Below are 137,985 nucleotides of genomic sequence, written 5' to 3'. Positions count from 1 at the left end.
CATCAGCTCCACCATCTCCTAGCTGTATGACCTTCACCTTGCAAAGCCTCACTGTTCTCATCTGTAAAATGGCTTTCGTGATCCACTTACCCCTTATCATTTTTGCCAAGTTCAATGAGCAAATGTTTTCACAAGGCTTAGCCCAGTGTCTGGCCCACTCTAGGTGTGGTGGCTATTGTTATCATTACTGTTTCTCCATCGAGACTGCAGACCCTTGAGGGTGGAAACCAGATCTCATTCAGTGGTTGCACTTGGCACAGGGTGGATACTCAGGAAATGTTTGTTGAGTGACTGAATCAAGGTGATGGCTACAGAATCATAGAAAACAGCAGCCAGAAGGGGCTTGGGAGATTAACAAGGACAATTTCCCATCTGACCAGTGGGAAATGGTTGCCTCTCTCCCTCTCTCTCTCTCTCTGTCTCACACACACACACACGCATGCACACGCACACACGCACAAACACTCCAGCAAAAGCGAAGGATTCATACCTGGGGGAATGTTCTGGGCTCTTTCTGTCCCTTCTTCTACAGTCAATCCAAGATCGAATCACTTTGTCTGCCCCTGGAAGTTTAGGAGGAGGAAGGATCTTCCAAATGGAAATCAACACAGGCGTTTCTTCTTTTCTTTCCACAGCTGGAAGGTGAGCAGAGGCAAAGTCCCTGTCCATGGAGCTGGCTGGTGGCCCCAGCCCGTCCCCATCCGACCTTAGGGACAGCGAGAAGCAAAGGGGAGTGGAGGTGGCCGGCACCAGCTGGAGCAGCCCCAGGAAAAGGGCACCCAGGTGGAGGCGGAGCTATGTGGGTGGGGGAGGAATGGACTCTCAAGGCCAGGCAGCCCCTCCTCCCCCCACAGCCCCCCCACCCCAGGGTTCAGGTTTCAGAAAGGCCTGGATAGGTCTCCACCCCTTTGGAGGGCAGCCAAGCATCCTGATCTTTGGAGGTAGCCCTGATCCAGCCCAGGAGTCCCGCCTGATGATGTCCTGACCCACATCTCAGCTGAGGGTTTGGAAATGGTCCCAGGAGCCACAGTGTATGGAGTGGGTTTCCCACATAGACAGGACCTCACAACCTCACTCGGGGGCTTCTGATTTTGCCTTCTTTTTTTTTCTTTTTTCTTTTTTTTCAGACAGAGTTTCTCTCTGTCACCCAGGCTGCTGGAGTGCAATGGCACGATTTCGGCTCCCTGCATCCTCCGCCTCCCAGGCTCAATCAATTCTCGTGCCTCAGCGCCCGAGTACCTGGGATTACAGGCATGCACCACCATGCCAGGCTAATTTTGTATTTTTAGTAGAGACTGGGTTTCTCCGTGTTGGCCAGGATGGCCTTGAAATCCTGACCTCAAGGGATCCGCCTGCCTCGGCCTCCCAAAGTGCTGGGTTTACAGGTGTGAGCCACCACACCCAGCCTAATTTTGCCTTCTTGTGTAGTTCCTTTTTTTTTTTTGAGATGGAGTTTCGCTCTTGTTGCCCAGGCTGGAGTACAATGGTGTGATCTCGGCTCACAGCAACATCCGTCTCCCCGGGTTCAAGGGATTCTCCTGCCTCAGCCTTCCAAAGTGTTGGGATTACAGGCATGAGCCACTGCACCTGGCCAAAAAAAAAAATGTTGAGAAGCTCCTGAGGATCAAACAAATTGGGGACCAGTCCCAGCTTTTTATGGTGAGGCTGGGAAGACTGAGGCCAAGGAAGGAAAACAGGTGGCATGAGTGTGGGCCCGGCAGGACTTAATTTCCTGACTCCTGGTCATGATGCTGTTTCCTATTTCTTGGAAAAAGAAAGTACTAGATGTACCAGGCGAGGTGGCTCATACCTGTAATCCCAGCACTTTGGGAGGCTGAGGTGGGCAGATCACTTGAGGTCAGGAGTTCGAGACCAGCCTGGCTGACATGGTGAAACCCCGTCTCTACTAAAAATACAAAAATTAGTCAGGTGTGGTGGCGGGTGCCTGTAATCCTAGCTACTCGAGAGGCTGAGGTGGGAGAATCGCCTGAACCCGGGAGGTGGAGGTTGCAGTGAGCTGAGATCGCGCCACTGCACTCCAGCCTGGGCAACAGAGCAAGACTCCATCCAAAAAAAAAAAAAAAAGAAAAAAGAAAAGAAAAGAAAATACTTGATGGAAGGCTGCCATCACCATGCTGCAAAATCTCCACGCCCCTGCTGCCCGCACCTGTCCTTCCTCCCTCCCTCCTCCCCTGGCCTGGGGAAGCCCCTTCCCTGAAGTCCAGATTCCATTCCTTCCGTCATCTCAGGGACCTCTTTCCCTCCATCTGCACATCTATCTGTCTTCCACGTTCAGCTGCTCCTTCCCAATCAGATTTTTCGGTTTCTAAGCAAGCTCTCGTCTTTCCCATTAAAGCAAACAGTGGCCAGGAGTAGTGGCTCATGCCTGTAATCCCAACACTTCCGGAAGCAAAGGCAGGAGGATCGCTTGAGACCAAGAGCTCAAGACCAGCCTGGGCAACATAGGGAGACCCCATCTCTATAAAAAATTAGAAACATAGCCGGGCATGATGGTGCGCACTGGGCTGTACTCAGTTACTTGCAAGGCTGAGGTGGGAGGATGACTTGAGCCTGGGAGGTTGAGCCTGCAGTGAGCTATGATTGTGCCACTGCACTCCAGCCTGGGCGACAGAGAGAGACCCTGTTTTTAGGGGAAAAAAAAAGAACGATGATAAGTTATTGCCACCCACCTATGAGAATGGCTGAAAAAAAAATAGTTGGTGATATCAAATGCTAGTGAGGATATGGAGAAACTGGGTTCCTCACACATTGCTGATGGGAATGTAAAATGGTCCAGATACTCTGAAATATAGTCTGACAGTGTCTTAAAAATCTAAATGTACATTCACCATATGAACTAGCAATTGTACTCCTGGGCATTTATCCCAGAGAAATGAAAACTTACATCTTCACAAAAAAAACCAGTATGAGAATGCTCATAGCAGTTTTATTTGTAATAGCCAAAAACTGGAAGCATTCAAAATTTCCTTTAGCTGGGTGAGGTGGCGTGTGCCTGTAGTCTCAGCTACCCAGGAGGCTGTGGCAGGAGGATCACTTGAGCCCAGGAATTTGAGACCATCCTGGGAAACACAGTGAGACTCCAACTCTACAAAAATAAAATAATTAGCCAGGCATGGTGATTCTTGTGGACCCAGCTACACGAGAGGCTGAGGTGGGAGGATCACTTGAGCCCAAGAAGTTGAGGCTGCAGTGAGCTGTGCTTGCATCACTGCACTCCAGCCTGGGGGACAGAGTGAGACTCTGTCTCAAAAAAAAAAAAAAGAAAAGAAAAAGATAAAAAAGGAATAACTGTTGATGTATGCAACAATTTGGATGGATCCCAAGGGCATTATAATGAGTAAAAAAAGCTAGTCTTAAAGCTCACACATTGTATGATTCCGTTTATAAAACATCTTCAAAATGATGAAATTGCACAGGTGAGCTCTCCCTCTCCCTCTCCCCCTCCCCCTCCCCACGGTCTCCCTCTCCCTCTCTTTCCACGGTCTCCCTCTCCCTCTCTTTCCACGGTCTCCCTCTCCCTCTCTTTCCACGGTCTCCCACTGATGCCGAGCTGAATCTGGACTGTACTGCTGCCATCTCGGCTCACTGCAGCCTCCCTGCCTGATTCTCCTGCCTCAGCCTGCCGAGTACCTGTGATTGCAGGCGCGCGCCGCCACGCCTGACTGGTTTTTGTATTTTTTTGGTGGAGACGGGGTTTTGGTGTGTTGGCCGGGCTGGTCTCCAGCTCCTAACTGCCAGTGATCCACCAGCCTCGGCCTCCCGAGGTACTGGGATTGCAGACGGAGTCTGGTTCACTCAGTGCTCAATGGTACCCAGGCTGGAGTGCAGTGGCGTGATCTCGGCTTGCTACAACCTCCACCTCCCAGCTGCCTGCCTTGGCCTCCCAAAGTGCCGAGATTGCAGCCTCTGCCCGGTCGCCACCCCGTCTGGGAAGTGAGAAGCGTCTCTGCCTGGCCGCCCATCGTCTGGGACGTGAGGAGCCCCTCTGCCTGGCTACCCAGTCTGGAAAGTGAGGAGCGTCTCTGCCCGGCCGCCATCCCATCTAGGAAGTGAGGAGCGCCTCTTCCCGGCCGCCATCCCATCTAGGAAGTGAGGAGCGTCTCTGCTCGGCCGCCCATCGTCTGAGATGTGGGGAGCGCCTCTGCCCCGCCGCCCCGTCTGGGATGTGAGGAGCGCCTCTACCCGGCCGCGACCCCGTCTGGGAGGTGAGGAGCGTCTCTGCCCAGCCGCCCCGTCTGAGAAGTGAGGAGCCCCTCCGCCTGGCAACCACCCCATATGAGAAGTGAGGAGCCCCTCCGCCTGGCAGCCACCCCGTCTGGGAAGTGAGGAGCGTCTCTGCCCGGCAGCCACCCCATCCGGGAGGGAGGTGGGGGTCAGCCCCTGCCAGGCCAGCCGCCCCGTCCGGGAGGGAGGTGGGGGAGGTCAGCCCCCCGCCCGGCCGGCCGCCCCGTCCAGCAGGGAGGTGGGGGGGGTCAGCCCCCCACCCGGCCAGCTGCCCCGTCTGGGAGGTGAGGGGCGCCTCTGCCCAGCCGCCCCTACTGGGAAGTGAGGAGCCCCTCTGTCCGGCCAGCCGCCCCGTCAGGGAGGGAGGTTGGGGGGTCAGCCCCCCGCCCGGCCAGCCGCCCCGTCCGGGAGGTGAGGGGCGCCTCTGCCCGGCCGCCCCTACTCGGAAGTGAGGAGCCCCTCTGCCCAGCCACCACCCCGTCTGGGAGGTGTGCCCAACAGCTCATTGAGAGCAGTCCATGATGACAATGGCGGTTTTGTGGAATAGAGAGGGGGGAAAGGCGGGGAAAGGATTGAGAAATTGGATGGTTGCCGTGTCTGTGTAGAAAGAGGTAGACACGGGAGACTTTTCATTTTGTTCTGTACTAAGAAAAATTCTTCTGCCTTGTGATCCTGTTGATCGGTGACCTTACCCCCAACCCTGTGCTCTCTGAAACATGTGCTGTGTCCACTCAGGGTTAAATGGATTAAGGGTGGTGCAAGATGTGCTTTGTTAAACAGATGCTTGAAGGCAGCATGCTCGTTAAGAGTCATCACCACTCCCTAATCTCAAGTACCCAGGGACACACACAAACACTGAGGAAGGCCGCAGGGTCCTCTGCATAGGAAAACCAGAGACCTTTGTTCACTTGTTTATCTGCTGACCCTCCCTCCACTATTGTCCTATGACCCTGCCAAATCCCCCTCTGTGAGAAACACCCAAGAATGATCAATAAAAAAAAAATAAATAAAATAAAATAAAATAAAGAAATTGCACAGGTGAAAAACAGATTAGTAATGTTTAGGTTTAAGGATTGTGGAGGGCAAGAGTGGGTGTGATTACAAAGAGGTAGTACAAAGGGGTATTTATGATGATGAAATAGTTTTGTATCTTAATTGTATATGATAAAATAACAGAACTATACACACACCTTGTATCATGTCATGTTCTTGGTTTTGGTATTATAATTTTATGTAAGATGTAAACATTGCTGGGCGCAGTGGCTCAGCCTATAATCCCAGCACTTTGGGAGGTCGAGGCAGGCAGATCACCTGAGGTCGGGAGTTTGAGACCAGCCTGACCAACATGGAGAAACCCCATCTCTACTAAAAATACAAAATTAGCCAGGGGCGGTGGCGCATGCCTATAATCCCAACTACTCTGGAGGCTGACGCAGGAGAATCGCTTGAACCCGGGAGGCGGAAGTTGCAGTGAGCTGAGATCGCGCCATTGCACTCCAGCCTGGGCAACAAGAGCAAAACTCCGTCTCAGAAAGAAAAAAAAAAGATGTAAACATAGAGGAAGCTAGGGTGAAGGGTAACCACACATCCCTATACATTCCTTTCTTTTCTTTTCTTTCTTCTTTGTCTTCTTCTTCTTCTTTTTTTTTTTTTTTTGAGACGGAGTCTTTCTCTGTTGCCCAGGCTGGAGTGCAATGATGTGATCTCGGCTCACTGCAACCTCTGCCTCCTGGGTTCAAACGATTCTCCTCCTTCAGCCTCCCAAGTAGCTGGAACTACAGGGGCGTGCCACTGCACCCAGCTAATTGTTCTATTTTTAGTAGAGACGGGGTTTCATCATGTTGGCCAGGCTGGTCTTGAACTCCTGACCTCATGGTCTACCCAACTCGGCCTCCCAAAGTGCTGGGATTACAGGTGTGAGCCGCTGTGCCTGGCCTCTTCTTTTTTTGAGACAGGGTCTTGCTTTGTTGCCCAGTATGGAATGAAATGCTGTGATCACAACTTACTGCAGCCTCAACCTCTTGGGCTCAAGCGATCCTTCCGCCTCCGCTTCTCAGCTTCCTGCGTAGCTGGGACTACAGGCACATGCCACCACAACTTGCTAATTTCTGTATTTTTTTTTAGTAGAGTCAGGGTTTTGCCATGTTGACCAGGCTAGTCTCAAACTCTTCAGCTCAAGCAATCCTCCCACCTCGGCTTCCCAAAGTGCTGGGATTACAGGCTTGAGCCACCATGCCCAGCCACCACTTCCTGTGAATCTATAATGATTTCAAAATAAAACTTTTTTTTAAAAAAAGCCTCAATTGATTTACAACAACAAAACAGACTAATATTTTAATTTTATTTATTCATTTATTTTTTGAGACAAGTTCTCCCTGTTGCCCAGGGTGGAGTGTAGTGGCGTGATCATAGCTCATTGCAGTTGCGAACTCTGAGGTTGAAGTAATCCTCCCACCTCAGTTCCCCGAGTAGCTGGGACGACAGGCGTGCGCCACCATGCCCAGCTAATTATTGTATTTTTTATAGAGACAAAGTCTCAGTATGTTGCCCAGGCTGGCTTCAAACTCTTGTGCTGAAGCAATCCTCCTGCCTCAGCCTCCCAAAGTGCTGGGATTATAGGCATGAGCCACCTCATCTGGCCCATGCTGATTTTTCTTTCTTTCATTCTTCTTCTTTTTTGATTTTTTTTTTTTTGAGACAGAGTCTTCCTCTGTCACCCAGGCTGGAGTGCAGTGGCGTGATCTCAGCTCGCTGCAACTTCCACCTCCTGGGTTCAAGTGATTCTCATGCCTTAGCCTCCCAAGTAGCTGGGATTACAGGTGTGCGCCACCACACCTGGCTAATTTTTGTACTTTTAGTAGAGATGTGGTTTCGCCATGTTGCCCAGGCTGGTCTTGAACTCCTGGCCTCAAGCGGTCCGCCTGCCTTAGCGTCCCAAAGTGCTGGGATTACAGGTGTGAGCCACTGCACCCAGCCCCATATTAATATTTGTATTTGAAAGCAAAAAATTTTAGTACCTCTCTAAGTCACCACCTCAAGGTGTGATAAATGGATTCTGACAAGTGGTTTTTCCTGACATGAGAAGCTGCAGGTGCCTAGGGGGTTGGTTCACTGATTTTCCTCCTCAAAGACCCTTTGGGAGCAGCCTGGCATGACTGGAGAGTGGGAAAATCTGCCTATGGTCTGTAAGTGGATTCTCTCTGAGTTTGCCTATTACGGAATGTGTGCTTCTTCAACGCTTCCACTCCTGGGAGGTCAGTAACACTCAAGTGCTGATGATTCCATTTAGGACAGTTAGGAAAAGACCTTCTCATGCAGGAACAGACTCTCCTTCTCCCCCTTCCCTTTCCCCTTCCCCTTCCCCTCCTCCTCCTCCTTTTTTTTTTTTGAGACGGAGTCTTGCTCTGTCACCCAGGCTGGAGTGCAATGCTGTGATCTCGGCTCACCGCCACCTGCGCCTCCTGAGTTCAAGTGATTCTTCTGCCTCAGCCTCCTGAGTAACTGGGATTACAGGCGCCCACCACCACGCCTGGCTAATTTTTGTATTTTTAGTAGAGATGGGGTTTCACCATGTTGGTCAGGCTGGTCTTGAACTCCTGACCTCGTGATCCACCCGCCTCAGCCTCCCAAAGTGCTGGGATTACAGGCATGAGCCACCATGCCGGGCCAAAAAAGAATTGTATATAAATGTCACCATATAGTGGCTGGGAGCAGTGGCTCACGCCTGTAATCCCAGCACTTTGGGAGGCTGAGGCGAGCTGATCACGAGGTCAGGAGATCAAGACCATCCTGGCTAACACGGTGAAACCCCGTCTCTACTAAAAAATACAAACATTAGCTGGGCGTGGTGGCGGGCGCCTGTAGTGCCATCTACTTGGGAGGCTGAGGCAGGAGAATGGCGTGAACCTGGGGGGCGGAGGTTGCAGTGAGCCGAGATCGCACCACTGCACTCCAGCCTGGGTGACAGAGCGAGACCCTATCTCAAAACAACAACAACAGTGGAAGTCACCATATAGTATGAACACTTTTGAGTTTCCTTTATTTCACTCAGCATAATTATTTTATTTTTTTAGAGGCAGGGTCTCACTCTGTTGCCCAGGCTGGAGTGCAGAGGTGCGATCTCGGCTCACTGCAGCCTCAGACTCCTGGGCTCAAGCAATCCTCCTGCCTCAGCCTCCCAAGTAGCTGGCACTACAGATGCAAGATGAGTGCCACAGTAACCAGCACAACTCCAAATCTTATGCAGCCATGGTACATTTGTCAAAACTGAGAAATTAACATTGGCACATTAATATTAACCAAACTACAGATTTTATTTCAACGAGTATTACCAGTTTTCTCACTAATGTCCTTTTTCTGTTCCAGGAGCCAATCCAGGATACCACATTGCATTTAGTAAGCACATTTTACAATTACGATATAGGCATTAAAAGGTCTGGAATGAGGCCCAGCGCGGTGGCTCATGCCTGTAATCCCAGCACTTTGGAAGGCCGAGGTGGGCGGATCACGTGAGGTCAGGAGTTCAAGACCAGCCTGGCCAACATGGTGAAACCCTGTCTCTGCTAAATTAGCCAGGTGTGGTGGTGCATGCCTGTAGTCCCAGCTACTTGGGAAGCTGAGGCAGGAGAATCCTTGGAACCCGGGGAGCGGAGGTTTCAGTGAGCCGAGATCGCGCCACTGCACTTCAGCCTGGCGATAGAGTGAGACTCCGTCTCAAAAAAAAAAAAAAAAGGTCTGGAATGATTCAGCACAAACTATTAACTATGACAACGGTTACCAATGGCTGGGGGTGGCGGGAGTGGATTTGATTCTTATTTTAGATTTTATTTTATTTTTTATTTATTTATTTATTTTTGAGACAGAGTCTCACTCCGTCACCCAGGCTGGAGTGCAGTGGCACAGTCTCGGCTCACTGCAACCTCCGCCTCCCAGGTTCACGCCATTCTCCTGCCTCAGCCTCCCAAGTAGCTGGGACTACAGGCATCCGCCACCACACCCGGCTAATTATTTTTGTATTTTTAGTAGAGATGGGGTTTCACCATGTTAGCCAGGATGGTCTTGATCTCCTGACCTCGTGATCCACCTGCCTCGGCCTCCCAAAGTGCTGCAATTACAGGCGTGAGCCACCACACCGGCCTAGATTTTATTTTGTAGGTGATTTTAAACACTCTATAATAAAAAGCAGGCTAGGGCTAGCCGCAGTGACTCATGCCTGTAATCCCAGCACTTTGGGAGGCTGAGGCAGGCGGATCACTTGAGGTCAGGATTTCGAGACCAGCCTGGCCAACATGGTGAAACCCCGTCTCTACTAAAAATACAAAAATTAGCTGGGTGTGGTGTTGCACACCTATAATCCCAGCTACTCAGGAGGCTGAGGCATGAGAATCGCTTGAACGTGGGAGGCAGATGTTGCAGTGAGCCGAGATTGCACCATTGCACTCCAGCCTGGGCAACAACAGCAAAACTCCGTCTCAAAAAAAAAGAAAGCAGACTGGGTGCAGTGGCTCAGCCTGTAATCCCAGCACTTTGGGAGGTTGAGGCAGGAGGATAGCTTGAGCCCAGGAGTTGAAGACCAGCCTGGGCAACATGGTGAAACTCTGGCTCTACAAAAAAATACAAAAATTAACCAAGTATGGTGGCGCACACCTATAGTCCTAGCCACTCAGGAGGCTGAGGTGGGGGCATTGCTTGAGCCCTGGAAGTCGAGGCTGCAGTGAGCCATGATTGCCCCACTGCATACCAACCTGGGGGACAGTGAGACCCTGTCTCAACAAAATAAAAAGCCAAAATATTGTACAAAATATTTATTTTCCTTAGCTGCAGTCAGGGTCACATGCGAGGTGAAACAGGCTATAAATTTTATATATTAGTCGGGCAGGTGGCTCACATCTGTAATCCTAGCACTTTGGAAGGCTGAGGCAAGAGGATTGCTTGAGCTCAGGAGTTTGAGACCAGCCTGGGCAAGATAGTAAAACTCTGTCTCTACAAAAAAATAGCTGGGTGTGCTGGCATGCACCTGTAGTCCCAACTACTCAAGAGGCTGAGATGGGAGAGTCGCTTAAGCCTGCGAGACACAGGCTTCAGTGAGCCAAGATCATGCCATTGCACTCCAGCCTGGGAAACAGAGCAGGATGCTGTCTCTCTCTCTCTCTCTCTCTCTCTCTCTATATATACGTATACATACATATACACACATACATATATATACATATATACACACACATATATATACATACACATATATACATACATATATATACACATACATATGTATACATACATATATATACACATACATATGTATACATACATATATATATATATAAAATTTGGCATTTAATGATGAGGTAGTGAAAAGTGTCCCCACATACTCCAGAGACCCTTTCCTTTCATATCCCTTTCAGTTTTTGTTTGTTTGTTTGTTTGTTTTTGAGACGGAGTTTTGCGCTTTTTGCCCAGGCTGGAGTGTAATGGTGCGATCTCGGCTTACCCCAACCTCCGCCTCCCAGGTTCACGCGATTCTCCTGCCGCAGCCTCCCAAGTAGCTGGGATTACAGGCATGCACCACCATGCCCGGCTAATTTTTTGTATTTTCAGTAAAGACAGGGTTTCTCCGTGTTGGTCAGGCTGGTCTTGAACTCCCGATCTCAGGCGATCGGCCCACCTCGGCCTCCCAAAGTACTGGGATTACAGGTGTGAGCCACCGTGCCTGGCCTCATATCCCTAACTTTCATTGCATCCCTTACTGTGCAAAAAATGGGCTAAATCTCAGCCCACTGAGGTCCTTCCAGCTAAAGTCTGGAAACAGAATTAATGAATTCTGGCTGTAGAATTAATGATCATCACTATGTATGTATATGTGTCTGGCACATTCTCAAATTTGTGGTTCCTCTTATTTTCCATCACACACCAGGTATTTTGTCTTCCCAGGTTGACAAGTAGAAAGAAAAGTACTATTTATTCTTTTATTCTTTTTTTTTTTTTCGAGACAAGATCTCACTCTTGTCTCCCTGGCTAGAGTGCAGTGGTGTGATCACAGTTCATTGCAGCCTTGAACTCCTGGACTCAAGTGATCCTCCCACCTCAGCCTCCCTAGTAGCTGGGACTACAGGCACACACCACCACGCCTGGCTAATTTTACTTTATTTCTTGCAGAGATGGGGTCTTGCTATGTTGCCCAGGCTGGGCTGGAACTCCTGGACTCAATTGATCCTCCCAGCTCCACCTCCCAAAGCACTGGGATGACAGGCATGAGCCACCATGTCTGGCCTTTAATAGTGCTTTCTTTCTTCTTCTTTTTTTTTTTTTTTGAGACACAATCTCACTCTGTTGCCCAGGCTGGAGTACAATGACACAATCTCGGCTCACTGCAACCTCCGCCTCCCGGGTTCAAGCGGGTCTCCTGCCTCAGCCTCCCAAGTATTTGGGACTACAGGCACGTAGTCACCACACCTGGCTAATTTTTTGTGTTTTTAGCAGAGACAGGATTTCGCCATGTTGCCCAGGCTGGTCTTCAGCTGCTGACCTCAGGTGATCCACCCACCTTGGCCTCCCAAAGTGCTTGGATTATAGATGTGAGCCACTTTGCCTGGCGAATAGTGCTATTTTTTTAAAACACCTACTGAATATGTGAGTGAGTCCATAAAGTCCTTAAGATGGCCAAAATATCGCTTTGGGCGGCTGAGGCAGGCAGATCACTTGAGGTCAGGAGATCGAGACCAGCCTGGCCAACGTGGTGAAACACCTTCTCTACTAAAAATGCAAAAATTAGCCAGGCATGGTGGCACGCACCTGTAATCCCAGCTACTCAGGAGGCTGAGGCAGAAGAATCACTTGAACCTGAAAGGCGGAGGTTGCAGTGAGCCAGGATAGCACCACTGTACTCCAGCCTGGGCCACGGAGCGAGATTTCATCTCAAAAAAAAAAAAAAAAAAAAAAAAAATGCTGGGCGCGGTGGCTCACACCTATAATCCCAGCACTTTGGGAGGCCAAGGCGGGCAGATCACGAGGTCAGGAGGTCGAGACCATCCCGGCTAACACGGTAAAACTCCGTCTCTACTAAAAATACAAAAAATTAGCCGGGCGTGGTGGCAGGCACCTATAGTCCCAGCTACTTGGGAAGCTGAGGCAGGAGAATGGCGTGAACCCGGGAGGCGGAGCTTGCAATGAGCGGAGATCATGCCACTGCACTCCAGCCTGGGCCACAGAGCGAGACTCTGTCTCAGAAAACAAAAGGCCAAAATAATAACACATCTTTGCATTGGAGTTATTTTTTGGATATAGCTCCCCCAATGTACACATTGGGTGTTGTTAACTCAAACAGAAAGTATCAGAGAGACTCTTGAATCTTGGTTTGGTTCCTCATTGGCTGTGCAAACTTGAGCAAGTTCCTTAACTTCTCTGAGTGCTTATTCCCTCAGCTGTAAAATGGAGCAAATAGTGCCTTCCTAGATGAGTGTCAGGATTAAGGGACTCAGTCTAGTCCCTGCCGTATTGAGAATAAGCAATAAATGGTCATTATTGTTATAATTTTGGTCATTATTTATGAAAGTGGTCTAAAAAGTCACTTTTTCTTTATGATTTGTGCATTATTTTTGGAGGGTAGGGTCTTATTTAGCAAATATTTTCCAGCTCACTCTGCCCTGAAGATCATATTTTCTTCTCAAAGTTTTAGTTTTGTTCTTTCCCATTCAGATCTTTAATCTATCTAGAATTCATTTTTATGTGGGAAGTGAAATCCAGTTTTTCCCCAGATGGATAATAATTGACACAGCTCCTTTTCTTGAAGAGTCCATCTGTTTCCTCTGTCCGGTATCATGTTTCCACATATGCACGTGGCTGTTTCTAGGCTCTCTCATCTATTCCACTGTTTCTTTTCTGTCCTAACAGCAATGTGTCTTAATTACCATAGCTCTATAATATGTTTTTATATCTGTTAGGGTGTGTGTCTCATGATGTTCTTTTTCTTTCTCCCTTCCTTCTTTCTTTCTTTTTCTTTCTTTCTTTTCTATCTCTCTCTCTTTCTTTTCTTTTCTTTCTTTCTTTCTTTCTTTCGTTCTCTTTCTCTCTCTCTCCCTTCTTTCCTTCCTCCCTCCCTCCCCCTCTATCTCTTTCTTTCTTTCTCTTTCTTTTTCTTTCTTTTTTCCCCCTCCCCTCCTCCTCCTCCTCCTCCTCCCCCTCCTCCCTTTCTTCTTTTTTTGAGACAGACTCTCACTCTGTCGCCAGGCTGGAGTGCAGTGGCACGATCTTGGCTCACTCACTGCAACTTCCGCCTCCCAGGTTCAAGCAATTCTCCTGCCTCAGCCTCCCCAGTAGCTGGGATTACAGGCGCGTGACACCATGCCCAGCTAATTTTGGTATTTTTAGTAGAGATGGGGTTTCTCCATGTTGGCCAGGCTGGTCTCAAACTCCTGACTTCAAGTGATCCTCCTGCCTCGGCCTCCCAAAGTGCTGGGATTACAGGCATGAGCCACCACGCCCAGCCTCTTCTTTCTCTTCCTCCTCCCCCTCCTCCCCTTCCTCTTCCCCTTCCTATTCCTCTTCCTCTTCTTCCCTCCTCCTCCACCTCCTCCTTCTTCTTCATAGAGATAAAGTCTCACTATGTTGCCCAGCTGGTCCCAAACTCCTGGCCTCAAGCAATCCTCCTGCTTCGGCCTCCCAAAATCGTGTGCTGGGATTATAGGTGTGAGCCACCACACTCATACCAGATGTTCTTTTTCTGCAAAAACCTTGGCTTTTTGATCCTTAGCTCTTCCATATAAATTTTAGAATCAGTTTACTAAGCTCTGCCCACATACAGCTAAAACATGTTGGGATCTTGATAGAAATTACAGATTAATTTTGGGAGAATTGAAATAGTGATGATATTGCATTTCCCATCCATGAACATGGAATACCTCTGTAAATTTAGGCATTCTTTACTCTGACTGCCAATACAGTTTTGTTAATTTTTCCTCAAAGATCTTACATATCTTTTTTTGTCTGTTTTATACCTAGGAACTTCATATTTTGTTTTAGCAATTGCTTTTGGAACTTGGTTAACAGCATCATCTTCTGTCTCACTTGAATCTGACACAGAGAGTTTTTTATGTTTTTGGTTATTTTTTGTTTTACTTTTTATTTTGAAATTAAACTGATGAAAGTTGCACAGATAACACTAAGAAACCTGTTTACCTTTTACCCAGGTTCAGCCAATATGAAGATTGATACATATCCTCCCTCTCTCCCTGTATCTCTTTATATTTATGTCTATATATAACATATATATAGACATACATATATATTTCCACGTGTGTGTGTGTGTGTGTGTCTCCACTTTTTTTTTTTTTTTAGTGAGACTAAGTCTCAGTCTGTCACCCAAGCTGGAGAGCAGTGGCACAATCTCAGCTCACTGCAAACTCCACCTCCCAGGTTCAAGTGATTCTCTTGCCTCAGCCTCCTGAGTAGCTGGGATTATAGGCGTGTGCCACCACGTCAGCTAATTTTTTGTATTTTTAGTAGAGATGGGGTTTCACCATATTGGCCAGGCTGGTCTTAAACTCCTGACCTCGTGATCTGCTCGTCTCAGCCTCCCAAAGTGCTGGGATGACAGGCGTGAGCCACTGCGCCCCGCCATCTCCACATTTTTTTGAGATGAGGTCTCACTCTATTGCCCAGGCTGGAATGCAGTAGCATGATCATGACTCACTGAAGCTTAGAACTCCCAGGCTCAAGCAACCCAAGTAGCTAGGTTCCCAAGTAGCTAGGACTACAGCTTCCCAAGTAGCTAGGACTACAGGTGTGTGCCAACATGCCTGACTAATTTCTTTGATTTTGTAGAGATGGGGCCTCACTGTATTGTCCAGGCTGGTCTCGAACTCCTGGGCTCAAGCAATCCTCCCACCTTAGCCTCCCAAAGTGCTGAGATTACAGATGTGAGCCATTATGCCTGGCAGATTTTTAATTTTTTAAAATTATATATATATACACACACATATATATGTATAATTTTTTTTTTTTTTGAGATGGAGTCTCGCCCAGACTGGAGTGCAGTGGCGCAATCTCGGCTCACTGCAACATCTGCTTCCCAGGTTCAAGCAATTCTCCCACCTCAGCCTCCTGAGTAGCTGGGACTACAGGCATGAGCCACCATGCCCAGCTAATGCCATTAGTTTTTGTATTCTTCCTCCTCTCTTGCAGGAATTTCACCCAGGGACAGCATAGAGTAGGCCATTGGTAAATGCTGTACCTGTCAGTCCTTCATCATCTCCTGATAGGACCCTTGCAGTAGACTTTTGTTGTTGTTGTTTTGTTTTGTTTTGAGACAGAGTGCTGCTCTGTTGCCCAGGCTGGAGTACAGCGGCGTGATCTTGGCTCACTACAACCTCCACCTCCCGGGTTCAAGCGATTCTCCCACCTCAGCCTCCCAAGTAGCTGGGATTACAGGCATGTGCCACCACACCAGGCTAATTTTGTATTTTTAGTAGAGACGGTGTTTCTCCATATTGGCTTAGGCTGGTCTTGATCTCCTGACCTCAGGTGATCCGCCCACCTCGGCCTCCCAAAATGCTGGGATTACAGACATGAGCCACCACGCCCGGCCAATACTATTCCTTTCATGGCCTCTTTTTCCCACAGGGCTAAGTCCAGCATCTCAGCCTGGCACCCACAGGGTTCTGCCCCGCCCACCTCCCTGGCCTCCTAAATTGCTACTCTCACTCCCAGGGACCTGAGGCTTCACCAGGTTACCTACCCCAACCATGGGTCCTCAGGCCCTCAGTGCAATAGAAATTGACATGAGGTGGCCAGGCGCGGTGGCTCACGCCTATAATCCCAGCACTTTGGGAGGCCGAGGCAGGCGGATCACCTGAGGTCAGGAGTTCCAGACCAGCCTGACCAACGTGGTGGAACCCTGTCTTTACTAAAAATACAAAAAGTAGCTGGGCTTGGTGGCAGGCGCCTGTAATCCCAGCTACTCAGGAGGCTGAGGGAGGAGAATTGCTTGAATCCAGGAGGAGGAGGTTGCAGTGAGCTGAGATCGCGCCACTGCACTCCAGCCTGGGCGACAGAGCAAGATTCCGTCTCAAAAAAAAAAAAAAAAGAAAGAAAGAAAAGAAAAGAAAAGAAATTGACATGAGGTCCAGGCACAGTGGCTCACACCTGTAATCCCAGCACTTTGGGAGGCCGAGGAGGGAGGATCACTTGAGGTCCAGAGTTCGAGACCAGCCTGGCCAACATGGTGAAACCCCGTCTTTACTAAAAATACAAAAGTTAGCCGGGCGTGGTGATGGGTGCCTGTAATCCCAGCTACTCGGGAGGCTGAGGTGGAGAATCACTTGAACCCAGGAGGCGGAGGTTGCAGTGAGTCGAGATAGCACCACTGCACTCCAGCCTGGGCGACAGAATGAGATCCTGTCTCAAAAGAAAGAAAGAGAGAGAGAGAGAGAAAGAAAAAGAAAGAAAGAAAGAAAGAAAGAAAGAAAGAAAGAAAGAAAGAAAGAAAGAAAAAGAAAGAGAAAGAAAAGAAATTGACAGGAGTCTAAACGAGTTTTCCTAGACAAAGCTTCATTGGAGCTTATGCCCAGACATAAAGGAGGCAGCATGAGAGAGAGAGGGAGAGAGAGGGAAAGAGAGAGGGAGAGAGAGGGAAAGAGAGAGAGAGAGGGAAAGAGAGCGAGAGAGGGAAAGAGAGAGAGAGAGGGAAAGAGATAGAGATTTTTCTATCTGATTCTCCAAAAAGAGCCAGGAGGGCTTTTTTATTAGTCAAAGCATGGGAATTTACATCAGGGATAGGGCATGCCGGCTGGGCTGGGCAAAGCACGTGAAGGTATGCAGGTTGGCATTATCTGGTTGCCATGGTTATCTTGAGTTATGGGCCACCTGGTAGTCTGGCTGGTGGCAACAAGGCTGTCAATCAGTTCAGCATTCCTTCCTGAGGTGGGACACTCCACAACCTTGGTTTGATATTTGAATCTCCTAAGGTCAGTTCCTGGGATTCTCTTAAGTAATAGGCATGTTTCCACATGATGACGTCAGTGAAATCGTGGTATGGGTCTGGTGATCACTGGGAATGCAGGAAAGAATGCAGTGGTTGGGCCAGGTGTGGTGGCTCATGCCTGTAATCCCAGCACTTTGGGAGACTGAGGTGGGTGGATCCCTTGTGGTGAGGAGCTGGGCGTGGTGGAACAAGCCTGTAATCCCAGCTACTCGGGAGAGTAAGGCAGAAGAATTGCTTGAACCTGGGAGGCGGAGGCTGCAGTGAGCTGAGATTGTACCACTACACTCCAGCCTGGGCAACAGAGTGAGATTGTCTCAAAAAAAAAAGAATGCCCTGGTGGGGGTGAGCTGAAGCCAAGCCCCGCTTCTGCTGTGTCTCAGTATGAACTCTGGGGGATTCACCCAGGAATGAAGAACGCAGGGCCCCTTCTCCACCTCTCTTCACACAGCTGCCTCTGCCTGAACTGACCTACCCCCCGGCCTCCCATAAAATAAGGCAGAGACCCATGAAATTCCTCCTGTCTCCTGATTGATACCGCCTCCTTTTTCTCACACTTGGAATGAGCTCCTTATGTCTCAGATCTAATCCCCCTGACCCTTCAATCAAGGGCTTTCTCCTGTGTCCCCCACAGACCTGGGACAGCTCCCTTGCCGGGCTGCGAGCTTCCTAAGGGCAGGGCCAGCAGGGGATCGGAGGGAAGCTGTGATACATTGTGGTGCACCAGGTAGGCAGCACACTCTTTGCAAACTTTTACATGAATACACATGGGGATTTACAAGCTAAAAACTTTCAAGTGGGCTGGGGTGGGCGCGGTGGCTCACACCTGTCATCCCAGCACTTTGGGAGGCCGAGGCAGGAGGATCACTGGAGGTCAGGACTTCAAGACCAGCCTGCCCAACATAGTGAAACCCTGTCTCTACCAAAAATACAAAAATTAGCCAGGCGCGGTGGCGCATGCCTTCCTGTAATCCCAGCTATTTGGGAGTCTGAGGCAGGAGAATCACTTGAACCTGGCTGAGAAGTGGAGGATGCAGTGAAACGAGATCACACCACTGCACTCCAGCCTGGACAACAGGGCGAGACTCTGTCTCAAAACAAAACAAAACACAACAAAAACAAACAAACCACAAACACACACACACACAGCAAAAAAAAACTTTAATGTGGATACACGTGGGGGATTTCCAAGCTAAAAACCAAATTCTGCTGTGGTCATGCTGGGGTGAAGGCTGAGAGTTTGCAGTTCTAACAAGCTCCCAGGTGCTACTGATGCTTCTGGATGGAGACCACTTTATGCAACAAGGGCCCAGCTGGCTAGGGAAGGGAGGCAGCTGAGAGCCCAGGTGGCAGCAGCCAGCATCCCAGGGGTATAAGATGGCCAGAGGCGGCTGCCTGCTGCTCTGCAGGTACCATGGAGCTGAGCTATAGGCTCTTCATCTGCCTCCTGCTCTGGGGTAGTACTGAGCTGTGCTACCCCCAACCCCTCTGGCTCTTGCAGGGTGGAGCCAGCCGTCCTGAGACGTCCGTACAGCCCGTACTGGTGGAGTGTCAGGAGGCCACTCTGATGGTCATGGTCAGCAAAGACCTTTTTGGCACCGGGAAGCTCATCAGGGCTGCTGACCTCACCTTGGGCCCAGAGGCCTGTGAGCCTCTGGTCTCCATGGACACAGAAGATGTGGTCAGGTTTGAGGTTGGACTCCACGAGTGTGGCAACAGCATGCAGGTGAGAGAGGCTGGGGGCCCTGGCTTTGGTGGGAGGATGTTCGAGGCAGCCGGGTATGGGGACTGTGGCTACCGTCGGTGGGAGGTGGGGTTGGGTGGATCCCTCTCATTTGTAGGTGGGGAGGTGGCACAGTTGAGGCCTGAAGCTGGCACTGAGGGCACTGGACCCAGGGCAGCTCCTGCCTCTGATGGCCGACATTGGGTCGGTGGGGTGGAGCCAGAGGTGGCCGTGCACTTCAGGCTGGCCCAAGCCACGCCACTCTCTCTCAGGTGGGTTTGTGACACACACAGGCCTACGTGATAGGATAGTCCTGTGGGTAGCCTAAGGGGCTGTTTCTAATGCTGGGGGCATTAGGAACTCATTCTGAAGAGACCCAAAGTATACATTATCTTAAAAACAACAAGTGGGCCGGGTGCAGTGGCTCATGCCTGTAGTCCCAGCACTATGGGAGGCCAAGGCTGGAGGATCACTTGAGGCCAGGAGTTTGAGGCCAGCCTGGGCAACATAGTGAGACCCCATCTCTTAAGCCTTTAAAAAAACTAACTGGGGCCTGGTGTGGTGGCTCACGCCTGTAATTCCAGCACTTTGGGAGGCTGAGGAGTTTGAGACCAGCCTGGCCAACATGGTGAAACCCCATCTCTACTAATAATACAAAAATTAGCCAGGCATGGCAGTGCGTGTCTGTAATCCCAGCTACTCAGGAGGCTGAGGCAGGAGAATCGCTTGAACCCAGGAGGCAAAGGTTGCAGTGAGCTGAGATTGTGCCACTGCACTCCAGCCTAGGCAACAGAGCGAGACTCTGGCTCAAAAAAAAAAAAACAAAAAAACCCACATAGATAAGTGGTATGGGGGCGGGGGCATCATAACCTTGGTGTTAAAAACCTTAAAACCATCAGTGGGTCCCTGGGGGCAGCTCCAAGGGGGAGAGGCTTAACCTGTGGTACATGCAGGAAAAGACCAAGAAATCCAGGCCAGACCTCCCTTTCCCTAGCCAGTGGGGAAAGAGGCTGCAAGGAGAGGACTTAACGGCAGGGCAGGGCTGGGCACACAGCTCCCCAGCTAAACCCTGATCCCTGGACCAAGTTCCTGTGGTCCCATGGAGGGCCTGTCCTCTCCCGCCTCAGGGGAACCTGGCTCCTCCTCTCCTGGGCCTAGACCCAGTAGCTTGCCTGGGATGGGGGCAAGTCCAGCCCCTGGAGCCCTCCGGCCAGAGCTCTGGTCTTAAGTGTGGTCTCCTGGGCTCTCTTTGAGGACTCGAGGCCCTTGTTTTCCTGGGGAGGGAGGCCAGAGAGCTGCAGGAGTTACTTGAGGAATTATTCCAGTTTAGAGGCTCACAAACATGTCTTAGATTTACTTGGGGAGCCAGGTGCCTGGCTCCCCCACCTTCTGTGAAATGGGCTTTAATAGGTTAGAAGCTGATAAGTGGTATTTTTTTGTTGTTTTTGTTTTTTGAGACAGTTTTGCTCTTATTGCCCAGGCTGGAGTGCAATGGCGCCTATAATCCCAGCACTTTGGGAGGCTGAGATGGGAGGATCACTTGGGCCCGGGAGTTTAAGGCCACCCTGGGCAACATAATGAGACCCCCTTCTCTACCAAACACACACACACACACACACACACACACACAAAATAGGGTGTGGTGGCGCCTGCCTTTAGTCTCAGCTACTTGTGAGGCTGAAGTGGGAGGATTGCTTAAACCCATGATTTGGAGGCTGCAGTGAGCTATGATTGCACCACTGCATTCCAGCCTGGAAGGCAGAGCAAGACCCTCTTTTATTAACGCCACCTGTGGAGCTTCTAAAAATCCTGATGTCCAGGCTGCTAAAATAGAAAGGATGTGGGACCAGCTGTGGGTAATAAGGATCTCAGGTGACTCCAATGAGGAGCAAAGCCTGCAAACTCCTTCCTCTGGTGTGGTGTTTCCCAGTTCTGCCCGGTGAGAATCACCTGCGGCTGGCCATGCGCGGTGGCTCACGCCTGTAATCCCAGCACTTTGGGAGGCCGAGGCGGGTGAATCACGAGGTCAGGAGTTCAAGACCAGCCTGGCCACGATGGTGAAACCTCATCTCTACTAAAAATACAAAGAAGTTAGCCGGGTGTGGTGTCGGGCACCTGTAATCCCAGTTACTCAGGAGTCTGAGGCAGAGAATTGCTTGAACCCGGGAGGCGTAGGTTGCAGTGAGTTGAGATCGTGCCACTGCACTCCAGCCTGGGCAACAGAGTAAGACTCCGTCTCAAAAAAAAAAAAAAAAATACAGCCATGGCCAGTTTCCCAGGTATACAACCTGTGCAGTTCTGTGGGGCACAGTGCTTAATGGAATGCCCTCTTGCCCTGAAATGGTAATAACTTTTGAATAAGGGGCCCCACGAGCTATGCTGGTTCTGTCTGTGCTGGGGCACTTGCTAATAAGGTCTAGGACTATTCCCTGAAGATCGAGTTTGGTCAGGGCCAGGCAGCCACCTGAGCTCTTGGGAAACCTGGACCTCCTAGGCTCAAGCCATCCTCCTGCCTCAGCCTCCTGAATAGCTGGGATGGACTACAGGCACATGCCACCGTGCCCAGCCAAGTTATGTTTTTGTAGAGATGGGGTCTAGCTCTATTGCCCAGGCTGGTCTTGACTTCCTGGCCTCAAGCAATCCTCCTCCCTCCCAAAGTGCTGGGATTACAGGCATGAGCCACTGCACCCAGCCCTCAAGTAGTTTTTAAATAAGCTCCCTGAGATGAGAGGTGGGGATAGTGAGCTTAGAATAGGTGGTTGGGGGTTGAGTCATGGTGGCTCACACCTGTAATCCAGCACTTTGGGAGGCTGAGGCAGGTGGATCACCTGAGGCCAGGAGTTCGAGACCAGCCTGGCTAACATGGCGAAACCCTATCTCTATTTAAAAAAAAAAAAAAAAAAAAGGCACGGTGGCACGTGCCTGTAATTCCAGCTACTCAGAGGCTGAAGCAGGAGAATTGCTTGAACCTGGGAGGCGGAGGTTGCAGTGAGCCGAGTTCGTGCCACTGCACTCCAGCCTGGGCGACAGAGCAAGACTTCATCTCAAAAAAACAAAAGGTGGTTAGGAAGTGACTAAAGTAGGGGTTTCCAGTGCTGGCTCTATGCTAATCACCTGGAAAGGTTGTAAAAATACTGATTCTCAAGAGAATCTCATACCTTCACTCTACTGGGGTAGGGCCTAGCGTCACATTTTTCTAATATTCTAGCAAAATCTTCGAACTTAGGTGTTTGCTATAAAACTCTCTCCCAGGCAGGCCCTGCCTTCTGCAGCCCTATTGGACGATGCAAATTTCCCCAGTAGTACTCACCTGTGCTCTTCCTGCCTCAGGCAACCTCTGAATCAGTCTCCCCCACCTTATGTGAAATGGGCTTGAATAGGTTAGAAGCAGATGTGGGTTGTTGTGTTTTTTGTTTGTTTGTTTTTGTTTTTGAGAGTTTTGCTCTTGTTGCCCAGGCTAGAATGCAATGGCACGATCTCCGCTCACTGCAACCTCTGCCTCCCGGGTTCAAGCGATTCTTCTGCCTCAGTCTCCCGAGTAGCTGGGATTACAGGCACGTGCCACCACACTCGGCTAATTTTTTTTTTTAAGTAGAGATGGGGTTTCACCATGTTGGTCAGGCTGGTCTCAAACTCCTGACCTCACATGATCTGCCCTCCTCAGCCTCCCAAAGTGCTGGGATTACGGGCGTGAGCCACAGCGCCCAGCCAGAAGCTGATAAGTGTTAACAGCTGGGCACTTCCTGGCTGCTTCCTGGCGGCTATCTTGGCCCTGGGCCTCTCCTGAAAGAGGAAACTGTATGTACTGGGGGGCGTGGAGGGGGAGTGTCAGAAGGGAAGTGTCATGTGCCCTGATGCCTCTATTGCTTGGGTGCTACATGGTATCTGCCATGTGGTTGATCCAGTCTGCCTGTGGTGGTGTCAATATGTGGTGTCAGGTAAAGATTCCGAGGTACAAAGACAGTACCTGTACTGCCTCTTTACTGACCAGTGGCAGAGCCTGTGTTCTCTTTTGTAGAGATGGGGTCTTGCTATGTTTCCCAGGCCAGTCTCAAACTCCTGGCCTCAAGCAATCCTTGGCCTCCCAAAGTGTTGGGATTACGGGCGTGAGCCACAGCGCCCAGCCAGAAGCTGATAAGTGTTAACAGCTGGGCACTTCCTGGCTGCTTCCTGGCGGCTATCTTGGCCCTGGGCCTCTCCTGAAAGAGGAAACTGTATGTACTGGGGGGCGTGGAGGGGGGAGTGTCAGAAGGGAAGTGTCATGTGCCCTGATGCCTCTATTGCTTGGGTGCTACATGGTATCTGCCATGTGGTTGATCCAGTCTGCCTGTGGTGGTGTCAATATGTGGTGTCAGGTAAAGATTCCGAGGTACAAAGACAGTACCTGTACTGCCTCTTTACTGACCAGTGGCAGAGCCTGTGTTCTCTTTTGTAGAGATGGGGTCTTGCTATGTTTCCCAGGCCAGTCTCAAACTCCTGGCCTCAAGCAATCCTTGGCCTCCCAAAGTGCTGGGGTTACAGGCATGAGTCACTGCACCTGGCCTTGACCCTGTGGTCTTTCTGTCCCCTTGTGGGCTGCCCTCCCTGAGCACTCATGTATGGCTTGGGAGTACCCGGGCAGGTGATGGCCAGCAGCATTAACTTCTCACCTTTCCTCCAGGTAACTGACGATGCCCTGGTGTACAGCACCTTCCTGCTCCATGACCCCCGCCCCGTGGGAAACCTGTCCATCGTGAGGACTAACCGTGCAGAGATTCCTATCGAGTGCCGCTACCCCAGGTCGGTGTGGGACTGACTCATGGCCCCTGGTGCAAAGGCCCCTTGGGTGTGGCTGCAGGCAAGTGGGCTGGCTATGGGCTGCAGCTTGTAGCATGGCTATTAGAACTACCTACCGAAGCGTTTGCAGCTGTGGTTACTGTACTGGGTGGGATTGCGGGGCCTGCTGAGTCTAGTTCGAGCCCCAGAAGAGTATCAGGAGCCCAACTGCAGCTTAGCGGAAGCTTCAGAGCTGCTCAGCCCTGGTGGTGGTACTATGCCAGCCTTGGCCCTCCTTAGGGTTCAGAAATGGCCTTCCAATAGTGCTAGGCTGGGGCCAGGTGCAGTGGCTCATCCCGTAATCCTAGCACTTTGGGAGGCTGACAGGTGGATCGCTTGAGGTCAGGAGTTCAAGACCAGTCTGGCCTACATGGTGAAACCCCATCTCTACTAAAAACACATAAATTAGCCGGGTGTCTATAATCCCAGCTACTTGGGAGGCTGAGGCAGGAGAATTGCTTGAACCCAGGAGGCAGAGGCTGCAGTGAGCCGAGATTGCACTGCTGTACTCCATTCTGGGCAACAAAGCGATACTCCATCGCAAAAAATAATAATAATAAAATAGTGCTAGGCTGCGTTCTAGAATCTGACCTGGGCGGTGGTGGCCTACTCTTCTGTGGTCCTCAAGCCCCTGGCATCAAGCACGTGCCTGTGAACTCAGGCCCTGAAGTGGGAGGAGAAACTATGGCTCCCAAGGACAACACTGGGTCCTGCGCTGGCCTCAGCATGGGGTGCCAGGGGACTTTGTCCCTGCCCTTGAACCAGTCTGGGAGTGGGTATAAGATGATGCGGCCAGGTATGGTGGCTCACGCCTGTAGTACCAGCCCTTTGGGAGGCCAAGGTGGGCAGCTCACGAGGTAAGGAGTTCAGGACCAGCCTGGCCAACATGGTGAAACCCATCTCTACTAAAAACACAAAAAAATTAGCCGAGTGTGGTAGTGCGTGCCTGTAATCTCAGCTACTCAGGAGGCTGAGGCAGGAGAATCATTTGAACCCAGGATGCAGAGGTTGCAGTGAGCTGAGATGGCACCATTGCACTCCAGCCTGGGCAACATAGCAAGACTCCATCTCAAAAAGAAAATGCTAGTGTGAAGTGGGTAGGGAGCTGATACCAGTCAGAACATCATGAGGGATGAGCCATGCCCCTGGGAGGGGTCATGGTAGGGGTTATCCTAGAACAGGATCCTGGAGTGGGACCTTGAGGCTGAGATGGCCTGGGCAGAGCCACGTGGCCACACACCCAACGGGAGGGCAGTGTGCCCTTAGTAGGTGACATGCAGCCTGGGGGCTGGAGCCCAGGGACTGGGGTAATGAGGGAGCCAGACAGATGGGCTCACCAACCTCACCACAGGTGCCCCTCCTGGAATGGGTGAGGACTGAATCTCCACCCAGGGTCACCTGGTGGCTGGTGCTGAAGACAAGTGGGAACTAGTGAGAACCAGCTGGGAGGCTGGAAGACTGGGATTCAATGAGGCCTGACCTATGGTTGCAGGGACCGTAGAGGCTGACTCGCAGGAGCTAAAAGCAATTGGAGGAGCTTGGTGCCTATGTGGGTAGGGGAGATGGAGGAGGATAGAGGAGTCAAGGGCAGGCTGCCCAGTTGGCATGAGGGACTGAAGCTGTCCTGTGACCGTGGAAGTCTGACTTCAGTCTCTGGGCCTGACCCCTGAGGATGGTGGCTCACCTGGTCCATTGGCTGTAGGTAGTATTAGAGAGGCTGGTTGTAGGCTGGGATGCTTTAACCTGGCTCCAGATACCTGAGTCTGGTTATCAATAGATGCATCCATCACTTGGAGTAGCTTCTTCCAGCAGATCCTGTGGGGTTAGCAGGGTAGGTATCTGCAGATACCCAGACCTGCTTCCATGGACTTCCCAGTCACTGGTGTGGGTCCAGGCTCTCGGTAGCATCTCAAGACCTAAGGGCCTGTCTTTGATCTCTAAAGGATGGCCTTGGCTGGGCACGGTGGCTCACGCCTATAATCCCAGCACTTTGGGAGGCCGAGGCGGGCGGATCATGAGGTCAGGAGATGGAGACCATCCTGGCTAACGTGGTGAAACCTCGTCTCTACTAAAAATACAAAAAATTAGCCAGGCCTAGTGGCGGGCGCCTGTAGTCCCAGCTATTTGGGAGGCTGAGGCAGGAGAATGGCGTGAACCTGGGTGGCGGAGCTTGCAGTGAGCCGAGATCACGCCACTGTACTCCAGCCTGGGCGACAAAGTGAGACTCCGTCTCAAAAAAAAAAAAAAAAAAAAAAAGGATGGCCTTAGCTGATTCCCCTCTCAAGCATCCTGTAGAGTACTGTGCAGGGCCTGCTATCAGACCCCAAACCTGAACCTCTAGGGCTAAAGTATGTGTGGTGGCTTTTGGTTTTTTGTTTAAAAAAAAAGTCTTACTCTGCCGCCCAGGCTGGAGTGCAGTGGGGTGCCATCATAGTTCACTGCAGCCTTGACCTCCTGGGCTCAAGCAATCCTCCCATCTCAGCCTCCTGAGTAGCTGGTATGTACTACTATGCCCAGCCATCTTTTCTTTTCTTTTTTTTTTTGAGATGGAGTCTTGCTCTGTTGCCCAGGCTGGAGTGCAGTGGTGTGATCTCAGCTCACTGCAAACTCCACCTCCGAGGTTCATGCCATTCTCCTGCCTCAGCCTCCTAAGTAGCTGGGACTACAGGCGCCCGCCACCATGCCTGGATAATTTTATTTTTAGTGGAGACGGGGTTTCACCATGTTAGCCAGGACGGTCTCCATCTCCTGACCTCACGATTCGCCCGCCTCGGCCTCTCAAAGTGCTGGGATTATAGGCTTGAGCCACCGTGCCTGGCCTCTTTTCTTTTTTATAGAGATAGAGTCTTGCTATGTTGTCCAGGCTGCTCTCAAACTCCTAGCCTCAGGAAATCCTCCAGTCTCCACCTCCCAAAGTGCTGGGATTACAGGCATGAGCCACCGCACTCAGGTCCAGGGCTCAAGAGGGAGCAGATCTCAGTCTAGAAACCAAACTCCTAGGTTCAGTTGTATCTGTCTTCAGCAGCCCAGATAGCATCATAGCATCAGTTAGGATGGCTAGGCCACTCACAGGTGCAGAAGTTCAGGAGGGTGCAGGGACAGCCTCAGGCTCAAGGTGTCTATTCAGCCATCTCGCACCAGCTACCTGGCTGGGCCATAGCTGAGGACCCTGTAGTGGGGTAGCAGTGAGATACTCCCCATCAGTGGGGGCCCAGGTGGGTGTGACCTGAGGCAGGTGTGCACAGCTGCTGTTCTTCTCTCAGGCAGGGCAATGTGAGCAGCCAGGCCATCCTGCCCACCTGGTTGCCCTTCAGGACCACGGTGTTCTCAGAGGAGAAGCTGACTTTCTCTCTGCGTCTGATGGAGGGTAAGAGAAGAAGGCTGGGTGGGACAGCTGTGGAAAGACCTGGGCCATCTCAAACCCCTGCCCTTGGCTGTGTCTTTTTTTTGTTGTTTTTGGTTTTGGTTTTGGTTGGTTTTTGGTTGGTGTGGTTGGTTTTTGAGACAGAGTCTTGATCTGACCTCCAGGCTGGAGTGCAATGGCACGATCTCAGCTCACTGCAGTCTCCACCTCCTGGGGTTCAAACGATTCTCCTGCCTCAGCCTCCCGAGTAGCTGGGACTACAGGCTTGTGACACCACACCCAGCTAACTTTTGTATTTTTAGTAGAGATGGGGTTTTGCCACGTTGGCCAGGCTGGTCTCGAACTCCTGACCTCAGGTGATCCACCTGCCTCAGCCTCCCAAGGTGCTGGGATTACAGGCGTGAGCCACCATGCCCAGCTGGCTGTGTCTTTCAGAGAACTGGAACGCTGAGAAGACGTCCCCCACCTTCCACCTGGGAGATGCAGCCCACCTCCAGGCAGAAATCCACACTGGCAGCCACGTGCCACTGCGGTTGTTTGTGGACCACTGCGTGGCCACACCGACACCAGACCAGAATGCCTCCCCTTATCACACCATCGTGGACTTCCATGGGTGAGCACTGGGCTCCCTGCCTAGAGAACCTTCCTAGCAAAATGACCCTAAAGCCACCTGTTTGGCTTTTTGAGACAGTCTCACTCTGTAACCCAGGCTGGAATACAGAGGCTTGATCTCTGCCCTCTGCAACCTCTGCCTCCCAAGTTTAAGTGATTCTCCTGCCTCAGTCCCCCAAGTAGCTGAGATTACAGGTGCCCACCACCATGCCTGGCTAATTTTTGTATTTTTAGTAGAGACAAGGTTTCACCATGTTTGCCAGGCTAGTCTCGAACTCCTGACCTAAAGTGATCCACCCACCTTGGCCTCCCAAAGTGCTGGGATTATGGGCGTGAGCCACGGTGCCCGGCCCACCTGTCTGGCTTTAACACCGTTCTGTTTTCTTCCAAGCTGTCTTGTCGACGGTCTCACTGATGCCTCTTCTGCATTCAAAGTTCCTCGACCCGGGCCAGATACACTCCAGTTCACAGTGGATGTCTTCCACTTTGCTAATGACTCCAGAAACATGGTAAGAGCTTTAACAGCCTGAAAGAAGGCTGAACTTGCAACCTTCATATCCTACTGAATGGGGTCACTCACTAGCTCCACCCTTAAGCAAATGACTTAGAGCTGTGTCCCAGTAACTCAAACTTACAAGTAAAGCCATGAGCTTTAGCGAGGCCTTCAAGCAGAAGGATGAACAATATGAAGCCTTAAGAGGTAGAGGCCGGGCACGGTGGCTCATGCTTGTAATCCCAATACTTTGGGAGGCCGAGGGGGGTGGATCACTTGAGGTCAGGAGTTCAAGACCAGCCTGGCCAACATAGTAAAACCCCGACTCTACTAAATATACAAAAAAAATTAGCTGAGTGTGGTGGTTGGGTACCTGTAATCCCAGCTACCTGGGAGGCTGAAGTAGGAGAATAGCTTGAACCTGGGAGGCAGAGGTTGCAGTGAGCAGAGATTGTGCCACTGCACCTCCAGCCTGAGTGACAGTGAGACTCCATCTCCAAAAAAAAAAAAAAAAAAAGGCAGGTGTTAGCCTTCCTGGAGGCTTTCTGCAGGGGCAAAGAAAACCAGTGTGAACTTCCTAGCCAGGGTGGCTTCTTGAACTTGGTCATAGGTTAGGCTAGTGATTCTGAAGGCATCATCCTCAGCTGGAGGGCTTGTTGAAATTGATGACTGGGCCCCAACCCAGGGTTTGATTCAGGTGGTCTAGTGAAGCCTAGAATCTGCATTCTTAAGTGTTGGTTCTGCCAGTCTGGGGCCTCCCCTTGAGAACCTAAACTAGAAAACTCAAATTGACACTAAGAGGGAAGGAGAAGGAAGGAATGAAGATGGGAACTGCCTAATGGCTGAGGTGGGGGAGGGATGCAGTAGGAAGTGCAGGTGCAAGGACCAACATCTAGCCAGGAAGTACTGGTAAGTGGTTAGAAGTAAATTGCCTGGTGCGGTGGCTCGTGCCCATAATCCCAGCACTTTGGGAGGCTGAGGCGGGCAGATCATGAGGTCAGGAGATTGAGACCATCCTGGTTAACACGGTGAAACCCCCTCTACTAAAAATACAAAAAATTAGCTGGGCATGATGGTGGGCACCTGTAGTCCCAGCTACTGCAGGTTTCCAGGTTCAAGTGATTCTCCTGCCTCAGTCTCCCAAGTAGCTGGGAGTACAGGTACCTGCCACCATGCCTGGCTAATTTTTTTGTATTTCTAGTAGAGACAAGGTTTTACCATGTTGTCCAGGCTGGTCCCAAACTCCTGACCTCAGGTGATCCGCCTGCCTCGGTCTCCCAAAGTGCTGGAATTACAGGCGTGAGCCACCATGCCCAGCCTCAAGTAGCTTTTATTTTTTGAGTTGGAGTCTCGCTCTGCAGTCCAGGCTGGAATGCAATGGCACAGTCTCGGCTCACTGCAACCTCTACCTCCTGGGTTCAAGCATTTCTCCTGCCTCAGCCTCCTGAGTAGCTGGGAATTACAGGTGCCTGCCACCACACCCGGCTAACTTTTGTATTCTTACTAGAGATTGGGTTTCACCATGTTGGCCAGGCTGGTCTGGAACTCCTGACCTTGTGATCCACCTGCATCGGCCTCCGAAAGTGCTGAGATTACAGGCGTGAGCCACCATGCCCGGCCTCAAGTAGCTTTAAACAAGCTCACTGAGATGAGAGGTGAGGCCGTGAGCTTAGAATAGGTGGTTAGGAAGTGATTAAAGTAGGGGTTTCCAGTGCTGGCTCTATACTAATCATCTGGAGAGGTTGTAAAAATACTGATTGTAGAGTCTCATACCTTCACTCTATTGGGGTAGGGCCTGGTGTCACATTTTGTAACATTAACTAAATCTTCATAGGTGTTTGCTGTAAAACTCTATGAACTTCAGTGTGCACACCACCTAGGTTCTACCACCAGCATTTTTTTTTTTTTTTTGAGACAGTCTCACTCTGTCACCCAAGCTGGAATGCAATGGTGCGGTCTTGGCTCACTGCAACCTCTGCCTCCGGGTGCAAGCAATTCTCCTGCCTCAGCCTCCTGAGTAGCTGGGATTGTAGGCGCCTGCCACCATGCCCGGCTAATCCTTGTATTTCTTAGTAGAGACAGGGTTTCATCATTTTGGCCAGGCTGGTCTTGAACTCTTGACCTCATTATCCAACCGCCTCAGCCTCCCAAAGTGCTGGGATTATAGGCATGAACCACCACGCGCCCCCCCCCTTTTTTTTTTTTTTTTTGAGAGGGTCTCTGTCACCCAGGCTGGAGTACAGTGGCCCAATCTTAGGTCACTGCAACTTCCACCTCCCAGGCTCAAGCGATTCTCCTGCCTTAGCCTTCCAAGTAGCTGAGATTGTAGGCATACGCCACCACTGAGTGCCTGTTATATTTTTAGTAGAGATGGTTTCACCATATTGGCCAGGCTGGTCTTGAATACCCGACCTCAAACGATCCACCTGCCTTGGCCTCCCAAAGTGCTGGGATTACAGGCGTGAGCCACTGTACCCGGCCTACTAGCATTTTACTGTTATCCTCCATCTACTGACCTACCTTATTCTACTTGGAAATGCATCAAAAGCCACTTAAGCTCCTAGGTGACTCTAATATGCAGCCAGGCTTGCAAACCTCTGAAGCAGAGGCTCATACGTCAGGGTGGCATTAAGGGACAAAGTAGAAACTTTTCAAAGATCACATTGATGCCACTTCACCTCCTCCAGCAGCTGCCTTGTGGGAAGAGAGATCAACACACAGATCAGTAGGGTAGCAAAAGGGAAAAGCATCTAATGTTGATGAGATGGCCTGAAGCTCTCAGTGGTGGGCCCTGCTTCAATGGGGCTGGGGATAAAGGAGGGCAGATTTGGGAAAAGAGTCCTGGCCCTCAGATCAGTGACCGATAGCTCCTTAGGGGAGAGGATCCTGGTTGTGGGAGGAAGTCAAGATTGACCTCAGGTGTGGCCATTTGGGAAGAAGATGGGGAGAAGTTTTCACAGAGGTGGTAGCGGTCAGCATGGGTATGGACTGAGGTGGTTTCTCAATCTCTGGGGGTTGAGGGGTAACTAAGACCAGAGAACAGTGCTGTTTAATGGAAGATAGTCTGAGCCCTTGGAGGGCTCCCCTTCAAAGGTAGGATTGATGATGCCTCAGTAGACTATGTCCCATGGCACAAAGAAGGAACAACCCTATTTCAGAGCAATAGGGTGGCTGGGCACGGTGGTTCACATCTGTAATCCCAGCACCTTGGGAGGCCGAGGTGGGAGGATCAGAGTTCAGGTGTTTAAGGCTGCAGTGAGCTATGATGGTGCTATTGCTTTCAACAGAGCAAGACCCTGTGTACTTTTTTTTTTTTTTTTGGACAGAGTCTCGCTCTGTCACCCAGGCTGGAATGCAATGGCATGATCTCGGTTCACTGCAACCTCCACCTCCTGATTCAAGCCATTCTCCTGCCTCAGCCTCCCTAATAGTTGGAATTATAGGCACTCAATCACCACGCCTGGCTAATTTTTGAATATTTAGTAGAGATGGGGTTTCACTATGTTGGTCAGGCTGGTCTTAAACTCCTGACCTCAGGTGATCCACCTGCCTCAGCAAGTGCTGGGATTACAGGCGTGAGCTATCACACTCCCCTCTTTTTTTTTTTTTTTTTCTGGGAAATGGAGTGTCACTCTTGTTGCCCAGGCTAGAGTGCAATGGCGTAATCTCAGCTCACTGCAACTTCCCATCTCCCAGGTTCAAGCAATTCTTCCGTTCCAGCCTCCCAAGTAGCTGGGATTATAGGCACCTGCCACCATGCCCAGCTAATTTCTGTATTTTTTTTTTTTTTTTTTTTTTTTTAGTAGAGATGGGGTTTCACCACGTTGGCCAGGCTGGTCTCAAACTCCTGACCTCAGGTGATCCACTGACCTCAGCCTCCCAAAGTGCTGGGATTACAGGCATGAGCCACCACGCCCAGCCTAGACCCTGCTTCTAAAAGGCCGCTATAGGGGAACTGCCCTGAGATCTTAGACTCCAGTTAGCACCAGAAAAACATACTAGGAAGAAGCTAAGGATGAAAGTACATTTCCTTTGTGGAATAGACAACAGGGCCTTGGAAGCTTCTTACTTGCAGGGCAGGTGGCTAAGATGGGCAGCTGGACAACTGCTAAACTGGCTTCTTTCTAAAAGTCTGAATTTACATGGTTTCAAGTTTCTCTGCTGGTGTACTTGGCCACTAGGTGGTGACTGAGGCTTGTGGCTCTGAGGCTTCTGCTGGAAGGTGGCAGAATTGCCATGCTCTGCCCGAGGTTGAGCAGGGAGGAATTTTAGCCCTGCCTGAAATATGAAGGGAAACTGACCTGGGGACGGGCCAAGGCTAGACTGAGCCCTGGCTCTGTCAGAATGGCCCCTAGCCCCAGCAGCAGGATGGAATGTCAATCTAAAATGAGAAGGCTTGGCCAGGTACGGTGGCTCATGCCAATAATGCCAGCACTTTGTGAGGCCAAGGCAGGTGGATCACTTGAGGCCAGGAGTTCAAGACAAGCCTGGCCAACATGGGGAAACCCCATCTCTACTACAAATACAAAAACTAGCCTGGTGTGGTGGTGGGTACCCGTAATCCCATCTACTTGGGAGGCTGAGGCAAGAGAATCGCTTAAACCTCGGAGGTAGTGGCTACAGTGTACTCCAGCCTGGACTAGAGACAGACTCCGTCTCAAAAAAAAAAAAAAAAAAAAAAGGGTAGGGGGGCAGTGCTTACAGGGTAGTTGACTATTCCCTGGGTTGGGGGGGGGTCCTTCAGCTCCCAGCAGGAGCTCATATTGGGTTCATTCCCTCGTACTTGTCTAACGAGGGTGGGTAAACGTTTCCCAGAGGCCAGGACTGTCAGGGTATCAGCCTGGTGAGTCTTCTGGTCATCATATCCCTTACAGGTGAAGGGAGACTGACGTAGGCTTGACTAATAGCAGAGGTATGTGCAAGGAAGAAAAGCCCAGGGAAGCTTGCCCAAAGGGTGAGCCATCAAACTCAAGTCTGGCCGGGTGCAGTGGCTCACACCTGTAATCCCAGCACTTTGGGAGGCCAAGGCAGGTGGATCACAAGGTCAGGAGTTCAAGACCAGCCTGGCCAAGATGGTGAAACCCTGTCTCTACTAAAAATACAAAAAAATTAGCGAGGCATTATGGCAAGTGCCTGTAATCCCAGCTACTTGGGAGGCTGAGGCAGGAGAATTGCTTGAACCTAGGAGGCAGAGGTTGCAGTGAGCTGAGATCGTGCCATTGCACTCCAGCCTGGGCAACAGCAAGACTCCACCTCAAAAAAACAAAACAAAACAAAAAAAACCTCTTAAGTCTGAAATGGAAACTCCACAGAAGCAAGTCCAAAAGGCTTCTTTATGTGCCCAAGGACCTCAGGTCACAGAAACAACTTGGTCTTGCCTTAGCTGGCAATACAGTGACTACATCCCTGAAGAAAAGTAGCTTGTCAACTAGTCAAGTGGCAGGTGGCAGCGTCAGAAGCCCAGCTAAGCTGCTAGCTATTAAGGTGTCTACCACTCACCTCGGTCACCTGGGGATGGGCGCGGGTTTAGCAATGCTGAGTTAAGCCCAGGACTGGCCAGGCACGGATAGCTGGCACCTGTAATCCCAGTACTTTGGGAGGCTGAGGCGGACAGAGCACTTGAGCCCAGGAGTTTGAGGCCAGCTTGGGCAACATGGCAAAACCTCATCTCTGCAAAAAATCCAAAATTAGCCAGGTATAGTGGCTTGTACCCGTAATTCCAGCTGCTCATGAGGCTGAGATGGGAGGATCCCTTGAGCCCAGGAGGTCAAGGCTATAGTGAGTCATCATCATACCACTGTACTCCAGCCTGGGTGACAGGCCCTGTCTCAGAAGCCCAGGGTCAAGCATGCTCAATGATTAGGTAAGTTTGGAAAAGATCAGGGGAATAAGTGGTGGATTCCAGTCTAAAACTAGTTGCTACTTGCTCTAACATTGGGTAAGTGAACCTTTACACCATCTTAGAGATGAGGCTCTTCCTTCCCCCTGTTTATTTTATGAGACAGTCTCACTCTGGCAGCCAGGCTGGAGTGCAGTGGCATGATCTCGGCTCACTGCAACTTCTGCCTCCCAGGTTCCAGTGATTCTCCTGCCTCAGCCTTCCAGGTAGCTAGGACTACAGGTACCCACCACCACGCCCAGCTAACTTTGTATTTTTAGTAGCGATGGGGTTTCACCATGTTGGCCAGGTTGGTCTCGAACTCCTGACCTCAGGTGATCTACCCGCCTTGGCCTCCCAAAATGCTGGGATTATAGGTGTGTGCCATTGCACCTGGCCCCTTCTCACTCTTTAAAGGGTTAAGGGTTATAAGAGAACTGGTGTGTTAAACTCCCAGGCACAGCCTGGAACTCGGCCTGGAAATAGCTGTTATTCCTTGCAGATATACATCACCTGCCACCTGAAGGTCACCCTAGCTGAGCAGGACCCAGATGAACTCAACAAAGCCTGTTCCTTCAGCAAGCCTTCCAACAGGTGAGGAGGACAGGTGCTCCGTGACTGGAGTAGAAACTGAATCGGCGACCCCTTGTCTATTTCCCCCAATATATTATCAGCAAACTGCTTCCTGCAGGCAACAAAAATCTAAGCTGCTTCTCTTTCATCTCAGCTGGTTCCCAGTGGAAGGCCCGGCTGACATCTGTCAATGCTGTAACAAAGGTGACTGTGGCACTCCAAGCCATTCCAGGAGGCAGCCTCATGTCGTGAGCCAGTGGTCCAGGTCTGCTTCCCGTAACCGCAGGCATGGTATGTCACAGAATGGCCAAGAGGCTGTTCATTGTCCCTTACTCAGTTGAGGGTACCTGCTGTCATTTCAGGGTGATGGTATTTTCCCTTGTCCTCCATTAAAACTGTTTGTACCTAGGCCTGCAGCTACCTTTCCCTAACACAAATCTTGGGGTTAAGCAGGAGGGGCTCTCAGCCTTCCACCTCGGTGGCAGCCAGGGTAGATCTGCTGTCATCCTAGGCTTCTACTGAGACATAATTAGGCATGTAGGGGAAATATAGCAGTTGTTAAGATAATCTGGCTTGGCATAGTGGCTCAGGCCTGTAATCCCAACACTTCGGGAGGCCAAAGCGGGCAGGTCACCTGAGGTCAGGAGTTCGAGACCAGCCTGACCAACATGGAGAAACCCCATCTCTACTAAAAATAAAAAATTAGCTGGGCGTGGTGGTACATGCCTGTAATCCCAGCTACTTGGGAGGCTGAGGCAGGAGAATCACTTGAATCTGGGAGGCAGAGGTTGCAGTGAGCCGAGATTGCACCATTGTACTCCAGCCTGGGCAACAAGAGTAAAACTGTCTCTCAAAAAAAAAAAAATAATAATCTGGCCAGAGCAGTGGGTTGTGCCTATAATCCTAGCACTTGGGGAGGCTGAGGCCAGGGAAATCGCTTGAGCCCATGAGTTCTCAACCAGCCTGGGCAACATAGCAAGACCCTGTCTCTACAAAAAAGACGATGTACTAGGGAATCCCTCTTGGGTGACCTGCTTTCTCCGTATGAGAAAGCTGTCTTTTTCTTTTTTCTTCCCCCTCCCCTGCACCAAGATGGTGTCTAGCTCTGTCCTCCAGGCTGGAGAGCAATGGCACGATCTCTGCTCACTGAAACCTCTGCCTCCCAGGTTCAAGCTATTCTCCTGCCTCAGCCTCCCAAGTAGCTGAGACTACAGGCATGTGCCACCATGCCCAGTTAACTTTTTTATTTTCAGTAGAGACGGGTCTTGCCGTGTTGGCCAGGCTGGTCTCAAACACCTGACCTCAGGTGATCTGCCTGCCTCAGCCTCCCAAAGTGCTGGGATTACAGGCATTAGCCATCACACCTGGCCGAGAAAGCTGTGTTTTTTTGTCTAGAAACTGTTTATTAGCCCACACAAAAAAGACAACATATTAGTTTAGCCCACTGAGGCAGAATAAAACCTCCAACCCAGTTCCCGGTTAGGGACTAAGATGACCCTTGGTTGTATGTTCTCCTTTCACAGTGACAGAAGAAGCAGATGTCACCGTGGGGCCACTGATCTTCCTGGACAGGAGTGGTGACCATGAAGTAGAGCACTGGGCTTTGCCTTCTGACACCTCAGTGGTGCTGCTGGGCGTAGGCCTGGCTGTGGTGGTGTCCCTGACTCTGACTGCTGTTATCCTGGTTCTCACCAGGAGGTGTCGCACTGCCTCCCACCCTGTGTCTGCTTCCGAATAAAAGAAGAAAGCAATATCTGGTCGTGGTGTGGTGGTCAGATGGAAGGTCAGAATTAGTACTGACTGTGTCAGGTGGGGACGACTGTATACCACCCGCCCCGTGCACTCACATAGCATAGTCCAGCAAGCACTACTGTGTCTCTACTGTAAACAGGGCAGGGTTCATGTCCTTAGACAACTATAATCTATCACCTCCATGGGAACCAACATGGAAACTCTTAGATGAAGGTCAGTCTGGCTGGACCCACCTTACTTCTAGGCTAGCAAAGAATCTTATATCTCTGGCCCCCATGGATTTGACTCTAGACATGGGAGTGGGGAGGAGAGAGCTTCCAGGCCCACTTCTCCAAGGCAAGCAGGCAGTCAGCTCTGTCCAGATGCTAGAGGCCAGAAGGCCAGTCATGATTGGGCCCTCCCAGCAGGGCAGTGATCAGAGCACTGCTTCTGCCTGGTCTTAGCTGTCACCTTGGGCTTGAAGCTATTCTTGGGACATGTTGGTATGAACTTGTCAAAGCTGCAGCAAGGGGTGACTGGCACTCCAAGCCATTCCAGGAGGCAGCCTAGTGTCATAAGCCGGTGGTCCTGAGGTGGCTCTGAGGTGGGTACTTTTGCTTTGGGGGTAGGAAGCCTCAGGAGAGCTGAGAACCTGCTTTGGTTTTGGGTTTGTTTTGATTTGTCCCTTTTGAGAGAAAGGTCTGGCTGTGTTGCCCAGGCTGGAGTGCAGTAGTATAGTCACAGCTCACTGCAACCTGGAACTCCTGGTCTCCAGCCATCCTCCTGCCTGAGCTTCCTGAGTTGCTGGGACTACAGGCATGAGCCCCACTGTGCCCAATTTATTCTATTTTTGGTAGGAACTGGGTCTTGCTATGTTCCCCAAGCTGGCCTCGAACCCCTGGCCTCACGTGATCTCTCTCCTTGGCCTCCAAAAGCACTGGGATTATAGACATGAGGCCTCACTGTCACTGGGGGGAGCTGCTTCTCAACCTCCCCCTACCTTTATCGCACTCCCTAAATAGGCTGCTTCCCTCCCCCAGGTTTCAGCCATAGTTCCTAGGAGTGAGTAAGGGAATGGTGCCCCAAGGAGGGTACCCAGGGAACTTGTGCCCCCTTTGCTGGGGAAGGTGTTTATGGTACCTCTGTGGGAGGCTTCACATCCCTCAGTAGCTGGCTCCGGCCTTGCCCCAAACTCAAGCCATTCTCACTCGGGGAAGTTCACTTTTGCTGCAGCATCCCAGCCTGGCTGCCTACTTGCTGTGAGCCTGCCAGTCCTCGTGGGCAACATGGGGGTGGCACCTACTGAGCAGGATTAGGCATAAACTGATGAAAGCTGAAAGATGCTCAGGTGCAACTGGCATGGTGCTTATCTCTGGCCTGTCTGGCTGAGGGCAGGGGCTCCAGCGTGTTGACTCGGGTATAGACATGTCTATAGTGCATTCAGAGCAAGGTTTGGGTGGCTTTGGACCTACTGAGAGCAGGAAGGCCTTTGATACTCTAAGTGTGGTCTGCGAACGTTGGCATCACCTGAGAATTTGTTAGAAATGTATCATTTAAAGCCCTATCCCAGACCTAGAAATTTGCATCTTAAATCCCAGGGTGGGGTGGGCATGGTGGCTCACGCCTGTAATCCCAGCACTTTGGGAGGCCAAGGCAGGTGGATCACCTGAGGTCAGGAGTTCAAGACCAGCTTGGCTAATATGGTGAAACCCCGTCTCTACTAAAAATACAAAAAATTAGCTGGGCATCGTGGTGGGTGCCTATAATCCCAGCTAGCTGGGAGGTTGAAGCAGGAGAATTGCCTGAACCCGGGAGAGGCAGAGGTTTCAGGGGGCTGAGATCGCGCCACTGTACTCCAGCCTGGGCAACAGCAAGACTCCATCTCAAAAAAAAAAAAAAAAAAAAAAACCCAGGTGATTTGAGTGGTTAAGGGCACTGAGCCAGGGACTTGTGGCACGAAGGGATTGTTCCGGGTGAGCCGCTTGCGGTCTAAGCAGGTTGTAGTGTGATCTGTAGGGGAGTAACAGGCTGGGGTTCAAAAAACGCCAGATACAGTGGTTCAGGCCTGTAATGCCAGCACTTTGGGAGACCGAAGTGGGAAGATGGCTTGAGCCTAGGAGCTCAAGACCAGCCTGAGCAACGTGGTGAGACCCCATCTCTACAAAATATAAAAATTAGCCGGGCACAGTGGTACGTGCCTGTAGTCCCAACTGCTTGGGAAGCTGAGGCTGGAGGATCACTTGAGCCCAGGAATTCAAGGCTGCAGTGAGCTGCCCAGGTCCCAGCCTTGCTGCCTCCTGCTGCGCTCTAGCCAGAGTGACAGAGCAAGACCCTCTCAAAAAACAAAATTGCCTAGGGGTTGCAGAGGTAGGCTTCCTGGAGGTGGTGATCCAGAAGCAAATCCTCAACCATGGGGAGGTGGATGTGGTGGCTCACACCTGTAATCTTAGCATTTTGGGAGGCCGAGGCGAGTGGATCACTTGAGACCAGGAGTTCAAGACCAGCCTGGCCAACATAGCAAAACCCCATCTCTACTAAAAATATAAAAATTAGCCAGGTGTGTGGTGGGTGCCTGTAGTCCCAGCCACTGGGGAGGCTGAGGCAGGAGAATCACTTGAACCCAGGAGATGGAGGTTGCAGTGAGCCAAGATCGTGCCACTGCATTCCAGCCTGGGTGTTGGAGTGAGAATATCTCAAAAAAAAAAGAGGGGAGAGAAATGGGAGAATCTGTGCCCTGGGGGCATGGAAGGCCTCAGTGCCTAGTAAAGAGTGGGGCTTGGCCTGGAGAGGGAGGCCTCATGGGCCAGATAAGGGAGATACTGGCCCATCTAAGCATGCGTGTGCCGGTAGACTTTCCCTGTCAAGATGATCAACTGGAATGGCAGAGAATGCGGCCTGCAGGCTGGGAGACATCCTTGAAGCCATATCCCCAGGCCCTAGTCCCATCTGCCACTCTTTTTTTTTTTTTTTGAAACGAGGTCTTGCTGTGTTGCCCAGGCTGGACTCCAACTCCTGGGCTCAAGCATTCCTCCTGCCTCAGCCTCCCAAGCAGCCACAAACCACACCTGGCTTCTTCCTGCCACTTCTAGCTTAGCAGGTAACTTCATCTGTAAAAAGGGGATGACGTGATTTCTTGGGGGAATGAGTAGAGCGCTTGGTAGAATCATGGCTCATGCAAGAGGTCTCTGAGCCGGGCGTGGTGGCTCATGTCTGTAATCCCAGCACTTTGGGAGGCTGAGGTGGGCAGATCACGAGGTCAGGAGTTCGAGACCAGCCTGGCCAACATAGTGAAACCCCATCTGTACTAAAAATACAAAAATTAGCCGGGCGTGGTGGCATGTGCCTGTAGTCCCAGCTACTTGGGAGGCTGAGGCAGGAGAATCGCTTGAACCCGGGAGGCGGAGGTTGCAGCGAACCAAGATTGCACCACCCCGGGCAACACTGCGAGACTCCGTTTCAAAAAAAAAAAAAAAAAAGGTCTCTGGCAAAATGCTCCAGGCTTGGGGTCCGACGGGTACTTCTACCCCTGACAATCTGTTTACTTATCACCATCCTCTTTTCAGATGGGGAAGTTCTTTCCATCAGGATTATAGCAAGGATTGGTCTTCATGGCACACTTGGCATCCAAGCACGTGTTGTTGGAGCTGTTCTGTGAGCCAGGAGACACCGGGGAACGGTTCTTGCAATAAACATCCGTCTCTTCCTTGTACTCAAGTTCTTAGGGGTTGCAACTTTCTGAGAGCTTGTCCTTCATTCAACTTCTTTTCTCAGCAGAAAGAGGAAGTGGCTGTGTCAGGGGAGGGGAGGAGTTATGACTAAGATGTGGCCGTGAATGTCAGCTCCCTGCCAGCTCCAGATGGGCCTCAGCAGGATAGTTTCCCTGGGCCTTTGCCAGGAGAGACAGCCTCCAGCAGCAATGTCAGAGGGCTCGGCCTGCCTGCCTCCTAGGGGAACTAGACTGGAAATGAAAGGCAGTGGCAAGCCACTGAGGGTTCTCTAGACTCCATTGCTTAATCCTCCTCTTTCCCTAAAGTTTCCAGAAGCTTCCTATTGCATTGGAAAGCCTCTGTAAACCAACACTTTGGGTGTGGGTTTATTTTTTGAGATGGGGTCTCACTCTGTTGCCCAGGCTGGATTGCAGTGGCACCACCATAACTCACTGCAACCTCGACTTCTCTGGTTCAAACCATCCTCCCACCTCAGCCTCCCAAGTAGCTGGGATTACAGGGGCATGCCACCATGCCCGGCTAATTTTATTTTATTTTTTTAGTACAGATGGGGTTTCACCATGTTGGCCAGGCTGGTCTTGAACTCCTGACCTCAAGTGCTCCTCCTGCCTCGGCCTACCAAAATGTTGGGATTACAGGCATGAGCCACCGTGCCCAGCCAGTTCTCATTCTTCACTGGAGACTGTAGCCAGACATTAGAGAAAACTGGAAGAATCTAGAATCTAATCCAGTCTACAGGTAGATAAATAACTCAAACAATGAACATTACTATAATAACAGGTAAACTATCGTTTTTCTATTGAAATATAATTTTTCTCCCTATAGTCACCTTGAACTCTTGACCTCGTGATTCGCCCCCCTCGGCCTCCCAAAGTGCTGCGATTACAGGTGTGAGCCACCGTGCCTGGCCCTCCTTTTTTTTGGAGACAGAATCTCACTGTCACCCAGGCTGGAGTGCAGTGGTGCAATCTCGGCCCACAGCAACTTCCACCTCCCGGGTTCAAGCGATTCTCCTGCCTCAGCCTCCCAAGTAGCTGGGATTCCAGGCACATGCCACCACGCCTGGCTAATTTTTGTATTTTTAGTAGAGACGGCGTTTTGCCATGTTGGCCAGGCTGGTCTCAAACTCCTGATCTCAAGTGATCCGCCTGCCTCGGCCTCCCGAAGTTCTGGGATTACAGGTGTGAGCCACTGTGCCTGGCCAGAGAACAGATTCTTTTTGAATCTATGCAAATAACCATGTTGCTGTAAACATAAGAATAATCGTTATGCAGCCAACAGACACATGAAAAAATGCTCACATCATCACTGGCCATCAGAGAAATGCCAATCAAAACCACAATGAGATACCATCTCACACCAGTTAGAATGGCGATCATTAAAAAGTCAGGAAACAACAGGTGCTGGAGAGGATGTGGAGAACTAGGAACACTTTTACACTGTTGGCGGGACTGTAAACTAGTTCAACCATTGTGGAAGTCAGTGTGGCAATTCCTCAGGGATCTAGAACTAGAATTACCATTTGACCCAGCCATCCCATTACTGGGCATAGACCCAAAGGATTATAAATCATTGCTGCTGTAAAGACACATGCACACGTATGTTTATTGTGGCACTATTCACAATAGCAAAGACTTGGAACCAACCCACATGTCCAACAATGATAGACTGGATTAAGAAAATGTGGCACATATACATCATGGAATACTATGCAGCCATAAAAAATGATGAGTTCATGTCCTTTGTAGGGACGTGGATGAAACTGGAAACCATCGTTCTCGGCAAACTATCGCAAGGACAAAAAACCAAACACCACATGTTCTCACTTACAGGTGGGAATTGAACAATGAGAACACTTGGACACAGGAAGGGGAACATCACACACCAGGGCCTGTTGTGGGGTGGGGGGAGGGGGGAGGGAAAGCATTAGGAGATATACCTAATGTAAATGATGAGTTAATGGGTGCAGCACACCAACATGGCACATGTATACATATGTAACAAACCTGCACGTTGTGCACATGTACCCTAGAACTTAAAGTATAATAAAAAAAAAATCATAAATTGCTTCTAAATTCTGGAGGGTTCAGGTAGAGAGGAAAAGCAAATGTTTTCATTTTTGTTTTCAAAAGTACTTTACCAAATTACTATAAATTATACAAAGCTTAAAAGAAAAAAGTTTCCTTAAATCTGGAAAACAATATTAAAAGAACTCACAATGTTTGACATAAAGCAGCCTTAAAAATCCGTAATTCAGCTGGGTCTAGTGGCTTGCACCTGTAATCACAGCATTTTGGGAGGCTGAGGTGGGAGGATCGATTGAGCTCAGGAATTCAAGGCTGCTGTGAGCCATGATCACACCACTGCACTTCAGCCTGGGTGACGGAGCCAAGACCCTGCCATAAAAAAAAAAAAAAAAAAGATTCAGACCCGGTTTGGTGGCTCACACCTGTAATCCCAGCACTTTGGGAGGCCTAGGCAGGCGGATCACCTGAGGTCAGAGTTCGAGACCAGCCTGGCCAACATGGTGAAACCCCCATCTCTACTAAAAATACAAAAATGAGGCCGGGCGCAGTGGCTCACACCTGTAATCCCAGCATCCCAGCACTTTGGGAGGCCGAGGCAGGCAGATCACCTGAGATCGGGAGTTCGAGACCAGCCTGACCAACATGTAGAAACCCTGTCTCTACTGAAAATATAAAATTAGCCATGCGTGGTGGCACATGCCTGTAATCCCAGCTACTAGGGAGGCTGAGGCAGGAGAATTGCTTGAACCTGGGAGGCAGAGGTTGCAGTGAGCCAAGATCTCGCCATTGCACTCCAACCTGGGCAACAAGAATGAAACTCTGTCTCCAAAAAAAAAAAAAAAAAAAAAAAAAAAAGAACCGGGCATGGTGGCGGGCGCCTGTAATCCCAGCTACTTGGGAGGTTGAGGCAAAGGAATCTCTTGAACCTGGCAGGCAGAGGTTGTAGTGAGCCGAGATCACGCCATTGCACTCCAGCCTGGGCGACAGAGTGAGGTTCTATCTCAAAAAAAAAAAAAAAAAAAAAGATTATAATAATTATTTTTCATCAGTTCATTCAGTCTTGTAATTAATTCTTGCTGTGATCTGTATTAGCAATTTCACAAACCCATCAGTTTCTTCATTCGAGTTTTGGAATTTTTTTTTTTTTTTGACAGAGTTTCACTCTTGTTGCCCAGGCTGGAGTGCAACGACAGAATCTCAGCTCACTGCAACCTCCGCCTCCCGGGTTTAAGCGATTCTCCTGCCTCAGACTCCTGAGTAGCTGGGATTACAGGCATATGCTACCACGCCCAGCTAATTTTTGTGTGTTTTTTTTTTTTTTTTTTCAGTAGAGACGGGTTTTCTCCATGTTGGTCAGGCTGGTCTCGAACTCCCGACCTCAGGTGATCCGCCCACCTCGGCCTCCCAGAGTGCTGGGATTACAGGCTTGAGCCACTGTGCCTGGCCGAGTTTTGGAAATTTAGTTCAATAGTGTGAACTCAAAGTTATTAGAAACCCGTACTTGTCAGACTTCATTCTTTCCATGAAGCTCCTTGAAGACATAACTCTCTGGGATTATAATTGCCTGCAAGAAGCTTTCAGAAAGACATTAGACTAAAGCAATTAAGTGTGGACATGAAGACTTCAAGTGACCATGGCCAAAACCTGGTCTGAGTCCATGGTAATGACGACATAATTGACAAGAATGTTATTTCTGAACCAAAATTGACTGATACCATTTATACCAAGACACATCAGATTTTTAAATATGTTATACAATTTTTCAGTATATTAATAAGATATCCATATAAATATACCTCAAGGTGAAATATTTCTTATTTTGCCAATCCTTCTCTTATAATTTATGTATTTCTTTTTTTTTTTTTTTTGAGACGGAGTCTCGCTCTGTCACCCAGGCTGTAGTACAGTGGCGCAATCTCGGCTCACTGCAAGCTCCGCCTCCCAGGTTCATGCCATTCTCCTGCCTCAGCCTCCAGAGTAGCTGGGACTACAGGTGCCTGCCACCACGCCCAGCTAATTTTTTGTATTTTTAGTAGAGATGGGGTTTCACCGTGTTAGCCAGGATGGTCTCAAACTCCTGACCTCGTGATCCGCCTGCCTCGGCCTCCCAAAGAGCTGGGATTACAGGCATGAGACACCGTGCCTGGCCTTATTTTTTATTTTATTTTTAAAATTTTTAAATTTTTTGGCCGGGTGCAGTGGCTCATTCCTGTAATCCCAGCACTTTGGGAGGCTGAGGTGGGTGGATCACCTGAGGTCAGGACTTCAAGACCAGCCTGGCCAACATGGTGAAACCCGGTCTCTACTAAAAGTACAAAAATTAGCCAGGCAGGGTGGCCGGCGCCTGTAATCCCATCTACTCAGGAGGCTGAAGCAGGAGAAACACTTGAACCTGGGAGGCGGAGCTTGCAGTGAGCCGAGATGGCGCCACTGCACTCCAGCCTGGCCCACAAGAGCCAGACTCCGTCTCAAAAAAAAAAAAAAAAAAAAAAATTAAAAATTTTTTTGTAGATACAGGAGTCTCGATATTTTGCCCAGACTGGTCTCAAACTCCTGGGCTCAAGCAATCCTCCTGCCTTGGCGTCCCTTGGGATTACAGGCATTAGCCACTGTGCCCAGCCTCATATAATTTAATATATCAGATAAGCCCAATTGGTTTAATGTTTCTTTTTTTGCAGATCCTTTGAGAGGTTCAGGGGTCCTCTGGAGCATCCTAAAGTTAGTTTGAGGTCAAAAATACTTAATTTTGATTTTTTTTTTTTTTTTTTTTTGAGATAGGGTCTTACTCTGTCACCCTGGCTGGAGTGCATGGACACAATCATATCTCACTGCACTCTCAAACTCTTGAAGCAAGTGATTGTCCCATCTTAGCCTCCAGAGTAGCTGGGTCTACAGGCATGGGCCACCACGTCCAGCTAATTTTGTTTATTTTTTGTAGAGATGAGATCTTGTTATGTTGCCCAGGTGGGTCTCAAACTCCTGGGCTCAAGCAATCCTCCTGCCTCAGCCTCCCAAAGTGTTGGGAATTCAGGTGTGCGCCACTGTGTCTGCCTTAATTTTGATTTTTGAAAAGTTTGTCAAATATCAAAGTTTTAAAACGCTTGATCAAAGTAGGATCACAAGTCACTGTGAAATAAAACCAAAGTGAGAAAATATTTGAAAGACACAAAACACAATAAATACTCTTTTTTTTTTGAGAGGGAGTCTTGCTCTGCTGCCCATGCTGGAGTGCAGTGGTGTGATCTCAGCTCACTGCAACCTCTGCCTCCTGGGTTCAAGCAATTCTCCTGCCTCAGCCTCCCAAGTAGCTGGGATTACAGGTGCTCGCCACCACACCAGCTAATTTTTGTATTTTAAGGAGAGACAGAGTTTCACCATGTTGGCCAGGCTGGTCTTGAACTCTTGATGTCAGGTGATCTGACTGTCTTGGCCTCCCAAAGTGCTGGGATTACAGGCGTGAGCCACCGTGCCTGGTCAATTTTTTTTTTTTTTTTTTTGAGACGGAGTCTCGCTCTGTCACCCAGGCTGGAGTGCAGTGGCGTGATCTCGGCTCACTGCAAGCTCCACCCCCCGGGTTCACGCCATTCTCCTGCCTCAGCCTCCCGAGTAGCTGGGACTACAGGCGCCTGCCACCACGCCCAGCTAATTTTTTTGTATTTTTAATAGAGACAGGGTTTCACCGTGTTTGCCAGGATGGTCTCGATCTCCTGACCTCATGATCCGCCTGCCTCAGCCTCCCAAAGTGCTGGGATTACAGGCGTGAGCCACCGCGCCCAGCCCTGGCCAATATTCTTGATGAAACAGATTCTCTGTTTCCTAGGCCAGTTACCTAAAAGGTAAAGAAAAATCTTTTACAATTTTCTTGTAAAGGGTAGATCAATGGTCCACAAAAACTCTGTTGTTGCAACACAGGGGCCCAAATTGCGGCCTTGTATCCATCAGTGTGCTTTTGATATTAATGCTCAGTTTTTAGCCTAGGCAACATGGGAAGACCTCACCGCTACTAAAAGTAAAAATTAGCCAGGTGTGGTGGTGCACACCTGTAGTCCTGTCTACTTGGGGGCTGAAGTGGGAGAATCACTTGAGCCCAGGAGATTAAAGCTACAGTGAGTTATGATCATGCCACTGCACTCCAGCCTGGATGACAGAGTGAGACCCTGCCTCAAAAAAAGCTTCAATTTTAGGCCGGGCGCAGTGGCTCAGGCCTGTAATCCCAGTACTTTGGGAGGCTGAGGTGGGCAGATCACGAGGTCAGGAGTTCGAGACCAGCCTGACCAACATGGTGAGACCCCCCCCGTCTCTACTAAAAATACAAAAATTAGCCGGGTGTGGTGGCACACACCTGTGATCCCAGCTACTCAGGAGGCCGAGGCAGGAGAATCGCTTGAACCAGGAGGTGGAAGTTGCAGTGAGTCGAGATCGAGCCACTTCACTCCAGCCTGGGTGACAGAGTGAAACTATCTCAGAAAAAGTAAATAAATAAAATAAATAAAGGAAAAGAAAGTTCAATTTTTAGAAAATCTTATAAATATTTATGGCTTTTTTTTTTTTTTTGAGATAGAGTTTCCCTCTTGTCACCCAGGCTGGTGTGCAGTGGCATGATCTCGGCTCACTGCAACCTCCACCTCCTCCTGGATTCAAGCGATTCTCCTGCCTCAGCCTTGTGAGTAGCTGGGATTACAGGCGCCTATCACCATGCCCAGCTAACTTTTTGTATTTTTAGTAGAGATGTGGTTTCGCCATGTTGAGCAGGCTGGTCTCGAACTCCTGACCTCAGGTGATCAGCTCGCCTCAGCCTCCCAAAGTGCTGGGATTACAGGCATGAGCCACCACGCCTGGCCGAAAATCTTATAAATAATCCCCTTCTAATTTCGGCCAGCTTAATCACACACCAAATTCCTTTCATGAGATTAATCTTCCACAACTTCTACACTTCCTTAAATCTTTGATTTTGTCCTATACTTCTTTTTTTATATTAGCAATCTACTTTAGGACAGAAATTTACTTTCCTTTCCTCTTGATTTTGACCAAAGTCCTCTCTTATGCAAAATGAAAAATTACTCTTTTTTCAATTTTCTTTACCAAAAATACATCCTCATACTTATAACTTTTTTTCACATCTCTCCTACTTACTGGCCTTCTTCCCACCTTGTTTCTATTTCCTTCCTAAATCCATATTTTGAAACAATCTTTAAATAACCCCCAACTTAAACAAAATTGCTCTTATTTAACAAAAAACTTATCTCAAAAAACCTAGCACGGTCACCAAGCGTGCTTTACTTTTCTTTCTCTCTCTCTCTTTTTTTTTTTTTTTTGGAGGCAGATTCTCGCTCTGTCAGCCATGCCGGAGTGTAAATGGCGCGATCTTGGCTCACTGCAACCTCCGCCTCCCAGGTTTTGAGAGATTCTCCTGCCTCAGCCTGCTGAGTAGCTGGGATTACAGTTGCGTACCATCACAGCCAGCTAATTTTTGTATTTTTAGTAGAGATGGGGGTTTTGTCCTGTTGGCCAGGCTGGTCTGAAACTCCTGACCTCAGGTGATCCACCCACCTCAGCCTCCCAAAGTGTTGGGATTACAGGCATAAGCCACCGCACCAGGCTTGATCCCTTTTCTTGAACAACTTATATATCCCAAAGCAACACACCAGAATATTCATTTACAATGAGAATGAAACTATCCCCACAGGAGCAACAAGAACTGCATGCTGGGTTCTGGACAGAAATAGAGTTATAATTAAGCATTAATCAGGCTGCATTTTGGCCCACTTCCTTGTTGCTAAAAGTCAGGTGGCACTAGTTCCTGACCATTGCATACCATTGTTCCTATAGATAGGATTTCTGACATTAGAGTCATAAGACTGTTTTAAGAATTTATTTGGGGATCTCCTGGGGCTGTATCACAGGGGGAAAAGTGAAATAAAAAAAAACCACAATCAATTTGGGCTGGGCGTGGTGGCTCACACCTGTAATTCCAGCACTTTGGGAGGCTGAGGTGGAGGGATCTCTTGAGCCCAAGAGTTAGAGACCAGCCTGGCCAACATAGTGCAACTCCATCTCTACCAAACAAAATATAAAAATTAGCCAGGCATGGTGGTGAGTGCCTGTATTCCCAGCTCCAGAGGCTGAGGTGGGAGGATCACTTGAGCCCAGGAGTTGGAGGCTGCAGTGAGATATGATCCAGCTACTGCACTCTAGCCAGGGCAACAGAGCAAGACCCCAACTCAAAAAGAAAAACAAAAAAGGAATTTAGATTAAAAAAGAAAAAGGGCTTGAGTTTGAATGCAGTGGCTCAAGCCTATAATCCCAGCACTCTAAGAGGCTGAGGTAGGAAGATCGCTTGAGCTCAGGAGTTCCAGGCTGCAGTGAGCCATGATCATATCACTGCACTCTAGCCTGGACAACAGAGTGAGACCTTGTCTCTAAAACAAAACAAAACAAAACTTGAGAATGGACCAGACGCGGTGGCTCACGCCTGTAATCCCAGCACTTTGGGAGGCCAAGGCGGGTGGATCATGAGGTCAGGAGTTCAAGACCAGCCTGGCCAAGATGGTGAAACCCCGTCTCTACTAAAAATACAAAAATTACAGCGTACCTGTAATCCCAGCTACTCGGGAGGCTGAGGCAGGAGAATCACTTGAACCTGGGGGGCAGAGGTTGCAGTGAGCCGAGATCGTGCCACTGCACTCCAGCCTGGGTGACAGAGCGAGACTCCATCTCAAAAAAAAAAAAAACATAAACTTGAGAATGATAGTGTTACAGGAAAGGGGTCCCTACCCAGACCCCAAGTGAGGGTTCTTGGATCTCACGCAAGAAAGAATTCAGGGCGAGTCCATAAAGTGAACACAAGTTTATTAAGACAGTAGAGGAATGAAAGAATGACCATTCCATAGACAGAGCAGCCCCGAGGGTGGCTGGTTACCCATTTTTATGATTATTTCTTGATGATATGCTAAACAAGGGGTGGATTATTCATGCCTCCCCTTTTTAGACCACATAGGGTAACTTCCTGACGTTGCCATGGCATTTGTAAACTGTCATGAAGCTGGTGGGAGTGTAGCAGTGAGGACGACCAGAGGTCACTCTCGTCGCCATCTTGGTCTTGGCGGGTTTTAACCGGCTTCTTCACTGCAACCTGTTTTATTTATTTATTTATTTATTTATATATTTTTTGAAACGGAGTCTCGCTCTGTCACCCAGGCTGGAGTGCAGTAGCGCGATCTCGGCTCACTGCAAGCTCCGCCTCCCGGGTTCACGCCATTCTCCTGCCTCAGCCTCCCGAGTAGCTGGGACTACAGGCGCCCGCCACCATATCCGGCTAATTTTTTGTATTTTTAGTAGAGACGGGATTTCACCGTGTTAGCCAGGATGGTCTCGATCTCCTGACCTTGTGATCCGCCCGCCTCAGCCTCCCAAAGTGCTGGGATTACAGGCGTGAGCCACCGCGCCCAGCCACCACTGCAACCTGTTTTATCAGCAAGGTCTTTATGACCTGTATCTTGTGCCAACCTCCCATCTCATCCTGTGACTTAGAATGCCTTAACCATCTGGGAATGCAGCCCAATAGGTCTCAGCCTCATTTTATCCAGCCCCTATTCAAAATGGAGTTGCTCTGGTTCACCCGCCTCTGACAATAGTAGGAGTTAAAAAAAATAATAATAACTTCTTTAACTCCACTCCAGGTGGCATTTCTTAGTGCCTCTGAAGGTTCTGATCTAGAACCAGCCCCCAGCTCACCCAGAGCAAGGAAAGATCATGAAAACCCAAGCAGAAGCAAGACACTGGGTTCCAGCATCAATGCTAAGGCTAGAACATTTTCTGATGTTTTGCTTGGAAAGGCAGAATTTGGTTGTCTAGTGCGTCCACTAATTGGCCTCCATCTGACACCCTGGAGGGATGGGCTGATTAGAAGCCACAGCTGCTTTGCTCATTATTTCTGATGAATGGACATCACCTGGCGTCTCCGGTGATGGCGCCAGCTCAGGACCCAGGTGTGACCTGCACAACAAAGAAAAGCAAGATAGCTTTGCAGCCAACATGGTGAAACCCCATCTCTATTAAAAATACAAAAAAAAAAAATTAGCCGGACGTGGTGGCGGGCGCCTGTAATCCCAGCTACTCAGGAGGCTGAGGCAGGAGAATCACTTAAATCTAGGAGGCAGAGGTTGCAGTGAGCCAAGATCATGCCACTGCACTCCAGCCTTGGCGACACAGAGAGACTCTGTCTCAAAAAAAAAAAAAAAAAGATGGCTTTACAGCCCTGAGGAGTAAACCAGTCTTCCCCAAATAATTATCTTATGTAAGTCCCAGCCCCTTGGAACATGTTTTGAAAGGGCTCACCCATCTGGGCAGGTGACTCACACCTGTAATCCCTGCACTTTGGGAGGCTGAGGCAGGCGGATCACCTGAGGTCAGAAGTTCAAGACCAGCCTGGCCAACATGGCGAAACCCCATCTCTACTAAAAATACAAAAATTAGCCAGGCATGGTGGGACACGCCTGTAGTCTCAGCTACTTGGGAGGCTGAGGCAGGAGAATCACTTGAATATGGGAGGTGGAAGTTGCAGTGAGCCGGGATCATAACGTTGCACTCTAGCTTGGGCAAGAAGAGTGAAACTCCATCTCAAAAACAAAAGAAAAGGCTCACCCTTATCACTGGTTCCCTTGTGGCAAATCTAAAATAAGGTACGTGTGCTCGCCGTTCATTCATCTGAAAAGTTCTAACAGTTTGCAAATACCCTCTACCCATACCCCACCCCCACGTGTTGTCCTTTTTTTTTTTTTTTTTTTTGAGACAGAGTCTCACTCTGTTGCCCAGGCTGGAGTGCAGTGGCGCAATCTCGGCTCACTGCAAGCTCTGCCTCCCGGGTTCACGCCATTCTCCTGCCTCAGCCTCCCAAGTAGCTGGGACTACAGGCGCCCACCACCATGCCCGGCTAATTTTATTTTATTTTATTTTTGTATTTTTAGTAGAGACGGGGTTTCTCCATGTTAGCCAGGATGGTCTTGATCTCCTGACCTTGTGATCCACCCGCCTCGGCCTCCCAAAGTGCTAGGATTACAGGCATGAGACACTGCACCCGGCCCTTTTTTTTTTTAAGAGACAAGATGTCACCCTGTCACCCAGGCTGGAATGCAGTGGTGTCGTCATAGCTCACTGCAGCCTGGACCCCCTGGGCTCAAGTGATCCTCCTGCCTCAGTCTCCCAAGTAGCTGGGACCACAGGGGTGTCCCACCACACCCAGCTAATTTTTTTATTTTTTGTAGAGATGGGGTCTTGTCTTGTCACCCAGGCTGGTCTTAAACTTCTGAGCTCAAGCGATCCTCCCACTTGGACCTAGCCAGGTGCTGGGATTATGGGTATTAGAGTTTAAATTTCTTTGCTCAACACCACTCCCCATTTTGTGGCCAACAGTCACATTCTTTCTTGGGCCACGTCATTCATTTTCAGTTGCTTCAGAGCACTGGTGGCCCCTTGGGTGTGTTGAACAAACCCCAGCCTTTGAGGAGTTCAAAAAAAAAAAAAAGACACCATCTCTAGGCAGAAAATTTCAGACAAAGAACCCCTGCCAGGAATATTTCCTGCCGCTGCTCCTGCCACTGCCCCTTAGGCTGTGGACCTTTATGCAAGAACGCAAGTGGCAAACTGCCCTACTGTGTATGTTGTGGGGAGTGGGGGTACTGCCAGAGAGGAGAGAGCCCTATTTTATTTTATTTTATTTTATTTTATTTTAAAGACAGAGTCTCACTCTGTTGCCCAGGCTGGAGTGCAATGGCACGATCTCGGCTCACTGCAACCTCTGCCCCCTGGGTTCAAGAGATTCTCCTCCCTCAGCCTCCCCAGTAGCTGGGATTACAGGTGCATGCCACCACACCTGGCTAATTTTTGTATTTTTAGTGGAGATGGGGTTTCCCCATGTTGGCCAAACTCCTGACCTTATGTGATCCTCCCACCTTGGCCTCCCAAAGTGCTGGGATTAGAGGCATGAGCCACTGCGCCCAGCTGACAGCCCTCTCTAAATCTTTAAAAATTCAGTCAGCCGTGGTGGCTCATGCCTGTAATCTCAGCACTTTAGGAGGCTGAGGCAAGAGGAATGCGTGAGCCCAGGAGTTTGAGACCAACTTGGGCAACATGGTGAGACCCTATCTTGACAAAAAATACAAAAATCAGCCTGGCATGGTGGTGCACGCTTGTAGTCCCAGCTACTCAGGAGGCTGAGGCAGGAAGATCACTTGAACCCAGGAGGTCGAGGCTGCAGTGAGCTATGATCACGCCACTGTACTTCAGCCTGGGAGACACTGTCTCAAAAAATAAATAAATAAAATCTTTAACAATTCTTCAGTTTATCCCCCTACCTTCTGGGGCTTCTTGGGTCTCTTCCCAGAAACTTTCTTCGTCTGTAAGCCCGTTTATTGTATGCAATTGTTTAAAAAACACAAATGGGTGCATATTCTCATATTCTCTACCCTCTATTTTGAACGTTCCTTTTTTTTCTTTTTTTCAGACCGAGTCTCAGTCTGTCACCCAGGCTAGTGCAATGGTGCAATTTTGGCTCACTACACCCTCTGCCTCCCAGATTCAAGCGATTCTCCTGCCTCAGCCTCCCGAGTAGGTGGATTACAGGTGTGCACCACTGCACCCAGCTAATTTTTGTATTTTTAGTAGAGACGGGGTTTCACCATGTTGGCCAGACTGGTCTTGAACTCCTGATCTCAGGTGATCCACCTGCCTCCGCCTCCCAAAGTGCTGGGATTATAGGCATGAGCCGCCTTGCCTGGCTCAAAGTTCCTTTTTGGTTTAACAATAGATCTAGGCCACTGTGAGTCTTCCTCATTCCTTCTAGGGCTACCTAGTGTTCCGGGGTTATTTAACCAGCCCCCTCCTACCAGGCAGTTCTTTTGTCTCTGGCCCTTTGCTACGTATGTATATTAGTTTAAAGTTCACTTTGCAAGTGGCCAAGCCTGTTTCCAGGTTCCCAGGGGGCAGACATCCTGCTGCAATTTCAGAAGTCAGCACACTCTTCTCTCTCCTGTCTAAAATATAAAAGTCCATGCCCCCCACTCTCCCTCTTGATACTGTCCTATTTTACTTCTTTTCACAACCAGAAGTCTTTATTTTTCCCAAATAAAAATAGTCCGTCTTTTCAGATTTTAAAAATGGAACTCTGGCCGGATGCGGTGGCCCTCACCTGTAATCCCAGCACTTTGGAAGGCTGCAGTGGGCAGATTACCTGAGGTCAGGAGTTTGAGATCAGCCTGGCAGACATGGTGAAACTCTGTCTCTACTAAAAATACAAAAATTAGCCCGGATGCGGTGGCTCACATCTGTAATCCCAGTACTTTGGGAGACCGAGGCGGGCAGATCACGAGGTCAGGAGTTCAAGACCAGCCTGGCCAACATGGTGAAACCCTGTCTCTACTAAAATACAAAAATTAGCCGGGCATGGTGGCATGCGCCTGTAATCCCAGTTACTCGGGAGGCTGAGGAAGAAGAATTGCTTGAACCTGGGAGGCGGAGTTTGCAGTGAGCTGAGATTGTGCCATTGCACTCCAGCCTGGGCGACAGAGCAAGACTCCATCTCAAAAAAATATATATATACAAAAATTAGCTGAGTGTGGTGGTGCATGCCTGTAATCCCAGCTACTTGGGAGGTGAGGCAGGAGAATCACTTGAACCTGGGAGGCGGAGGTTGCAGTGAGCCGAGATTGTGCCATTTCACTCCAGCCTGGACAACAAGAGCAAAACTCGTCTCAAAAAAAAAAAAAAAAAGGAAAATAAAAATCCCTGATAAAGGATCAATGACCTTAGGATAATGTCATTCCAGGTAAGTATCTTTAACTGGGTACTTGGTCCTCCAAGATTCAGAGGACCTTGATCCCCCTGAAACTGTATACATAATATTCAACATAAGTAGTATGTGCACACATGTGCCAACACTCACATTATCTAAAATTCATCATAATCTTACCCCGGCTTCTCCCCATACTCCTCAGATCCTGCTATAGCCTAGTGCATTTTCTCCTTCCTCACTCCCTTCCCTCCATGTCCTCTGCCCTGGCCACCAGGGACTTTGTGCTGCCTCCGGAGTGCATGAGGCACTTTCACATCTCTCTTGCTTTACAAGAGCTTCCCTATGCTCCAACTGGCAAATTTCTCTATGGACTGAAAAACCCACATAGCCTTTATCTGTCTTGTGATGTCTTCTCCCCACCCTCAAGTTAGGCATACCCTTCTGTGCCCTCCTTTATCCAAACATTTTCCCCACTATATCGTAATTGTGTGTTTAAGTGCCGGGCTTTCCAACTAGATACAAAGCTTTCCCAGGAAAGAAATCCTTTTCTTTTCTTCTTTCTTTCTTTTCTTTTCTTTTCTTTTTTTTTTTTTTTTTTTGAGACAGATTCCCACTGTGTCGTCCAGGCTGGAGTGCAGTGGCACGATCTTGGCTCAGTGCAACCTCCACCTCCAGGGTTCAAGTGATTCTCTTGCCTCAGTCTTCCAAGTAGCTGGGGTTACAGGCACGCGCCACCACAGCCAGTTAATTATTATTATTATTATTATTTTTTTTTTTTTTTTGAGACGGAGTCTCGCTCTGTCACCCAGGCTGGAGTGCAGTGGCACAATCTCGACTCACTGCAAGCTCCGCCTCCCGGGTTCACGCCATTCTCCTGCCTCAGCCTCCCGAGTAGCTGGGACTACAGGAGCCCGCCACTACGCCCGGCTATTTTTTTTTTTTTTTTTTTTTTTTTGTATTTTTAGTAGAGACGGGGTTTCACCGTGGTCTCGATCTCCTGCCCTCGTGATCCGCCCGCCTCGGCCTCCCAGAGTGCTGGGATTACAGGCGTGAGCCTCTGCGCCCGGCCTCCACACCCAGTTAATTTTTCTATTTTTAGTAGAGACGGGGTTTCACCATGTTGGCCAGGATGGTCTCAATCTCTTGACCTTGTGATCTGGCTGCCTCGGCCTCCCAAAGTGCTGGGATTACAGGCGTGAGCCACCGCTCCCGGCGAGAAACCTTTTCTTTTTCTTTTTTCTTCTTCTTCTTCTTCTTTTTTTTTTTTTCTTTTGAGAGGGATTCCTGTTCCGTCGCCCAGGCTGGAGTGCAATGGCGCGATCTTGGCTCACTACAGCCTCTGCCTCCCGGGTTCAAGCGATTCTCTTGCCTCAGCCTCCCGAGTAGCTGGGATTACAGGCACGAGCCACCACGCCCGGCTAGTTTTTTTTGGTATTTTTAGTAGAGACGGGGTTTCGCCATGATGGCCAGGCTGGTCTGGAACTCCCGACCTCAGGTGATCCGCCCACCTCTGCCTCTCAAAGTGCAGGGATTACAGGCATGAGCCACTGCGCCCAGCCAAGAAACCATTTCTGATTCACCTATTCCCTCCCGCACTCCCACTACACAGTAGCTAAATAAATAAATAAATATTAAAAATAAATAGGAAAGAAAGAAAGAAAAAAAGAAAAGAAAAAGACAAAAATTTAAATTTAAAAAGGTTGTGCTCGATGGCTCACACTTGCAACCCCAGTGCTTTGGGAGGCTGAATGAAGCAAGAGGATCGCTTGAGGCCAGGAGTTTGAGATCGGCCTGAGCAACGTTGCAGCATTGCAAAACCCCCATCTGTACAAAAAAGAAAAATAAAATTAATTTTAAAAACAAAAAAAGAGAAACAGTAGCACATGTATGTACTGGCACCATGTATGTACTAGTAAAAACTAGTTAAAATTAAGTCAGTAATTAATGAAGGAATAAGTCAATGAGTGAGCAGGCGAAGGAAGAAAACATAGACCGGAGCAGGGGCGCCTTGGGTTGAGCCCTTCCCCGCTGAGCCCCGCCTTCTGCCCGCCCCTGGGCCCTATCGGGACTACATTTCCCAGAAGGCCGCACGCCCCGGGCATGCGCAGCGGCTCGCTCGGAAGCTGCGACGCCGAGTTTCACTCCGGCTACCTTCTCCTGAGAGTCGGAGCCACAGCCAGAGTCCTGCCCAGGCCGAGCCGGAGCTGCAGCCTGAGCGCGGTGGTGCCCTCAGCCCCGTCCTCTTGTCCTCCTCAGCCTCGGTGAGAGGGCGGGCAGGCCACCTGCGCGTCGCTAGGGCTGCGGTCCCAGGGGCGCGGGGTGGCGCGGGGAGCCGGAGCCTAGCTGGGACCGGAAGGGGGCGGGCGTGGGTGTGAGGGGGGCCGACGGCCGGGGCGGCGGGGACACCCGGGGGTCCCGGGAGATCGGGGGTGTCGGGGGGATCGGTCTCCGGGATCAAGGTCCTGAGGGCGAGAGTTGGGGGACTTGGGAGGCGCCGGCAGCTTTGGACGGGACAGGGTGCCGGGTGCGAAAGGGGACGTTCGGATGAAGGCTGAGGGGCTCGCAGGCGGAGGGGCGCGGTTCCGGGTCGCTCGGAAGGAGCGCACCCCTTCCCAAAGTACCCGGAGGAGGCGGTGACGAGATTGCCACCGGCTCCCTGACGAGGGGTTGGTCCTGCTGAGGTCTACCCCCAGGTGAAGGGACTCACTGGGCCGGGGGTTGTACTTTGGAGGAGTTTGCTTCCTAACTCTGCTTCCCTGCTTTCCTGTGGGGGGTCTTCCCAGGAGTTCCTGGGGCCCTGGGTCACTTTTTGGGGTGCGTAAGGGGTGCCGACAAAGATTTAGAACTCGGTTCCCTTTTCTGGAGCTGCGCTTTCATCGCGACTGTCTCAGCCAGCTGCCCTCCTCCTCCAAGCTGGCTCCACTTCTCTAAGCGCCAACAGCGATGGAAATAAATAGCATGTGTACAGACGCCTGGACCCTTGAGAAACTCAGAATATTTCTGCATGCCTTCCTAGCTCCTCTAGCGCTCTAGAAGGTAGACTTTCTGGTAGCCACCATCCGGGCTTAAGCCATCCGGATAGCAAGCCCTCTGATTCGGTTGCTCTGTGACCTTAAGTATTTACCCTCTCTGGTGTGTTGATTTCCTGGATGCTTAGCTGCCAGACTGGCTTATGAAGTCCTTTTAGAGTTTTCTGTAAAAGGGCTCAGGCCAGGCACGGTGGCTCATGCCTGTAATCCCAGCCCTTTGGGAGGCCGAGGTGGAAGGATCATTTGAGTCCAGGAATTTGAGACAAGCCTGGGAAACGAAGAGGATTCCTGAGATCACTGTCTCTATAAAAAATCAGATGGGCGTGTTGGTGGGTGCCTGTAGTCCCAGCTACTTGGGAGGCTGAGGCAGGAGGATCGCTTGAGCCCAGGAGTTGGAGGCTGCAGTGAGCTGTGATCACACCACTGCACTGCAGCATGGGCGACAGAGGTAGACCCCGTCTCAAAAAACAAAAAACAAACAAACTAAAAAAACGAACTTTTTTTTTTTTTAAGAAAAGGGCTCAGAGCCAGGCGTGGTGACTCGAGCCTATAATCCCAGCTACTCGGGAAGCTGAGGCAGGAGAGTAGCTTGAACCTGGGAGGCGGAGGCTGCAGTGAGCCGAGATCACGCTACTGCACTCCAGCTTGGGTGACAGAGCAAGACTCCATCTCCAAAAACTAATAATAATAAAAAATTTTAAAAAGAGCTCAGGGTTTTTTTGTTTGTTTGCTTTTTGTTGTTTTTTCAACCATCTCCTTGATTGTTAAGTGGGTGGAGGAAGACTGTTGTACCTCCTGCTCCACCCAGGCTATTGGAAAATAAATCTGGTGATTTTCAGTCCCCAGGCACAGCACACGGATCCAACATCTGTACCTTTGTTTTTACTAACTGCTGTTTCTTAATTTAAAACCTGATCATCTTCTTCCTAGTTGGCAAAGGTGCCTTGGAATTTGTGTCGCTGAGTCAGCAAGCCTTTCAGATTTGCCCGGTTTTTGTTGTTTGCGGTTTGTATCAAGATGGGAACTCAAACAAGTCATTCCTCCTAAGGAGCTGGTGTCTTCATCCAGAAGGGACAGTTTGTGCCAGCTCTCCAGAGAGAAAAGGTGAGAGCCATGGGGACTTGACCTTGCTGCCTTCTCTATCTGGTGCAGAGAAGGTGGGGATTGGGGAGGGTGGAATTTTGAGGTCTGCAGGATAAACGTGTGCCCTGGGAGTTGACTGTTGATTGCCACCTGTCTCAAATAAATTGCAGTGGCGTCTTGCCACTGCTTCTCCTGTTTAACTAACTAGTCTTAGAAGATGCTTTCCACTTTATTAAGACATGCTTTATGGGATAGAAGACACAAGTCACGATTTCTGCATTTGAACTGGCAGTTTTCATTTCTTTTGTTGCATAAACCCTTACTGGGTGCCAGACAAGATCTCTGTCTTTTGGGAGTGCATTGTTTGGTGGAAAAGACAAAGCAGAGTCAGCGACAAGGTGTTGTCAGTGTGATATATACTGAGCTGGGAGAAATCACAAGGCTCTCCTACCCACATCCAGAAAGGGGACGGTTAGAGGGAAGGTCAGGAAGGCTCCTGGAAGGTGGTAGTTGAGGGGGGTTGTGAAGGAGGAGTAGGACTTAGAAAGTGGGGCACAGTCGCCTGGGAGAGGAGTCAGCGTTTGCAAAGTCATGAAGCTACCGGGACACAGCTGGGCTACTGTAAGTAGCTTAGTATGTAATAGAGGAGGCTGGAAAAGCAGGCAGAGGGCTCTGAGCGAGGAGGGTTATGTGGGCCATGCCAAGACTCGATTTTAGGAGATTTCCATGAGGGTCATTTTATTAATTATTTTTTTGAGTTGGGGTCTGCTTCTGCTGCCCAGGCTGGAGTGCAGTGGAGTGATCATAGTTCACCACAGCCTCAAATTCCTGGGCTCTGGGGTAGCTGAGGTGCCTACCACCATACCTGACTAATAATTTTATCTAGAGACAGTGCCGCTCTACGTTGTCCAGGCTGGTCTCTAACTCCTGGCCTCAAGGGATCCTCCCATCTCAGCCTCCCAAAGTGCTAGGATTACAGGCCTGAGCCACCGTGCCTGGCCTCGTGAGGGACATTTTAAAGGAGCACACTGGAACATGTGGAATGGGTTTAGACTGGATTATTCGCTTTGTGGCGGTCTTCTTACATCATGCCAGCTTCTTCGTGGGGAGAGGCAGGTGAGTGGTTTTGCCCTCAGTTGCTTATAGTCTATTTGAAGAGATAAAGTGAACATAGAGAACTGAAAAGGAACTTGCTAAGAGGGTGTTTTCTTTCATTCTTTTTGTTGTTGTTGTTTTGTTTTGTTTACTTTTTGAGACAGGGTCTTACCCTGTCACCCAGGCTGGAGAGCGGTGGTGCAATCTCAGCTCACTGCTCAACTTCGCCTCCCAGGCTCAAGACGTTCTTGTGCCTCAGTTTCCCGAGTAGCTGGGCTTACAGGTGCACACCATCACGCCTGGCTGATTTAGAGGGTGTTTGCTTTCTGCTGGGCACGTCCAGGCATCGTGGGAAGTGCTATTTAAATTGGGCCATAAAAGGGTGGGTAAGATGAGGACAGGGGACCAAGTGGGTGGGATTCAGGGTGGAGCAGAGTCATGGGGGTGGGGACAGACACGCTGATGCACATGGGAGTAGTGGATCCTCTTTTACACTCTGGAAGGGAATTGTGGAGAGGGAGGTATAGATGAGGGGATGGAAGGGAAGGGCACCGGCAAATATTGTTGATAGCGAGGGAAGGGCCGTATTGTGATCGGCTTTGACTGTCAGCCTAAGGAATTTGAATTTCATTCTAGAGATCCAGGGGAGGTGTGTAAAAGACAGGATCAGAACATTAGTTCAGGAAGCTTCATCTTTTCTGCCCCCCCATCTGAGATGTACAAGAGGGTTAGAAAGCAGAGTTGGAGAAGCTGTTTGGGAGGGAGCACTTATTTGTTTTTTTGTTTTGTTTTGTTTTTTTGAGATGGAGTCTCGCTCTGTTACCCAGGCTGGAGTGCAGTGGCGCCATCCTGGCTCACTGCAACCTCCGCCTCCCGGGTTCAAGTGATTCTCCTGCCTCAGCTTCCCAAGTAGCTAGGACTACAAGCACCTGCCACCATGCCTGGCTAATTTTTGTATTTTTAGTAGAGACGGGGTTTCCCTCTGTTGGCCAGGCTGGTGTCGAACTCCTGACCTCAGGTGATGTACCCACCGAGGCCTCCCAAAGTGCTGGGATTACAGGCGTGAGCCACTGCGCCTGGCAGGGAGGGGGTACTTATTAAAGTGAGAGGCATAAGGGTCCCAGCCAGGTGTTAGCAGGGGGCTTCAGAGGTGAGGAGAGAGCAGGGCAGGCAGCTGCTAGGCCTGGGGGAGCGGGCTGCGGAGGACTGAGAATCTGAGGTTTTTCTCTTGGCCGCCTGGGGGAAATCCAGGGGGAAAAGGAGAATGAGGAAGGAAGATGCGTTTGGCCTCAGACGTGTTGAAGGTATTAAGAGGCCAACAGGAAATGAGGCCATGGGCTAGAGAGAAGAGCCCTGATTCATTCCCCAAATGCCTCCCGAAATTCTGTGCGCCGAGGCTTGTGTTTGGCACTTGGAGTACAAAGATGAATTCAGCAGTCTCTTTGGTGTTTGCCTTATCAGCTAAGCTGAGAACAAGATTGATTAGTACACACTCCTCAGTGTTCATGCCTGACCTACTTTTCCTTATTTAGTAAGTTATTTTTAATAAATGTAGTAAGCTCTGGAAATCTAGGCACCCAAAACAAAAGCTGGGATCATGAAACAAAAGTGTATATCTAATCTTTTTTTTTTAATTTTAAAAAACTTTAAAAAGTTTTCTACTTTATCAGGTCCCCTTAGAACATCTAATCATTTCATTTGAACTTGTTTTCTGTTCTTACCCTGAGGTAATCATTATCTCCTTTCTTTCATTTTTTTCTTAGTTTTATCTTACATGTGTATTTCTTTGTTTCTCTGTCTCTTTTTTTTTTTTCTTTGAGGCAGAGTTTCACTCTTATTGCCTAGGCTGGAGTGCAATGGCACGATCTCGGCTCACTGCAACCTCCGCCTCCCGGGTTCAAGCGATTCTCCTGCCTCAGACTCCGGAGTAGCTAGGATTACAGGCGTGCGCCACCATGCCCGGCTAATTTTGTATTTTTAGTAGAGACGGAGTTTCTCCATGTTAGTCAGACTGGTCTCAAACTCCTGACCTCAGGTGATCCACCCGCCTCGGCCTCCCAAAGTGCTGGGATTACAGGCGTGAGGCACCGCGCCTGGCCTATTTCTTTCTTTTTTTAGAGACAGTGTCTCACCTTGTAACCCAGGCAGCTGGAGTGCAGTGGCATGATCACGGATCACTGCCGCCCCAAATTCCTGGGTTCAATGGATCCATCCCCTTCAGCCTCCTGAATAGCTGGGACTACAGGCACAGGCTACCATGCTTAGCTAATTTTTAAAGTTTGTGCAGAGGCAGCTTCACTGTGTTGCCCAGGCTGGTCTTGAACTCCTGGGCTCAAGCAATTCACCCGCCTTGGCCTCCCAAAGTGCTGGGATGATAGACATGAGCCACCGTGCTCGGCAGTGTTTATCTTTCGTAGCTATTGCTAGACCATTTCCTGAATGAAGTGCTTATACCAGTATCCACTTTACCAGCAGTGTCCTGTGTCTTGCAGCTCCACAGTCTTACCAACATTTGCTGTTGGCCAAGTGAATGGGTAGAAAATGGAATCTTTGGGAACTTGGTTTCTAGGTCCCTGAGCCCTGCTGCTGAATATCTCCTCTTATGTTTATTGGCATATGTGTTTCCTGTGAAATATTCATGTCTTTTGCCAGTTTTTCATTAGGGTTCTTGGTGCTTTATTTTTTGTTGATCTATAGGGCTCTTTATATATTGCTGATTTTAATCCTTCGTGTCTATTGCAAATATCTTCTCCCAGCTTTTAACCTATTATTCCTCTTTCTTTAAGGTGTCTTCTGTTGATCAGCCATTCTTCATTTTAACATAGCGAAATGTATTTTTTCCCTAGTACTCAGTTTTCTGGGTCTGGTTTGAAGTCTTTTCCTGAACATAACCCTTGCCTTTAAGGAGCGTATGCATTCTCCAGTGGAGGAGACAGATAATGGCACTCAGACGTCATGTGGGCATTGATTGTTAGAAGTGGCCACTTCTGCCTGTGGAGCGGGAGCGAACTTAGGAAAGATCTCACAGGGCAGAGTCTTGAGCTAGGAATTAAGAGATGAGTAAGTGGACAAGTGCGATGGGCATTCTCAGTGGGGGACGAAGGGCATGAAACATCCTGACCTGCCCTGGGCACTGCCAGGAGGTCCAGATGGCAGGAGCTGACGGTTTGAGGGGCTCGGGCAGGGCATCCCGAGGACAGCTTTGGGTGATCTGTATGCAAGGGAATATTGAAGCCATGGGAACAGATCCTGAGGATCCGGGGGGAATGGAGAGAGGAGGGGAGGAGGGGAGAGGGAGGCCAGGGCCTGATTCCCGGATGCAGAGAATGTTATCAACGCCCGGTGTGGCTCTGGGGAGCACCTGGGGCTTCCCAGGGGCGGGTGCTGTTGGCATGCTGCCTGCTGTGCTGTTGGATGCTGTATTTCACCCTTCGGTGTTGGGCAAAGGCTGACATGTCTGCAGAGGGCAGGGCGTGTTGTTGGCAAAGCTAGCCAGAGGCAGAGCACTCTCTCACTTTTTGATAGAGACATGAGTTCAGAGAAGTATTGCTCAACTGTAGGAGTGTGAAAGTACAGTAATAGATGTGAGGGAGGCCACAGGGCAGAGGTCTGCAAACGGTGGACCCTCAGCCAAATCTGGCCCACTGCCATTTTTTTTTTTTTTTTTTTTTTTTTGAGATGGAGTCTCACTCTGTTGCCAGGTTGGAGTGCAATGGCACGATCTCAGGTCACTGCAGCCTCCGCCTCCCAGGTTCAAGAAATTCTCCTGCCTCAGCCTCCTGAGTAGCTGGGATTACAGGCACCAGCCACCATGCCTGGCTAATTTTTGTATTTTTAGTAGAGACAAGGTTTCACCATGTTGGCCAGGCTGGTCTCGAACTCCTGACCTCAGGTGGTCCACCCCTGCTTGGCCTCCCAAAGTGCTGGGATTATAGGCGTGAGCCACCACGCCCAGCATTTTTTTTTTTTTTTTTTTTTTTTGAGGCAGGGTCTAACTCTGTTGCCCAGGCTGGAGTACAGTGGCACAGTCTCGGCTCACTGCAGCCTCCGCCTCCTGGGTTCAAGTGATTCTCCTGCCCCAGCCTCCCAAGTAGCTGGGACTACAGGCGCACGCCACTACGCCTGGCTCATCTTTGTATTTTTTTGGTAGATATGGGGTTTCACTGTATTGGCCAGGCTGGTCTCAAACTCCTGGCCTCAAATGATCCACCCACCTCAGCCTCCCGAAGTGCTGGGATTACAGGCGTGAGCCACCGCATTCAGCCCCACTGCCTGATTTTGTTCATAAAGTTATATTGGTATGCAACCCCTCCTGTTTACACATTGTTTATGGCTGTTCTTGTGGTCTAGTGGCAGAGTCACTGCAAAGACTTTTTCTGTCCTTTACAGGAAAAGCATGCTGGCCCTAGCCATAGGGAGTCGTGGTAGCTGTGGCCACCCAGAGAGGACGTTCCAGCCACCATTGCAGTTTAGCTGGTGTTGCTAGGTAGATCATGGATCTAGGTCCAGCCTGCAAATATTGCCATCTTTTCTGATTTTCAAGGGAAGCTTGAAATCTAGATTTTTTTTTTTTACTGTGAATATTCCTTTTTTTTTTTTTTTGAGACAGATTCTCACTCTGTCGCCCAAGCTGGAGTGCAGTGGCATAATCTTGGCTCACTGCAACCTCCACCTCTTAGTTTCAAGCAATTCTCCTGCCTCAGCCTCCCGAGTAACTGGGACTACAGGCGCCCGCCACCACACTTGGCTAATTTTTTGTATTTTTTAGTAGAGACAGGGTTTCACTGCATTAGCCAGGATGGTCTCGATCTCCTGACCTCATGATCTGCCTGCCTCGGCCTCCCAAAGTGCTGGGATTACAGGTGTGAGCCACTGAGCCCGGCCAAATATTCCAATTTTTAAACATCAGCTCAGTTTTTAAAAGCCAAACCTTAGTAACCCAAGCAAAACACATCTACAGGCCAGTTTGTCCGTCGTCAGTCTGTCTTGGTGGGAAAGACAGGAACTCTGGAAACAGATTTGGGTTTTCTCAGTCCCTGGATATCCTTGGGCAAGCTGCATGTCTTCTGGTGACTCACTTTTCTCAGTTGTGGTATGGAAATATCCCGCTTCCCCAGTTGTGAGGACCAACGAGAATTACTAGTCAGGTGGAGGGGCTTAGCACAGTGCCTGGTGCCTGGTAAACCTTTACCTGGTAGCCATTGCTGTTATTCATTTATTTATTTATTTTACACAATAATTTACTTATTGAGAGCCTTCTCTCCCCGCCCTTGCAGTCTCTAGGTCACTTTTTCCACTTGTAGATTTTGTGCACAAGCCCCAGAAAGATGGCTGGGGGCAGGGGCTCTGCGTACTATTCGATGAGACCCATAACGTGGCTGTAACTGTCTTTCTCATACTGCAAGAACACGGCTGGCAGATCCAGCTCCTCGTATAGTGCCTTCACCCGGGCCACCTTCTCGGCCTCCTTCTGCCTGTAATTCTCCTTCAGGATCTGGTACTGTTCTGGAGTGGCCTGTAGCAGACACTGAACCACCAGCCAGCTGCATTTGTTGTCCTGGAAGTCATTGCCAACTCTGCCAGTCACACTGGGGTCCCCAAAGAAGTCAAGGTAATCATCCTGAATCTGAAAGAACTCTTGAATCTCCAGCAGGATCTTCTTGGCACTGGTGTGCTCCTTCTTGTCATCCATTCTTGACATGTACATGGCTGCAGCTACAGGAAGGTAGAAGGAGTAGAAAGCTGTCTTGTACTTGACAACAGATTTGTGCCTTTTTCCGGTGCATCTGCGAAGATCCACATTGCCCTGGGGGGTTGTGATGAGGTCGAGGGTCTGCCCAATCTCAGTCTGATAAGAATTCTGCTGGAAGAGCTCCATCAGGTTCAGGTAATAGGGCTGCTCCCGGCAATACAGCTTCGGCAGGCAGTAGATACATGCTTCCAGAAGGATAGCATCATTGATGGCATCCAAACCCATGCCCAGCTTCTGATACCAGGAGATCTGTCCCTGGCAGGTAAGGGATGAATCCATAATGTCATCTGCCACCAGGAAGAAAGCTTGCAGCAGTTCCGCATACCAGCCCACAGTCAGTGCCCACTGGAGACTATCAGCATCCTGTTTCCTCGGCTCCACCAGCTCCCGGAACGCTACTAGCACCATCAAACCTCGGTGATACTTGCCTCCAATGGCATTGTACTCCAGGACCTCCTTGAGCCGGGCAGTAGCATCTCCTGTCTCTGGGTGCCCCATCTCATCCTCAGTCAGCACCCTAACGATCTGGGAGTAGTGCTGAACGAAATCCTGCTTTTCTTGGGCATAAACATCTGATGTCTGGTTTCCATTCGTTCTTTTTTTTTTTTTTGAGACGGAGTCTTGCTCTGTCGCCCAGGCTGGAGTGCAGTGGCGCGATCTTGGCTCACTGCAAACTCCACTTCCTGGGTTCACGCCATTCTCCTGCCTCAGCCTCCCTAGTAGCCGGGACTACAGGCACCCGCCACTGCGCCTGGCTAATTTTTTGTATTTTTAGTAGAGACAGGGTTTCACCATGTTAGCCACGATGGTCTCGATCTCCTGACCTCGTGATCCGCCCGCCTTGGCCTCCCAAAGTGCTGGGATTACAGGTGTGAGCCACCGCGCCCAGCCTGGTTTCCATTCATTCTGAGGGAGGAGCAAAGGGCTGTGTTCCTGGATGCGGGTTCCTGCTTGGCTGTTATTTTTTTTTTTTTTTAAAGAGACAGGGTCTCGCTCTGTTGCCCAGGTTGGAGTGTAGTGGCACGATCATAGCTCACTGCAACTTTGAACCCCTGGGCTCAAAGCAGTCCTTCTGCCTCAGCCAGTCAAAGTGCTGGGATCACAAGGTGTGAGCCACTGCACCAGGCCTGCTATTACTGTTACCATTACACATCCACTGCTGCCCCTATTACTCCCCTACTTTGCCCTCTGGGTAGGCCGGTAAACCAGGGCTCCACCTTCTGACTGGCTGCAGGTGGTCAGATTGCTCTTGGCCACCCAGGAGCCAGTGGGTTCTTGGTTCTGGAGAAGCTGGTTGACCACAAGGGAATTGTAGGTTACTGGGGCCGGCACCATGGGTGCCCTTTGGAAGGTTCTGCTCTGACCTATCCCTGGAGGCCCCAGCCAGAAGAGTTGTCACTTCCCTTCCGGCCACCCACTGTGCAAGAGACAAATCACATGCTAGTTTCGTGCCATCTTCCAGTAAGATGTGGGAGGCACTGGCCTGAGTGATCCCTTTTCAAGCAAAGCCCCATCTCGCCGTGCTCACAGGACTACTGTCATAGGAACATGGATGGTTTGTTCTTCCATTTTTGTGGAGCTCGGGGATGGCGGGATGTGTCTGTTGTCAGGGAGGTGCCATGGTAAGTTGACAGGGCCTGATATTAGTGAAACTACACTGGGATAGCAGCAGCCATTTAAAGTAATAATGGTAAGACACAGCGGTGGTGGTGGTTTGGTTTATATTTATGACCTTTTAAAAGTGTTTGGCATTTTAAGGGAGGTTTGTTTTTTGTTTTGTTTTTTGAGGCTCATGTTGCCCAGGCTGGAGTGCAATGGTGCAGTTCTCGGCTCACTGCAACCTCCGCCTCCTGGGTTCAGGGGATTCTCCTGCCTCAGCCTCCCAGGTAGCTGGGATTACAGGTGCATGCCACCATGCCCAGCTAATTTTTGTATTTTTAGTAGAGACGGGATTTCACCATGTTGGCCAGGCTGGTCTCATACTCCTGACCTCAGATGATCCGCCCCCCTCAGCCTTCCAAAGTGCTGGGGATTACAGGCATGAGCCACTGCACCTGGCCAGGAGAGTTTTTTTCTGATAATAGAAGTAATACTTTCTCACTTTAGAAAATGTGAAAAGTTCAGATATATAAGGAAGTCAAACAAAACGTCTCCTATATATGAAGAAGAAAAGAAGCAAGTTTTAAAAAAAAAGAAAAAAAAAAAGGTCTTCTATCGTTTCTCCACTCAAAGACAGCTGTTAACATTTTATTGACTTCTACAGAGTTTGCCCTATGCTTCTGTTTTATGTAATAGAGACAGTGCTGTAGTGAATAGCTTCACGTCAAAATTTTTCTATAATTTTCTGAAGTTAGAGTCTTAATTATTGGATCAAAGGAAGTGAACATTTTTAAACCTCTTGATATATATATTACCAAATTGTTTTCTTTTCCCTTTTTTTTAATAAATAGAGATGGGGGTCTCTCTGTGTTGCCCAGGCTGGTCTTGACCTCCTGGCCTCAAGCGATCCTCTTCCCTCCACCTCCCGAGTAGCTAAGATTATAGGTGTGAGCCACCATGCTCAGCCGCTGATTTTAACTTGTATGTTTTAAACAAAATTTCTAGTAAAGTAGACCATTTCTTTGATATGTTTGTGTCAGGATTTGACTCTCCCAGGTCTTTGGAGAGGCTTTCTAACAAGGCATCCCCCGTGGGTGGCCATCTGCCCTGTGAGAAGGTCATTTCTAGTTCCAGGTCACGCACACTGTGTCAGCTGGTGGGGTGTGGAGTTTCAGGCCCAGGCCTCCTGGAAAGTGCCCGAAAGAGAAACAGCTTAGAAAATAAGGACTTTAACGGTGGTGTGGGTTGAGTTTGGAAAGTTTAGACCATGTTAGTGGATCAGAGCTGGGAAGAGGTTCTAGAAGTTACCTCCTCTCACTGGTTTCCAGTCCACACTTCTCAGAACTCTCCCATTTTGCAGTCAGGTGCAGTGGCTCACATCTGTAATCCTAGCACTTGAGGAGACCGAGGTGGGCAGATCACTTGAGGCCAGGAGTTTGAGACCAGCCCTGGCCAACATAGTGAAACCCCGTTTCTACTAAAAATACAAAAATTAGCCAGGTGTGGTGTGGTGCACACCTGTAGTTCCAGCTACTCAGGAGGCTGAGGCATGAGAATCACTTGAGCCTGGGAGGCAGAGGTTGCAGTAAGGCAAGATCGCACCACTGCACTCCAGCCTGTGTGATGGAAGGAGACTCTGTCTCAAAGAAAAGAACTCACCTATTTTGCAAAGGAGCTTCATGGTTCTCTTGAAGAAAAATAGGAATGGAGGCCACCTCTGTGTCAAAAACAACGTCCCACATTTCTGTGTTTAACTTTTTTTTTTTTTTTTTTTTTTTTGAGACTGAGTTTCACTCTTATTGCCCAGGCTGGAGTGCAATGGCGCGATCTCGGCTCACTGCAACCTCCACCTCCCGGGTTCAAGCAATTCTCCTGCCTCAGCCTCCCTAGTAGCTGAGATTACAGGCATGTGCCACCATGCCCGGCAAATTTTGTATTTTTAGTAGAGATGGGGTTTCTCCATGTTGGTCAGGCTGGTCTCGAACTCCCGACCTCAGGTGATCCGTGCCTGGCCTACTTTTTTTTTCTTTTTCTTTTCCTTTTCTTTCTTTCTTTCTTTTTTTTTTTTTAAGAGATAGGGTCTTGCTATGTTGCCCAGACTGGTCTCAAACGCCTGGCCTCAAGTGGTCCTCCCACCTTGGCCTCCCAAAACGCTGAGATTACAGGTGTGAGCCACCACGCTTGGCCTGTTTTACATGTTGACGGACAGCATATAATCACATGTATAAGGGTTTCTGCTTGTAAAAGTCTGGAAACCCATTCTAACTGCCAGAATCACAGAACCTAGAGAAGGGGACATAACTGCCCTGTGGCCACCCAGTAGCTTTCATCTTCTCTCGCGACGGCAGAGGCAGGACAGCCAGCATTCTGGTGAGGATTGAAGGATTAGTTGTAACAGATTTCAGCAGGTCTGCAGTGATCAGATGGGTTTCTCACATATTGTTAAGTTGAAAGTAGCCGTGGCTCAGTCTGAGTTGAGTACCTGTTTAAAATCTGCATTCAAAGCCTTCTTCCCAGAGGCCACAACTGCAGTGAGATCCAAGTGTGTGGCTCACCCGCCCCGGGGCTCACAGCTGGGCAGGGTGATTTCCACTCAAATTCTTGTGCCAGTGCAGATCTTGTTCTAAAGCTTTTCTAAATGCCTGGAGACTAGAAAGACTTTTGGATACTTTTCCCTTTTTCTTTTGGATGAAATTGCATCTCCAGTAGAACAGCAGCATTCCATGGTGCCTCAGCCACGATCCTCTGGACAGAGATTTGTGGCGAAGACCTGACGAGAGACTGTAAAGGAAAAGCAGGGTTTGTTTTTCCTGGTCAAAGTTGTTAATACTAAAAAAAAGAAGAAAAAAAAAACTTTGGCCAGGTGCAGTGGCTCACGCCTGTAATCCCAGCACTTTGGAAGGCCAAGGCAGGTAGATCACCTGAGGTCAGGAGTTCGAGACCACCCTGGCCAACATGGTGAAGCCCCGTCTCTACTAAATACAAAAAAAAAAAATTAGCCGGGCTTGGTGGTGGGTGCCTGTAATCCCAGCTACTTGGAAGGCTGAGGCAGAAGAATCGCTTGAACCCGGGAGGCGGAGGTTGCAGTGAGCCGAGATCACGCCATTGCACTCCAGCCTGGGCAACATGAATGAAACTCTGTCTCAAAAACAAAAACAAAAACAAAAAAAACCCTTTGATCATTAAAAAGTTATATGACTATTTTAGAACATTTGCAAGTACAGAAAGAGGTAAAGAAAGAATAGCCCAGGTGCAGTGGCTCACACCTGTAATCCCAGCACTTTGGGAGGCTGAGGGGTGGATCACTTGAGGTCAGGAGTTTGAGACCAACCTGGCCAATGTGGCAAAACCACATCACTACTGAAAATACAAAAATTAGCCAGGCGTAGTGGTGCGTGCCTGTAATCCCAACTACTTGGGAGGCTGCAGCAGGAGAACTGCTTGAACCCGGGAGGCGGAGGTTGCAGTGAGCCAAAATTGCACTGCTGCACTCCTGCCTGGCGACAGAGCAAGACTCCTTCTCAAAAATAAAAAAAAAGAAAAAAATCCCATAATTCTTTGATTCCAGTGACATTTTAGTGTTGTTCTTTCCAGACTTTTAATTTTTAATTAATTTATTTTTATGAGACAGGGTCTCTGTCTGTCATCCAGGCTGGAGTGCAGTGGTGCAATCATGGTTCACTGCTGCCTCAACCTCCAGGGCTCAAGCAACCCTCCCACCTCAGCCTCCTGAGTAGCTGATACTACAGGCACGCACCACCACAAATGCCTAATTTTTCTAGTTTTTGTAAAGACAGGCTTTTGCTGTGTTGCCCACGCTGGTCTTGTATTTCTGGACTCAAGCGATCCGCCCGCCTTGGCCTCCCAAAGTGCTGGGATTACAAGCATGAGCCACCGCGCCTGGCCCTTTCTTTCATTTTTTAAGACTGATTTGTATTCCGTCATTAGAATGTTCCATAATTGGTGCAAGAATTCCTTTATTGTAAAGTGTTTAGGCTGCCTCCAAATTGAGGCTTTTTCCCATGGCCAATTATAATACTAATAATTTTCATAATGAAGAACCCACATCATTAGGAGCTGGAACAAATTAGGTTTTTAAGCTGCAGCTAAGTGATGGTTAAGCCGAGGCTGCTGCAGAGACTGGTGCACCGACACGCCACTGTATTGTGCATAATTGCTGGGTTCAAGGGGAACGCAGTGGGCGTTTCTGGGCAGTGACTCAAAGGTGCCTGTGCCCCCGGAGCAGAAGGCTCACCCCTCCTTTGGTGTTTCAGAGCCTCTGGGATATTGGGCACCTGAAGAGCTGCAGCCCCAGCTCTGCCCTCAGGGAGTTTCTGTTTTGGTGGGGAGAAGGCCACTGAAACCATGGAGTGCAGTTGTGTTTGCATAAGTGCCCTGCGCCGTGCACACAAGGGTAGGGGGAGCCAGCCCTCTCTGGCAAGCTGTGGGTCAGGGGGCCCAGGAGAAGGGGATACCATGGTTGGGTCTGGAAGGATGGGCGTGTTTGCTTGGGGGCTGGTATAGAGGGAGGATCAATTGCTAGAAGGTGGTAAGTGGCTTGGAATGTTCTGGAACTTTCTAGAATTAGATGTAGGTATCAAAGGTGGTAGGCTTGGTGTGAGTAGGAACAGTGGCTGGTCATGGAGGGGCTTGTGTGCCTTGTCATCCTCTGGAGTCTCCAGTACCCTCCTAGGGCCTGGGCCATGGCGCGCCCTCCATTGGGGAGGCTGCGTGCCTTCGTGGAAAGTTTTAGCTGAAGTCCTCGCCTGTATTTCCCAGGCTGTTTTTGCAGAGTTGTGAGAGTTGGTTCATCCGGGCCATGAGGACATGTTGGGACATACCCCGTGTGCCGATGATGGAGGCGGCCGTGGCTGCCCGAGAGATGCGTGACACCCAGGAGTAATTGGCTTGGAAGGCAGTCCTCTGATTTGTACCTCATTGTGGTTACAGAAACTTCTAATTGAAGACACTGAGCTGAACCATTCCGCCCGCCCGCCCGCCTGCCCGCCCGAGGGCACTCCAGGTCTGATCTTCGGGGCGGGTTGTGGGCTTTTGTCGGAGGAATTGGCAGCTCCGTGGCGGGCCTGGCACCCACAGAGCTGCCAATTCCTGTGTTCGGAGTTGTTGCAGGCCTGACTCACCTGTGTTCTCATGCTGTGTACTCAGGGCTGCCCTTGTGGCCATTCCTCCTTGAGACTGAAAGGGTGGGCAAGTGGTAGGGGTGAGGAGCCAGGAGAGGCAGGGAGGCCAAGATGGGTTGACTCTCTGCTGTATGCCTAGTGCTGTGTGGGCATCTTATACACACCCGTCTGTGTTATCCTCATGAAAAACACTTAGGATACATGTTGATAACTGCATTTTCCCAAAGAAAGCAAGCTTGGAGAGCTTAGATACTTCCATCAAGATGATACAATAGCCAGGCATGGTGGCGCGTGCCTGTAGTCTCAGCTGGGTGACAGAGGGAGACCCCCGTCTCTACAAAAAATTAAGAGATCAGTTGAGTATGGTGGCACATGCCTGTAGTCCCAGCTGCTCGGGAGGTGGAGGCAGGAGGATGGCTTTAGCCCAGGAGGCCATGGGGCTGCAGTGAGTGGTGATTGCAGCCACTGCACTCTAGCCTGGGTGACAGAGTGAGACTCGGACTCTAAATAAATAAATAAATAAATAAATGTCACCTTTTATTAAGTAGTGTATGTGTGACCTTGAGTTATTCAACCAAGGTCACACATACACGACTAAGAGGCAGCACAGAGAACAAACCCAGGTCGGGTCTGGCTCTAAGGCCCATTTTCTTAGCTAGGAGGGCTCAGTCTGAGCTTCACCTTGGGCTTCACTTACAGGCCCTGCTTAAAGAGGGGGAAAGGAAAAGGAGAGAACGACCCTCGTCTCTCAAGCACTATACACCCTCATTGTGACAACACGCCCATGAAGGACCCTGGCCAGTAGGGCCCCCACTGATACAATCTGGTGATTCCCAAGCATACACATCATATTTTATCCCCATTTTGCCAGTGAGGAAACTGAGACCCAGGTAGTTACAGTGACGTCCTCATAGTCGCATGGCTTGTGATAAGATGGGGACCCTGGCTTCTGGTGTGGTCCCAGACTGTACTACCCCAGCGAGGTTTCAGTGAGAAGGGTAAGACCACCTTCCCTGGAAGGGAGACAGATGTGGAGCAGCACCTGGAAAGAAGCAGGCCTGGGCTCTGGCATCAGTGTGCACACACACTGCATCAGCTCTGATTTTTTTTTTTTTTTTTGTAGAGGTGGGACCTCTTGTCACCGAGGCTGGAGTGCCTTGGGATTATAGCTCACTGCAGCCTCTAACTCCTGGGCTCAAGCCATCCTCCTGCCTCAGCCTCTTGAGTAGCTGGGACTATTGGCATGCACCTCCGCACCTGGCTAACTTTTAAATTTTCTGCAGAGATGGGATCTCACTGTGTTGCCCAGGCTGGCCTCAAACTCCTGTGCTCAAACCACCCTCCTGTCGCAGCCTCCCTAAACACTGGCATTACAGGTGTGAGCCACCACACCCAGTCCCCTTGACCTCTTTCAGCCTTGGTTTCCTGTCCATAAGTGGGAGAAATGTCACCTTGGCAGTCTGTGCAGCTTAGGAGAGACAAGTACATTTGATGTTGGTTACTAAATGTTGGACCCTGGACCGGCACTCCAACAGCCGGTGCCCTGGGGGGCAGCCATCAGGTGGGGCATTTGCAGGCCTCTTCTTATTCAGACAGCTCCAGGTGCTGAGCGGAATCATTGTCCACATTCACTCTGTCATTCTGAAGCGGTGTGTAGAACATTCTAGAACACTCACCACGTGGCATGCCCCTGCTGGGTCCTGGTGATGCAGCTGTGAATGAAGCAGGCTTGGGGTTGCTGCCACCTGGGGAGGAGCAGAAGGACTGTGGTCACAGCCACACGTGGACACGGTTACTAGGGTTCTGGTCGGTGCTGTGGAGGGTGCAGAGGGCGTGTGATGGGTCATCCTGAGTGATGCAAGCTGGGCCTGGAGGACGTGGAGTGTTCGCAAGGGAAGAGGGTGGGCTGGAGTGACTGCAAGGAGGTCTCGGGAGGTGGAGCTCGGGATGTGGGGAAGAGCTCCCTGGGTCTGGTGGCCGGTCAGCAGGGGCCAGGTGGGGGAGTGGGTGCAGAGAGCCTTGGAGAGGCCAGAGAGGGGTGATTCGGTACCCATCTAGGGCTTCCTTTTTGGTTAGCGATGCTTCAGGGCACCTGGGAGACATGAGGAGCTAGAACCTGTGCTGCAGTTCCCAGCTCTGCCCCTGCTCCCTGGGTGTCCCAAACCCTGCTCCTTTCCAAGAAATGTTGGGTTCTCATCTTCAGGATGGTGGGTGCTAATAGGGAGGCTGAGGTGGGTGGATCACCTGAGGTCAGGAGTTTGAGACCAGCCTGGCCAACATGGTGAAACCCCGTCTCTACTAAAAATACAAAAAATTAGCTGGGCGCAGTGGTGCATGCCTGTAGTCCTAGCTACTCGGGAGGCTGAGGCAGGAGAATCAGTTGAACCTACCCGGGAGGTGGAGGTTGCAGTAAGCCGAGATCACACGCCTGGGTGACAAGAGTGAAACTCCATCTCAAAGAAAAAAAAATACATGCATGATGAAACACACTAAGCAGTTGGGTCAGAGGGGAATTATCAGTAGCAAGAAAGAAGCTGGGCTGGTGACTAGCACCCGGAATTTATGCTCTCTTTCTTCATGGGCCTGTGCGGCGGTACGTAGGCTGCGGGATTGACTTTGAATTCTTCCTGGCTGCCACAGCAAAGAGACAGGATCAGGTTCTTGATTCATGATGCCCTTAAGGTGTTAGGGGAAGAAAAGCAAGCGTGAGACCAGGTGCGGTGGCTCACACCTGTGATCCCAGCACTTGGGAAGGCTGAGGCGAGTCTATCCCTTGAGGCTAGGAGTTTGAGACCAGCCTGGGCAACACAGACATCATCTCTACAAAAAGTAAAAAAATCAGCTGGGTGTGGTGGTGAATGCCTATTGTCCCAGCTGCTCTGGAGGCTGAGTTGTGAGGATTGCTTGAGACCAGGAGTTTGAGGCTGCTGTGAGCCAAGATCACACTGCTGCACTCTAGCCTGGGTGAGAGAGTGAGACCTTGTAACCAAAAAAAAAAAAAAAAAAAAAAAATCAGCTGTGGAAAAGCATCACGTGTTTCCCCTGCGCTGAGGCTGATTCTGCAGGGCTACTGATGTGCATTGGTAACTGCTCATGTCTGTCCTGTTCACAGATCTGCCGGAGGCGCTGGGCAATGACCCCGGGACTCCAGGCCAGAGGGGTCTGAAGCTGTTTGGGAAAGCAGCGGGACTCCTTGGGAAGATGGCCATGGCCCCAAGCCCTTCCCTGGTGCAGGTGTACACCAGCCCCGTGGCTGTGGCCGTGTGGGAATGGCAGGACGGGCTGGGCACCTGGCACCCCTACAGTGCCACCGTCTGCAGCTTCATCGAGCAGCAGTTTGTCCAGCAGAAGGGCCAACGTTTTGGGCTTGGGAGCCTGGCCCACAGCATCCCCTTGGGCCAGGCAGACCCCTCGCTGGCCCCTTACATTATTGACCTCCCCAGCTGGACCCAGTTCCGCCAGGACACCGGTAAGACGCTGTCTGCCTCTCGCACATATCTGGGCGCCGCACCTGCTTTCCCACAGGCTCTGCGCCAGGTGTTGGGGTGATGGACGTGACTTACAGAGCTTCTGCTCTCTCCCTGCAGCACACGTGGTGGTGGGTGGGTGCAGTGAGTGGGAACATCCACATAGGTTGAGTGCAGCTCACAGTGGGAGAGGCACTGTGGGAGGCCCTTCCCCTTGTCTTGCAAAGCAGAAATGCCTGTCCCGACCACAGAGGTTGAAGGGTTCCTTTGGCCGGCAGGCCGGCATGGAGGTGGTGCGTCATAGGAGTTCAGAGGGCCCTGTCCCACCACTCAGTGGCTGTGTGCCCTGGGCAGGCAACTGCGCCCCTCTGCATGTGTGCGTTTCTGCTTTTTGGTCTGCGATGTGTTTTGATCTTTTTTTTTTTTTTTGAGACGGAGTCTGGCTCTGTTGCCTAAGCTGGAGTGCAGTGGCGCAATCTCGGCTCACTGCAACACCTGCCTCCTGGGTTCAAGCGATTCTCCTGCCTCAGCCTCCCGAGTAGCTGGGATTATAGGCATCCGCCACCATACCTGGCTAATTTTTGTATTTTTAGTAGAGACGGGGTTTTGCCACGTTGGCCAGGCTGGTGTCAAGCTCCTGACCTCAGGTGATCTGCCTGCCTCGGCCTCCCAAAGTGCTGGGATTACAAGCATGAGCCACCGCGCCTGGACCTGCAGTGTGTTTTGATCAGTATTATTGAGAATGAGGCACCAGTTTCCTCTCGGAGCCATCCCTTACTCTTATCTGGTGGTTGTCACTGGGGGTGATTTTGTCCCCGGGGCCATCTGACAATGTTTGGAGACATTGTTGGTTGTTACAGCTGAGTGGGTGGGAGGTGGGGGTGCTCCTGGCATCTGGTGGGTGGAGGCCAGGGATGCTGCTCGCCATCCGGCAGTGCACTGGGCTGGCCCTGCAATAAGGAATTATTGGCCCACAGTGTCACCAGTGAGGAAACTTGAGAAACTGGTTTTTCCTTTTTTTTTTTTTCAATTTTAATTTTAGTTTTATTTTTAAAAGTATGGGTTTTTTTTTTTCGTGTTTGTTTGTTTGTTTGTTTTTTGTAAAGACTGGGTCTCCATCGCCCTGTGTTGCCCAGGCTGGTCTTCAACTCCTGAGCTCAAGTGATCCTCCTGCCTTGGCCTCCGAAAGTGTTGGGATTACAGGCTTGAGCCGTCATGCCCGGCCCTGGAAACTATGTGTTTCCAGGAGTGTCGTAGAGTCTGTGAAAATGTGGCTGTCAGTCAGCTCCCAAGTCGTTGCCTTCACAGTGTGTGAAGTCAACTGAGAAAGATAGCAGACAGGATAAATAATAACATGGAAATTGCATATCGTGGCAGAGAGCAGGAAGTGTTAATCGGGGAATGAAAGTGGCAGGTGTTGTAGAGGTCAATTTGAAGTTAGCTGGGTGTGGTGTCATGTGCCTGTAGTCCCAGTTATTTAGGAGGCTAAGGCAGGAGGATCGCTTGAGCCCAGGAGGTCAGGGTGGCAGTGAACTATGATCACATCACTGCACTGCAGCCTGGGCGACAAAGGGGTACCCTGCCTCTAACAATAAATAAATAAATAAATAGCAGCATGACTGTGTACCTACTGTGTTCCTATTTGTTTATTTTGGCGGTTGAAAAAAGAATTTGAACGTTCCCTGTATCTCGGGGATGCTAGCAGACTAACCTTTTGTTTTCCTTTGAAAACAGGCACCATGCGGGCTGTGCGGAGACACCTGTTCCCCCAGCACTCAGCCCCTGGCCGAGGTGTCGTCTGGGAGTGGCTGAGCGACGATGGCTCCTGGACCGCCTATGAAGCCAGCGTCTGTGACTATCTGGAGCAGCAGGTGGCCAGGGGCAACCAGCTTGTGGACTTGGCCCCCCTGGGGTACAACTACACTGTCAACTACACCACCCACACGCAGACCAACAAGACTTCCAGCTTCTGCCGCAGCGTGCGGCGCCAAGCAGGGCCGCCTTACCCGGTGACCACCATCATCGCTCCGCCGGGCCACACAGGCGTCGCCTGCTCTTGCCACCAGTGCCTCAGTGGCAGCAGAACTGGCCCCGTGTCAGGCCGCTACCGCCACTCCATGACCAACCTCCCTGCATACCCCGCCCCCCAGCACCCCCCACACAGGACCGCTTCTGTGTTCGGGACCCACCAGGCCTTTGCACCGTACAACAAACCCTCACTCTCTGGGGCCCGGTCTGCGCCCAGGCTGAACACCACCAACCCCTGGGGCGCAGCTCCTCCTTCCCTGGGGAGCCAGCCCGTCTACCGCTCCAGCCTCTCCCACCTGGGACCGCAGCACCTGCCCCCAGGATCCTCCACCTCCGGTGCAGTCAGGTATCGTGGGCAACGGCCGCTCGTTTTGTCTGCCCTGTGTTTCCGCTCTTAGCCGGGAAGACTCACCCCAATTCCTGCAGATGCGGCTCCTGCCCCCTAGGTGGTCCTGCCGTGGCGTCTCATTTGCATGTGGCATGTGGGTGCCGAGGTGCCGTGGCCGTCCAGAGCCTACCTGACCCCTTGTACCTGAGTCCTGGCGGTCACCACACGGGTTAGAATCTACAGTCCTTTCACTCACGATGATTAAGGGCCTCCACATGGAGCAGAGTTAAAGGCCTGTGGCCTCTGCTTGCGGGCTGCATGGCGAGCATTGTGCCCGAGAACACTGGGTCACTGCCTGTACACTGACTCCCGCCTTGTGCCAGGCCCTAAGGACCCAGAGACCAGAGTATCAGCCCTTACCCCTGAGCCCTAGTCTAGTGCAAGGGGCTGTCAGCGCGGTGTGAGGGAGGGCAGAATGTGGAGCACATGGCAGTGGCTGCAGGTGGCACGGGTGACCTGGCCCCCGTGATGATGCAGCCCAGCCCAGAGTGCCTGGTAGAGCGCTCAGCTCCTTGAGAGAGAGAGAATGATACCACGGGCCCAGTGCAGACCAGAGCGGGTGGCATTTAAAATGAGATTGGTCAGGCACAGAGGCTGACACCTTTAATCCCAGCACTTTGGGAGGCCAAGGCAGGAAGATCATTTGAACCCAGCAGTCAGAGACCAACCTGAGCAACATAGCGAGACCCCATCTCCACACACACAAAAAAATTTTTAATTAGCCAGGCATGGTGGTACACACCTGTAATCCCAGCTACTTGGGAGACTGAGGCAGGAGGATTGCTGGAGACCAGGAGGTCAAGGCAGCAGTGAGCTGTGATCGCGCCACTGCACTTCAGCCCACTAGGTGACAGAGCGAGACCCTGTCTTAAAGCTGGGCCCAGTGGCTCACGCCTGTAGTTCCAGCACTTTGGGAGGCCGAGGTGGGCGGGTCACCTGAGGTCAGGAGTTCAAGACCAGCCTGGCCAACATGGTGAAACCCCATCTCTACTAAAAATACAAAAATTAGCCAGGCATGGTGGCCAGCGCCTGTAATCCCAGCTACTTGGAAGGCTGAGGCAAAAGAATCCCTTGAACCCAGGAGGTGGAGGTTGCAGTGAGCCAAGATCGTGCCACTGCGTTCCAGCCTGGGCAACAAAGAGCGAAACTCCATCTCGGGGGAAAAAAATAAAAAAGATAAAATGAGGACCCCCCCCCAGGATTTCCCTGGATTTGGCCAAGGTGAATGCTCTGGGCTGGCCGTAGCCCTCTGACTGTCTGGCTGACTTGGGGCTTCGTCATTCATTATTGAGAATGTTGGGCTTGGAGCACATTTTGAGAATTCAGAGTGGTAGCTGGGACAGGGCTTTCTGAGAGTGCCCTGGTGCGGGTGGTGAGGGAGTGGGTGGGCCTGGGGCCGCCCTGGTCCCAGGGAGGAAATCATCTCCTTTCTCCGCACTGGCCCTGGTCGGCATCCTGCTGCCTCCCTGCTCACCGGCCCACCCCTGCCCACTGCAGCCACGTCAAGGGCTGAAACTTCACAGGGTGGTTGAGACCTCCTTGGCAGCTTCTTGGACCTCTAGTATTTGTTCAGACTGGGTTTCCAAGGACCCTGCCAGCTTGTGTAAGACACAGTGACAGCGCCTCCCGCTCATTGGTTCGTGTCATGTGCCAGGCCCTCCTGAGCAGGCTCTGTGAGTGACTTCACTCATCCCACGATGCTCTCAGGCTGAGCAGTGTTCTTCGCTTACAGGAGAGCACATTCAGGCCCATGAGGTTGGCGACACAGCCAGCAAGTAGCGGAGCTGGGATTCAGCCCAGACCCCAAGAGTGGGCTATCTGGGGCACATGGGGAGTTATTGACATTCCCGGGAAGGCAGGGGGCTCTTTTAATACATTTTAATTTTATTTTATTACTATTTTTAAAGACAAGGTTTTGCTCTGTCACCCAGGCTAGCGTACAGTGGTGCAATCATGGTTCACTGCAGGCTTGAACTCCTGTGCTCAAGTGATCCTCCTGCCTCAGCCTCCTGAGTAGCTGGGACCACAGGTATACACCACCACACCCGGCTAATTTTTCAGTTTTACGTAGAGGCAAGGTCTTGCCATGTTGTCCAGGCTGGTCTTGAATTCTTGGCCTCAAGCAATCCTCTTGCCCCAGCCTTCCAAAGTGCTGAGATTATAGGCATGAGCCACCACACCTGGCCCAAAAGGCCTCTTGAGGGATGAGCTAGGAGGAGGCCAGTAGACAGGAGGGTGATGGGCCTTGGGTGAGTCAGAGTTTTCCTGGGCATCTTCTGCCAGGAGTTGGGGCACGTGCATCTGAGATCTTTCTGGGAGTTGGGAGTATAGGAAGGTGTCATTGGGGCTCTCTGAGGACATAGACATAGGCAAGCCAGGCTCAGGGAGATGCTCCCCCAACTTCCCTCCCTGAGTATCTGGGTCAGCCTGTTTCAGAGAACAGTGTGCTCTATCTTCTGGCCCAGGAGGGTTCTTAGAGGTGCTGGGACTTCTGTCAGCTCTGTTCCACCCAGCTTCCTGGAGCTTCTTAAGTTCTTAGGAATTATTTTGAGGCAAATTTCTAGATAGTGCTAGAGCTGGGATTCTGGAGTTAAGTCATTTAATGTGGATTTGTTCCTTTCTCCTGGTATTAGGCCTCGTTGGTCTTTCCTAAACCATTTCCGTTTCTCCCAGTATTTCTCTGGGGTCCCCGTCCCTGGCCTGAGGGCCCCCAGAAGTGCTGATGTGGGTCCTACCGGTGTGGGCCAGGCAAGTTACAGAAAAGAAGGTGGATGGGCCAGTCTGTCTTCCCTTGGTGCTGGGGTGGGCATGCTGTGGCTTGCCCCACGTTGTAAGTCAGGAGGGAACCAGGCCAGCAGGCTCTGTTAGTGGAAACAGCCTCAAAGGGGCCTGCCTCCTGGGGTAGGTGTAGGTGCATCCTGATTCCTTTGGTTTTCTTGGAGCTGGGAGAGGTGTAATTCACCTGCACGAGCCTATCTACGCGCTGAAAAACAGGCTTTTCCCCTGCCTGATTTGTAGTGAGGCCCCCTGCAGTTAACCCTCCTCTGATGGATGTAGAGCCAGACGGGGCTTAGTAAATACCTGACCTCTTAACCTAGCAGGCGGCAAGGTTCTCACAGCCAAGTGCATGTCAACAGCATCAGGTGAAAGTTACCTTGGATGTGAGGAGGCAGGCAGGGCAGGCAGGGCCCGTCTAGAGCCAGCGCCATGGGCTGGGGAAGCCCGAGAACCGACTTTTTACTGGCAGCCACTGGAAATACCATGTGAGCGCGTGAAATCGAAAAATTTCCTGGAACTCACGTGCACAGCTTCCACGTGCCCCCTGGGAACAGGCCGTGATACAAGAAAGCGTGTCATCTGGGGCTGAGCTGCTGGGTGGCAGTAGATTTCCTGGTAGCTGAAGTTGATCCCTTTAAGCACCAAAACTTGTGTTTTAATGATGTTGGATGGAAATCTTTCCTAAATGTGTCATGCATGCTCTTGTCTCCCTTAATGGAGAGAGTGTGACACTGCTTAGCACTTGGGTGGCTTGGGGTGGTGGTTATGACCAGCAGTCTGTCACAGCTCAGCGAGGTGAAGCCTGTGGGCGTTTTTGCTCTGTGCTGAATGGCTCAGTGGCCCTACAAAACGGTGCTCAGCTCTTGGTGGCTTTCTGTTGTGGTGGGCTGCTGCTGCTGCTGCTGCTTTTGCCCTTGCCTCTAAAAGAACTCACTTCCTCTTCCTCCTGCTGCCACCTGTCTTGGCTTGTGGGATTGGAGTCATGGGGCCCAGATGGAGCCTTGCTCCTGACTTATGATAGGCCCTCGGTCTCTTTTCTTCTCTATTTTTTTCTTCTTTTTCTTTGTTTTTTGTTTTGTTTTGTTTTAAGAGACAGGGTCTCACTCTCTCACCCAGGCTAGAGTGAAGTGGTGTGATCGTGGCTCACTGCAGCCTCAAACTCCTGGGCTCAAGGGATCCTCCTGCCTCAGCCTCCTGAGTGGCCAGGACTACAGGCTTGTGCCATTGTGCCCAGCTAATTTTTTAAATTTTTTGTAGAGACGGGTCTCAGTATATTGCCCAGGCTGGTCCCAAACTCTTGGCCTCCCAAAGCACTGAGATTACAAGTGTGAGCCACCGTGCCCTGCCTCTTCTTTTGAGCTAGTCGGTTTCTGAGGTTGCCTTCTGCTCTATTGTTGCTGTGGTTTTCAGGATGTAGTTAGGGCCCTACAGGAAAGTGCCTGGTGGCCCTTAGGGCCTGGCTTCACCTCCCTCTGCTCCTCCAAGACCTTGGCCCCATGGATATTTGTCCTGGGTCTCACCACTGCCCTGGCGGCCTTTGGGAATCATCCTCACAGGTAGAGGAATTGAGGCTCGGGAAGGGGACTTGCCATGCTCAGCACACATGGCTTTGAGCGGGAGCATACGCCTCTAGCATCATCTCCAGCCTCTGCAGCTCATGGGACTGGCTGCCAGCCCCAATCCCAGAGGGTGTGGACTTGGAGAGGGGCTTTGGATCTCCTTCCTCTCCGGCCTCCTGGCTTTGCCCCTCGCCCTGCATAGAAAACTCGGAGTCCTCATGTCTCAGTTTCCCACTCTGTCTGGGATCTCCTGGAGATGGTCACAGACAGGAAAGCCAGGGAGGGCCTAATAGGTGGACCAGGAGTTGGGGAGAGGAGGAGGGTGCCTGAGGCCATGACTATAGGGACTTCTCAGAGAAGGACACTTCAGGGGGCAGTTGGTGCCCCCATCTGGGAACGTTCTGCAGGTCCGAGCCCTCTGAGGATGGTGAGGGCAATTGATAACCTCTGAGGTTCCGTCCACCCCTAGGGGCCCCTATCTTGGGAACCTCTGGATCCTTGTACGGTTCAGTTCCTAGAGGTCACAGCAGGGACACACACCGGGGAGGAACTGTGATTATATGGGGGAAGTGGTGACATTTTTAGAACTTTCTACAGAACATTCTCCTGGTTCCTGCTCTCCATTCGCAGGGTGAGCGCCCACTGGAAGCCTCGCTGTGCTTCTGCTTTCTCCTGTAGTCCTTGGAAGCAAGGACTTCTTGTTCGTTCTTTAGGAACGGAAGCAAACGTTCTCGTTCAGATATGTGCCTCTCCCTGGTGAAGGAAGACCTCACTTCCTGGGATTTTTCTGTGGGATGGAGCAGCCAGGGACCCCATCTCTGGTGGGGGTGGGGCAGAGGGGGGTGCACCATGGGCTTAGAGCCCCTCTGGGCCAGTGCTGCATAGCCCATTTGTTTTGTAGACTTGCAGTGCCAAATTTCAGCTTTCTGGGCTCCAACTACGGGCTTGAGCTCAGTGCTGCCCTAGAGGGTCCTGAATGCCTTCACTTACGGAACCTTAGAGTTGCAGAGACCATCAGAGATGATCCACTTTCCTTTAAAAAAAAGAAAAGAGGGCTGGGTAGGGTGGCTCACACCTGTAATCCCAGCACTTTGGGAGGCCGAGGTGGGTGGATCACTTGAGTTCAGGAGTTCAAGACCAGCCTGGCCAATATGGTGAAACCCCATCTCTACTAAAAATACAAAAATTAGCCAGGCGTGGTGGCGGGCACCTGTAATCCCAGCTACTCGGGAGGCTGAGGCAGGAGAATTGCTTGAGCCTGGGAGGCAGAGAGGTTGCAGTGAGCCGAGATCACGCCGCTGCGCTCCAGCCTGGATGACAGAGTGAGACTCCGAGAAAAAAAAAAAAAGTGGGGGGAAGAGTTGAAACCAGCTGAGGAAGGGGAGGAGCTTGCTCCAAATGAATGAAACTGAGTGTTCAGTAGAGTCAGGACCTTGACCCAGGTGTCCAGACTCCCTGCCCTTCTTAGCATTATCAGGGCCCCCAGATCCACTACCAGCCTTGCCTTTGGATCGGGAGTAGGCAAGGAGAGCAAGAAGCTGCTCTTTGCTTAGCACGGCCACAGAGGCAATCCTGTTTGAGAACAGTCAACAAACAAACTCAAACAGGCCATGCACAGTGGCTCATGCCCATAATCCCAGTGCTTTCAGAGGCCAAGGTGGGAGGATCTCTTGAGGCCAGGAGTTTCAGACCAGCCTGGACAACATAGCAAGATTCTGTCTCTCTCTCTCTCTATATATAAAATTAGCCAGGTGTGGTGGTGCTCACTTGTAGTCCCAGCTACTCAGGAGGGTGAGGCAGGAGGATCACTTGAACCTGGGAGGTGGAGGCTGCAGTGAGCTATGATCGCACCATTGCCCTCCAGTCTGGGTAACAGAGCAAGACCCCAACTCTGGGCCCAGCATGCTTCCAGTGTGTCACTCTACCGGCATGAACCTACCTCTTAAAAAAAAGAAATATGATGACTTAAGACCAAATGAGTGGCCAGGTATGGTGTCTCATGCCTGTAATCCCAGCACTTTGGGAGGCTGAGGTGGGCAGATCACCTGAGGTCAGGAGTTTGAAACCAGCCTGGCCAACACGGTGAAACCCCTGTCTCTACTAAAAATACAAAAATTAGCAGGGTGTGGTGGCTCATGCCTGTAATCCCAGCTACTTGGGAGGCTGAGGCACGAGAATTGCTTGAACCCAGGAGGCAGATGTTGCAGCGAGCCAAGATCATGCCACTGCACTCCAGCCTGGGCCACAGAACGAGACTCTGTCTCAAAAAAAATAAATCCAAAGACCAAATGAGTGACTTGAACATAATCATTGTAGGGAACAAAACCCTCATATTAAAAAAAAAACAAAAAAACCCTTTATTTTATGGTAATTAAGTTTCCGGAAAAGTTAACAAAAGTAGTTGGGTTTCCATATCTCCCTCATCTGGCTTCTGACATTAACAGCTTTCATAACCATGGTTCAGTTGTCAGACCCAGAAAATTACCGCTGGTTGGCTGGGCGCGGTGGCTCACTCCTGCAATCCCAGCACTTTGGGAGGCCAAGGCAGGCGGATTACGAAGTCGAGAGATCAAGACCATCCTGGGCAACGTGGCGAAACCCCGTCTCTACTAAAAATACATAAATTAGCCGGGTGTGGTGGCACGCACCTGTAGTCCCAGCTACTCAGGAGGCTGAGGCAGGAGAATCGCTTGAACCTGGGAGGCAGAGGTTGCAGTGAGCCAAGATCACACCACTGCACTCCAGCCTGGTAATAGAGCGAGACTCCGTCCCCTCACCCCCCCAAAAAAGAAAATTACCACTGGTATAATACTCTTAACTAAAGGTTTTTTTTTTTCTTTCTTGATTTTTCACCAGTTTCCCACTACTGTCCTCTTTCTGTCCCAGGATCCAATCCAGGGTCCCACTTCGCTTCCAGTTCTTATTCTCCCCGTCCTCCTCTGGGCTGGAACAGTTTGTCAGTCTTTATCTTTCATAACCTTGTTACTTTCAAAGAGGTGCTTTGTTGAATGTCCCTTAATTTGAGTTTGTCTTGTTTTCCCATGTTTGGACAAAGATAATGCCCTTTATTATTTCTTTTTTGACAGAGTCTCCAGCCTGGGCTGGAGTACAGTGGTGAGATCATAGCTCACTGCAGCCTTGAACTCCCAGGCTCAAGTGATCCTCCTGCCTCAGCCTCTCAAGTAGCTGGGACCACAGGTGCATGCCACCACACCTGGCTAGTTTTTTATTTTTTAGAGATGGGGTCTTGATTGTTGCCCAGGCTAGATAATGCATTTTTGACATTAAATCCCCCCAAAATGGTGTTGCATCCCTCCCAGAGCATCCTATCGTGGGGTTTATGATACTGACCTGTCTTTTACTGGTGATGACGGTCATGATCATTTGTTAAAGTGGTGTCTGCCAGGTTTTTTCTCCTCTAAACAGGTGCTATGAGAACCTGCTTTTTTTTTTTTTTTTTTTTTTTTTGAGACTGAGTTTCTCTCTGTTGCCCAGGCTGGAGTGCAGTGGTGCGTTCTCGGCTCACTGCAACCTCTGCTGCCCGAGGTTCAAGTGATTCTCCTGCCTCAGCCTCCCAAGTAGCTGGGATTACAGGCGCCTGCCACCACGCCTGGCTAATTTTTGTAGTTTTAGTAGAGACGGGATTTTGCCATCTTGGCCAGGCTAGTCTTGAACTCCTGACCTCGCGATCCACCCACCTTGGCCTCCCAAAGTGCTGAGATTATAGGCGTGAGCCACTGCACCCAGCCTTTTTTTTTTTTTTTTTTTTTTTTGAGACAGAGTCTTGCTCTGTTGTCCAGGCTGGAGTGCAGTGGCACGGTCTCAGCAACCTCCACCTCCTGGGTTCAAGTGATTCTCCTGCCTCAGCCTACTGAATAGCTGGGACTACAGCTGTGTGCCAGCATGCCCAGCTAATTTTTTGTATTTTTAGTAGAGATGGGGTTTCACCGTGTTAGGATGGTATCAATCTCCTGACCTTGTGATCCACCTGCCTCGGCCTCCCAAAGTGCTGGGATTTCAGGCGTGAGCCACCACGCCTGGCCTGAAAGCCTGCATTTTGATGACACTAGTGAGTGTAAAATATCTTTTTTTTTCTTTTTATTTTCTTTATTCACAACAGGTATGAAATGATTGTTTTCAGAGTCTCTTTTTTTTTTTTTTTTTTTTTTTGAGACAGGGTCTCACTCTGTCGCCCAGGCTGGACTGCAGTGATGTGGTCATGGCTCACTGCAGCCTCAACCTCCTGGGTTCAAGCCATCCTCCTGCTTCAGCCTCCCAAGTACAGGTGCGCACCACCACACTTGGCAGACTTTTAAAATTTTTTTTGGAGATGGAGTCTCACTATGTTGCCCAGGCTGGTCTCAAACTCCTGGCCTCAAGTGATCCTCCCACCTCATCCTCCCAAAGTGCTGGGATTACCGGTGTGAGCCACCACACCCCTCCTGAGTCTCTCTGAATTGCCCAGGAAAACAAAACCAAAGGCCTCCACACAGGCACCCAAGGAGCGTAAAAGCGCGAAGGCGCCTCAGTGACTCCCACTTGGCCATGACGCAGTGTTTCTCCAGCTCTCGTTTCCAGTAAGTCAGCGGTGTGCAGTAAGCTCTGCTCTTTTCTCCCCCAGTGCCTCCCTCCCCAGTGGTCCCTTGAGCAGCCCGGGGAGCGTCCCTGCCACTGTGCCCGTGCAGATGCCAAAGCCCAGCAGAGTCCAGCAGGCGCTCGCAGGTAGGTGCCTGCCCTCGGGCTGCAGAGCAGTCTGTGCCCTGCGGGACTTGGTGGGGAGGAAATTGTGATGTGGGGCCTTGTCACCCTCTGGATCCTCAGGGAGAGCCAAAGGGGCTCCCTGGGGGAGCAGTGCCTCTTTCTGGTGATGGTGTCACCCCAGAGTGAGCCCAGGTGCCCCTCCTTTTGCTCTCTGGGGACGTGGGCCTGATGACGGTGGGCGCTGGGGTGCAGACCTTTTCACATCCTTTAACATTTTTGCATTGAATTGCATTATATTTAAATAGTCACTTTCCTGTCGTGAAATACTTTAAACATTTCCTTAAAGGGGCCCTCTGGGGAATTAATAGATCTCTTTCGGCTGTAGTTACTCTTACATCTTGAATAAGAGGCACCTTTTGGGTCCAGGCAGATCTTTTGCTGTACTAACCATACATCTTACATCTTGGAACTGTTTTGGATTTGGTTTGGTTTTTTGTGAGACAAGAGTCTCGCTCTGTCACCCAGGCTGGAGTGCAGTGGCGCTAACCCAGCTCACTGAAGTCTTGAACTCCTGGGCTCAAGCAATCCTTTCACCTTAAGGATCCTTAAAAATACCTACTGCTGGCCCCAACACCCATTCTGTTTTAGCAGCCTGGCTAGCAGGGTTTTCAGAAGCTCCACAGGTGGCAGGATTTTTTTTCTTTTTTCTTTTTTTGAGATGGAGTCTCTCTCGCCCAGGCTGGAGTGCAGGGGTGGGATCTCGGCTCACTGCAACCTCTGCCTCCCAGGTTCAAGCAATTCTCCTGCCTCAGCCTCCCGAGTAGCTGGGATTACAGGTGCATGCCACCATGCCCGGGCAATTTTTGTATTTTTAGTAGAGATGGGGTTTCACCATGTTGACCAGTCTGGTCTTGAACTCCTGACCTCAAGTGATCCATCCGCCTCGGCCTCCCAAAATGCTGGGATTACAGGCATGAGCCACCGTGCCTGGCCATTTTTTTTTTCTTGTTATAAGAGACAGGATCTTGCTCTGTTCCCCAGGCTGGTGTGCAGTGGTGTAGTCATAGCTCACTGCAGCCTCCAACCCCTGGGCTGAAGCGATCCTTCTGCCTCAGCCTCCTGAGTAGCTGGGATTATAGACACATGCCACCATGCCAGGGAAGTTTTTTATTTTTTGTAGAGACAGGGTCTCACTATGTTGCCCAGGCTGGTCTTGAACTCCCAGGCTCAAGCTGTCTTCATGCCTTGGCCTCCCAAAGCGCTGGGATTCCAGTCATGAGCTGCCACGCCCAGCTGAGGTTATTTTCTAACTTCTGGAAATTGCGAGGTATGTAAGGAGGTGGATGGCGCCATCGTTGTTCACAGGGTGATGTGGCGGAATTCAATAATGAGTTGGTGTTTTAGGGGAGTCGCTGTGGTAGTGGCTGAGAGGGGACAGGCCTGGAGGCAGGGCGGCTGGTGCAGAGCCTGACCTCAGACCGGGGGGCACCAGCCAAGGCCTGACCAGCTTCGAGGCAGTGGAGTGGAGGGGGAGGTTTGGCTTGAAACATTCAGAGGCATGAGCCGTCAGGTGGGGGGTTGTGAGGGGGGATTGGGGGTAGACTGAGGCCTGCTGGAGTGCAGCCAGTCACAACTGAGGAGCAGCCTGGGGCTTGGTGTGTGTGAATTCATTTCATCCTTAAATCACTGAGGTGGAGGCTTTTGTTCCCATTTTCATTAGAGGAAACTGAGGCTCGGAGAATTTAAAAATTCTCTGCCAGCCCTTGGCAGAGCTGAGACGCAGCCCCGGGCCTTCTTGCCTATGACGGTTCAGTGCTGCTGAGTCTAGGGGGAGGTTAGGAGGGGGTGATGGCTGTGAAGTGGCCGTTGGAGCTGTTCCGGGGCAGTGGGATTTGGCTGTGGGCCTCAGAAGAGCAGTCTTGGGTGGAATGGGGTGCCCCTGACCCCTCATGGGAGCGTGTGTGCCACAGAGACCGTGGGCGGGACTGAAGAGAAAACGAAGGAGCAGCCAGAGAGGTGGGGGCAGGAGGGAGAGGAGCTGGAGTGGGGCAGGGGAGACAGAATGAGCAAGACACACTGGCCAGAAAGTCCCTGCCCACTGAAGTCACCGTGCGGCGCCTTAGGGAAATCACAGTGTACCGTGTGTGCATGTGCGGCCGTGGTGGCATTGGAGACAGGTTGTTGGTAAACAGACGGGGCCCCCACACGGTTCCTCATGGCCCAGCTCCTTCCAGCTCTGGGGCTCTCGCAAGCCTTCGTGGGCAGGCCTGACAGTGAGCGACCTCTGAGGCCATGACACAGATCTGAGTGCCCTGGGTGTGGAGTTAGCACCTGCCCCCTTCCTCTGCTCTTGAGGCTGAAGGTCCTGTCCAGGCTGTGTCCCAAATTGTCCATCCTGTTGTCTGTCCTCGTTGCTCTCAGAGCAATCCTGGAGCTAAAGCAGGTATTTTAACATCCATTTTAGTTGTGGGGAAATAGATTCGGGAAGCTGGTTCAGGCCTAAGGAAATAGGAGAGCCTGGAGGCTGTGTAGACTCCTGCCTCCCCCAATTCAAGGCCCAGTGTTGGTACCTACTGGGGGAGCATTGTCTAGGGGAGCAGGGAATGAGAGGAGCCTGGCCAGCACCCCAGAGCCAGAGCTGGAGAGCAGTGTCCTGTCACCCTGGTGTGCTTGTGGGTTGAGGAATTATACCATGCCCAGCTGCGGAGACGAGCGTTTGCGCACAGGGTTTTTGCAGGGAGGTTTATAACCAGGAGGTCATGCTTTGGAAGGACTGAGTGCTGGAGGCACTGCTTCCAGGTGACAGTGCCTACAGGTGACAGCTCCCCTGGCTGTGGCATAGCCCAGTTCCTCTATCGGGTGGGGGCAGGGACTGTGAGGCTGGAGCCAGGGTCTCCACCCCTCACCTGGTCACAGCAGCGGTCCATCCACAGCTCACACTGCTGCCTGGGGCAGGGATGGGTGTCAGCAGCCTGCCCAGGACTGCTCAGCTGGTGAGGGCTGGCACTGGGCTCGAACCCAGGCTGGGGAGGTCAGAGCACACAGAGGAGAGGCTTGGATCTCAGCCCTGGCCCTGGGTGTCAGAAGGAGGGGTGTCTGCAAATTGGAAGTGAGAATCAGTGAGTGGGGGCTTCACTCTTCAGAGCTCTGACAGCGGGAATCCTCCCAGATGGGTGGAGAAAAAGGCTGTGGCCTTCCGAGTTCTTCAGGTGATTTGAGGGCTGTCAGGAGTTTGGGGGGCTGTGCCTAGCCCTCCTCCTCTCCAGGCTTCTGGGTTGAAACTTGTGTGTTTGTGACTTGAATTCAGGGGAGTGGGTCCTGCATTGAAAAGGACACGTGTGTCACTCATGCGGCCTCCTGGGGGCTGGTGGTGGCCCAAGGATGTCTTCATTCCTCAGCAAATACAGAGGGCTGCAGGCTTCCCAGGGATCAGGCACTGCCCCAGCGGGGTGCTGGAGATGCAGCTACGGGTGGGACCTCGTGGAACTCGTGCTGAGGGAAGACAGTCCATAGAAACAGAGGGGAGTGCAAAGCAGGAGTCCAGCAGGGCGGGGCGGGAGGCTTGGAGGGACAGGCCCCGTCAGGCAGTGTTCAGGGAAGGCCTGCCCACCGAGGCAGTGTTGCCGGAGAACCCTGGGTAGGGAGACGTGTCCTGGCCTTTGGTCCTCCCAGACGACGTGGGCAGCGCAGAGGCACCAGGTTCTCTTGAGGAAAACTGCACCTGTCCCTGTCCTCTCCCATCTCTCTGCCACCCGCACCCGCTTGTCCTTCTCTCCACCCGACATTCAGTTCCCACAGGAACCGCATTTGAGCCCAGGAACAAGCTTGGGATCTTGGGGGCATTGAGCTCCCGGGCTCAAACCTCTGTCCTCTGATGCACGCTTTGGTGTCTCCTGCTGAGCGGCCACTGCAACTCACCCTGCCCACCTCGGTTCTGCTGCCCAGGCTGGTGGCTGGTCTCCGCTTCTGTCCCCACAGCCAGGCACATGTGCCGGGTTGAGAAGCTTTGTTCTTCTAGTGGGGGCGCAGTGGCTGGCCTGGCCGCCCTTCACCCCTGAGTCACGCCATCTGTTCCTGGATGGGGAGTGGGGTCCAGGAGGACTGGGATCTCTACCAACTCCCCCGGCAGCCGGCTGTGCCCAGCTCCTGAGCCAGGTTCTGCAGACCCTGGAAGCCACCTTAAGGGATGGCTAAGAAGCTCTGGGCTTCCCCTTTCTCTGGAGAGGTGCTTTTGACGTAACTGACCGATGACAGGGAGGACCGGGGAGCTGGCACTATGGAAAGTGGCGTAGGCTGAGGGTGTGGCAGGAACGGGTTCGTCCAGCAGGACACGCTGTGTCCCAGGAAGCGCTGGGTCATCAGGGAGCACGAAGGAAGCAGTGTCAGAGGAGAGTCCCCCAGGGCAAGTGTGGGGTTCCCTGCAGGCATCCGGCAGTGGTGAGCTCTGGAAAGAGTGGCCGGTCTGTCCCAGCATAGCTGCTGGCCACAGGCCCACCCTTGCCCGAGGGCGCCAGAGCCACAGCCTGGGGCTTTGCTGCAGCCCAGCCCTCACAGTATGGGGATGCTGCAGTGTGGGAGCAGGCCCAGGGGCCACGTTCCTGCCCGCCTACCCCAGCGCTGTCGCTGAAGGCCGTGGCACCCAGATCAGCCAGGAGGGGCATGGAGCACACACAGCACCCAGTGGAGGCTGGAGGCCTAGTAACTCCAAGCCAGGAGGGCCCAGGGCCTCCTGGGGAAGCTGAGCCCTTGGAGCCAGCCCCACCCAGGAGACCCCATGCCCTGGGCGGCTTCCTGGAGTGGCGTCCTCCGCCCTCTGCTCTCCTGAAGTCACGGGTCCTGCCCTGGTGCCCACCTGCACACTGAGGGCACGGGCTTGTCTGTTGCTCCTATAGAAACCTGTGGGCTCTGGGGCCAGGGCTACCATGAGCCAGGCTGCCCCACCCTCTGATTCCTGGCCTGGGTAGTCCTGGAAGCCCCCAGAGGCCACATTCCCCAGGGAGACCTGTGCGTCCCCGTGGCCATTGATGGTGTCACATCCTTGGCCTGAGCAGGGTTTGTTGGCGTCACATGCCGAATGAGTCTTCTAATGTCTCTCCCTCTCTGCGTGTCTGCTCTCACACCCGTGCAGGCATGACGAGTGTTCTGATGTCAGCCATTGGACTCCCTGTGTGTCTTAGCCGCGCACCCCAGCCCACCAGCCCTCCCGCCTCCCGTCTGGCTTCCAAAAGTCACGGCTCAGTTAAGAGATTGAGGAAAATGTCCGTGAAAGGTAGTTCTTGTTCCCAAAAGCTCTCTGGCCTTTGCTAAGCCTCCTTCCAGCCTCGCTGCCTCCGACTCTTCTGCACAGACCCTCTTCCTTCTCTCTGCTCCCTGACTCCTGTGGGAAGGGGCTCAGTGGCCCTTCTCCCTGCCCCCGCTCGGCAGCAGAGGCGACCCCTGGAAGCTGACTTTCCACCGCAGCCCCAGAGTTCAGCTCCTCTCCTCCAGTCACAGCTGGCATGAGGGGGCTTGTTCTTGAGGACTTTGTGATTTTTGTAAGCAACAAGTTGTGGGTGAGAGGCGGCGCCCGGCTCAGGATGCGGGGACAACCGTCCCTTCCGCCGGGGCCAGCACGTGTCTCGGGAAAGGCCCCCAGACAGCGGCCCAGGTCTGCTGCCCAGGTCTGCTGCCCTGACCCCCAGCCCTGTGTGGCCGCCACGTGGGCTGCTTGAGAGGGGTCCCTCGGTGACCCCTGCCCTGCTCGTTGCATGGCCACAGAAGAAGGGGCTTTAGGACCACAGCAGGTCCAGGGAGTTACAGCAAGACCTGCTCGGAGCAGCCTGTGATGGTCAAGTTCTGAACCTTTCCCAAGCGGGTGCTGGCCCTGCTTCCAACCCTGGGCTGTGGAAGTGTGGACTGTGGCCAGTCCAGACGCTCTTGAGTGGGCGTGGTGGCGGGCAGGGAGGGTGGCCGTGGCCCTGCTGGCCCTCAGTGTCTGTGTCATCTCAGCAGGTCCTCTCGGAGCCTCCGCTTAGCAGAGGGGCTTGGCGAGGTCTAGGAAATACTCGAAGCGCCTGGCATGCGGCAAGGGTGGCTTCCGATCGTGTCCGACCTCCAGCCCACGGGCGAGGAGGTGGGCTCAGGGAGGGGTGGGCCTCGAGCTCCTGCCCCCAGCCCAGGGCTTTGCACGCCCTGCCCTTCCCCTGCCCTGGGGGAGGAGCCAGACTCGTTGGCAGCCCGGGCTGGCAACCTTCTGTGGCACTCTGGGAAGGACACGCTCTTGGTAGGTCACCTGGCTGGCCCCTTCTGAGACACGTGGCTAATGGAAAGCTCCCTTCTGTTCTGAAAAGCTGCAAGGGCTGGGGTGGGTGGGCGGGGGTGGGATGCTGTGCCCGGCCTCACCAGGGCTGGGCAGAGGCGAGGCCCAGGCTCACCCGGAGATGGCTCTGGAGTTGGCAGGCTTTTCCAAAGGAAAAGGCCCCCCTCAGCATGAGTAGGGCATTCCAGCCACACGGAGGGTAACCCTGGGCTGGGGGCCATCGTTCTGGTCTGGCGTTCTCGCCACCGTGACAGGATTTGGGTTCAGGCAGTCTGTATGGGTGTGTGGAGGTGTGGGGGTGTGTGAGGTGTGTGGAGGTGTGGGGTGTGTGAGGTGTGTGGAGGTGTGGGGTGTGAAGAGGTGTGGGGTGTATGGAGGTGTGGAGTAGGTGTGGAGTGTGTGTGGAGGTGTGTGGAGGTGTGGGGTGTATGGAGGTGAGGGTGTGTGGGGTGTGTGGAGGTGTGGGGTGTATGGAGGTGGGTGTGTGGGGTGTGTGGAGGTGTGAGGTGTGTGGAGGGGTGAGGTGTGTAGGGTTTGTAGAAGTGTGTGGGGTGTGTGAGGTGGGGGTGTGTGAGGTGTGGGGGTGTGAGGTGTGTGGAGGTGTGGGATGTGTGGAGGTGGGTGTGTGGAGCTGTGTGGGGTGTATGGAGGTGTAGGGTGTGAGGAGTTGGGTGTGTGAAGGTGTGTGGTGTGTGGAGGTGTGGGGTGTATGGAGGTGTGGGGTGTGTGGAGCTGTGTGGGGTGTATGGAGGTGTAGGGTGTGAGGAGGTGGGTGTGTGGAGGTGTGGGGTGTGTGGAGGTGTGTGGGGTGTATGGAGGTGTAGGGTGTGAGGAGGTGTGGGGTGTGTGGAGGTGGGTGTGTGGAGCTGTGTGGGGTGTATGGAGGTGTAGGGTGTGAGGAGGTGTGGGGTGTGTGGAGGTGTGGGGTGTGTGGAGCTGTGTGGGGTGTATGGAGGTGTAGGGTGTGAGGAGGTGTGGGGTGTGTGGAGGTGTGGGGTGTGAGGAGGTGTGGGGTGTGTGGAGGTGTGGGGTGTGGAGCTGTGTGGGGTGTATGGAGGTGTAGGGTGTGAGGAGGTGTGGGGTGTGAGGAGGTGTGGGGTGTGTGGAGGTGTGGGGTGTGTGGAGGTGTGGGATGTGTGGGGTGTGTGGAGGTGAGTGTGTGGAGCTGTGTGGGGTGTATGGAGGTGTAGGGTGTGAGGAGTTGGGTGAGTGAAGGTGTGGAGGTGTGGGGTGTGTGGAGGTGTGGGAGTTGTGTGGGGGTGTGTGTGGGGTGTGTGTGTGGAGGTTGGTGTGTGGAGGTGTGTGGTATGTGGAGGTGTGGGGGATGTGTGGGGTGTGTAGAGGTGAGGGTGTGTGGGGTGTGTGGAGGTGTGGGGTGTGGAGGTGTTAGGTGTGTGGAGGGGTGAGGTGTGTAGGCTGTGTAGAAGTGTGTGAGGTGTGGGGGGTGTGAGGTGTGTGGAGGTGTGGGGTATGTGGAGGTGGGTGTGTGGAGGTGTGTGTGGAGGTGTGGGGTGTGTGGAGGTGTGTGTGGTGTGTGGAGGTGTGGGGTGCGTAGAGGTGTGAGGTGCGAGGAGGTGTCGGGTGTGTCGAGGTGTGGGATGTGTGGGGTGTGGAGGTGGGTGTGTGGAGGTGGGTGTGTGGGGTGTGTGGCGGTGTGGGGTGTGTGGAGGTGGAGGGTGTGTGGAGGTGGGTGTGTGGAGGTGGAGGGTGTGTGGAGGTGCGTGGTGTGGGGTGTGTGGAGGTGCGTGGTGTGGGGTGTGTGGAGGTGTGTGTGGGGTGTGTGGAGGTGGGTGTGTGGAGGTGTAGGGTGTGTGGAGGTGAATGTGTGGGGTGTGTGGTGTGGGGTGTGTGGAGGTATGTGGGGTGTGTGGGGTGTGTGGAGGTGTGTGGGATGTGTGGAGGTGTGGGGTGTGTGGAGGTGTGTGGGGTGTGTGGAGGTGTGTGGGGTGTGTGGGATGTGTGGAGGTGTGGGGTGTGTGGAGGTATGCGGTGGTGTGTGGGGTGTCTGGAGGTGTGTGGTGTGTGGAGGTATGGGGTGTGTGGAGGTGTGTGGTGTGTGGACGTGTGCAGGTGTGTGTGTGGAGATGTGTGGTGTGTGGAGGTGTGGGGTGTGTACAGGTGGGTATGTACAGGTGTGGGGTATGTGGAGATGGGGTGTGCAGGTGTGTGGAAGTGTGCAGGTGTGTGGAGGTGTGCAGGTGTGTGGGTATGTGGAGGTGTGAGGTGTGTGGAGGTGTGTGATATGAGGAGTGGGGTGTGGAGGTGTGGGGTATGTGGAGATGGTGTGTGCAGGTGTGGGGGTGTGGAGGTGTGGGGTGTGTGGAGGTGTGGAGTGTGGGGTGTGTGTTGTGAGGGGTGTGGGTGGAGTTGGTGTGTGGTGTGGGACGTGTGGAGGTGGGTGTGTGGAGGTGTGTGGGATGTGGAGGTGTGGGGTGTGTGGAGGTGTGGGATATGCGGGGATGTGTGGAGGTGTGGGGGTGTGGCTGGAGTTGGGTGTGCGTGGGGGGGTGTGGGTGTGGATTGGGGTGTGTGGTGTGTGTGTAGGTGTGGTGTCTAGGTGGGGGTGTGGGTGGAGTTGGGTGTGTGTAGGGGGTGTGGGTGTGGATTGGGGTGTGTGGTGTGTGTGTAGGTGTGTGTGTAGGTGTGTCTAGGTGTGGGGGGTGTGGGTGGAGTTGGGTGTGTGTGGGGGGTGTGGGTGTGGATTGGGGTGTGTGGTGTGTGTAGGTGTGGTGTCTGTAGGTGTGGGGGGTGTGGGTGGAGGTGGGTGTGTGTGGGGTGTGGGTGTGTGGTGTGTGTGTAGGTGTGGTGTCTGTAGGTGTGGGGGTGTGGGTGGAGGTGTGGGGGGTGTGGATGGGGGTTGGGGGGTGTGGTCTTGCCAGCAGTTTCCCTCCAGGTCACAGCAGCCATGCCATCACAGAAATTCCAGCTTGGTTACATATTCGTCTTTCCCGTTTGAGATCAGGGAACCGAGGCTCAGAGGTGGCATGATTCGTTCACAGCAAGAGAACTAGAATTAAACAAACCGTGCCGACTCCAGCCTCCGCCCCACCACGCCACCTCCCTGCCAAACTGTCCCCTCCCTGGCCCTTTTTGGTGTAAAGGGAGTTCAGCAGGTGCAGTTGTGCGCCCTCAGGCTTAGAATTCTCTGCAGCCCCTGAAGGCCGTGAGCTTGGATTCAAACCAGAGCCCCTTCTGGTCCTGGAGTCTGGGACGACCGCAGCCCCACCATGACCTTGGGGTGGAGCCCCTGTCAGGAGCGCCTCCACGGGTGGCACTGGGCTCCCGTCCCTCTTTCACCCCCGCACGGGCTTGGCTGCCGGCTTCTGTGGTTCTGCTACTCCCACTACCTAGAGAACGCCCCGGGCCGCGCCGATCCTCACCAGCTCGGGGAGCCTCTTGTCCGTAGGAGAGGCTTTACTGGATGTGGGGTTCGGTGTTTATGGAGATGCAGCCCTTCTCCCTCCAGCTTCGTGCACGTGTGCACAGACAGCGAGTGAGGCCGTCAGGGTGGGCTCCTGCCACGTCTTGGCCCCTCCCCAGAGTCGCTGGACTTAGGAGCTAGTCTGCACGTGACAGACCTTCCCAGTCAGTGGCAGGCGTTTCCCGGGACAGTGTCTGTGTGGCGGTCGGCATGTGTGCAGCTGCCTGTACATGCTGGACCCCAGGCTCCCTTGTCCCTGTGATGTTCATGCCAGGGTAATGCAAGTTGAATCAAATCGTGCTGCCACAACGCCCCCTGGAGTAGTTTGTGCCCGAAGCGGCTGTCTGACTCTTCCGCGCAGCCTCAGAAGCGCCGGGGTCGGTTTCCTCACTCAATGTGCGCGGGGATGCGGCTCCCAGGAGACTGTGCTGCTGTTTCTGCTCTTCTGCATCCTCCATGGCTCCTGGGGCTGAGCCGGGTCCCCGGACGGTGGGACTGGGGAAGGCTTTGCCCGACGGAGCTCGGGGCTCTGTGCCTGGCGCTGAGCTCTCCCGTCCCGCACACTGGCCTCCCTGTCTGGGCCCCTCTCGCATTTCCTCCTGGCAGCTTAGACCTCTCCCTTGCCTTCCTCGCCCTCTGGCCTCCTCTCCAGCCTGTGCTCCTCAGGATGCTGCTTATGTACTTCTCTCTTCTAGGAGCGACCCCGAAGCCAGAGCCAGAGCCAGAGCAGGTCATAAAAAACTACACGGAAGAGCTGAAAGTGCCCCCAGATGAGGTTTGTGTCTTGGGACCTTGGCTGCCTTTGTTTCTGTTTGGAAACAACTCCACATGGAAAGGACATCCGCCCCATCTTGCTTGAAGGGTGCTTCCCAGGTGCCTCTGGGTGCCAGGGCCTTGCTCCAGCCACTTTGGTTTCATCTCCCAGTCTCCCGAGACCCACATCGTTATGATCTGAGCTTTGCACTTAAGGAGCTGTGGTCCTGAGCAAAGCCCCTCCTCTCCTGGCCCTGGCCTCTCCATAGCCTGATGGCCATCCTGGGAGCAGGAATTCCAGAGACAAGGGATGGGCCAGCCTGCCCCACTCTCCACCTTGCGGATGCTCGTGTAGAAGTGAGGTGGCCTCGTCCAGGTGGCTGTCCTGCCCCCCGGCTATTGGGAGAGCTGGTCAAGGTTCTTATAATTTTTTTATTCTTAAAGACGGGTGCACACTGTCGCCCAGGCTCAGTGCAGTGGCGTGATCACAGCTCACTGCAGCCCTGTCCTCCTGACCTCCTGTAATGAACAGGACCAATCAGACTCCTGTTGCGCTTCCATAGAACCTGAACCTCTGCTGAGCCACGTTTTGGGGGCTGCAGCACCACTTTCCCCTGATTTTAGCTGGGAGCCCTGGAGATACTGTTGGGGGAGGGGGTGGGTGAACGGCCGGGAGTACCAGTACCCAGAGATCTTCAGATACTTGGGGGCGGGTGGAAGGCCAGGAGCCCCAGTACCCAGGGACTCTTCACTTGTCTCTTTCTCCAGTCTGTTGAGTCCATGAGAAAAATCTGGTAAGTAAAGGTTTGGAAAGGAGCCTGAACGTCCTCCTCATGTGTCCCACCCCTTCCACAAGCCCTTGCCACATTCCCGCCTGCCCAGCGCTCAGCTCTGTCTCGGCCCTGGTGTCCATCTGGTGTGACTGGGCCGTTTCACCCCAGGCTCCTCCTCTCCAAGCTGCCGTCTGCACAGCCAGCACGCAGCTTGGATCATGGGAGCACTCCCTGCCTGGAACCCCCAGCAGGACCCCCAACTCACACACAACCCCAAGCCCCTGAGTGTGGCAGCCAGACCCCCGAGGGCACGCCTCTCCCTGATCCTGTCTCATCTCCTGCTCCCAGCCCACCCCCTGCCAGCTTTAGTGCCCATGCGCTGGCTCCTCGTTCAGAACGTCCTCCTCCCTCTTCCGGGTGCCCACTCTGTGCTTGTCCATCTGGCAATTCCTGTCTCCCTTGTAAGACCCCACTCCGAGGGCCTCCCCCAGGATCCTGCCCTGTCCGTCCTCCCCATTTGGTGGCTTCTGCTGTCATGTCGGGCCTGCGCTGCTGGTAAGCCCTTCAAGGGCACAGGTCCCGGTGACTCACCTGTGTCTCCAGCCTGTGGAATGGACTTTTTTTTTTTTTCTGAGACGGAGTCTCGCTCTTCACCCAGGCTGGAGTGCAGTGGCACAATCTCAGCTCTGCAACCTCTGCCCCCTGAATTCAAGCGATTCTCTTGCCTCAGCCTCCCGAGTAGCTGGGATTATAGGCACCTGCCAACACGCCCAGCTAATTTTTGTATTCTTAGTAGAGATGGGGTTTTCCCGTGTTGGCCAGGCTGGCCTCAAATTCCTGACCTCAAGTGATCGGCCTCCCAGAGTGCTGGGATTACAGGCCTGAGCCACTGCGCCTGGCCTCGGAATTGACTTTGACTGCACTTCCAGCATTTCAGCACATGAAAGCCTCTTTTTCCAAGACTGGCCCACGTCAGCCCAGCCCACTGTTGGCGAGCATGACCCGTGTTTGGTCTCCTCCAGGACTGCATCATCTGCATGGAGAAGCTGTCCGCAGCGTCTGGATACAGCGATGTGACTGACAGCAAGGCAATCGGGCCCCTGGCTGTGGGCCGCCTCACCAAGTGCAGCCACACCTTCCACCTGCTGTGCCTCCTGGCCATGTACTGCAACGGCAATAAGGTGCCCCCACTGGCCCGGGGCGGAGGCGGGTGGCCCGCCCCCACAGTCCTGAGCTGTCCCCTGCAGGGGTGGGAGGGTTCCGGGGGTGGCTGTAGGAATGGGCCTCTGCAAAAGATGGTGCTGGGCGTGGGGCCAGCTTGAAGACCTTTCTAAAGGCCTGGCCGGCTCTCCTAGGCCTGCCCTACTCTTCTAGGTCTGCCCCACACTTTAGAAAGGAGGACCAGTGCGGCTGGTTCCCTCCACCCCTCCAGCCAGGCCTGAGAAGATTCTGGGCTTCTCTGAGCCTCAGGGCACCGCCTCCCCCTCGGCCACTTGTAAGCACCGCAGACACTGTCTCCCTTCTTCCTTACAGCATCCCTGTGCAGTCAGCACAGTGCTCATGAGGGAGAGGCTCAGAGCAGGGGCTGTGCCCAGGGTCACCCCACTGGGAGGTGGGAGCCAGGCCTTGAGGCAGGGCTGATTCTGGGCCCCACGGCAGCCTACACATGCAGAGCCGCGCCCAGACCGACCCCCAGCTGCTCTCCCTGCATCGGCCTTCAGGCGGGATGGGCAGAGTTTAGAGGCTTAGAGAACCGAGTCATGTGGCGCATCGGAGCCTGGCTCGGCCTTCCCTAGTGTCTGCCGTCCTGGGCAGCCAGGGCCCAGCTCCGCAGATCAGATGCTGCAAGGCTGTCTATCTGACTGCAAATGCGATTCCCCTGTGGAGATTTCTGCTCAGGATCCGAGTTTTCCCACTCGCCACCTGTCTCCTGATAGCATGTCCCTTAACGAAAATGGCATGAGTTGCTGGTGCAAAACAAAGCTTTCCAGGGAAGCTGTTGGAAGCCAGTTTCCGGGCAGGAGGCTGCCAGCAACTCCCTGGGATGGCGGCCAGCCCATTCCCGGGGCCCTTTACCATCTGACGGTGGAGGTGACGGTCTTGGGTGTTCTCAGACTGCCAGCTCAGTGGGTTGCGTCTGCCTCTCTCAGGATGGAAGTCTGCAGTGTCCCTCCTGCAAAACCATCTATGGAGAGAAGACGGGGACCCAGCCCCAGGGAAAGATGGAGGTATTACGGTTCCAGATGTCGCTCCCCGGCCACGAGGACTGCGGGACCATCCTCATAGTTTACAGCATTCCCCATGGCATCCAGGTGAGGGGCCTTCTTGAGTCCCCCACTCCTGGCCACTCCTCTTCCCACCCCGCCCACGTCCCAGCAGTCTGCCCCTGGATCAAGGCTGAGGATGCCCATGTGGCCAAGCTCAGGCCCCCAGGTCCCCTAAGGCCAGGGCCATGGAGGGCCGGGAATGGGGAGGCAGTGCCGGGGTTTAGGGTAAGCTCTTAGGGCTGTGGCAGCAAAAGGCTGGCCCTCCACTCTTTCCTGAACCAAGGAAGCCTTCCTAGACGAGGAGCCATCTTAGCTGGACTTGTTCTGGGCAGAAGGGCAGGCAGTTCAGTGGGAGGAACCCTGCGGAGGGGCTGGAGAAGCGGGGCCACAGCAGGGTGTGCGTCGAGGAACCTTGGGTTGGGAGTGGCAGGGCCAGGCGTGTGGGTGTCAGGAGCCCAGGCACAAGGCCCCAGAGTCCCAGAGGAGACTCAGACGGGCCCTAGCCCTTTCGGTCTCCTGTCTTGAGCCAAGGTGGATCGTAGGGCCTGGGGCAGGGTGGGAAGATAACAGGGGGCAGCAGGCAGTGGGCACTGGCTGCCAGCCAAGGTCCACCTGTGGTGGATGGAGGCATCTTTTTGTCTTGTTGAACCATGAGCCTTTCCCCTGGTTTCCCTTCACTTCTCCACAGCTCAGAGGGAAATTCAGGAACATTCGGGGTTGGCATCTCGGAGCGGGGGAGGAGCTGGAGCTGTGCAGGGGCCTGTCCCTGTGCGGGCTCTCGGAGCACCCTATCCTGGTGTCTGTTCCTCCCGCAGGGCCCTGAGCACCCCAATCCCGGAAAGCCGTTCACTGCCAGAGGGTTTCCCCGCCAGTGCTACCTTCCAGACAACGCCCAGGGCCGCAAGGTGAGTGCCACCATGCGCCCCGGGGGTGGACGGGGCCCTGACCAGGCGGCAGGAGGCCAGGCGCCACACTGGACTCTGCTTCTGCAGTGGAGGACAGAGGCTGAGGCCGGGCCGAGTGTCTGCTGCTCTTTTCTGGGGACCTGCTGTAGGTACAGGGAGGGCAGCCTGGACCTCACATAGCCTCGAGGGAGGAGGAGAGGCCATCACCTTCCAGCACCCTGCCGGGTGGGGTCAGGAGCTCCTGAGAGTCAGAGTGTGACAGGCAGGGACCGGGGGCTGTGTTAGACCAGGTGACCACGGAAGGCTGGAGCAGTGGTGTCTGCACTGAGACATGAATAGGGACTTTGTGGCTGCAGAGAAGGTTGGGGACGAGCCTTCCAGGAAGGCAGGATAGTGGGAGCCCGTGGTGTGGGTGTGAAGACAGGGCTGCCCCCCAGGCCAGCACCAGGGGTAGAGCTGGTTCTGAGCGCCCAGCGAAGCCACGGAGGTGGAGCTGCTGATGGAGCTTTGGAAAAGCTCTGGCCGTGTGAGAATGGGCTTGAGGTGGCGGAGCTGGAGGCGGGGAGAGGGCAGGGAGAGGGCAGGGAGGCCTGGATTCCACCAGGGAGGGTGGGTGGGCGGGCGCTCGTCCAGCACCGGCTGTGGAAACAGGGAGGACTTGAGCATGGTGCCTGGGCATCAGGACCAAACGGATGGCAGTGCCACAGGCACCGAGGCGGGGTGGGCTGGAGCCCAGGTTCACGTGGGATCCTAATGTACTATCCAGTGGGCAGTTTTGGGGTCCCTGCAGATGGGGTGAGTGCCAGGGAGTGGATGAGTCACCTGGGAGGGGCTGGGATGGGAAGAACATGGTGCCAACCCGTGCCTGCTCACTGAGCCCCTCTCACTCTCCGTCCCCTCCTTCCTCTTCCCCCTCCTCCTCCCTGGGCAGGTCCTAGAGCTCCTGAAGGTGGCCTGGAAGAGGCGGCTCATCTTCACAGTGGGCACGTCCAGCACCACGGGTGAGACGGACACCGTGGTGTGGAACGAGATCCACCACAAGACAGAGATGGACCGCAACGTTACGGGCCACGGCTATCCCGACCCCAACTACCTGCAGAACGTGCTGGCTGAGCTGGCTGCCCAGGGGGTGACCGAGGACTGCCTGGAGCAGCAGTGACCTCGCACCCCAGCACGCCCGCCTCTGGTGGCCACCCCGCTGCCCCATGGCTGGCTGGGTGGCCAGGCAGGAAGTGCCCAGCCCGAGAGGCTGGGAGGTTTGTTGAGGGTGTGGGGTGTGCCCCACCTGAAGCCGGGGCTCCCCCTGCCTGCCTCTCTCTCCTCCTCCCCTGTGGGAATTGGGCAGCCCTGGGCAGTTGTACTCATGGGGGCTTAAGATGCAGCTACCTCAGTGCGCAGGGCCCGTCTGTCCTCTGGGGGCTGCTTCGGGCCCGCGGTGCTCGGGGCCTGGTGTGGGGCGAGTAGAGACTTCCCCAGCCTGGACGGGCGTGGGTTCTGGGTCAGCTTCTTTTACCTCAATTTTGTTTGCAATAAATGCTCTATAGCCAAAGCCAGCAGCTCCTGAGTGTGTGCATGCATGCGTGTGTGCACACTTGTGTGTGTGTGTGCCCCCTCCCACTTCCTGCATCAGAGCAAGAGGGGGTCCCATGGGCTCATCGGCTCCCATTTGATAACTGAAGAACAGGCCACAGCGAGGCATGGAGGAGCCCACGGTACTGGGCTGTGCAGCCTCCACATGCCCTACACTGATCTCCCTGCCATGCCAGGGGCTGTCACCCCAGAGCACCAGCTGTCACCTTTGTGGCCCTGGGGTTGTGGTTCACAAAATGCCATTCACTTAGGATTGGAGCTGCTGTCTCTGTTTTACTGATGTGGAAACAGGTTCAAAGGTGCAATGACTTGAACCAGGCATGGTGACGCATGCCTGTTATCCCAGCTGCTCAGAAGGTCGAGACAGGAAGCTCACTTTAGTCCAGACATTTGAGACCAGCCTGAGCAAAATTGCAAGACCTCATCTCTAAAAAAAAAATTAGGCCAGGTGCAGTGGCTCACGCCTCTAATCCTAGCACTTTTGGGAGGCTGAGACAGGTGGATCACCTGAGGTCAGGAATTTGAGACCAGCTTGGCCAACATGGCAAAACATCGTCTCTACTGAAAATACGAAAATTAGCCAGGCGTGGTGGCATGCGGCTGTAATCCCAGCTACTCAGAAGGCTGAGGCAGGAGAATCGTTCGAACCTGGGAGGTGGAGGTTGCAGTGAGCCAAGATCATGCCACTGCACTCCAGCCTGAGCCACAGAGCGAGATTCCGTCTCAAAAAAATAAATAAATAAGCCAGGCATGGTGGCACCTGTCTGTAGTCCCAGCGGTCGGGAGGCTGAGGCGGGAGGATCGCTTGAGCCCAGGAGCTCAAGGCTGCAGTGAGCTATGATTGCACCACTGCACTCCAGCCTGGGCAACAGAGCAAGATCCCATCTGTAAAATCATAATAAAAAGAGACAGATTGAATGCTTGGCTAGGTAGGTGGAATCCAGGCCAGGGTTGATCTGACACCATTCTCAAAGTTCTAATTCTTCCTCCTCTTGGAAGGAGGATCAGATATCCCCAGTCAAGATCTTGCTGCTTGTCCGGGAGGAGTAGTTTGGGCCTGGGACCAGAGGGGGACGGTAGGGCCACCTCATTCATGGCTGTGGAAACCAGAGGCACTTTGGCCTTGGTGAGCCCCTTTCTCTGTTAAACCTATTTTACAACATGTTGGTATAAAGATGAATATATTAATGTATACTAGAGGATTTTCTCTCATCTAAAGGTTCATTTTTTTCCCTTCTGATTTTAAAAGAAATTAAAAATGTATGTCAGCTCTTATAGTGTGGGCCCAGGGCACTGTGCCTAATGGTAAGTTGGTCCAGGGTAAAAAGGGTAGTGAGGTCTCTCTAGAAGACCCCAGTGTTGGCCGGGTGCAGTGGCTCAGGCCTGTCATCCCAGCACTTTGGGAGGCTGAGGCGGGAGGATCACAAGGTCAGGAGATCGAGACCATCCTGGCTAACACGGTGAAACCCCATTTCTACTAAAAATACAAAAAATTAGCTGGGTGTGGTGGCGGGCGCTTGTAGTCCCAGCTACTCAGGAGGCTGAGGCAGGAGAATGGTGTGAACCCGGGAGGTGGAGCTTGCAGTGAGCCGAGATGGCGCCACTGCACTCCAGCCTGGGTGATAGGGCGAGACTCCGTCTCAAAAAAAAAAAAAAAAAAAAGACCCCAGCGTAGCTGGACCCCAAACCTGTTTGGTTCCACATTTGATTTGTTGTTGTTTGTTTTTGAAACGGAGCCTCGCTCTGTCGTCCAAGCTGGAGTGCAGTGGTGCGATCACGGCTCACTGCAACCTCCACCTCGCGGGTTCAAGTGATTCTCCTGCCTCAGCCTCCCGAGTAGCTGGGACTACAGACACCCACCACCACGTCCAGTTAATTTTTGTATTTTTAGTAGAGACAGAGTTTCACAATGTTGACCAGGCTGGTCTTGAACTCCTAACCTCAGGTGATCCTCCTACCTCGGCCTCCCAAAGTGCTGGGATTACAGGCGTGAGCCACTGTGCCCGGCCTGGTTCCACATTTGAGACTGTGTACTCACACTGCCTGTGAGTGCAGGAGTTGGGGTGGGCGCCTGAGCCTTGGGTGCTTCTCCTTGAAAGGATTCTGAGGATGAGGATAGGAGAAAATATTTTCAAATTGCATACCTGATAAGGATCTAGTATCCAGAATATATAAAGAACCCATAGAACTCAGCAATAGGCCGGGTGGAGTGGCTTATGCCTGTAATCCCAGCACTTTGTGAGGCCGAGGTGGGTGGATCACCTGAGGTCAGGAGTTTGAGACCAGCCTGGCCAACGTGGTGAAACCCCCTCTACTAAAAATACAAAAATTAGCTGGGCGTGGTGGTGTGCACCTACAATTCCAGCTAACTTGGGAGGCTGAGGCAGGAGAATTGCTTGAACCCGGAAGGCAGAGGTTGCAGTGAGCCGAGATCACGCCACTGTACTCCAGCCTGGCGACAGAGCAAGACTCCGTCTCAAAAAATATATATAAAAACAAACCATGAGATGCCACACTACACCCATTACGATGGCTATACTAAAACAAAACGCGGTGTTGGAGAGGATGTCGAGAAATGGGACCCTCATCCACTGTTACTGGGAATGTAAAATGCAGCCACTTTGGCAAACAGAACCTCAAAAAGCAGCATTAGCATATGACCACAGTTCCACTCCTAGGTACATTCTCAAGAGAATTGAAAATGTGCCCACAGAAGCCTGCGCACAGATGCTCATGGCAGCATTATTTACAGTAGCCCCACAGTGGAAAAAACCAAATTCTGCATCCACTGATGAATGAAAGTGTGATACGTTCACAGGATGGAATGTTACTCAACTGTGAAAAGGAATGAAGCAATCACAGTCGAGGAGGAACCTTGAAAAAGTAACAAAAGCCAGACACAAAAGGTCACATGTTGTGTGACTGCATCCTATGAAATGTCCATTACGGGCAAAACCATGGAAACAAGAAGTAGCTTAGTCGTTACTGGGGACAGGGGAGAATGGAGAGTTACCGTTTAATGGGTGTAGTGTTTCGTTTTGGGGAAGTAAGAAGGTTCTGGAATTGGTGATGGTTGCACAACCTTGTTGATATACTAAAAGCTGTTGGGCACTGTGGCTCATGCCTGTAATCTGGGCACTTGGGGAGGCTGAGGCAGGAGGATCCCTTGAGCCAGGAGTTCAAGACCAGGCTGGGCAACACAGTGAGACCCTGTCTCTACAAGAAATATATTTTTATTATATTTTTTTGAGACAGAGTCTCACTCTGTCATCCACGCTGTAGTGCGGTGGTGCGATCTCAGCTCACTGCAACCTCCGCCTCCCGGGTTCAAGTCATTCTCCTGCCTCAGCCTCCCGAGTACTTGGGATTACAAGCACATTCCACCACACCCGGCTAATTTTTGTAATTTTAGTCGAGACGGGGTTTCACCATGTTCGCCAGGCTGGTCTCGAACTCATGACCTCAAGTGACCTGCCCACCTCGGCCTCCCAAAGTGCTGGGATTACCGCCGTAAGTCACTACACCCAGCCTCAAAAATTTAGCAGCTGTGCGCAGTGGCTCATGCCTGTAATCCCAGCACTTTGGGAGGCCGAGGCAGGTAGATCGCGATGTCAGGCGTTTGAGACCAGCCTGGCCAAGTTGGTGAAACCTCATCTCTACTAAAAATACAAAAATTAGCTGGGCATGGTGGTGGGTGCCTGTAGTCCCAGCTACTAGGGAGGCTGAGGCAGAAGAATTGCTTGAACCCAGGAGGTGGAGGTTGCAGTGAGCAGAGATCACGCCATTGCACTCCAGCCTGGGCGACAGGGTGAGACTCCATGTCTCAAAAAAAAAAATATCCAGGCACGGTGGCTCACGCCTGTAATCCCAGTACTTTAGGAGGCCAAGGCAGGAGATTTGCTTGATCCTCCCAGGAGTTAGAGATCAGCCTGGGCAACATAGCAAGATCCTGTTTCTATAAAAAATACATTTTTAAAAATTGGCCAGCCGGACGCAGTGGCTCACACCTGCAATCCCAGCGCTTTGGGAGGCTGAGGTGGGTGGATCACCTGAGGTCAGGAGTTCGAGACCAGCCTCACCAACGTGGAGAAACCCTGTCTCTACTAAAAATACAAAATTAGACAGGTGTGGTGGCACATGCCTGTAATCCCAGCTACTCAGGAGGCTGAGGCAGGAGAATCACTTGAACCCAGGAGGTGGAGGTTGCGGTGAGCCAAGATCGAGCCATTGTACTCCAGCCTGGGCAACAAGAATGAAAACCCCGTTTCAAAACAAACAAACAAAAAATTGGCGGGGGTGCCAGGCACAGTGGCACACGCCTGTAATCCCAGCACTTTGGGAGGCCAAGGCGGGTGGATCACTTGAGATCAGGAATTTGAGACCAGCCAAGCCAACGTGGTGAAACCCCATCCCTACTAAAAATACAAAAATTAGCTGGGCGTGGGGCACGTGCCTGTAATCCCAGCTACTTGGGAGGCTGAGGCAGGAGAATCGCTTGAACCCAGGAGGCGGAGGTTGCAGTGAGCCCAGATCACGCCACTGCACTCCAGCCTGGACAACAAAGGAGACTCCATCTTAAAAAAAAATTAATTAAATAAATTTTAAAATTTAGCTGGAGCATGGTGGTGTGTGCCTGTGGTTCCAGCTACTGGGAAGGCTGAGGTGGGAGGATTAACTGAACCTGGGAGTTTGAGGCTCCAGTTAGCTGTGAACTGACCTCCCTGGGTGACATATATATATTTAAGCCACTGAGCTGTGAAGGTTGTGAAGGTATGTGAGTTATGTCTTGAAAAATACACACATAGTGAGCGCCAAATCCCGGGAGTAGTGTTTAAGTGGCGGGCTTGTCAGCTGTCAAGGGCTCTGCAGCCCTTTCTCTGAATCCAAGTTGTTCTTCCTGTGGACAGGGAACCAAGGCTGCGAACTGGGAGGATGTGGCCTCGTGGGGGGCAGGGCCAGCGTGCTGTGATGGGGATGGGGCTGGGCAGGTTGGGGCTGCCTGCTACTCCCCACTCCTGACTCTGGGTGGGGACAGAAGGCAGAGGGAGGCTCCTGGCACCTGGGGCACAGGAATCTCAGGCATGTGGTCCTGAGCCTGTTTCCAAAAGCCAGACCCTCCTCCCCAGGGCGGAGAGACTGGGAGGGGCCCCAATCCAGGCTCCGGGATGGCCTGGCTGGCATCTGGGGTTCCACTGGCCCCTCTCCCTTGGCCCTGGCAGTGGGGCTGGATACTGGCCTGCCTCCCACCAGAGTCCCCCCAGCTCCTCCCTGCTGTGGGCTGGCCTGGGAGGAAGGGGGTGGGGTGCACTTACATTTGCAGGTCTTTCCAGCCCCTGGGGCAGCCTGATTAACCAGCTTCTCCAGGGCCAAGCTGTTGGGGGTGGGGTGCAGCCCGAAGCAGCCAGACCAGCCCCTGAGCCTCCTGGGTGCTGGCGGCTGTCATGGGGCTACCCTGGGGGCAGCCTCACCTAAGGCTGCAGATGCTCCTCCTGGCGTTGAACTGTCTCCGGCCCAGCCTGAGCCTGGGTAAGTGGGGGTCCCGGATGGACGCGTCCAGCCAGACCCAAGGGGCTGGGGGCCCTGCTGGAGTGATTGGACCCTGGGTGCCCGCCCCCCTCCGATTGGGAGAGGCAGCCCCAGGGACCCCCACGCCCATCTCCGTGGCTCACCTTTTGTCCCCCGTGGCCACAGAGCTGGTGCCCTACACACCACAGATAACAGCTTGGGACCTGGAAGGGAAGGTCACAGCCACCACCTTCTCCCTGGAGCAGCCGCGCTGTGTCTTCGATGGGCTTGCCAGCACCAGCGATACCGTCTGGCTCGTGGTGGCCTTCAGCAATGGTGCGGGGACTGCTGTGGGGCCTGGGTGAGGGTGACGGCTGAGGAGAGTGGTGGGCCCTAGGAGCCCCTCACCAGCAAGCGCCTTCAATGATTGAGCCCCTGTGGGGGCCTTTGGGAGAGTAGGTGTGGATGAATTGGGCTTTATCTAAAGGGGTAATATGTGTATTGAAAAATACACACGTAGTGAACACCAAATCCCGGGAGTAGTGCAAGTGGTGGGTTTGTCAGCTGTCAAGGGCTCTGCAACCCTTTCTCTGAATCCAAGTAGTTCTTCCTTTGGACAGGGAACCGAGGCTGCGACCTGGGAGGATGTGGCCTCCTATGGGGCAGGGCCGGTGCACTGCGATGGGGCTGGGGCTGGGGCTGGGCAGGTTGGGACTGCCTGCTGCTCCCCACTCCTGGCTCTGGGTGGGGACAAAAGGCCAGAGGGAAGCTCCCCTTCAGGGGTAACAAAGTCGACTGAGTCTGGACTATCTCTGGGGGCCCTGAGGGAGGAGGTGGCATGGGGGGTCAGGGCTGGAGACTGGGCGAACACAGAACTCCCACTCATAAGGACAAAGCTGCTTTCTCCCCTCCCACCTCCATCTGTTCTCTCATCCTGCAGCCTCCAGGGGCTTCCAGAACCCAGAGACACTGGCTGACATTCCGGCCTCCCCACAGCTGCTGACCGATGGCCACTACATGACGCTGCCCCTGTCTCTGGACCAGCTGCCCTGTGACGACCCCATGGCGGGCAGCGGAGGCGCCCCGGTGCTGCGGGTGGGCCATGACCACGGCTGCCACCAGCAGCCCTTCTGCAATGCGCCCCTCCCTGGCCCTGGACCCTATCGGTGGGTGGTCCCCACCGGAGCCCTGGGACTGGGGCTGTGCTTGGGGCGGACGCATTGCTGGGACCAGGGATGCTCTCTCTAGCATCTTTCCAGGGAGGGGTCCCCCGGCCCCGGTCCTCCCCTTTGCAAGCCTGGGCTCCTTCCACTGTAGAGTCAGCAATAGTGCTCACCCCCACTGGGGCCAGGCAAGGCCCAGGAGGAGAGGCTGGGCACCTTGGGGAGGCGGGATCTTAGTCAAGGTGGGAGGGGGCAGCTTCCCCAAAGTCTAGGCCCCTGTCCCCCACCACGGGCAGATCTGGCAGGAAACTCGGGGGCCGAGTTCAGACCCAGTCTCGTCGGTATTAGGCAGGGAGCAGGAGAGGTGGCTCCCACCCGCTCTTACAGATGAGGAAACTGAGGCACAGGAGGTCAAGTGGCCTGCCAACATCGGGGTGGAGCGGGATGGGGAAGCAGGCAGTGTGTCCAGGTCAGGACTGTCCGGACACAGGAGGAGGCGGGGTGATCTCAGGAAGACCGGGCCCAGGGGAAGCCAGGAAGGCAGGGCGTGGTGAGGCTGGAACAGCACCCCGCTCTGCCCAGCCCCCTTCTGCCCTCTCACCCACTCTCCAGGTCCACCCTCTGCCCTCCCCGCTGCCTCACCCTGGCTCAGCCTTCCAGCTCCATGCCCCGCCCCATCCCCCGCAGCCACTCTTTTCAATGCCAACCTGCCAGGTCCTTCCCCGCTTCCCAGGCCTTGCAGAGCTCCCAGCCCTGCAAAGACACAAACCGAGCCCCTCTGCGGGGCTCCTGGTGCCCTGGGTCCTCAGGCTGCTGGTGATTGAGCCCCCTGCCCCCCGGCTACTGCTGCCCCTCCGGGAGGCCTGTGACCCCTGCCCCATGTGCCCTGCTAAGCCACCTTCACCTGCTCTTTTGGCTTGTGACATTTAGGAACCAGGGCCCCTAAACCAGCATCCCCGGCCCAGGTCTGGTGTCTGGAGAGCAATTGCTCAGGGGGATGAGGGGTGGTGGCACAGGCCAAGTGGCTGGAGACATCTCAGGGGATTCTCAGAGCAGGGCCAGGCCATGGGCTGCTGCTCTTGACGGGCACCCCCACTCCACATCCATGGGAGGGCCCCAGAGGAGCTGCCTGGGGCTTGGCCCTGCCCAGGGTGGTCCCGGCCTCTGAAGCTCTCCCCTCCTCCCCCACCACCTCCCATCCCCAGGGTGAAGTTCCTCCTGATGGACACCAGGGGCTCACCCAGGGCTGAGACCAAGTGGTCAGACCCCATCACTCTCCACCAAGGTAGCGCTGGGCAGGAGGGGCGCTGCCCCCAGTGGACTCACGATCTCTCTGGGCCACCTCTGCTGAGCTGGCCACACCCCTGCTCCCACAGGGCTGGGGGCCTGGAGGCCATGTCCAAGTCGGGCCCAGCCCCCAACAGAACCTCATGCTGGGGGAGTGGGGCACCCAGCCAGCCCCCTCGGCAGGGGCACCATCTCGGCCCATCCGCAAGCGTTTGCCACATTGTGGGCACAGACAGCCTCCCCCCTCCTGTAGGGAGTCAGCCTGTGTCAGCCCCTGCTGGGAGGGAGGAAGAGGGTGTGGAGGAGGTCAGGGTCAGGGTCGGGGCTGGCTGGGGAGGCAGCCAGCTTGAGTTCTGAGCAGACCCCAAGGGGCAAGTGTGAATGTACCAGGCCCAGAAGTTTCGAGTGCCACGGCCCAGGTGTCGGGGGTGGGGGTCTCCTGGGAGACGGCTTCAGAGGTCAGGGGGTATGGGGTGGAAGTCTTGTCATCTGAAGGCCTTGACTGCTGGGCTCCAGGGAGCAGGGCAGTGGATGAGCACGTGGGTGGGAGCAGCCTAGAAGGTAGGAGCAGGGCGGAGGCTGTGGTCCAGGCTGGCAGAGAACAGATGCTGTGCCGTCCCGAGGAAGAGGGACGGGGGGTGGGATCAGGGGGGCGCCTGGGGATATGAGACAGCCAGGCCTTGAAGCTAGGCCAGCGTGGGTGGGGAGGGAGCGAGGGAGGAGATGACAGCCAGCCCTGGGGTCGAGGGGCAGCCCCTCTGAGCAGCTGGTGTGTGTGCAGGGAAGACCCCCGGATCCATCGACACCTGGCCAGGGCGGCGAAGTGGCAGCATGATCGTCATTACCTCCATCCTCTCTTCTCTGGCCGGCCTCCTACTCTTGGCCTTCTTGGCAGCCTCTACCATGCGCTTGTGAGTGGGGACACCCCCTCGGGCCCCTCTCCCACCCAGAACCCCTCTGTTGAATTGGTCCCAGTGTCTGGAAGCCCTCCAGGCATGCCATGGGGTTTATTTTTGGTAGAGACAGGGACTTGCTATGTTGCCCAGGCTGGTCTGGAACTGCTGGGCTCAAGCGATCCTCCCATCTCGGCCTCCCAAAGTATTAGGATTACAGGCGTGAGCCACCTTGCTGAGCCCCGTGGTTTCGAGCTGGGCAGCGCCCCTCCCAGGGCCTGTGCAGGGAACTCCCACCCTGAGTATCTCGAACCTCAGGGGTCAGTGATGGGGCCAGAAGCCCCTCTGAGGACAGGTTCGGGAGGTCCCGCCTCACTCGGGCCCTGTCTTTTCAGTGTGTCCTCAGCCAAGGCCCTTCTCCTCCCGGGCCTCACCTGCTGTCTGTGGATCCTCTGGTGGTTTAGTAAGCTGACGCCAGGGTAGTCAGGGTGGTCACCTGGAGAGGTGGTCCTCCAATTGGTTCTAGAAGGGAGGAAGGAGGGATCAGAGACTGCAGGTGAGGCCGGGTGCAGTGGCACATGCCTGTAATCCTAGCACTTTGGGAGGCCAAGGTGGGAGGATCACTGGAGGCCAAAAGTTCAAGACCAGCCTGAGCAACATGGTGAAACCCCATCTCCACTAAAAATGCAAAAATTGTCCGGGTGTGGTGGCAGGCACCTGTAATCCCAGCTACTCGGGAGGCTGAGGCAGGAGAATCGTTTGAACCCGGGTGGCGGAGGTTGCAGAGAGCTTAGATCACACCACCGCACTCCAGCCTGGGTGACAGAGACAGACTCCATCTCAAAAAAAAAAAAAAAAAAAGAAAGAGAGAGAGAGACTGCACATGAGGGAGCTGGGAGGGAGGAGAGCAGGCCTTGACCCAGCACGTGCCCCATGTGGCAGGGACATATGTCTCTTCCTCCTCCTCTCCCTGCCCAGCTCCAGCCTGTGGTGGCCGGAGGAGGCCCCAGAGCAGCTGCGGATCGGCTCCTTCATGGGCAAGCGCTACATGACCCACCACATCCCACCCAGCGAGGCCGCCACACTGCCGGTGGGCTGCGAGCCTGGCCTGGACCCCCTCCCCAGCCTCAGCCCCTAGCCTGGCCTATTTGCATGGGGCTGGGGGAGATGGGGCGCCGGGAGCGAGTGCATGGTGCTTTGTCCCAGCTCCTGCACCCACAGGCCCCCTCAGGGCTCCTTGCCTTTCCCCCCCACCAGCACACCCCGTACCCTGCCTGGAATCCCAGCACCAGCCCCCCTGCCTCTCCTCTGCCTTTCTGGTTTCTCTCCCTCTCCAAGCATCTGTAAGTTGCACTCAGGAGGGTTTAGGGGAGGGCCATGGGCAGGCTGGAAACCCAGTCCCCACCTCCATCCCCACCTCTGTCTCACCTGACCTCCTGCAAGGGAGGCTGGAGACTGTGTGGACAGGCCGCCCTGACCGCAAGCTTCCAGACCCTGGGAGGAGGACTGCAGAGGACTGTGCTTTGCCTGATGCAGGGAGCTGGGCCCATCCTGGGGCCTAGCCACCCTCCGTCCCCCATCCCACACATCAGTGGCTGGGCGGGGTGAGGATTCAGAGGCGTCTCTACTGCCCCTGGGCACAGCACCTTTCTGAGAGTGGGACTCTCCATGGTCATCTGACTACCAATTCTGGCCACCACCTCCAACCCTCTTGCGCATATGGATGGCTCTAGCCCTTATCCACCCCCTCAAGCATTTATTAAGCATCTGCTGTATGCCACATACAGTGTTAGACTTGGGGCTTCAGGCATAGCCAGTCCTGACCTTGGGGAGCTGCCTTCTCTAGACCTGAGACGACCACGTGTCCAGATGTGACCTGTTGCTGTCGGGGGTCTGTCAGGCCCTTAGACCGTCACCCCAGTAGGCTCTCCAGGACCCAGGAGCCTCCATCACCTGGAAGGACCCTCTGTGCAAAACCTCAAGCGTCCATCTGTGCACAAGGCCGGTGGTTCCCGTCGTCGCCACTCGGGGGTTGCCGGTGAGCCGCAGCCAGGCCGCCTCACGGCCAGTGCGCATGCGCGCTCCTATTCGCTGCCCCTTCTGCCTCCGAGGCGGTAGCAGATGCCACGTTGGCGGGGTCGGTGAAGGTCAGGACTCTAGGCCTCCCTCCGCCAAGCCAGAGTGATGAGCAATCACGCCTGAGAGCCCACTGCGTGCCATGCAGTCCGCACAGCCGCAGCGATTTTCTAGATGGAGAAACTGAGGCTCAGTGACTTGCCCGCTGCACTCTGTCCACGGCCGCTGCACACGACCCCTTGAGCTGCGCTCCCGGACCTTCTAATGTGACCACGGCTCCCGGCATGCAGGCCCTGCCAGCGGAGGGAGCCCGGTGGTGACCCTTGTTCTGCAGCCCTCTTTGGAGGTGAATAAATGCGGTCTGGAGCCCACCCTGGCCTGAATGGTGCCCCTGCTGGGACAGGAAATTTATACCGGGAGGCCAGGGCCCTGCTCAGCTTCTGCCCCATGGGGTTACCCCGAGCCTGTCCCTTGATTGCTGTCCCGGCTTGTACTTTGAGGTGCTCCCATCTCCTAGGAAAATCCACACATGCGTTTCAGGGCCAGGTATGTGGTTTAGGTAGTGCTCCCTCCCAAGCAAGCCCTTGAGCCCCTCATCTCTGGAGGCTTCTCCTCCATGCTGCCTGCACCCCCACCAGCCACCAGAACCCCTTCAGGTATAGACAGAAACAGATTCAGTCAAATTCCTTGGTGTCCCAGGTGACGTCTGGCCAGGGGAGCCAGCCCCTTTAAGTTACACTATTGCATGGCTCACACCCGGAATCCTAGCACTTTGAGAGGCTCAGGCAGAAGGATTACTTGACCCCAAGAGTTCCAGACCAGCTGGGGCAACAACATAGTGAGACTCTATCTCTACTAAAAATGAAAAAAAAAGATTAGCCAGGGGTGGTGGTGTGCACCTCTAGTCCCAGCTACTCGGGAGGGCTGAGGCAGGAAGATCACCTGAACCCAGGAGTTTAAGGCTGCAGTGAGCCGTGATCGTGCCACCGCATTCCAGCCTGGACAATAGAGTGAGACCCTGTCTTGAACGAACAGGCCAGGCACAGTGGCTCACACCTGTAATCCCAGGACTTTGGGAGGCTGAGGTGGGCAGATCACTTAAGGTCAGGAGTTAGAGACCAGCCTGGCCAATGTGGCAAAACCCTGTCTCTACCAAAAATACAAAAATTAGCAGGGCATGGTGGTGGGGGCCTGTAATCCCAGCTACTCGGGAGGCTGAAGCAGGAGAATCACTTGAACCCAGAAGGTGGAGGTTGCAGTGAGCCGAGATCTTGCCACTGCCCTCCAGTTTGGGTGACAGAGCAAGACTCCATCTCCAAAAAAAACAAAGCACACAAACAAACAAAAAAACCCCACCACGGTGGAGCCCAGGTCCCTCTGCCTGGAACTGAGAGAGAGTTAACAGACGGGCTTGGTGTCTCGTGCCTGTAATCCCAACTTTGGGAGGCCAGGGCAGGCGGATCACTTGAGGTCAGGGGTTTGAGAGCAGCCTGGCCAACATGGTGAAACCCTGTCTCTGCTAAAAATACAAAAATTAGCCTGGTGTGGTGGTGGGTGCCTGTAATCCCAGCTACTTGGCAGGCTGAGGCAGGAGAATCACTTGAACCTGGGAAACGGAGGTTGCAGTGAGCCGAGATCGTGCCACTGCACTCCAGCTTGGACGACAGAGCGAGACTCCAACTCAAAAAAAAAAAAAAAAAGACAGAGTTAAAAGACCACCTCCCTGTCAGTGACCCTTCAGCAGAGACTGTCTCACGCTGTCCTATCCAGACCCAAGACAGTTGGCTAGGGGCCCGGCCCCGGAGGGGTATGACAGGGAGAAGGAGGGGGCCCTTGGTGTTTGCTGTGTGAAAAGATGAATTAATCCTCCCAGGGTTCAAGGACCAGCTAGGAGCAGGATTGCCACGGCTTTTTTTTTTTTTTTTTAACATGGAGTCTCACTCTGTTGCCCAGGTTGGAGTGCTGTGGCGCGATCTCTGCTCACCGCAACCTCCACTTCCCAGGTTAAAGTGATTCTCGAGCCTTGGTCTCCTGAGTCGCTGGGATCACAGGTGCCTGCCACTACACCCAGCCAATTTTTGTATTTTTTGTAGAGATGAAATTTCACCATGTTAGCCAGGCTGGTCTCGAACTCCTGACCTCAGGTGATCCATCTGCCTTGGCCTCCCAAAGTGCTGGGATTACAGGTATGAGCCACCACGCCTGGTCCCTGGGGTTATTTCTGAGCTGACTCTTTTTTTCTTTTCTTTTCTTTTGAGATGGAATCTTGCTCTGTTGCCCAGGCTGGAGTGCAGTGGCATGATCTTGGCTCACTGCAACCTCCACCTCCCGGGTTCAAGAGATTCTCCTTCCTGAGCCTCCCAAGTAGCTGGGATTACAGGTGCCTGCCATCATGCCTGGCTAATTTTTTTGTATTTTTAGTAGAGACAGGATTTCACCATGTTGGTCAGGCTGGTCTTAAATTCCTGAGTTCAACAGATCCTCCCACCTCAGCCTCCCAAAGTGCTGGGGTTACAGGTGACAGCCACCATGCCCGGCCTTGAGCTGAATTTTGAAGGGCAAATGGAAGAAGGAGGCTGAGGCAGGAGGATCTCTTGAGCCTAAGAGTTCAAGACCAGCCTGGGCAACACAGCAAGACCCCATCTCTAAAAAGTTTTTTTAAAAAGAGGGAAGAAGGAGAGAGGAGGAGAGAGAGCTACTCAGAGAGACCAGGGGTGTATACGGTCCTGTTCTGCAGTGGCACCCATGGTGGCCAAGGGGTGGTAGCAGGGATTGTGGGCTGGGAAGAACCAGATCTGAACCAGGGCAGACAAAGAGGATTGGAGAGGAAGAGTTGGATTCCAGAAATATGCAGGAGGTGGCCGCAGGAATTGGGAGATAAGGCAGAGGGAAGAGGCCATGCCCAGTTCCTGATGTGGCCTGGGCGTGAGTGCAAAAATTGGGGTCTTCTGTGCTTTGCAAGTGAGTGCACCACCACAGTTTGCTTTACGGCAAGGCCCCAGGAAAAGGGGTTCTGGGGATGTCATCTTAACGGCAGGTGTGTTCCACAAGAACATTAATACATCGTTAATATTTTTGAAAGACAAGACTGGGCATGGTGGCTCACACCTGTAATCCCAGCACTTTGGGTGGCTGAGGCAAGTGGATCACTTGAGCTCAGGAGTTTGAGACCAGCCTGGGCACCATGGCAAAACCCCGTGTCTACTAAAAATACAAAAAATAGCCAGATGCGGTGGCTCGTGCCTGTAGTCCCAGCTACTCGGGAGGCTGAGGCAGGAGAATCGCTTGAATCTGGGAGGCAGAGGTTGTAGTGAGCCGAGATCACACCACTGCACTCCAGCCTGGGCAACACAGCGAGACTCCATCTGAAGAAAAAAAAAAAGAAGAAGAAGAAGAACCCAAGGGAGGGGGCACTGCCCAGCACAGGCACAGTCCCATCAGGCCCTGGGGAGCCATGCCAGGGCGTTCTGCCCAGCACAGTCACACCTAAAAGGGTCCTCAGCCAAACCCCATCCCCTTGAATACCAGCTCGTGACGGCTTTGAGCAGAACATGTCACAGGAACGGCATTGTGCAGAACTTTTTATTAAATGGCATTTAAAATATTCCCCAGGACTGTGTAGTTGGGGAAACACCACAAAATCCACTGGCCCGGAACATAATGGCTCAATGGTTCAAAACAAATGCATTGTTAAAAAGCAAAAACAGCAACTGTTGCGGGGTAATGACTTGCAGATGACTCAGCAGGCCAAACATCAAAGGAATTCGGATGGCAGCAGGTGGGCACAGGCAGCCAGGAAGCACCCCTCCCTCGCTCTCACTTCCAGCGATTGCTTTACCTCCCTGGAGTGTCTAAGCCACCCATTTCTCTCCATCATCCCTGCAATCCCCAAGCAAGAGCCACCTTGGTCTCCCGCTGGGATGTCCCTGGCTCCTCTCTAGCTGAACTCTCTATGTCCACTCCTGCCCGTCGCCCATTCCCCTCTCAGTATCCAGAGGGACCAGGTTCTTTGTTCTTTTTTTTTTTTTTTTTTTAAGATAGAGTCTCACTCTGTTGCCTAGGCTGGAGTGCAGTGGTGTGATCTCGGCTCACTGCAACCTCCAGCTTCAGGTTCAAATGATTCTCCTGCCTCAGCCTCCCAGGTAGCTGAGACTATAAACGTGCGCCACCGTGCCTGGCTAATTTTTTTGTATTTTTAGTAGACGGGGTTTCACCATGTTGACCAGGCTGGTCTCAAACTCCTGACGTCGGGTGATCCACCCACCTCGGCCTCCCAAAGTGCTGGGATTACAGGTGTGAGCCACTGCACCCAGCCAGGACCAGGTTCTAAACCTGATCACATCGCACCTCTGCTCCCATAACATTCAGGAACTTCACACTGCAAGAACAGAATCTAGGTTCAGACAGGTGTGGCGGCTCACGTCTGTAATCCCAGCACTTTGGGAGGCCAAGGCAGGCGGATCACTTGAGGTCAGGAGTTCGAGACCAGCCTGGCCAGCATGGTGAAACGCCATCTCTACTAAAAATACAAAAATTAGCCAGGCATGGTGATGGGCGCCTGTAATTTCAGCTACTTGGGAGGCTGAGGCAGGAGAATTGCTTGAACCCGGGAGGCGGAGGTTGCAGTGAGCTGAGATCACACCACTGCACTCCAGCCTGGACGACAGAGCGAGGCTCTGTCTCAAAAAAAGCAAAACAAAATAAAACATACCAACATCTAATCTCTATAAAATATTTTTAGAAGTTATCCAGGTGGGCCGGGTGCAGTGGCTCATGCCTGTAATCCCAGCACTTTGGGAGGCTGAGGCGGGTGGATCACTTGAGGTCAGGAGTTCAAGACCAGCCTGCCCGACGTGGTGAAACCCCATCTCTACTAAAAAAAAATACAAAAATTAGCCGATTATAGGCATGAGCCACCCCACCAGGCCATGCTTTCAGTTTTCAAGAAAGAAGACACCATTGTTGCCAAAGATTTTGGTAATTTGAGAGATACAATGTATGTTTTCTCCATGTGGATCCTAGATAGTAAGGATCTGTTGAATTTGAAGTATCTATCCAGAAGTATTTTGGGTACATGTTTAAGGATTGTAAAACAGTGTTTCTATTTCTGGATATAATAAATGTATTTGTTAATATAATAAATGAACAGATTAGACCCATAAACTATTTACAGTGTTGAGTCATTTCCCACAGTTAAAATCAGGATGAAAATATATAGCTGAATACTTGCTTTGTTTCTTGTAACATTTCTTTAGTACAGAACCTGCTAAGGCCATCAAACCTATTGATCGGAAGCCAGTCCATCAGATTTGCTCTGGGCCAGTGGTACTGAGTCTAAGCACTGCAGTGAAGGAGTTAGTAGAAAACAGTCTGGATGCTGGTACCACTAATATTGGTAAGTTTGGGAGAGTTTTAAGCCACAAGAAATGATTAGTGTGTGTTGTTGTAGTCAAGAAACATTTGTTATTGAAATAAGACTATCAAGTGTTGATGTAGTAATACATTATTATTTTTAAGTTAAAGTTAGCACCTATTATGTGCCTAGTACTTAGCTAGGTAGTAATAATAATAACAACAGCTTTTATTGTGTTCTTATGGTGTGCCAGGCAGGTGTTATGCTAAGAATTGCACAGAAATATCTCATTTAATTTGCAGAATAGCTGGGCGTGGTGTTTCACGCCTGTAATCCTAGCCCTTTGAGAAGCCAAGGTGGGGGGATTGCTTGAGGCCAGAGTTCAAGACCAACCTGGCCAACATGGTGAGACCTCATCTCTATTAAAAAAAATAAAGCAGGCCAGGTGTGGTGGCTCACACCTGTAATCCCAGCACTTTGGGAGGCCAAGGTGGGTGGATACCTGAGGTCAGCAGTTTGAGACCAGCCTGTCCAAATTGGTGAAACTCTGTCTCTACTAAAAATATAAAAATTAGCCGGACCTGGTGGCAGAAGCCTGTAATCCCAGCTACTTGGGAGGCTGAGGCATGAGAATTGCTTGAACCCGGGAGGCAGAGGTTGCAGTGAGCCGAGATCGTGCCACTGCACACCAGCCTGGGACAGAGCAAGACTCCGTCTCAATAAAATAAAATAAAATAGGCGTGGAGTAGTGGCTCACATCTATAATCCCAGCACTTTGGGAGGCAGAGCAGGGCTGATCATTTGAGGTCAGGAGTTCAAGACCAGCCTAACCAACATGGTAAAACCCTGTCTCTACTAAAAATACAAAAATTAGCCAGATGTGATGGTGCATGGCTGTAATCTCAGCTCCTCGGGAGGCTGAGGGAGGAGAATTGCTTGAACCTCGGAGGTGGAGGTTGCAGTGAGCCAAGATCAGATCATGCCACTGCATTCCAGCCTCGGTGACAAGAGCAAAACTCCATCTCAAAAAAAACAAGAAAAAAAGAAACTAACAAAATAAAATAAACATAAAAAATTATTAATCTGCTGAGTAACTTTATGAGATAGAACTTATTATCTTCATTTTACAGAGGAGGAAATTAAGGAACAGGAAATTTCCTTTTTTTGAGATTATAAAGCTAATAAAATAGGATCCAGGAAGTCTGATTCCAGAACCAGTTGTCTTATGTTTTTTTTTTTGAGATGGAGTTTCGCTCTTGTTGCCCAGGCTATAGTGCAACGGCATGATCTTGGCTCACCGCAACCTCCGCCTCCCGGGTTCAAGCAATTCTGCCTCAGCCTTAAGAGCAGCTGGGATTACAGGCATGCACCACCACACCTGGCTAATTTTGTATTTTTAGTAGAGACAGGTTTTCTCCACGTTGGTCAGGCTAGTCTGGAACTCCTGACCTCAGGTGATCTGCTCACTTTGGCCTCCCAAAGTGGTGGGATTACAGGCATGAACAACCGCGCCTGCCCCCCTTTCTCCTTACTGGGTATGTTAAAATTATTTCTTTCAAAAGAAAAGGCTGGTCAAAGTGCAACAGTGTTAACCACTAATTGATCACAACCAGTTACAGATTTTTTTGTTCCTTCTGCACTCCAACTGCTTCATTTGACTAGCCTATGAACAAAAAAAAAAAAAAAAGAGGAAAGAAAAAGCTAAACTATTTAATCTGGGCTAGTAAATGGCCAGAAAGGGCTTTATAAAAATGAAATATACAAAATGATACTCGTACGTTTAACTAAAGGTATAGTTATGACTCTTCAATTTGCATATGTTATAAATAATATCAATATAAAAGCTTATAGCATGGGTCCATTTTTTTTTTTTTTTCTTTTTGAGACAGAGTCTCACTGTCTCCCAGGCTGGAGTGCAGTGGCGCCATCTCGGCTCACTGCAAGCTCCGCCCCCCGGTTCATGCCATTCTAGCATGGGTCCATTTTTAATAAATACATAAATATTTAAACTTTCTAGATCTAAAGCTTAAGGACTATGGAGTGGATCTCATTGAAGTTTCAGACAATGGATGTGGGGTAGAAGAAGAAAACTTTGAAGGCTTAAGTAAGTTGACTTTTTCTAATCCTATTATAAAATAATTGGGCCACATGTCTCAGAATTTTGAGTAACACTGTCTTGGGAAACACAAAAACAGTTTTTTAAGCCAGTTACTAGATATCATGTATATCCGTTGTTTTAGCACTTGAGGTATCTTAGTCCTTACTTTACAGTCTCTTTCAGCTCTGAAACATCACACATGTAAGATTCAAGAGTTTGCCGACCTAACTGAGGTTGAAACTTTCGGCTTTCAGGGGGAAGCTCTGAGCTCACTGTGTGCACTGAGGTGATACAATGTTTTTATCCATTCACTTGACCCCTTAGAAAAACCTCTCAGAAAGTTAATTGGAATCATTATTATTTACAATTTTCTATCTCGGTATCTCAGCTTCTAGCTTCTGAATTCTGTTTTGTCTCACTGCCAATCTAAGTCCTAGTACTTCTGAAATGTGGGAAATAAACGAATGAAATGAAGCAAATAGTATTGTTAAAAAAAATGGTTACCCTTGTTAGAACAGTAACTTCTCAATTTTAACATAACATATAGGTAATAAATGATAGTTACCATTGCTTTTCATCATCAAATTTTAGGGAAACATTTCACCAAAGCACTATTTAATTATAGCCCAGATACTAAATTTTTATAATTATATTTAAATATATATACACATATATATGTGTGTATATATATATGTACACACATATATATGTGTGTGTGTATATATGTGTGTGTGTGTATATATATATATATACATATATATATATATATATATTTTTTTTTAGACAGAGTCTCACTGTGTCACCCAGGTTGGAGTGCAGTGGCACAGTCTCAGCTCACTGCAATCTCTGCCTCCCAGGTTCAAGTGATTCTCGTGCCTCAGCCTCCTGAAGAGCTGGGACTATAGCGTGCACCACCACTCCTGGCTAATTTTTGTATTTTTAGTAGAGATGGGGTTTTGCCATGTTGCCCAGGCTGGTCTGGAACTCCAGGCCTCAATTGATCTGCACTTCTCGGCCTCCCAAATTGCTGGAATTACAGGCATGAGCCACCGCACCCTGCCCTACATATACATTTTAATTATAATATCTTTTGGATTCTTTAAAAATTTTAAAAAAATGTTTTAGTTCTTTAAAAAATTCTTTACAACAATTTTATTTGAAGAGTAATAACAAAACAAATCTCTATTTGTGAATAAATAAACCCTGAGATCATTTATGGTTTTGCAATTCAACCTGAAAAATGAAATCAAAGTTTTTATCAAAACAAAGCATGTTTAGTGCTCTCTGTCTCACTGTCTTTTAGATGCCAAACCTTAGATTTTATGATGACTCCTCAACCGTTTAGATCTTGGTTATCTCAGAGGGATCATCAGCTTTTTAAGAAAGTTTTGAGAGAAAAGCAAGTGAAGAAAAGCATAGTCAATGCTCAACATCACGGGTCTCTCACTGAACACACCACGCCTGGTATTCTCTCACAGCGATGTCACCATTTCTACCTGCCACGCATCGGCGAAGGTTGGGACTCGACTGGTGTTTGAACACGATGGGAAAATCATCCAGAAAACCCCCTACCCCCACCCCAGAGGGACCACAGTCAGCGTGAAGCAGTTATTTTCTACACTACCTGTGCGCCATAAGGAATTTCAAAGGAATATTAAGAAGGTACAGTAAATTAATCTTGGTTTTCAAGAGTATTGGTTAATGCACATGAGCAAAAGATTTACTAAAGATGTTTATTCTTCAGTTGATTCTCTTGCCATAATCTATTGAGAAATGCTTTATTTGCATTTCTCGTTAAAGACTTAACATTAAAGACTTAACTTTAGGGTGATTTACTTTTTTGTTTTCATCACATAGTGTTTATTAGGACTGGGCAACATAGTGTGTATTTTTTACAATCTAAAAAGTTACTTAAACATATGCAGCTAAAGACTTTACTCGTAAAGCATTTGGTGCTAATTTTAACTGTTCTTTTTTTAGACAGAGTCTTCTCACTCTGTCGCCCAGGCTGGAGTGCAGTGGTGTGATCTTGGCTCACTGCAACCTCTACCTCCTGGGTTCAAGTGATTCTCCTGCCTCAGTCTCCCAAGTAGCTGGGATTATAGGTATGTGTCACCATGACCAGCTAATTTTTGTATTTTTAGTAGAGATAGGGTTTCACCATGTTGGCCAGGCTGGTCTTGCACCCCTGACCTCAAGTGATCTGCCTGCCTCAGCCTCCCAAAGTGCTGGGATTACAGGCATGAGCCACCACATGTGGCCTTTTTTTTAAAGCTTTTTTGTAAGTCAGCTAGCAAGAACACAGGAAGAAATACTCAAATCTCCCTTACCCAGCTGGGGGCTATGTCAGGTTTTATAAGCATAGGGTAATGAGTTGTGATTTGATTGGATCTTGCAATAAAGTAATGCTGGGAGGTGTGATCTGACTGGATCCTGCCATGGGGTGACAGCAAAACTCAATCTGATTGGATCCTGGCTCCTGCCATGGAGTGTCCAGTTCTTAAATCAGTCTCAGCTCTTCAGGCCGAGCTTTTAGTTTCCACTCCGTGGTTGCATGCTTGGTTAACCTGGGCATGCACAGGGTACATGCCCTTCAACCTGTGGGTCCATGGCAATTGAAAAACAACTGACAACCTCATTACATAAAAGTTGAACTGAGCCGGGTGCAGTGACTCACGCCTGTAATCCCAGCACTTTGGGAGGCCAAGGCAGGTGGAGGTCAGGACTTCAAGACCAGCCTGGCCAAAATGGTAAAACCCCGTCTCTACTAAAAATATAAATATTAGCCAGGTGTGGTGGTGCACCCTTATAATCCCAGCTATCTGGAGGCTGAGGCAGCAGAATCACTTGAACCTAGGAGGTGTAGGTTGCAGTGAGCTGAGTTCATACCATTGCACTCCAGCCTGGGTGACAAGAGTGAAACTCCGTCAAAAAAAAAAAAAAAAAGGTTGAACCAGATTTGGTCTGACGCAGTTACAGATCTACAAACCTCACCCCCACCCTCCTGCCAACACCTTCCACTCCTCATTCTTGAGGGATTAGGGATGGAGGTCATGCTTCTGCTTCGACTTCATGCTGAGCAGGGCACTGAGTCCCCTAAAGTGAAAGGAATGAAACTCTTGGGCTTCTGAGTTCAAATGAGTTCTGGGGTCACCCGGAGTAGCTTGAAAGGCTGGTATTGTTGTAATACAAGCTGAAGGTGGAAGTGTTGGAGCCTGGAGGACAAACAGCTCACCATCCATTTAAATAAATAGGACCAAAAAGTAACAGAACAGTGGCCACGAGGGGCCCCAACAGAGGAAGAAACCAGGTGAGGTGCGGTATAGTGGACTCGACTGCCTTCTAAATCTCAGTTGTTGGCCGGGTGCTGTGGCTCACGCCTGTAATTCCAGCAAAAGAAAAGCCGAGGCAGGGTGATCACGAGGTCAGGAGTTCAAGACCAGCCTGGCAAACATGGTGAAGCCCTGTCTCTACTAAAAATACAAAAATTAGCTAGGCATGGTGGCATGTGCTGTAGTCCCAGCTACTCGGGAGGCTGAGGCAGGAGAATCGCTTGAACCCGGGAGGCGGAGGTTGCAGTGAGCCGAGATTGTGCCACTGCACTCCAGCCTAGGTAACAGAGCAGGACTCCATCTCAGTCAATCAATCAATCAATCAATCTCAGTGGTTGAACTACAATTGACATGGTTCAGCTCTGTATCCACACCCAAATCTCATGTCAAATTGTAATTCCCAGTGTTGTGGGAGGGACCTGGTGGGAGGTGATTGGCTCATGGGGGCCGACTTCCCCCTTGCTGTTCTCGTGATATTGAGTGAGCGCTTGTGGGATCTGGTTGTTTAAAAGCGTGCAGCCCTCCCACTTCACTCTCTCTGTCTCTCCTGCTCCAACATGGCCAGACGTGCCTGCTTCCCCTTCGCCTTCTGCTGTGATTGTCAGTGTCCTGAGGCCTCCCCAGCCACACTTCCTGTACAGCCTGCAGAACTGTGAGTCAATTAAACCTCTTTTCTTCATAAATTCCCCAGTTTCTCATAGTTCTTTATAGCAGTGTGAAAACAGACTAATGGCCCTTCTGGTTGAAGGAATGCAGCCATTCTGCTTGTTTGACTATGTCCTTTCTATTCATCTCTATTTCCTGGGAGGTGTTTATCCAAGTGCAATAGGAGGTATTGGTGACCGCACAGTCCCCGCAGTGTTCTGCTAGTAAATAGTTGAAGGTTGATCATTGATCTCCTGCGTTTTCAGTCTGGCATGGAAAAGCCCCCGTGCAACTGGTAAAGATATCAATAAGCACCAGGAGGTATCTAAATCCACCAGGAGCCATAGGCATCACATTGACGTCCATTTACCAGTCTTCCCTGGCAAGATTCTTCTGAATTGTGCTGCCTTGACCAAAAGAGGTATGGCAGGGGCTGGGCGCAGTGGCTTGTGCCTGTAATCCCAACATTTTGGGAAACCAATTCAGGTGGATCATTAGAGGTCAGGGGTTCAAGACCATCCTGGCCAACATGGTGACATCCCATCTCTACTAAAAATACAATAAGTTAGCTGGGTTTGGTGTTGGGTGCCTGTAATCCCAGCTACTCGAGAGGCTGAGGCAGGATAATTGCTTGAACCTGGGAGGAGGAGGTGGCAGTGAGCTGAGATTGTGCCATTGCACTCCAGCGTGGGCAACAAGAGTGAAACGTCGTCTCAAAAAGTAAAACAAAAGTCCGGGCGTGATGGCTCCCACCTGTAATCCCAGCACTTTGGGAGGCCAAGACGGGTGGATCACGAGGTCAGGAGTTCAAGACCAGCCTGGCCTAGATGGTGAAACCCTGTCTCTACTAAAAATGCAAATATTAGCTGGGCATGGTGGCATGCACCTGTAATCTCAGCTACTCAGAAGTCTGATGCAGGAGAATTGCTAAAACCCAGGAGGGAGAGGTTACATTGAGCCGAGATTGCACCACTGCACTCTAGCCTGGGCGACGGAGCAAGACTCCGTCTCGAAAGAAAGAAAGAGAAAGGAAATTCCCCAGGGAAGTACCTCGGCTTATTTCATAAACAGGTACTGAAGGAAGCAGAGGCATGTGGAGGACTTCCCCACCTCAAGCAGCTATTTGGGCCGTGGCATCTGAAATTTATTATTTCAGAGTCACCCCTTTGATGACCTTGGCAGTGAACTGCAGTCATCTGTTTAGGCCTCTCCATGGCCCACGTCAATGCCGGTATTTCTGTTTGTTGCACATTTGATTTCCTTGTTGTTGGCATTTAGAAGGCCCCCTGTTTCCCAGATCACACCACGGGCATGGACCACAGAGATTGCATCTTGTGAGTCTGTAGAAATGGTCAAGGCCTTGTCCTCTCTTAGGTCCAGAGCTCAGGTTAATGCAGATTTTCCCGGCCATCTGTGCTGAAGTCCCTGTGGGGAGGCTCCTGGCTGGTTTCCTGTAGGTAGACAGCTACACGTCCTGCCCTTCATTGGCTTCTTTTCATGAAGCTCCTGCCATCTACAAAACATGTCTCCCTTCTTGAATCACATCTCTGTTATTGAAACTCTAGAAGTCGACCGGGCATGGTGGCTATGCCTATAATCCCAGCATTTTGGGATGCCAAGGCGGGTGGATCACCTGAGGTCAGGAGTTCAAGACCAGCCTGGCCAACACGGCGAAACCCCGTCTCTAATACAAATACAAAAATTAGCCAAGCATGGTGGCCACTGTACTCCAGCCTGGGCGACAGAGCAAGACTCCGTCTCAAAAAAAAAAAAAAAAAAAAAAAAAAGAGAGAAAGAAAGTGTCATGCTTTTCTGCATTTTGTGAATTGTTTTTAGTGAGTTATCGAACTTGAGGGCATGGTGGGAACCTCCAAATTTGCAGCCAGTTGGTGAGAAGTACATGTGGTCTGAGGACACACAAGCCTGCAGGTGTGTCTAAAGCGAGGGCAGCCTAGTGGGGGCTGGTGGCCTTAACCTGTGGCATTTGAGGTAACATCAGGGAGTTGACATCAGAATTGCATCACATAGGCTGGGCGCAGTGGCTTACGCCTGTAATCCTAGCACTTTGGGAGGCCAAGGCGGGCAGATCACGAGGTCAGGAGATCGAGACCATCCTGGCTAACACAGTGAAACCCCGTCTCTACTAAAAATACAAAAAATTAGCCAGGCATGGTGGCGGGCGCCTGTAGTCCCAGCTACTCGGGAGGCTGAGGCAGGAGAATGGCGTGAACCCAGGAGGCGGAGCTTGCATTGAGCCAAGATCACACCACCGCACTCCAGCCTGGGTGACAGAGCGAGACTCCATCTCCCCCCCCCAAAAAAAGACAAAAAACAGAATTGTGTCACACAGGCCTGATGCAGTGGCTCATGCTTATAATCCCAGCAATTTGAAAGGCAAGGTAAGAGGATCGCTTGAGCTTGAGTCTGAGGCCACAGTGAGCTATGACCACACCACTGCACCCCAGTCTGGGTGACAGCGCAAGACCCCAACTCCAAAATGAAAAAAGAAAAATCACAAAGAATTGCATGGCAGAGTGCCTGTCTTTCACAGCTTTAACTGCTGCAGGAACTTTCTTTCTTTTTTTTTTTTTTTTGAGAGGGGGTGAGGAGACACAATCTCTGCTAGTGATTCTCTTGCCTCAGCCTCCCAAATAGCTGGGATTATAGGCGTGCACCACCACGCCTGCCTAATTTTTGTATTTTTAGTAGAGACAGGGTTTCACCATGTTGGCCAGGCTGGTCTCAAACTCCTGCTGGGATCATGGGCGTGAGCCACCACGCCTGGCCACCTTTAGAGTTTTCTTACCGCCTGGTTTTCCTCTCTCAATATCTTTCTCTCATTTCCTGCCTTAAAACTCTAGCTTGGCATCTGGGCGCAGTAGCTCATGCCTGTAATCCCAGCACTTTGGGAGGCCGAGGTGGGTGGATCACTTGAAGTCAGGAGTTCGAGACCAGCCTGGCTAACATGGTGAAACCTTGTCTCTACTATTTTTACAAAAGTTAGTCAGACGTACAGACGGGTGCCTGTAGTCCCAGCTACTTGGGAGGCCGAGGCAGGAGAATTTGTTTGAACCCTGAGGTGAAAGTTGCAGGGAGCCGAGGTTGTGCCACTGCACTCCAGCCTGGGAGACAGACCAAGACTCTGTCTCCAAAAAAAAAAACAAACAAACAAAAAAACCCTGTAGCTTGGGATCAGCCTTCTCTTCTATTGTTTTTCTTTTAAAAATAAAAATTAAAAATAGATGTAGATGCTATGTTGCTGAGACTGGCCTCAAACTCCTGGCCGCAGGTGATCCTCCCGCCATGACCTCCAAAACTGCAGGGATTGTAGGTGTGAGCACTGCACACAGCCTTATGTTTTTTTCTACATAAAAAACAGCACAGGATTATCTTCCAGAGCTAATAAATATGTTCAAATAACCACAACCCCATTAAGGAAAAATATCACTGGGCAGCAAATAATCAATCCAGACCAATATGATCACCATTGCTGTGAAGGTGAGAAAAGTTCATTTTTATTATGTTTCTCCAAGAGACGCACTCTATTGTTCTCTTGAAAACACACAGCTCATGTCCTCCTTTAGAACACACATCCTCTTTAAAGTAACATACAAACATGCCAAAACAAGGTAAAAAATTACATCTGAATTCTCACATTTCAAACATATATGAAATATCAAATAAAAATTTATTTTTACAAGAATTTAGGGGAACTACTACATAGCTATAAATGTAATATATATGTTAACTAAGTATCATAGATAAAAACCATGCTCCCTTCAGCAGCATGTGTAATAATAGATACAAAGATTGAAAGGTAAAAGATTTAGGATGAAAAGAATCCTCTCTTAAAAAGGAAAAGAAAATTATATGTATGTGTATACAACAGTTATAACACCCATCACACAGCTTTATAGAAACAGCATCTATTCAAAAATACCAGTATTTCCAAAATATTTAAAATAATATTTAAAGTAATAATATTTAAATAGATAAATATATTTAATAAATATTTCAATAAATAAAATAATATTTAAATAATTCCATATCCATGTTTTTCAAAATAAACCAATAAAATAGATCGTATATATTAGACGTGTTAGTATATATATCTGAGATATGTTAGAAATCACAACTGAATTCTCACAATTCAGTCACAAACCTAAACAGCAAATAAAAATTTCTATCACCAGAATTATGTTTTTTTCTGGTGGGGAACTACCAATAGCTATAAATAGAAGAGATTATTATGGAAGTATCATAGATAAAAAGAGTGCTCGCTTCAGGAGCACATATAATAATACAGAAACAAATTTAAAGATAATAAAATATTTAGGATAAAAAGAATCGTCTCTTAAAAATGAAAAGAAAATTATCTTTATGTATATATAACAACTATAACTCTCATCAAAAAACTACAGGAACAGCATGTTTTCAAAAGTACAACAATTTCCAAACTATTTGAAATAAATCTATGAATAATTCAATGGCCAACATTTTCCAAACAAACCAATAAAATGCAGAGTGTGCATGAAGCTATCTGTTACAATCTGTGGCACTGATATTTCACAAAAGAATTCTGTGCCAATCTGAGCCCCTGCATTGTGCCTTCAAATGCTCCTGGACTGTGGCAATCAAGTCCATAAGAAACAGGACCTCCAGGTTCCACCCCAGGGAGGTTGGAATTCAGCAATATAAAAAGGGTGGTGGTGCCGCAGGAAAGGGTGGAACTGGAAACACTCCTGGTTTCTTAGTTTTCTCCAAGGACTCCTAGAAGGACCCCACCCCCCTCCCCCCACCCCTGCTCCTAGGAGGACAACGTGATGACTGTATTGAGCTCCATCAAGAATGGTCCAGGTTCTTCTAGATGATGTGCACAAATGGTTCCTCTCCTCCTTCCTGGTGTCTGCCATTAGCATTGGAATAAAGTTCCTGCTGAAAATCCACATCTCCCCTGGGTCTGGTGTTCTGGAAGTGAGAGAGACAATGTCACACTTCAAGGAGGCAGCTCTCTAGACAGGAAGGTTATTCACGTCCCATGTCAAGTCTAGAGTTCAGAGCAATTGAGAAATGCAACTTTATCTGCTGCCTTTCATTCTATACCCTGCTTCTGAACCATCGTGTTCAACTGTGAAACTCACACTTTGGTGACCACGACTCCAAAACTCAATACACCCAAGGTCAGCCCCAGTGATCTGCTTCATAGCAAGGACTTTGGGTGGGTCTGCCCAGGGAGTAGGGCACCCTCAGAGAATGTGGCTTTGGACTTCATCACAGCTGGGGCCTTTTGTGTCACTTAAGATCCAGACTTGTAACCATGCTAGATGTGTTTCTAATGTGACAACATCACGAACCATGAGTCCAGAAGCCTAATCCTTAATCCTACCTCCTCATGATGAAGTCTCATGCTCTGTGCTCAACGTGGTTAGCTGCACAAGATGTAAACCAAAGCTTCACTGAACCCTCGACCCAAATCGGTAACTCAAGTGCGTCAATCATAATGAACCTCCCCAAACTCAGTATTTATGATTATTTTTGAGGCAGGGTCTCACTCTGTCGCCCAGACTGGAGTGCAGTGGCAGGATCAGGGCTCCGTGCGGCCCCGACCTTCCAGGCTCCAGCGATCCTCCCGCCTCAGCCTCCTGAGTAGTTGGGAGTAGAGATGCGTCCCACATCACCTGGCTAATTTTTGTATTTTTGTGGAGAGGGGATCTCGCCACATTGCCCAGGCTTGTAGCCGGATCAAGCAATTGGGTTCTTTGGATTTCTGAAATAGACCCCAATATTCTGCCTTTACCCCGGAGGATGCAGATGTACCTTCTCTCAGGCCGATGACCTCAGGCCTCCACGGTCCCTGGAGCTCTAGGCAAGGCGAGCGCGATCTCGCGCCCACACCCAGTGCTCTGGGTCATAAGCCTGGATCTGGAAAAACAAACGCCCTTTGAGAAGATGGAGACTCACCAGGATGCCCCTCTCTCCCCTCATCCAGCCTCCAGCCCACCCAATTCCTCCCCACCTCCTCCACCTCCCCAGGCCCCACTCACCTCCTCCAACTCCTCCGGGGAAACCCAAGCCCTGCCGCTCATGGAACAGAAGAAGTGGAACCGACGTTTCTGGAACAGGACTATCTGAGAACGGTTCTTCCTGGCCCTCGTGTTCATGCAACGGCGTAAGTGGAACCAACGCTTACGGACCAAGGGTATGCGAGAGCGGTTCTTCCTGGCCCTCGGGTTCATGGAACGGCCTAACTGGAACCAACGCTTACGGAGCAAGGGTATGCGAGAGCGGGTCTTCCCATACAGGAAGTGGAAGATGTTTTGTTTGGAGTCCTCGTCGTCCTCCTCCATGTCATTGGCCAGGTAGCTGAGGACAGAAATCAGGTTGCTGCTCAGGGGCACCACCAGGAGAGGCCTCCGGCTGAGGTCAGCTTCCCAGAGAGGAAGGTAAGGGACCGTCCCTAGCTCAGGACTGGCACCCACCCTGCAGAGAGCCATGCCTTCCTCAGGAGGGCTCTGCTGGACAGAGACCTGATCAAGGGCGTCTCCCACTCCTTCAGGATGGAGACAAAAACCCAACTGGTGGCCGAGAGTGGTGGCTTACGCCTGGAATCCCAGCACATTGGGAGGCCAAAGCAGGAGGATCACTTGAGGCCAGGAGTTTGAGATGGGCCTGGGCAACATAGCAAGACCCTCGTCTCTATTAAAAATAGAAGAAATATGCCAGACGCGGTGGCTCATGCCTGTAATCCCAGCACTTTAGAAGGCTGAAGCAGGTGGATCGCTTGAGACCAGGAGTTGGAGACCAGCCTGGTCAACACGGAGAAACCCCATCTCTACTAAAAATACAAAATTCAGCCTGGTGCGGTGGCACACCCGTTAGGCCTAGCTACTCAGGAGGCTGAAGCATAAGAATTGTGTGAAGCCAGGAGGCAGAGGTTGCAGTGAGTCGAGATTGGGCCACTCCATTCCAGCCTGAGAGGCAGAGCAAGACTCTGTCTCAATAAACAATCAAACAAACAAACAAACTGTCCAGGTGTGGTGGCACAGCCCTGTAGTCGGAGCTAATAAAGAAGCTGAGGTGGGAGGATCGCTTGAGCCCAGGATATGGAGGCTGCGGTGAGCTATGGTCTCACCACTGCACTCCAGCTTGGGGGACAGGGCAAGTCTGTCTCAAAAAAATAAAAGAAATTGAATACATTGATATTTTGCCAGGACCCTGCCTTCTACAGGCATCTAGTCTAATGGGACTGGGAGTAATCAAGGCAGATGACCTAATCCCAGTGTCCAGGATGTAACTAGAGAGCTACGGGCATGCGGAAGTTGGAAGATGAGGGAAGGCATCACAGAGGCTGTGGGGTGAACTGACTTCAAGGAATGGGTCCTTCCCTTCAGAGCCACATGTGTGCGGGACACCCAGACAGAAAACACAAACACAAAGTCGAGTGGAGGGCATTTGGAAGGAGCAGTGAAGCCGAGCCAGGAAATACCAAGATGGCGAGCCAGTGTGCTTGTAGAGATTGTAGAGAGGGTAGAATTGACACTGTGGACCCTGGCCTCGATAGAGAAAGGCATCAGCTAAGGAAGTTGTTCAGGTGGGCAGTGAGGTTGTCGTGCTTTGGGAAGATGTTCAGGCTGCACTAGGAAGCCCCCTGGCTTGGGGAGAGACTCCAGGAGACCCCAGTGGGGAGCATTTGACAGTGGATTCGAGTGATGCGAGGGGGACCTGAACTGTGGCCTCTGTCATGGGAACCCAGAGGAGGTCGATGGCGTTTGTGGTTGATGTGGGAAGGAGAGAGAGAGAAGAACCAGAAACGTCTGCTTGCTGGAGGAAGCGGCATGTCCGCTCCTCCACTCCTTTTCTTTTCCCCTTAGGAGTGGTTTATGGTTCCTTTTGTTTTATTCTTTTATTTGTACACTGGCATTGGAGTTTGTTTTTTTGGCTTTTTTTTTTTTTTTTTTTGAGAAAAAGTCTCACTCTGTCACCCAGGCTGGAGTGCGGTGGCTCGACCTTAGCTTACTGCAACCTCCACCTCCTGGGTGCAAAGGGTTCTCTTGCCTCAGCCTCCCGAGTAGCTGGGATTACAGATGCACACCACCACACCCAGCTAATTTTTCTATTTTTAGTAGAGACAGGGTTTGGCCATGTTGGCCAGGCTGGTCTTGAACTGCTGACCTCAGGTGATCCGCCTGCCTCGGCCTCCCAAAGTGCTGGGATTACAGGCGTATGCCACTGTGCCCAGCCTGAGTTTCTGTTTAGAAACAACAGTCTATGGTAGTATAATCCTCTCTTTTTTGTACACAGAGTAAAGAGGACAAATAGGTGAAAGAATAAATGAAAGGCTGGAATCCCACCTCCCCCGCTGTCCCAGGGCATTGGATATTGACGGATAGGAGGCAGCAAACCACTCACAGAGCCAGGAAGAAATGAATGCGTTGGTATAGCCAGGAGGGGAAGCCGGCCCGGCTGAAATACGCTATGACCATAGCCAGGAGATACTGATGGAGAGAAAGGAACACAGAGAGGGAGAGGTCACATCTTGGAAGAGGAAGATTGTGGAGAGGGGGAATGAGGGTCTGGGGAGGGGCTGCCCATCAGAGAAGGGACCTCAGTGTTGGGGTGACTGTACTCATTTGGAAATTGTGGGATGGAGAGGTATTCGAAGGTCGGATGCAAATCCGAGAAGCCAGAGGAAGGGTTTTGGGTGATGCTCCCAGGATGGTGGGCTCCGATGGGATCTTTGGAGGGGGTGTGTCTAGGTCGGCTGGTGTCAGGAGGGTCTTTTGTGTGCCAGGCAGAGAACTGTCCTGAAGAGCTGAGAGTAGAGGGGCCAGGAGCTTCAGGGCTGTGGCCAGACTGTGGCCCAGAGCTCAGATCCCAAAGGACCCATAGGAGAGGCAGGGGCCACTCATTCACTCTGCAAGAGACCAGCAGAATCCTGAGGGAGATGCTGACAAATCATAAAAAGACCAAGAATAGCCAGGAGTGGTGGCTCAAGCCTGTGATCCCAGTACTTTTTGAGAGGTGGAGACAGGAGGATCATGTGAGCCCAACAGTTGGAGAACAACCTGGGCAACATAGTGAGACCCTGTTTCTACAAACATTTCAAAAATTAGTTGAGCATGGTGGCATGTGCCTAGTCCCAGCTCCTCAGGAGGCTGAGGAAAGAAGATTGCTTCAGCCCAGGAATTAGAGGCTGCAATGAGCTATGATCATGCCACTGCACTCCATCCTGGGGAGCAGAGCTAGACTCTGTCTCACAAAAAAAAATTTGTGGGTGCCAAGACTCAAAACCATGGGAGCTGGTCGGGCACAGTGGCTGATGTCTATAATCTCAGCACTTTGGGAGGCCAAGGCGGGTGGATCGCCTGAGGTCAGGTGTTCAGGACCAACCTGGCCAACATAGAAAAACCCCGTTTCTACTAAAAACACAAAAATTAGCCAGGCGTGGTGGTTCATGTCTGTAATCCCAGCTGCTTGGAGGCTGAGGCAGGAGAATCGCTTGAACCCGGGAGGCATCGGCTGCAGTGAGTCAAGATCGAGACACTGCCCTCCAGCCTGGGCAACAGAGCAAGACTCTGTCTCACAAAAAAAAAAAAAAAAAAAAAAGACTGTAGGAGCATCTGGTGGGAGGTGGTGGAGGGAGAACTGTGGGTTTGGAAGCTGCGCCCTCCCCCCAGCCATGCGTTGGAACAGGAACAGTTACATGGAGAACAACCTTACCTTGTCCGACACCCTCAGATCTTTGTCCCAGGCCAGGAATCTTTTAATGACAGGATCCTCTGTGATTAGAGAGCAGATGTCAGTGTGAGAAGCAGGACAGGGTTTCCGTGGGAGCAGCAGGGCAGCGAGGAGAAGTGTGCCTCCCGGGGGGAAGTCTCAGGATTGTGGCCGCGGGTGAGGTGGATGGGAGAGGGGAGAATGACTTTCACTGGGCAAGGGAGAGAGGCTTCTGCTCTGAGACTCCCCTGAGAAGAGGCCTAAGGAGGCCCTGCGTGTGAGAATCTACAGGATGTAGAGCTGGGAATCAGCCAGGACCCCCTCCAGCAGACACGGAGGGACCACTGCAGAGTCATAAAGGAATTCCCATCATTTCCTCATGAGACAGTCACATCAGGGTGTGACCATGGCCTTGGTATCCCCCACTATGGATGGAGACACTTAGGTTTAGAAAAGTCAGTAAGAGACATTAAGTTTCAGAGGGCACGGCTGAAACCACTTTCTTTATTGATTTTGTTTTTCTTTGTTTGATTTTTATTTTTATTTATTTATTAATTTATTTTGAGACAGAGTCTTGCTCTGTGGGCCAGGCTGGAATGCAGTGGCCTGATCTTGGCTCACTGCAACCTCTGCCTCCCAGGTTTAAGCGATTCTCCTGTCTCAGCCTCCCGAGTAGCTGGGATTACATGCATGAGCTACTGTGCCCAGCCTTGGTTTTTCTTTTGAGACAGGGTTTTGCTCTGTCACCCAGGCTGGAGTGCAGTGGTGTAGTCATAGCTCACTGCAGCCTCAAAGTCCTGAGTTCAAGCAATCGTCTTGCCTCAGCCTCCCAACGTGCTGGGATCTCAGGCGGGAGCCACTGCGCCTGGCCCAAAACCAAGCTTTCTTATCCCAAGCGCTGACCTTTATCAAGTTGACCTAATCCTTTATCATCTCCTAAGTGTCCCTCATGAGTGATCACTTCACATTCCTCCCACATGGAGAGCTCACCCACTGGGGCATATTTTTCCCATTGGAATAGTGTGGTTATTGGAAGTTTCCTGTTTTTGGAAAGAACAGGATTGGAGGTGCTCTCTGGGGTGTCTTCCTACCAAGCAGCCTGTTGAAGGCCTCGTGGTGCTCAGGGAGCACGAGTGACACTCGCCGTCGCTTCAGCTTCATCTTGAGGCCACACAGCATCTCCGCCACCCAGATCTCCTCAGGCTCAGGGGCGAGCACCTTCCGTAGCTCCTCCTCCGACTCCTCAGATTCGTCCCACCACTCCATCTTCCTTTTCCAGCAAAAGGACCTATGCGGGGGGCTGGGATCTACCCCAGGGGCTGAGTAAAGAAACCAGGCCACGGTGTAATGCTTCTGCAGTTGATCACACTAGAGCCCGACCCAAAACCCCAAACCACTCTCCATCCTCCCCAGCCTCGCAGACTGCTGGCTTCTCCAAGCCATCTTTCCTTCTGTCTGTCTCCTCTGCTGAGCTCCATGTGCCGCTCCTTCTCCTCCCCATTCTCCCGTTTCTCTGTCCTCAGAACACTTCCTCATATCCTTCCCTGGTCCCTGGCTCTCTGAGTCCCATTTTTGTTGTTGTTGTTGTTGTTGTTGTTGTTGAGAAACAGTCTTGCTTTGTGGCCTAGGCTGGAGTGTAGTGGTGTGATCTTGGCTCACTGCAACCTCTGCCTCCTGGGTTCCAGTGATTCTCCTGCCTAAGCCTCCCAAGTAGCTGGGATTACAGGTGCCCACCAGAACGCCCAGCTCATTTTTGTGCTTCTAGAAGAGACAGGGTTTCACCATGTTGGCCAGGCTGGTCTCCAACTCCTGGCCTCAAGTGATCTGCCTGCCTGGCCTCCCAAAGTGCTGGGATTACAGGTGTGAGCCACTGCACCCTGCCTCAGTACCTCCATTCTTCCCACACACCCTCATGTGCTCCTTCCTGACTTCTGGGCCCTTCCTTACTTCTTTTTTTTTTTTTTTTTTTTTTTTTGAGACAGCGTCTCACTCTCTCACCCAGAATGGAATGCAGTGGCGCTATCTTGGCTCAAAGCAACCTCTTCCACCTGGGTTCAAGCGATTATCCTGTCTCAGCCTCCCGAGTAGCTGGGATAACAGGCATGCCTGGCTAATTTTTGTATTGTTAGTATAAATGAGGTTTCGCTATATTGGTCTGGTTGGTCTCGAACAACTGACCTCAAGTGATCCACCCATCTCAGCCTCCCAAAGTAATGGGATTACAGGCATGAGCTACCACACCCGGCCTTTGTTTTTCTTTTGACACAGGGTTTTGCTCTGTCACCCAGGCTGGAGTGCAGTGGTGTAGTCATAGCTCACTGCAGCCTCAAAGTCCTGAGTTCAAGCAATCCTCTTGCCTCAGCCTCCCAACGTGCTAGGATCTCAGGCGTGAGCCACTGCACCTGGCCCGAAACCAAGCTTTCTCATCCGAACTGCCAACCTTTATCAAGTCTAGCCTAGTCCTCTATCGTCTCCTAAGTGTCCCTCATGAGTGATCACTTCTGAGTCCTCCTGCATGGAGAGCTCACCCACTGGGGGCGTATCTTTCCCATTGGAAAAGTGTGGTTATTGGAAGTTTCCTCTTTTTAGAAAGAACAGGATTGGAGGTGCTCTCTGGGGTGTCCTCCTACCAAGCTGACTGTTGAAGTCCTTGTGGTGCTCAGGGAGGATGGGTGACACTCGCTGTTGCTTCAGCTTCATCGTGAGCCCACACGGCATCTCCACTACCCAGGTCTCCTCAGGCTCAGGGGCGAGCTCCTTCTCCGGCTCCTCCGCAGATTCATCTGACCACTCCCTCTTCCTTTTCCAGCCAAGGGACCTACATGGGGGGCTGGGATCTACCCCAGGGGCTGAGTAAAGAAACCAGGCCACCGTGTAATGCTTCTGCATCTGATCACCATAGACCCAGACCCAAAACCCCAAACCACTCTCCATCCTCCCCAGACTCGCAGACTGCTGGCTTCTCTAAGCCATCTTTCTGATTTTCTCCTCTGCTCAACCCCATGTGCCGCTCCTTCCCCTCCCCATTCTTCTCTCTCTCTGTCCTCCGAACACTGCTTCATGTCCTTCCCTGATCCCTGGCTCTCTGAGTCCCTCCTTTTTTGTTTTGTTTTGTTTTGACACAGAATCTTGCTTTGTCACCCAGGCTGGAGTGTAGTGGTGCAATCTCAGCTCACTGCAACATCCATCTCCTGGATTCCATTTATTCTTCTGCCTCAGCCTCTCAGGTAGCTGGGATTACAGGTGCCTGCCATAATGCCCAGCTCAATTTTGTACTTTTAGTAGAGACAGGGTTTCACCATGTTGGCCAGGCTGGTCTCAAACTCCTGGCCTCAAGTG

At 51.6% G+C, this 137,985-nt stretch overlaps 7 protein-coding genes, 2 long non-coding RNA genes and 1 pseudogene across 20 annotated transcripts in view; 6 read left to right on the top strand and 4 right to left on the bottom strand.

Moving 5' to 3' along the window:
* SSC4D (scavenger receptor cysteine rich family member with 4 domains) overlaps positions 1-643 on the bottom strand; it is a 20,214-nt gene extending 19,571 nt beyond the window's left edge. Inside the window, exon 1 of the mRNA XM_034965392.3 lies at positions 491-643. The gene's annotated coding sequence lies outside the window, so the exon portion shown is untranslated. The remainder of the gene's footprint in view (positions 1-490) is intronic.
* Positions 1-2,102, top strand: part of LOC129398164 (uncharacterized) — a 13,335-nt gene extending 11,233 nt beyond the window's left edge. Inside the window, exon 2 of the long non-coding RNA XR_008625868.2 lies at positions 636-2,102. This is a non-coding gene — a long non-coding RNA (uncharacterized LOC129398164). The remainder of the gene's footprint in view (positions 1-635) is intronic.
* A 16,515-nt stretch (positions 2,103-18,617) lies between these two features.
* ZP3 (zona pellucida glycoprotein 3) lies at positions 18,618-36,429 on the top strand. The gene is made up of 8 exons (XM_008961052.5): positions 18,618-18,944; positions 23,602-23,720; positions 27,020-27,123; positions 27,556-27,733; positions 28,124-28,241; positions 34,606-34,697; positions 34,831-34,967; positions 36,200-36,429. The coding sequence occupies exons 1-8, from the start codon at positions 18,633-18,635 to the stop codon at positions 36,412-36,414; spliced, it is 1,275 nt and encodes a 424-aa protein (XP_008959300.3). The 5' UTR covers positions 18,618-18,632; the 3' UTR covers positions 36,415-36,429.
* A 1,728-nt stretch (positions 36,430-38,157) lies between these two features.
* Positions 38,158-46,013, bottom strand: LOC134730702 (uncharacterized). Its single transcript, XR_010112620.1, has 2 exons — positions 43,089-46,013; positions 38,158-42,531 (listed from the first exon to the last, which is right to left on the bottom strand). It is a non-coding gene; the product is annotated as an uncharacterized LOC134730702 (long non-coding RNA).
* A 7,750-nt stretch (positions 46,014-53,763) lies between these two features.
* On the top strand, positions 53,764-102,536 carry DTX2 (deltex E3 ubiquitin ligase 2). Of its 8 annotated transcripts, XM_055114529.2 has the most exons (12): positions 53,764-56,211; positions 57,910-58,083; positions 71,459-71,531; positions 74,762-75,118; positions 76,851-77,490; positions 86,491-86,591; positions 91,699-91,839; positions 96,985-97,064; positions 98,838-98,996; positions 99,966-100,127; positions 100,898-100,987; positions 101,919-102,536. In XM_055114529.2, exons 4-12 carry the CDS (start codon positions 74,851-74,853, stop codon positions 102,144-102,146), a joined length of 1,869 nt encoding a protein of 622 aa, XP_054970504.1. In that variant the 5' UTR covers positions 53,764-56,211; positions 57,910-58,083; positions 71,459-71,531; positions 74,762-74,850; the 3' UTR covers positions 102,147-102,536. The 8 variants fall into 8 exon arrangements, with proteins under 8 accessions (XP_054970504.1, XP_054970502.1, XP_054970510.1 ...); XM_055114527.2 differs by lacking the exon at positions 71,459-71,531; XM_055114535.2 differs by lacking the exon at positions 91,699-91,839 and having other exon boundaries at positions 53,765-56,211.
* LOC129398160 (farnesyl pyrophosphate synthase-like) lies at positions 64,500-73,260 on the bottom strand. Of its 2 annotated transcripts, none has more exons than XM_063605916.1 (2): positions 73,101-73,260; positions 64,500-69,289 (listed from the first exon to the last, which is right to left on the bottom strand). In XM_063605916.1, exon 2 carries the CDS (start codon positions 65,405-65,407, stop codon positions 64,511-64,513), a length of 897 nt encoding a protein of 298 aa, XP_063461986.1. In that variant the 5' UTR covers positions 65,408-69,289; positions 73,101-73,260; the 3' UTR covers positions 64,500-64,510. The 2 variants fall into 2 exon arrangements, with proteins under 2 accessions (XP_063461986.1, XP_063461985.1); XM_063605915.1 differs by lacking the exon at positions 73,101-73,260 and adding an exon at positions 71,650-72,777.
* Positions 102,537-102,663: 127 nt separating the features above from the next.
* LOC117981182 (uroplakin-3b-like) lies at positions 102,664-113,872 on the top strand. 4 transcript variants are annotated; one of them, XM_034965408.3, is made up of 6 exons: positions 102,664-108,103; positions 108,269-108,418; positions 109,023-109,248; positions 110,451-110,530; positions 111,314-111,443; positions 112,404-112,695. In XM_034965408.3, exons 1-6 carry the CDS (start codon positions 108,019-108,021, stop codon positions 112,561-112,563), a joined length of 831 nt encoding a protein of 276 aa, XP_034821299.1. In that variant the 5' UTR covers positions 102,664-108,018; the 3' UTR covers positions 112,564-112,695. The 4 variants fall into 4 exon arrangements, with proteins under 4 accessions (XP_034821299.1, XP_054970514.1, XP_054970515.1 ...); XM_055114539.2 differs by lacking the exon at positions 110,451-110,530 and having other exon boundaries at positions 112,404-113,872; XM_055114540.2 differs by lacking the exons at positions 108,269-108,418; positions 110,451-110,530 and having other exon boundaries at positions 112,404-113,872.
* Positions 113,873-117,169: 3,297 nt separating this feature from the next.
* Positions 117,170-124,870, top strand: LOC129398332 (putative postmeiotic segregation increased 2-like protein 2; the record flags this gene model as incomplete). The annotated part of the gene is made up of 6 exons (XM_063606252.1): positions 117,170-117,279; positions 118,757-118,896; positions 120,872-120,958; positions 121,112-121,238; positions 122,431-122,614; positions 124,850-124,870. Coding segments are annotated over exons 1-6 (669 nt in total), but the record flags the coding sequence as incomplete, so codon positions are not given.
* A 6,035-nt stretch (positions 124,871-130,905) lies between these two features.
* On the bottom strand, positions 130,906-131,805 carry LOC117977880 (speedy protein E1-like). Its single transcript, XM_063605920.1, has one exon. It carries the CDS (start codon positions 131,421-131,423, stop codon positions 130,911-130,913), a length of 513 nt encoding a protein of 170 aa, XP_063461990.1. The 5' UTR covers positions 131,424-131,805; the 3' UTR covers positions 130,906-130,910.
* A 1,547-nt stretch (positions 131,806-133,352) lies between these two features.
* Positions 133,353-134,131, top strand: LOC134730700 (uncharacterized; annotated as a pseudogene).
* Positions 134,132-137,985: the final 3,854 nt, after the last annotated feature.

This window comes from Pan paniscus, chromosome 6 (assembly GCF_029289425.2).
Source record: "Pan paniscus chromosome 6, NHGRI_mPanPan1-v2.0_pri, whole genome shotgun sequence".
Classification (NCBI taxonomy): Eukaryota; Metazoa; Chordata; class Mammalia; order Primates; family Hominidae; genus Pan; species Pan paniscus.
The sequence above is the reverse complement of the archived record's forward strand: the minus strand, read 5'-3'. Positions and strand labels throughout refer to the sequence as shown.

Coding starts and splice junctions, on each gene's coding strand:
- ZP3 (XM_008961052.5), top strand. CDS start 18,633: ATGGAGCTGAGCTATAGGCTCTTCATCTGCCTCCTGCTCTGGGGTAGT. Junction 18,945..23,601: donor AGTGTGGCAACAGCATGCAG/GTGAGAGAGGCT, acceptor CCTTTCCTCCAG/GTAACTGACGATGCCCTGGT. Junction 28,242..34,605: donor CTAATGACTCCAGAAACATG/GTAAGAGCTTTA, acceptor TATTCCTTGCAG/ATATACATCACCTGCCACCT.
- LOC117977880 (XM_063605920.1), bottom strand. CDS start 131,423: ATGGCTCTCTGCAGGGTGGGTGCCAGTCCTGAGCTAGGGACGGTCCCT.
- DTX2 (XM_055114524.2), top strand. CDS start 73,368: ATGAAGCAGGCTTGGGGTTGCTGCCACCTGGGGAGGAGCAGAAGGACT. Junction 98,997..99,965: donor TGTACTGCAACGGCAATAAG/GTGCCCCCACTG, acceptor TGCCTCTCTCAG/GATGGAAGTCTGCAGTGTCC. Junction 100,128..100,897: donor GCATTCCCCATGGCATCCAG/GTGAGGGGCCTT, acceptor TTCCTCCCGCAG/GGCCCTGAGCACCCCAATCC.
- LOC129398160 (XM_063605916.1), bottom strand. CDS start 65,407: ATGGGGCACCCAGAGACAGGAGATGCTACTGCCCGGCTCAAGGAGGTC.
- LOC117981182 (XM_055114538.2), top strand. CDS start 108,019: ATGGGGCTACCCTGGGGGCAGCCTCACCTAAGGCTGCAGATGCTCCTC. Junction 108,419..109,022: donor CGTGGTGGCCTTCAGCAATG/GTGCGGGGACTG, acceptor CTCATCCTGCAG/CCTCCAGGGGCTTCCAGAAC. Junction 109,249..111,313: donor CCTGGCCCTGGACCCTATCG/GTGGGTGGTCCC, acceptor GTGTGTGTGCAG/GGAAGACCCCCGGATCCATC.